Here is a 144,179-nt window from a genome sequence, read left to right on the forward strand (position 1 = left end):
TGCACTGGGCGAATGCTAATGCTAATAATGCTAATGCGAGGATAATAAAATGGCAGCTCTACAAAACATTTCAGAATTTTACGGGGCGTGGTTTGCAATTCGCCCAGCCAATCAGAACTGGGGCACTTTTTTCCCCCAGGAAAGTACCATCTCTCACTAAAAATGGGGGTAAAAGTTCCCGGCACTCAGTACTCTTTTGGTGTGAACGCGACATAAGGGGTACTAACGGAACTAAACGCGAAAAGTACGGGGAAAAGTACTCCGGTGTGAACGCGGCTATTTACGTTTGTTTTGGACGTAACTCAAATACGTTTATTTTCTACATATCTTTGCCATTTATTGTCTTGCTTTCCTACAATGCGCCCGACCACGCACGGGGCTGCTATTAATTAGAACAATCTTGCTGGCCTTTATTATTATTATTATTATTAGGATACTATACGATACAAAGAGAAAAGAATGTTACGATCTCACGTTTTCTGGCCACAGTAGTTGCTTTAGAGAATTTTACACCCGGAAGTAAGTATTCTCTCTAATGTCGATTGATTTTACAGTGATATCTGCACTACTCATCAAATCAAAAACACCACATTATACCTAATTACACAACATTGATTGATTTAAATTGTGTACAATGCTTTTGTGTTTTTCCCCTTCGATTCGGAGAAACAAATAGTTTTTTCAGAGTTTAGGATGGCAGAAGACACTACACTACCCATAATCCTCAACTATTGTTTGGGACTACACCAGTCCGCTTTGCTTGACAAACCCCGTGATTAGTCCTCAAGCTCTGTGATTGGATGTTGGAGTGGCAGTGCCCCAAGGTCCCGCCCTTCTACTTCCGCCCCATGGGACCTTATTTCGGAAAAATTAGGCTTGTTTGAGACGAGCGAGACCGACGCAGACCTGCGCAATTGCGATCGCCGTCTTGCTAGTGCGTTGCATGATGGTTAGTCATTTTGTCCGACTTGCTCTGGAGGCTCGCCTACATGAGACGTTGAAATCTCGCGGGACAAAAGAGGTTTCTCAATACTCTAATTTCCCCTCCTCGACTCCTATCCTCGAGACTTAGGCCGTTTCTCAATCGCGAGGATATTGGCTTCCAAGCCAATATTTCAAGGATGCTACGTCATCAAGTGGCGCAGCAGGACCGTTCCAATGTCCAGCATACTTGGAATTCCACCGAGGCCGCGTCCTTGGTTTGGGGCGAAATTTCGAGGCTGCACATGGGTAGACTTCGCGTCCTTAAAATCCCCACAATGCTTTGCGCACGGACCAATTTCCCCAAATCTGTGGTGGAAAATGTAAGGCGGGGCCTCTCATATGACGCACACCTGCACACTTGTTAGCCCGTTCCATTCTTCTTCGTTTTCCCAAGCCGTGGCTTGGAAGCATACTTGCTTCGTTTCTGAAGGAAGTGACTTGGAAGTACGCGACTACCAAGCCAGCATCCTAGAGATTGAGAAACGGCCTTAGTGCCGCCCACAGGAGATGCGAGCGGAGGACTGAGGAGGGGAGCCGAGGAGAGAGGAGGGGAAGCAGCAGGCGGTTAGAGAAATGAGAAATCCTCTTCTCTGAGCGGTCATTTTAAAGAGACGTCCATTAATGATGACAGGAGGCACAGCAGCCCTCTGTCTGATGGACAGATGTGTTCATGACCACTTATATATTTACTTTGAATTCATTGACAGTGCGGTATAATGAGACAATAACAGGCTACAGATGCGGACATATACACACACATATTTATATAAATATATACAATTTCAGAATCAAACAAGTATGAGAGCACTCTCATAATAACGTAACGCAATCAGAGACTGGATATACCCCCCCCCTCTCTCTGGTCACTGAAATGTGGAATTGAAATTACGGGCCAAAAGTTGTATTTACAAGTATTAAAAGTAAGCATAGGACACCAAACCAACTGCGACCCATCTGTCCGCCGCATCTACACACTGTACCACACACACACCTACACACTGTAGGCCTACCACACACACACCTACACACTGTACCACACACACCTACAGCTGCTAAAGCATAATCAGGCTACAGCCGTTGTGTATTTTATTATGTGAAGCACTAAATGGTCTTAGACAAATATGGACTCTTTGTTTGTAGATATCTACTAAACTACAGCATATAAATACAGAGAGTAATGTAGGCCTGTTATACTGAGTAATATATATTTTACGCACTGCTCTGCTTTCTGCACGGACCTCACAGCTGTTCTCACTGTAAACATCGCGTCACGATGAAAGCAGTTACTAAAATAATATCCAGGGGATGCATGCAGAGCTGTCATTGGCTGAGATAAGTCCGGCCGTGCGTAACGCCTCCACCGTTCCCGGAAATGCATCCCCGGAGGAGCCGTGGAGGAGCCGTGGAGGAGCCGTGGAGGAGCCGTGGAGGAGCCGTGGAGGAGCCGTGGAGGAGCCGTGGAGGAGCCGTGGAGGACCCATCCGGGGCCGTTTCTCAATCGCGAGGATATTGGCTTCCAAGCCAATATTTCAAGGATGCTAGTCATCAAGTGGCGCAGCAGGACCGTTCCAATGTCCAGCATACTTGGAATTCCACCGAGGCCGCGTCCTTGGTTTGGGGGAAATTTCGAGGCTGCACATGGGTAGACTTCGCGTCCTTAAAATCCCCACAATGCTTTGCGCACGGACCAATTTCCCCAAATCTGTGGCGGAAAATGTAAGGCGGGGCCTCTCATATGACGCACACCTGCACACTTGTTAGCCTGTTCCATTCTTCTTCGTTTTCCGAATCGTCGAGTCGAGGAGTCGAGGAGTCGAGGAGTCGAGGAGGGGAAATTAGAGTATTGAGAAACCTCTATAGACGCCCGCAGACTTGAGAGCGAGGCGCGGCGAGCGTTCTTATTATACATCCATGGCGGCGAGGCGGCGCAGTTTCTCTCCACGAGCTGCAGAAGCTAAATGCTTGATGGGAAACGACTTGCTGGTATCTCCAGCTGAGCGCTCATTGGTGGGTTTTACCCTGTGCTGGGGATGAAACTCTCCATTGGCTCGGCAAAAGTTTGTTGTTGTTTTGTGTCAGTTTTACGTCGCCACTTCCATTCACATTTTTCATCATTGTTCCACAATGTTTATCATCATTAAATTAATATCTATATATTTTATACTATACTTGCACTGCTTACCGTTTTCATACTTTATATATACACTGCATATTCATACACACTGTTCATACTGTTCATACTGCTCACAGGCTGCTCTGTATATCTAGTGTATTCATACCCCTCACTGTTTTTTCATCATTCAATTCATTCTATATTTTATTCTGTAGATTGTGTACATTACTTTTCACTTTACTGCTTTTTGCACTCCTGGTTAGAAGCTAAACTGCATTTCGTTGTCTCAGTACCTGTAATCTGTGCAATAACAATAAAGTTGAATCTAATCTTGAGCAGGAACAAATGTATTTACTTACATATCTGACATTAACGATTAAACACATTTGTGCATTCTTTATAAATGCAAACCGAGTCAAGCCGACTCCGGAGGTGGCGGTATGCACCTTAAAGTTGTTTGCAATCCGCCAAAAAACCGAGAGAAGAAGAAGAAGAAGCCGACTCCGAGCTGTCCGACTTCAGGCGAGCTTTTTGAGACCTCCCTCGGCTGCAATCGGCTATTCTCGTCTACTTTCGAGGCGAGCCGCAGCTCGTCTCAAACAAGCCTACTATGTAGAGAGGCGAAGTCCCTCCCCTTCCGGGAGCCTCCATGGGACCTTATTTCGGAAAGATTATACATTGAAGTCAATGGACAGAGAAAACGTATCTCTTGATCCCGTTTGAATTGTGCCATGAATTACACATATGATGTTTGTCAATCTTAAAAAATCATTTCCATGTCAAAAAAGTCACAGTTTGTCGTAAAACTGTTGAAATATAAGACTATGAAAAATACGCAACTAGAAAGACTACAAATCCCAGATCCCATTCTGGGTCGCGTAAGTGATGTCATAGGCGATAATGCTCCAAGTGGTTGCGACTCGCAATTAAAGCAAAGAAGAAGAAGAACATGTCATAACTGATTTATTCCCTCCAATAAATGTAAGAGATTGCTAAAATAAATTAACTTTTACAAGATGCCTGTGTGCTTTGTACCAGCTTGTAATCACAACAGTAATCATACCTCTTGCTCGTTCTATCGCTTCCCGTCCGATGAAAGGACCAGGTGTTGCTGGATCAAACATATCAGGTAATATACATGTTGTGCATGGAACATAGTCAAGTTAGCTACCTAGCTAGTAGCGAGCACGTTAGTTAGCATTACATTACATTACTTAGCCTTGTCATTTTTATTAGCCTTAACATGAAGTAAACCAAAATGTTAAACAGTAAGAGTAGTCATGATGGTAAGTATTTCGTGAAACATTTGAAGAGTAACCTACTGCCCCCTCCACCGGGTGCTAAGGGGGCGGGAGCCGATGCTAATGTAGGCTAACGCTACATTAGCATCGGCGATCTTTTCTACTTAATGCTATCTGCACAAATGGTTAACATTGAACATTAAAAAGCTCAAGGAGAGTCGAAGGAAGGCAGGCAGCTTTGCAGCTTTGCAGCTTTGCATGACATTCTTCTGGACGTGTTTCATTGTGATGATAGTGAGTTTTACTCCTCTTTTTTTGCAGTGTATATATTTAGCACATTTTAACATTATGATATGCTTACCTTTAACCTTTGTGTGCTGTTTGGGTCTGTGGGACCAGTTTTCAGTGTTTACTAAAATAAAATGTATTCAATTTAATTATTTTAACCTGCTTTATTTGGGGGTGGACCTAACCTCCTCTAGGGGGGTCCGGGGGCATGCACCCCCGGGAAGATTTGTTTTTAAATGTTGAAGTTAAATGCATCAATCTGGTGGAACTAAAGTCTGATTTAAGACTTGATTATATACATCATTAATCCACATCTGTAAAGTAACTAAATGTATTCAATACATGTAATGGAGTAAAAGTACACCATTTACCTCTGAACTGTAGTGGAGGAGAAGTAGCATCAAAGTCAAGTAAACTACAAGTATCTCAAAATTGTACCTAAGTACAGTACTTGAATAAGTGTACTTAGTAACTTCCCACCTCTGAAATCAGATATGATTTCAAGTCATATGACAACTTCTTAGTATTTGATCCTTCAACTTGGCCTCAGGAAATGCAAGGACTTCACAGTTTTGGCAACACGTTTTGGAAAAAGCAAATCGGAGGCTTAAAAAGAGACAGGGAGGTGCATCTTCATCATCTTCATCATCTAGCATGCAAGAAGTGTACATAGAGGACAGTGAAGGAGACACTGAGGAGGACCACGCCTCGTGTGGGGTGAGTACCAAACGCTGTCTCCTGGTACTCATCTGAGTAACCCCTGAATATAATACATTAACCGTGCTTTACCTGAACCTCATCATGACATTAGAGAGGACGGCAGGATTGTAATTTCCCGTGTTCAGTGAATTTAATTATTATGTAAGAGATTATTTCCAAGCCATACCAATCATTATAGTTATACAAAAAACAAGAGAATAAATGAAAAAGAGGTCTGAAATACAATATGACAGTAAAACAAGAATACAGTTTAAAAGGGGAGTGATTTGTAAAATATAAGAAAAAGTACATCTGTTTACAGTTCTGTTTCATATGGGTGTTGAGAGATGTATCCACAGATCTCTTCATTTTGCTCTCAAAGTGCACCAGATTGATGCTTTTAACTTCAATATTTAAAAAAAAAATCTTCCCGGGGGAGCATACCCCCGGACCCCCCTTGAGGATGTTAGGTCCACCCCCCACTTATAAAAATAGCACCCCTGCTTACACCTATATGCTGTGAGCTGATTATCGAGCCTTCATTGTAACTTCACTGTTCACTCGAGCACCCTCTATGAAACGTCAAGCTGGGTCTACTGTAGCTTTGTTACGGCAATGGATTGTGGGAGATTCTCATAGCGCGTGAGGATCTCTTGAGGGTAAGGTGCTATTGTATTATGTCGGTGGACAAAATGTATGTTTTTATTTTATTAGGACAATAACGTTCTGTTGTGTTTGTTTAGTTTAATGTTAGTCATTTAGGCTGCTTTTACACGGGACCGTTTGCGTTTATGCACAGTATGCGTATTCAAAAAAGTCTTCCGTTCACATGCATTCGTTTCATTTAACGTGTCTGTTCAAACGAGACCGCTGGAAACGCTGTAGTACATATGCCGGGACTGTAAGTGGCGCTGTAACTTCCGCCAAAATACACCAAAAGCAGCGAAGAAGACCCCGGAGCAGCCCCGCAGCAATGTTGCCATGGCTACCCTTCTGTTTATGCCCTGTGGTGGATTTAGCAACATGTAGTGGTTCATGTAATTCTCCATGTCCACTTGTTGCTGATGGTTGTGGTAGAGGAGCTGTAGATTTTGTACTAACATCTGTAGCATGGTCGAGCTGTAGATGTTGTACTAACATCTGTAGCATGGTCAGTAGCAGTAGCACTAGCAGTAGCTACTGACAGTAGCTACTGGCCATGCTACAGCAGTGAGCAGCAGAGGCGGGGAAAGGTGGGGCTATCGTTATTTTTTCAGGAAATATTCGTATAGAGGCGATTACACGGACTCGTTTGACCCCCCAGAGAGTTTCGTTTGCAAATCTATCCACCTTGGGACCCGTTATCGTTTGTGGGGTCCGTTTGTTACGGCCTCGTGTAAATAATAGGGCTATACGTAAGAGAAACTATGCAGATACAAGCTGTTTCGTTCTTGTGTAAATGTGGCCTTAATGCTCACAGCAACATGTTTTTTGTGTGATTGGCTATTTGTTTTACATGATTTATCAACGTGATCATCAATAGCTAATCTGAGCTAATAAAATAATCTGAGCTAATAAGCTAATGTGAGCGTGGTGCTATTTTTCCTACAGAACGCAGCTCACGTGTCCTTTGTAATATTGCTGTCCATTGAAACGCAGATATGTGAGTTTTGCACACCAGTTTGTTTATGTTTAATGTTTCACATTGCTTATGAAAATACTACCACTATACGATCATTGATGTTTTGTTGTTGATTATTGGACACTTATTTTGTAAAAGAGATCTCTTGAGGAACGCAGCTCACGTGTCCTTTTTATGTTCTCCATTGAAACGCAGGAAATAAACTGAAGTAATCACCAGCTCTGAGTGATCTGTTGCAGAGGGGACACTACACCGGGGTTACACTGGCACTGATCGCTTCATCGGATTGAAGTTCTCAAATGACAATGACTCTTTTCCAGAGATGCTATGTTTTCCTGATCTCAGTTGTGATGTTTTTTTTGTGTTTTTTTGTTAAAGTTGAACAATGTTACTGATTTTAAGTTTAGCACCATGTCAAACAAAACCGTTTATTATTTGGTGATAATGTGTCTGTTTGTTTGTTTGTTTTGTGAATAATTGTGAATAAAAGTGTCAAATCAATCAAATCACACCAAATGCCCTCGTGCCACACACACACACACACACACACGCACACAGACGCTGTGTGCTCATCCGTGACGATGACCGTGTGCGTATTTTTTTTTAAATAAACACATTTGAAAAGTGGGGGGGACACAAACGGGATTTTGAAAAGTCGGGGGGACATGTCCCTCCTGTCCCCAGTGGAAATTACGCCAATGCACATACACGTCCATTTTCTGGGACCATTCTGGGGCGATTTCCCCAAGCAGACGTATCACATCTTGCTTGATGTTTTCACCAATCTTCTCTTTTATTCCTTTTATCCTTAAGTTCCATCGTCTTTGGTATCGGTCCTGTTCTTTTGATCTCTCCGTGGGATCGTTAACTTCTTTCCGTAGATTAGACACCTGGGTTTCCAAGCCAGTGATCTTCTCTTTACATTCTTTCACTCCCTCAGCGTTGAACTCGATTGACTTTGTAATATTGGCAATCATCACAGCATTTTGAGTCATCTTTGTGTCAAACTCCGCCATCTTCTGTTCTTGGTTGTCAAATCTAACGTGCAGTGCTTGAATAGCTGCTAAAACATCAGCAGCGGTTGGATTATGTTTGGTTATTTTCAGAGTTGGGTGTTACTGTAATAATATTACTTTTGTCGGTAACGGAGTAGTGTAACGCGTTACTTTTATAATTCAGTAATCACACTACAGTTACTAACATTGCCCCGACACGCGTTACTTCGTTACTTTTATAAAATCAGTCATAATCACACTGACAGACAAGAGGGGTTTCCGCCGCAGGTTTATATGTACGTAATCTGCGCGACTTGCACTTCCACATCTCCGCGTGCAGTGCTGCATAAACATGGCTGAGTCAGCGATAACTTTCGAGGGGTGGAGGTATGCCCATTATTTTGAGTTCGTCCGAAGAATAGACAGGAATGTGACGGTGAGGTGCAAACTGTGTCCAGGCCAGAAGCTGTTATCCACTGCTGTAAACACCACGTCAAACCTCAACAAACACCTGCAAAGAACACATGCTAAGGTGAAGCTAATAGCTAAGGACCCCCGAACCCAGAGTGAGGATGTTGTGAGTGCGCCGCCGCCGACTCCGAAGCAGCACAAATTAGAATTTGGAGGACCGGTAACCAAAGCAGAGATGGACAGGCTTGTAGCATCCTTCATAGTAGAGGTAATGTTGCCCATTTGCACAGTGGAATCACCATCGCATCGTTCAGAGATATACTGCGCAAAATACAGATAGCAGGAGACAGAGGACAGCCATGGTCAGAGCTATCTGGATCAGTCTTATGCGACAATGGAAACTGAACTAAAGAGAACATTTGAAACTTTAGCAGTCTGCGTGATCTGCCTGCAGGGAGGGGCGGGCCGGCCCTGCGAGTAAAGTAACGAGTAAAGTAACGAGTAAAGTAACGAGTTACTTTATGTAGAGAGTAACGAAGTAGTGTAATATATTACTTTTTTTTAAAGTAATATGTAATATGTAATATATTACTTTTTTTTAGTAACGACCCCATCTCTGGTTATTTTTCTAGCATGAGCTCCTTTAGAAGGAGTTACGGAGTGTCTACACAGCAGCGTTAAAAAAATCTTGGAGGTGGGCGTATCTGAAGCTTGGGGATTTTTTGCGAGCAACGCGACCAACAACCAATCACATGAATCTCCCGCCCCCGACATACAAAGCAAAAAAGCCCGAAGTAAACTGGATATAAACTCCCCAAACAAGCGAAAACATACCACTGTCTCTGCCACCTCCCTCCATGCCTGGCTCCTCCGGTTTGTATCCCGGTAGGTAAATAGGGACGGGTCATAAAGCACCGGGTGATTTCCTACCGCTAATTTCTCCTCCATTTTTTGGAATATGAGAAAATGACCTGCGATATGTCTCTCCCAGCATACACGCGGTTTGATTGGCTAGCACTTGAACTGTCAGATTTGCATACACAGGATTTGATTGGCTGACGCTTCCACCTCAGCTTCAAAAGTTGAACATTGCTCAACTTTGAATCCTGAAAATCCTGAAAATCTCCGCTCTCCCACAATGCAGTTCGGCGAAAAGTGAGGCAAAGTGACATCACCCCATTCAAAGTGAATGGGCAGAAGCGTTAGAAGATTTTTTTTAACGCTGCTGTGTGGACGCTCCGTTAGTGGCGGGGACTCACTCTTCTCTTCAAGATTCCGTTTCTCTCCGCAGCTAGCCGCTAGCTCGACATCCATCGCATAGCCGTGTTCCTTCTGAGTTTTTTCTAGATCCTTTTCACGTGTTTGGGATCCATCTCTTGCTTCTTTTTTGCTCTGACATCATTAAACAGTCAGTTTTAAATTTTTGGTAGGGGTAAATAATAAAAAATCTCAATTTAGAGGACATTTTCACATGAGTAAACGCAGCCGCTCAGTCCGCCATCTTGTCCGCCATCTTGCCGGCTCCAGCTTGACCCGTAACATGCATAAACTTCACAGCGGGCGGAACTTGTCATAAAGTCTGCGATAATAAAGCCCACCCATTTAGAGGGAAGATATGATTGGTCAATTGTACTGTCATTTGACATTACTCTCTCGTTGAGTTACTAGGGCCCTCTGTGCTGGACCACCAATCAGCTCCTATCTTGACAGTAACTCGCAGAGATGGCCAAAGGAGCTTCTTTCATTTAACCCTTCACATTCCAACAGAAACTGAACAGGCAGATTCAAAGGATTTATTTCTTTGGAAATGTTATTTTAAATACAATTAAATCAAGTTATTTTGGTAAAACTAATGAAAAATCTAACTAAAAAAATATTTAAAAAAAATATATATTTTTTTAAATACGTTTTTTTGATGTTTTTAAATATTATTTTTTTGAATATCTTAGGCCCTCAGAGAGGGTATTTAAAAAATGCTGCTGCTGGTTTGCTTCTGCAAAGCATTGAATGGTTTAGGGTGAAAATATATTTCTGATCTCCTGCTAAATTATGAACCATCCAGATCTCTCAGGACTTCTGGGACAGGTCTGCTTTCTGTCCGGAACAAACTAACAGAAACATGCAGGTCCACTGCAACTGTTATACTTTTAAATCCAGGCTGAAGACTTTTCTTTTTGCCGCTGCTTTTAATTGATATATTCATATCACACTGCACTGTAACTTTTATTCATGTACCTGTGTTATTCATGTTTTATTATCTTTGCTTTTAAATTAGTGTTTTTAAATGCCATTTTATAATATGTTTCTGCTGCACCATTTCTTAATGCTCTTAATGTCTTTCATTTTTGTAAAGCACTTTGAATTGCATTGTGCTGAAAGGTGCTATATAAATAAACTTGCCTTGCCTTGCCTCACAAATGTGGCACCATTTAAAAGGGAAATTAACAGGCTACGGTATGAGATGTACTGTCAAGAAGCATTCTTACAACAAAGAAGTAATCTACCAAACACACATTTCCTTAATTTTTGTGCTTAGTAAAGGTAACAGATATGGTTCTAAACTGTATTGAAGTGAACATGTATTATTTTGAACTGTATTTTAGTGAACATGTATTGTTTGAACTGTTTTAAGTAATCCCATAGATATTGTCTTCTCACTTACAACTCACTGATCCAGATATTCTGCTACACACACATACACCTCCTCCCACCAGCACACACACATATTCTTTTCAAGGTCCTTTCTGGGCATCAATATATCTGTGTACAATGTTTGGTTGTCTGGGAAAGAATAGTTTGTGTGAAATATTCCTTGGGAAAGTAAAGGAGTGAATACAGGTGCAGAGATAAAGATTGACTCTGTCCTTGTGTACTTCCGAATCTCACGCTCTGCTCAGAAGAAAACATACTTTTTTCCCAGAACTCTGATTCGCTGTATTGGACCCGACCAGAAGTGAATCCAACCAGTAAAAACACCTGGGGGAGTGAGCAGCTCACACAGCTCCTCCCCATGGACTCTCTGATTCGCTTCGGAGTAAAATGGGAAGGAAGAAGTCAACACATCTCTGCCCCAAAATATGTATATGAATCAGAGTTCCCGTTAGAATCTTTTTTTGCCGGTCAAAATGTCCGTTAAAGTTGAAATCTTCCGGATAAAATTAGAAAAGTGCCGGTCAAAGGTCTTCTTTGTTATTTATTGAGCTTTAAAACTAATTGATATGATTCGATATTAAACAAACTAATTATAGTAGATTAACTACATTATTCCAAAAGTGTACAGTAATTTACACACGGGAATAACGGAGCGCTCTCTCCTTCTCCTGACAGCCCGTCAGTATCATGCAGCTCCCGGATCCAGTAATGAGTGACCCGACAGTAAACTAAACATATCTATAACTAGTTTTGGTAGTTTGAGAGGTAATTAAAATAGCTACGTGTGATGTTCTAACCTGAAGTGTGTTTTGCTCAGCTCACCGCTGCAGGGGATCATGCAGAGCAGCGTGTGTCGACTCGTCAGCAGCAGCTGATCTCTCCCTCCCGTCAGATTAGACTTTACTCGCGTTTATGTGCATATCGATCAGATCCAGCTAGTTCTAGCTAATGATATGACTACCTGCTTATTAAAAGACACCTAAACAATAAGTGTCGCTATGCAACCGGGTGAGGCCACAAAGTATAGCGCAGCATTATGCATTTGTTTACATGCCCACCGGAACCCCGAGGCATTACCAACAGATCAACGCACAATCAACCCATACAGGACATCTCTTTCTCCACATTAAGTGTTAGACACATAGACTGTATATATAAAGGTTAGACATTAGAATGGACTATTCTTGTCTGTCACATACTCTTTTGTCTGTCACATACTATTCTTGTCTGTCACATAAGTGGCGCAACTGATGCGGTATTGCGCTAAGGGGAAATTATTTTGACCGGACATTTTGACCGGAGAGATTTAGATTTGCCGGTCTTCAGCATATTTTACCGGTCATAGTCCGGTAATTACCGGCTAACGGGGACTCTGATATGAATACTGTTGTTTATTCATGTAAAATGCTTCCTGTTTTCTGACTGGCTGGTCCTGATACCTGTATCGCACGGCAGTAGAAGCTGGAAGTCCAGAGTACTCTGTAAACTTGTATAAGTGTTTTGTTTTTTACCAGTAAAATCAGATTATTGTTATAACCTTTATTCCGGTGTTTTGAATTCCTTCTTTTATTAAATCTAACCAGGCTCATCTAACGAACGGCGCGTAGCAGAGGTGGGCTTTAAGCCACCACCACGGTGTTTGCTACAACATTAGTTTATATTATTCTGAAAGGAGCGAGGATCGAGGAGCGAGGACTGATAACGAGGAACCACCAGACCATGGTTGCGGTCGAATAGTCCAAAAATCAGCTCCTAAATTCTAACCCTATCGTCTATTCCTTGACCTCTGAGTGAAACGTCACGGGGTTAAGGGATAGTGGATAGGAGAATTCAAAAGGACTTAGGAGAAGAGACTGCGGTACTTTAGAGAATCCGACTGCACTTTCACTATCCCACGTGTTTATGATGCGCCAGCGGACGTCATAAATGTGCGTCTGCTGCTGTGGGGAAACTATGGAAACTACAGTTTTCTATACAGCGGACTACAACATGGATGTTTAATAAGAACGAGGGACTACTGTAAACTCATCTAGAGACTCTGCACCGTGCTCTGATGCTGTTGTTTTATGCTTTATGAACGGGGACAACAGAGAAACATATTCTTCATGACCAAAGTTGGAATTGAAATAAAAAAGGAAAGTGAAACTTATGCTCGTCACCCTCTCCCTCCGGTCCACATTAATACAAATGATCCCAATACGTATGACTGTATGAAAAGATCTTAAAATCAATACAAATGTATTTATTATAAACGTTAGTCCTTAACATCTATCACTGTGTATATCACCATTCAAACATCTTTTAAAAGTTGAACAAACCCCACACAGCTCAGTAAAGACTGTGAAATGTTGATTTTATTTGATCATTTCAGTAAAAACTAACGTTCATATTTCTCTTTTTGATTATAATACTGATGAATGTTCAAAACAAAGCACTTTGGCAACTTACCACATACGTTTTAAAAAGCTTAATAAGCACCGTAACTTTCATGATATAATTTCTCGTTCATAATCGTTCATAAGCCTCCTCGTCCTCGGTATCACCGGAAGTTGATTTTTCTGCGCCATCTTGAGTCCCATTGCCCTTATTTGTGCCGGAGGACCGAGGATCGAGGAGCGATAACGGAGGAGCGATAATCGAGGAACCACCAGACCATCCTCCGGTGAAATCCTCAGTCGCCCCGCCCCCTTACTGTGTATCGCTCACTGATTGGACAATGTTTTGTTTCAATTAATGTATTTAGTTTGTGATATATCTGAACAACAAAGTGGACAATCCAATGAATGTTAATCTAACTGGGTTTTGATAGATAACATATCTCTTTTGCTACTCTCAACAATTTTCATTCTTTTGTGCACTCTAATCAATATTAATCTAACTATTGTTCGTTTATACATTTTAAGAATTGCGTTTATCTTTTTTGAGAATGAGTTCTTATTTTATTTAATGTATTTGGGTCTACAACAGATGATACAAATGTTTATGTCAGTAAATGTATACTAACAGAGGCGGGGGTGTTTGTGAAAAAAACGGGGACAGAGCTGGCTGCTGTCAGACGATCAGCTGTGTGGCGTCATCACAAACGGACGTCGCTTCACGTGATGCTCCAGAGGAAAGGACGTCCCATTGCTCTTAAAACTCATTTCCCTGCTTCTTCTCCCTTCTCGTGGTTTCCTTGCGTCTCTCCATGCTTCCCTGGTGGGAGGGACTAAGACGAAAGGAAAAGACGCAAGTGAGGGACGCAAGGATTGAATTTAAGAGAAGTGAGATGCAGCCCAGCTGTCAGGGAAATCCTCAGCAGCTCGCCCCGCCCCCTTACTGTGTATCGCTCACTGATTGGACGCTACAGCGTATCCACTTCCGCTGATCTTAACATCAGTACAGTTTAACAGCGGAGTGAAGATAACACATTAAACTCAGGGGAATCACTCCTCAGTTTATACTGTTTTGTTTTCAAATGATTTAACGCAGGGGTTCCCAACCTTTATTGTGCCAAGGACCGGTAGATACATTAAAAAAAAATCGCGGACCGGTTGTCAATTTTAACTGATTTTAATATTTACTCACCACCAGCAGGTAGCAACAGAGGCTAATTGTATGTAACAGCCTGAACAAATACTAGAACAATATGCATCCAAAACATATTAACAAAGTTTAAAAAAGAACCGGTGTTGTTTTTTTTTAATCCAGTGAATGCTGGGAAAACGAGGAGAAGGTGCATTATGAAGGAGATGTCCGGTCGCCAGGGTGTGTGTGTGTGTGTGTGTGTGTGTTGTGTGTGTGTGTGTGTGTGTGTGTGTGTGTGTGTGTGTGTGTGTGACACTGGCATTTATTTTCAGAAGATATTATGATAGTGTCGTTCGTTCCGGTGCACTCCCGACAGTTTAGCACTACATCGAGATTAAGATTAAACTAATTTATTTGGGAACAGCCGCATATATGCCGGTGTCGGACAGACACAAACACACCGAACACATAGCTGAGCTGAGCAGAGCACATACACACACATGCGTCTTGGTGACTGACTGGACATCTCCTTCATAAAACTAATAAAAGGGGGAGTAATCGGGCAGTTCGATGTGTGTAGATGTGTGTGTGGTTAACACGTAGCAGCCTGCAGTCACTCTTAAACTGTTCTGATTAAGTTAAACACAGCGAAGGCGGTGCGTAAAAAGGCAAAAATATATCTCAAATAATGTATGCACCACCATTTCCCCACATAAACATAACAGTCTGCAATCAAACGGTTGTCTCCTGTGCGCTCCTCTTCCTACTTGGCGCACCGGTAACATGCTCGTGCGCACAAGAGGCTGAGACCTTAGGCTGAGCCGCCGAATCCCTCGGAACATCATAAAAGCCATTTTCAACGGTTTTCTGGTGTAAGATTAACTAGCTACTGGATGAAATAATATGACTGGTGGCATATGTGCGAAAATTAAACACTTTTTGAAAAAAATATTATGATAAAATATTTTTATATATTTATAATTCTGCAAATATTACGATAAACTCACAGCTATTTCGCGGCCCGGCAGTAACACCTCCGCGGCCCGGTACCGGTCCGCGGACCGGGGGTTGGGAACCCCTGATTTAACGGACCACATACAACTTTCATTCAAGCTGACCATTTCTGGGGTTGGGTTTAACAACAGTTGTTGTAATTCTTCCTGAGAAAATTAAGCCTTTTCAGTGTTCAAAAAACACCATAGTCATATCCTGGATTATTAGATTATGAATTCAAAATGCAGGATATAAATAAATGCAGTGAATAAAAAACTAAAGGAATAATATAAAGGCATCCTGCCGGTAGAACAGGTCCGCTCAGCAGGACACAGAATAACTACAGAGAGCAGGGGTTATTAATGTATGGTGTGTGTGGAACAGGAACACAGTGCTGCTGCTCTGGCAGAGATCACTGTGTGCCTTTTATTAGTAATTGCGCATTAAAGCAGATTCTGATTCGGCGGAACGGAAGTCTGGCGAAGCGGAACACATATTTGTATTTTTGCAGCCCGGACAAGTTACGAGGGTGGACTATTCAGACCGCTTAAGCCATGCTTCAGACCAATGACAGAGGGGGTGTGTGCTTAGATCTGTAAAGAGAACGGGGTGTGTTTTCTGCACAGACTGCACTTGCTATCGGAAAGGTAAGCTTTGTTGTGTGTTTGCTATCAGCTGTGTTAGCTGCAGCAGTGTTAGCTTCACACCTGTATACCAGAGTCCCCGTTAGCCGGTAATTACCGGACTATGACCGGTAAAATATGCTGAAGACCGGCAAATCTAAATCTCTCCGGTCAAAATGTCAAAATAATTTCCCCTTAGCGCAATACCGCATCAGTTGCGCCACTTATGTGACAGACAAGAATAATATGTGACAGACAAAAGAGTATGTGACAGACAAGAATAGTCCATTCTAATGTCTAACCTTTATATATACAGTCTATGTGTCTAACACTTAATGTGGAGAAAGAGATGTCCTGTATGGGTTGATTGTGCGTTGATCTGTTGGTAATGCCTCGGGGTTCCGGTGGGCATGTAAACAAATGCATAATGCTGCGCTATACTTTGCGGCCTCACCCGGTTGCATAGCGACGCTTATTGTGTAGGTGTCTTTTAATAAGCAGGTAGTCATATCATTAGCTAGAACTAGCTGGATCTGATCGATATGCACATAAACGCGAGTAAAGTCTAATCTGACGGGAGAGAGAGATCAGCTGCTGCTGACGAGTCGACACGCTGCTCTGCATGATCACCTGCAGCGGTGATCTGAGCTAAACACACACTTCAGGTTAGAATATCACACGTAGCTATTTTAATTACCTCTCAAACTACCAAAACTAGTTATAGATATGTTTAGTTTACTGTCGGGTCACTCATTACTGGATCCGCGAGCTGCATGATACTGACGGGCTGTCAGGAGAAGGAGAGAGCGCTCCGTTATTCCCGTGTGTAAATTACTGTACACTTTTGGAATAATGTAGTTAATCTACTATAATTAGTTTGTTTAATATCGAATCATATCAATTAGTTTTAAAGCTCAATAAATAACAAAGAAGACCTTTGACCGGCACTTTTCTAATTTTATCCGGAAGATTTCAACTTTAACGGACATTTTGACCGGCAAAAAAAGATTCTAACGGGAACTCTGCTGTATACAGACTGTCTGTTAGCTTCACGCCTGTATACTGACTGTCTGTTAGCTGCAGCAGTGTTAGCAGACTGTATACAGTTGTGAAGCTAACACAAGATTTTTTTAAATATTGAAATTAAATGCATCAATCTGGTGCACTTTGAGAGCAAAATGAAGAGATCTATGGATACACCTCTCAATACCCATATGAAACAGAACTGTAAACCGATTTTCTATTTCTTTATGGATATTTACAAATCACTCATATAAACGTGTGCCTCAGAAATACTTATTTACATGAATCGTGACCAAACCGTTTGAGACCCACTGAGATAACTTAGACTGTACTAATGTACTGTAACTTAAGCGCTTTGAGCACCAGGAAAAGTGTTATATAAATGTAATTTATTATTATTATTATTATTATTATTATTAAGAGTTACTTTCCTAATCCTTCGGTTGGGTGAGTCATTTATTGAATTTATCTTCTGGTTAATTGTTCCCCTCCATCTTAGTTATGCTGTATTCTCACAGAGTTATCATCTCTGCTTAAATCATTGTGTATTGAATGTGAGTGTGTCACTGATGCCGAAGATGAAGTAACAGTAGGTCTAACCCTAAAATCTATGAAAAAGGGTCTTGAAGAAATAAAATTGTAGAAAATGTAACACCAGGACTCCTGCATTTACTAGTGGTGGTAAACCTACTGCAATGATGAAATTATAAACCATCCATAAAGAAAATGTAACATTTTTAAGAGTTTTTTCTTCAGATTTGTTCCCATTGTGAAATGTTTGCAGCAAATGAGTTCATATTCCCCAGCCACAGTCATGCGGCCAATTATGGACTGTGCTTATCTACAAACCCCAGTCTTTTGCTGACTTGTTAATGCGTTTTGCTGGGGAGTTTTTCGGACTGCGCAGCTTCTTGTTGCAGGAGATGGATTTCACCTCTGGTGTGTGAGCCTGCTGAGTCGCGTTTAAAATAAATCAAGTTCAAACCAGAACTTAGAGAGGTTAGTTTAAGTATAGCCCTCAAAAACAGACAAAAATCCCCTTCTTAGAGTTAGCAACAAAAGGTATTTTATTTTTTATCTAAGCTACATGCACATTTAGTTTCACTAGTAGTTATTTTTCATTCTCCAGAGGTTATGAAGCTGGTTACTAACCCAGCTGACTTCAGATCTGTCGTTCTCCAAAGGTTCTGCTGGCAGATTTGTTTGTTTGTTTATTTATTTATTTAAAGGCCAGATTCCAGAATCCAAGGCCAGAATCCAGAAGGCCAGAATCCACATTGCTGTAAATGAGCCAGTATTAGCCAGCAGGCACATTTTCAACTGTTGTCCTTGGCAAGATGTTAAATAATCACAACAAGACTAGAGAAATAAAAACATAATTAAAAAGAATACAACAGACAACAGCAGTACAACAATAAATAGGAACAGCAGTCCAACAATAAATAGCAGTACAACAATAAATAGGAACAGCAGTACAACAATAAATAGGAACAGACAAACATGCAAACAGATGAAATACTATCATACTATGATACAGTTAAAAATGTTCACATTTTTGATTGCTTAAAAGCCAGTTCTTATGATGCTTTCTGATTCCTATTAGCATAGTTTGTCATGAATATTCAGAGCTTGCTTTTCTTTGTTTTATGAATTACTTTTCTGTGTAATTTTACCACCAGCCTGTGCTTTTCCAAGTTCAAAATGTAGTTTGGATTTAAATTACAAAGTGACAGCCACCTGTCTGTTGGTGTTAGAGATTAACCACTCTATTTAAAAGCATACACTGTCAGAGTCAGTGTAATGTGAGCCTCCTTGGCTCTGTCTGTGTGGGACCAGCACAGTATTCCACACCCCTAGTCAATTCTCTCCCAAGCATACATGAAGAAAGAGGTCAATGACAGGAACCTCTGATCACCCCCTAAACCAAACTTGACTAGTCAATAAAAACATGTCCTCTTGTTTCTGCATAATGCTGTGGTGCTAGGCAAAGAATTCTCACTCCAATAAACCCAATTATTTAAAGGTCCCATGTCATGCTTTTCCGGTTATTACCCGTCCCCTTGTGTGTTATGAAGGGTTTTTATGCATGTAAACGGTCTGCAGAGTCAAAAACCCTCAAAGTACACCTTGTAGGGAGTAAAACTCTAACACAGACCTCCCCAAAACGCCTCGTTGGAGATTTCTCATGTTCTTCCTGGGCATCGTGACGTCTGGATACCCAGTAGCCACGCCCAGAGCTATGACGCGATATGGTCATGCGGTACCCGGAACCAAATGGACCAGTCCGTGGAGCCGTTACGTTACGTCCGCGGAGCCGTTACGTTAAGCCCCCGCTGATTGGTCCAAATTGACCAATCCACGGACTTCCTCACACACACACACTCAGTGCAGACAGCTCAGCTGATTTCTCCTCCCTGGCTGCAGGCTAATAACAGACAGTTGGGATCGCGGCGAAATTCTCTCTGCAGACCCATTCTCACAGCGTTTATCAACCTTTTTCTTACTCAATATCAAGCCACACTTATTGTTTTTACTTCGGCTGTGACTTTGTGTGTGCTCAGGATGAATTTGGCTGTGTTTCACTGTGTATCCTAAACAAGGAAACAACACCTCCACGGAGCTCAGCGCGATTCACAACGTCCCGACCAATCAGAGCACACTGTGCTCACAGGGAGGGTGGGGGCTGGAGCTTTTGGAGCTACAACGAGCCGTTAAAGGCAGAGAGTGAAATTCAGTGAATACACGTAGTTTACAGAGATGCTGATTGAGAAACCAATGTGAGTTTGGAAAAATTGCACAATATAAATCTATTCTAGTATACCTCAACAATGGAATTATGATCAGTGGAAATGGCCATGACATGGGACCTTTTATTTAAAACATTTTCAAGCTAATTCACCAGAACTGCTGCTACCTGTTAGTTACTGTTGGTTCCCTGCAGGTTTGAGTTTAGATTACACATGCATCCCTTTTAAAGGAATCCTACAATCTGATAGTTAATATGAAAGCAACTCCAGCCTGTTGTGCCGTTTTAAGTTGCATTCATGATTAGGGTTGCATGAATTGAAGTGATTGTGTTTCCAGATACTGACAGCAGATCTCTGCTCTGCTCGTCTGTAGCATGAGCTCTGAGCCATGGACCGGATCACCTTCCACCATGACACCGTGCTGTCAGACGTGCACATGCTGCGGCCCAACGCCCGCCACCTCATGACCCGCCTCAACTCTGTGGGCCAGCCCGGTACGTATCACCTACTCTTTGGGTCTGCAGCCTGTTCTGTGTGTCATGTGTGGACAAATGAAATGGTGTGAAAGAAAGGTTGAACAAGTTATTTAGAGACATGTTTCAGTCAGGCATCAAATCAACATTGTTATACTAAAGCCCATTCCCCATGTCATTTTCATCTATATTATATCCATCATTTCAAATGATCGTTTGTCATAACACCAACAGTTTTGAATATGACTATTTACTGATTACTTAAAGTGGACCTATCATGCTATATTTGAATAATATAGTGTAGGACCATACCTATATAAGGCATATTTATACTTTTTTTTTTTCAAAATACCAAACAGATCATGCATTTTAGCCATGCCTCATTTTGCTCAATTTGACATGTTTTACCCCTGTTTTTGCAAGGGCAGATTCTGTGAGAACAGCACCATCTACAGGCCTGGCATATGTACTACAGCGTCTACAGCGCTTTCGAAAGGCAATGGCCGTGGCTGTCTCCTCCTGATTGGTGGAGTTGGCCCAATAGCCGTAGCGCCACTGTCCTGACGTCAGGACAGTGTTCAAATCTGGATCAGTTTTTATCAGATCCGTTGCAGCCCCTTTTTTAGAGATTTGGGTATGGAGGAAAATAGAGAGGGTTGTGTTTTCTGACACTTGGTGAGTTCCCTGGAACACCGGGGACACATATTCATGTAGAGAAGATGTACAAAAGTGCATTTTGCATGATAGGTCCCCTTTAATGTAAATAAAGTTGATTGTTACAGATTGTTAAAGTTGATTGTTACAGTTACCCCCCCCCCCCCCACCTTATCACCTGAATCTCCTTCGAGAGCACCATTGTGTTCTTTTTAACCAAATATCTCTCAGATACCCCTTTCACACCAAGGCTTTTCCCGTTCTAGCTCCGTGCTAGAGCTTTTCTGGTTCAGCTCCGGTTTCCCTGTTCAGCTCCCGCTCTGTTCACACCGCTCAGAGCCCGACTGGTGCTGCCGCTGCTGCGTCATGACGTCACAGCTTACGTCGCTGATTTTCTCCCCAACGGAGCTCACAACAACAACGGGCCGGGGACTGCGTCGGGTCGATGATCGTGTTGCTTTTAATCATACGAAGCCAGATTAAATTAAATAACGACTTCTCCAACCTTATACTTTTCTCCAGAGTGCCGTGGTTCATTGTTTATTAATGTGTTTCAGCGGCATTTACCGACCGCTGCAGTGCTGGCCGGCTGCTCTTCCACGAGTGTATTCTCCCGTTAGCTCCGGGTTAGCTCACACGGCTCTAAAGTATTCACTGTCTGACTGTCACACAAGCAGCTGATACATATCCCCAGTTCCCCTTAAGTGAATGTGTGTCAGTCTGAATTGACGCTGTTTGGCATCACAACGCTGTTATGAAAGTTTCTCTTTTATAACATGCGTGATGTTAGCATAGCAACCGAAGCTAAACTGACTACTTGCTAAGCCGTTTTCTACAGGCACTTTTTACCGGCGTATTTTTCATTATGATTCTACTTGTGATAGTCGGACATGACAACCTGTGCAGCCCATGTATTGATTCCATCCGATAGCTGCTATAATAACAAACAAAACGTCTGCCTGCTCTCCACAATGATCAATAACAGCGAACGGATGGTCAAAGTAAGGTACAAATAAACAGAATCACACGAAGCCTGGTTAGTGTTGCCTGACTTTATAAAGTGTGTTTTTTTTAACAAGTGTGTGGTTGCGTTCTAGTCACTTTGCTCAGCGCTACTGCTGGTTACAACTTTTATTTGCCGTACTCGCCTTAACTGTTAGCTCAGGTTAATCTCGCCCCCCTCCGACGTAAGCGTGACGTATGCGGTTCTTGCTTCTAGACGGACAACTTTTTGGTGCTCGAAACGAACCGGATTCCGGAGCTTAGAGGCTGCTCCGCTGCGGTGTGAACAGGAAAACCCGGTGCTTTTCAAGCTCCAGCTCGGAACCGGCCCTGAAACACCGTTGGTGTGAATGGGGTAAGAGGGGCGTGGGGAGTGGCTCCTTATTTTCATCTAAAGCAGGGGTGTCCAAACTACGGCCCAGGGGCCATTTTGAATCGGCCCTCAGCAAATTCAAAAAGTATAATGGAACATGGCCCACACCTGAAACTTGTGCTTGTCTTATATTGTATTTCTTAGATATATATTTAATACATATATGACACGGTATAATTCACGTGTTAATAAGCCCACTTTTTAAATAAATTCTGTCAATTAAAGTTGGAAACATTTTCTAACAAATGTAAGAAAAGAGCCTTATTTACATAACAAGCTTGGAATACACCCTTCCCCATGCCCTATAACTAAAAGAGTTGCGACAGACGAATACCAAAATGCTTGATCGTCACGTGGTTCATGGAGACTCAGATAGTTCCCGGAAGTTTGTGGCTGGCCATTTGAATGCATTAATATCTAATAAGGAGATAGAACTGCGATTTTTGGTAATTAGTAGTCAATAAAGGTTTTGATTTGTAATATGTTTACAACATATCGATATGTGTATGTAGTTACATGAATATGTCATTTAAAAAAAAGTTAAATTCGCTAATATTTGAGGATTAAGATAAGAAGTACTTTATTGATACCAATTTGGGAAATGTTTGCATTGCAGCAGCAAAAGACAAGGCATTGTACATTAGACAGTTAAAAGACTAGAAATAAACAATCCAAAATGTAAACATCTCAAATAGAAATAAAATAGCATTTACAAAAAGTAGAAAATATACATAGATAGTGGGAACAGCTATCTTACCTGCCTTGTTAACATATACATGTTAGGCTAACATTGCCTTGGTTAAAGAGCCTGTTGCTGTTGTGTATTGCTTTGAATTCTTTAAAACAAATATTATCTTCTTAAACAGGTATGGTAGTCAGGAGCATCACTTCCTAATGTTTATTGATATATTTAGAGGGAGGGGATGGTAAGGAATGTTTCACAATTCAGATTAGAATCATTTCTACCATTTTTTTAATTCATGGTGGTTTCAGTAATCCCATGGTACTTGAGGACATAAGTAATCTAAATGACTAATGTAATCTTTATGACTTTCAGAAAGGACAGGAGACCGACAGGTGCCTATCAAAGGACTAGCAGCAGCAGCATGATGATGATGTTAAATGTGTTGTTTTAGGAACATCCATTGTAAATAAATGGAATTCAATAAACATTGCAAGTCAGCAGGAGCAATTTAACTATCACAAAAGACAACAACAGCAACAAAATATGTGAGGTAATCATATTTTTCACAAAACGAAGACCACACCATTGGGAAGCTTAATGTCTGGTTTCATAAAAATAAGGAACAGGGAGAGGCTTGCAAAACTCTGGGAGTTGAGACTCAGGCTCAGGGTGAGGGTCTCATTGCAGGTCTTCAGGCTCCATTGAATCCCCCTGGGGTTCTTGTGCTGAAAGAGGGAGACAAAGACAGGAGAAAGGGTTAGATACATTTAGCAACCTATAGGATGGGAAATTACTGACCTATTTTAAACTTACCTTGTATTTTCACTCTCACTTAGGTCCCTCTCCCTTTGCCATCAATCCAAAATCAGCTGAGCTGCAACATAATACAGACAGGTAATAATCAACAGAATCACAAGGACTTTATATGGCTCTGCTAAAAACACTCACCCATAAATTACGTTTTTGTTTACTGTTAGGAAGTCTCAAATATGCACTCTAAATCCATATCAATAGCGATGTATCACAAAAGTAGCTCTCTTCCTTATTATTATGTAACGTTAACTATAATATACTAGCTTGAACTCCAAAATGGATATCCTCATTTCACCACCTCCACCCACTACAATCACACGCCCCAATGTTATGTTTAACTATGTAACTCCCTCCACCCCACATAAAATCACGTTTAGAAGCCCCTTTTCTCTAATTCCACAACGTTGGACGAAATGACATTAAGAGAATGGAATTTACAATTAAAAGGCTGATTTACATTACATTTCATTTAGCTGAGGCTTTTATCCAAAGCGACTTACAATAAGTGCATTCGACCAAGAAGAGACAAACTTGAAGAAAACAGAATCATATAAGTACATTAGGTTTCATAGAGCCAAAACATTTTAAGTGCTACTCAACTAGCTTTAGATAAGCCAGTCCTTAGTTAGTATACAAGTGCTTTTTATTTTTATTTTTTTATGTTTTGTTTTTTGTTTTTCATTCTATCGCTCAAAGTGGAGTTGAAAGAGATGAGTTTTCAGTCTGCGCCGGAAGATGTGTAAGCTTTCTGCTGTCCTGATTTCAATGGGGAGCTCATTCCACCATTTTGGAGCCAGGATAGCAAACCGATGTGTTTTTGCAGATGGGAACTTGGGTCCCCCTCGCAGTGCGGGTGCAGCGAGCCGTTTGGCTGATGCAGAGCGGAGTGCACGTGCTGGGGTGTATGGTTTAACCATGTCCTGGATGTAGGAAGGGCCAGATCCATTCACAGCATGGTACGCAAGTACCAGTGTCTTGAAGTGGATTCTAGCAGTTACCGGAAGCCAGTGAAGAGAGCGGTGTGGTGTGGGAACATTTAGGAAGGTTGAAGACCAGACGAGCCGCTGCATTCTGGATGAGCTGCAGAGGTCGGATGGCACATGCAGGTAGACCAGCCAGGAGGGAGTTGCAGTAGTCTAGGCGTGAGATGATGAGAGCCTGGACCAGAACCTGCGTCGCTTTCTGGGTCAGGAGGGGACGTATCCTCCTGATGTTGTAAAGCGTGTATCTGCAGCAGCGGGTTGTAGCAGCGATGTTTGCAGTGAAGGACAGGTTGTTATCTAGGGTCACACCCAGATTCCTTGCAGTCTGAGTCGGGGAAACAACAGGGGCCGATGTTGATTGTTAGGTCAAGGGTGGGACAATCTTTTCCCGGAAGAAAAAGCAGTTCAGTCTTGTCAAGGTTGTGCTTGAGGTGGTGAGCAGACATCCACTGAGAGATGTCAGCTAGACAAGCAGAGATGCGTGCGACGACCTGGGTCTCTGAGCGGGGAAAGGACAGAATTAATTCGGTGTCGTCAGCGTAGCAGTGGTATGAAAAACCATGCGGGCTAATGACAGATCCGAGCGAGTTTGTGTACAGAGACAAGAGGAGTGGACCGAGGACAGAGCCCTGAGGGACCCCTGTAGTTAATTGACAAGGGTCGGACTCGGACCCTCTCCAAGTTACCCTGTAGGTGCGGTCTTTGAGGTATGAGGTGAGGAGGGAAAGTGCAGAGCCTGAAACTCCAAGTTCTTGGAGAGTGTGAAGGAGGATCTGATGGTTCACCGTGTCGAATGCAACAGACAGGTCCAAAAGGATGATGACAGAGGAGAGGGAGGCTGCTTTAGCCGTGTGCAGTTCCTCAGAGACAGCGAGGAGAGCAGTTTCTGTGGAGTGCCCTGCCTTGAAACCAGACTGGTGCGGATCAAGAAGGTTGTTCTGATGGAGATAACAGGAGAGTTGTTTAAAGACAGCGCGTTCAAGTGTTTTAGACAGGAATGGGAGGAGAGAGACAGGCCTGTAGTTTATAACATCAGACGGGTTGAGAGTGGGTTTCTTTAGGAGAGGGTTTACTCTTGCCTCCTTGAGACTGTTTGGAAAGTGACCAGAAGTTAGAGAAGTATTCAGTGTTAATTTCGTCAACGAAAACTATGACGAAAAATGTTCGTCAACGACCTTTTTTACATGACTAATACGAGACGATGACGAGCTAAAAATAGATTATTGATAACGAAAACTATGACGAAATGTATATTTAGTTTTCGTTGACGAGATGAGACGGGACTAAGGTGTTAATGGTGGACTATCGGACATTTCAAATGCAGGGTCTTTTCCCCCAATTGTCCGTCTTGTCTGTCAAAATGCATCTTACGTTTCTAACTTGCAATATCATTATTTCCGCTCTCTTCACTCCAGAAGAGCGATCTCCCTCTCTCTCTCTGTGTGCGGGGGGCGGGGCCTAACAGACACGCTGCAGCGGCTCACAGAGATCTGCCGGGGACGGAGCGTTCAGAGAGTATAGAGACACTCTACAAGGCTCGATGTGGACAAAGCTTGTTTGCCATTAGTGTTATGGCGTTAGCGCGTTGACACGAGTAGTCTGTCCAAACAGCCGGCCAAAAGGCATCATATTCAATCGGAGAAATGCACAATCTTCGACTTCCTTAACTCGTAGCTCTGTTGCGCCAATTACGAGTAACGTTATCACATCAGGTGCGCAGAGGTGGGAGAAGTAGCCTACTCAGATCTTGTAGTTAAGTAAAAATACCATAGTGTAGGAATACTCTGTTACAGTAAAAGTCCTGCATTCAAAAATGTTCCTCAAGTAAAAGTAGCGACAGTAAAAGTAGTCATTGTGCAGATTGGTCCATTTCAGAATAATAGATATGATATGTTTTATAATGATTGATCATGAAAGTGTTCTCAAAGCTGGTAAAGGTGCAGCTAGTTTGAATGACTTTGTATACTGCAGGGTAGCTTGTGAATTTACTCCAGGTGAAACTAAAGTCTGATTTAACACTTGATTATATTTCACATCATTCATCCACATCTGTGAAGTAACTAAAGGGATTACATACATGTAGTGGAGTCAAAGTACATAATTTACCTCTGAACTGTAGTGGAGTAGAAGTACTAAGTAGCAAAACATTTAAATGTAAAGTACAAGTACCTCAACATTTTACTCAAGTACAGTACAATATAATAACATAATTATACATATTTTATTTATTTATTTCACATGTAAATAAAGCAATGTTAATTCGGTTAACAATTTGTTTAGTTTTTCCCTTTAAAAAAGAACAAAAAGTACCCACAAGAATACCGTTAAAGTACCGGATCGATAAGCAGTATCGATAAGAGTAGTAGTACCGTTAAAAACCTTAGCGATATAGGGATGGGTCCCTAGATATTACACAAGTAAAGTGTTAAGAGAATGAAATGTTGCTTTACGAATTTCAACACTTGATGCTGTCACCTTGATTACAATTTCAGAAACCTGTATTTGCCTAACTGAATTAGTTTAAAGAGAGAAAACATGTTGACTAAAAGTTGACTAAAATGTAATTTTGCATCGACTAAAAGTTGACTAAAACGTTTTGAGTTTTCGTCGACTAAAACTAGACTAAAACTACGAAGGATAGGAATGACTAAAATGTGACTAAAACTAATAACCATTTTCGTCTAAAGACTAAATCAAAAACAGCTGCCAAAATTAACACGGGAAGTATTGATGAGATGGGTGAGAAACGGTAGAATATCAGGAGCGATAGTCTGAAGGAGGTTTGAGGGGATAGGGTCCAGAGGACAGGTGGTAGCGTCCTACCACCGGGCAGAGGTAATGAGGGTAAGAACCTCACTTGGAGAGAGAGAGGGGAAAAGGAGGTTAGTGTGTGGGTGAACGGTGGGTCAGGTGACCCAGCGGTGAGTCAGAAAAAGAAGAGCGAATGTCATCAACCTTTTTTTCAAAGTAGTTAACAAAGTCGCTTGGAAGAAGGGAGGAGGGGGAAGGGGCTCTGGGGGGGGTCCAGGAGGGTGGAGAAGATGGAAAATAGTTTTTTGGAAAGAAAGTGCTTTTTGCCTGTGAGCGGCCCGATCAAGCAAGGAGGCAGAGGCAGAACGTCCAAAATACAACCCGGTGTAGGCATTTATTACATCATAAACATATGACACAGCCTCAATCTGCTGCCCACGTGAACACAGTCACCAGCCACCACAAGGATCTCACACACACTACCAGCCCGCTGACAGGGAAAACAGAGCCTAAATACACACACACTAATTAATCAACAAGACACAGGTGAGGGGGGAGGAGACAACACAGGGCACCAGGTGAACATAATCAGGAGCAACAGACAAAACGGGAGGGGAACACTTTTCAAACACAAACATATAACTGAACAGAATAACACACATACAAACCCAACTAAACACAGTCAGCACTGGTACAATTAATGCCACTTAACGCTATGATTTCCACACCCTCACATATTATTTGCACCCTGATTATTCTTAACCGCTGTCATTCTACACCAGCAAACACTTTCGGCGCTCTCGGTAACTCCCCTATCTTTTCAAGGCGGAGCCGAGGACCCGACCAGCACCTGACGACATTTCAATTAATACGGTTTAATCCTTTAATAAATACTAAATCAATAATTAGTATAAATTATATAAAATGTGCAAATATGCCATGCCAAACGGTACTGTGCAATCACGCTAATAAAGTGCAAACTGTTCACTAAAGTGCTGAGTTACAAGGCCCCGAAGCCGTCAGTCCACAGTGACGAAGTTACCTTCGTCACATTGCCTGAGAGATGGAAGCAGAGAAAGAGGAGAGGAGAGCCTGATAGGTTAGGAGGTCGTCATGGTGTTTGCATTTCCACCATTTCCGCTCAGCTGCCCGAAGGATGGTTCTATTGGCACGCAGTGCGTCATTTAGCCAGGGAGCAGGAGGGGACTGACGAGCCTGCCGAGATGTGAGAGGACAGAGAGAGTCCAGAGAGGATGAAAGAGTGGAGAGGAGAGTTTCTGCAGCAGAGTTTGGAGGGCAGGAGTTGGAACGAGTCAGAGGAAGGGAGGCTGAGAGCACCGATGAGGTAAGAGTAGAGGGGGAGAGGGAACGAAGGTTACGGCGGACAGGTGCAGAGTTAGAAGAGATTAGTTTGTTATGTTTGGAAAGGGGTAGAGAGAATGAAATGAAAAAGTGATCGGATGTGTGAAGCGGGTTTACAGAGAGGTTAGAAGTAGTGCAGTTCTTTGAGAATATGAGATCAAGGACATTGCCAGCTTTATGAGTTGGTGGGGATGGAGACAGTGAGAAAGCAAAGGTGGTTAAATGAGGTGTTAGTTCAGATATCTTCCCTGTCTGGAGGTTGAAGTCTCAGAGAAGTACAGTGGGAGGGCCAGTTTCAGGGATGTGTTAGAGGAGATTATCTAATTCCTCCAAGAAGTCTCCCAAGACGCCAGGTGGACGGTAGAGAACAACAATGGTTAATTGTATAGGATGGGTTACTGTGACGGCATGGAATTCAAAGGTGGAAGGAGGGAAGTTAGGTAGCTTGAAGAGGGAAAAGCTCCATTTGGGAGAGAGCAGGAGACCAGTGCCACCTCCTCTGCCACTGGGTCTGGGTGTATGGGTGAAGGAAGATGCTGTGGAGAGAGCTGCTGGGGTGGATGTGTTGGATGGGGTAATCCAGGTCTCAGTGAGAGCAAGGTAATCCAGAGACTGAAGGGAAGCGTAGCCAGAGATGAAGTCAGCCTTAGGAACAGCTGACTGGCAGTTCCACAGGCCACCTGTAACTAGCTGTTGGATCTCAGTGGAGCATGTGGGATAGACGAGAGCAGGCTGGTTATAACGATTAGGAGATGCACGGGGCCAGTAAAAATGATCATGGTTAACGGGTGTTGCTAACTTTATCCGGTATCCTAGCCTAATCTGTTATCATTCCCTAAATGTACTCATTTAGAGGGGGATAATCCACTAACATGCTTTAATTCACATGTTAATTTGATTCAGATGTGCTGATAATATCCGCAATATAAGTCTTTAAACGTCTTACCTTTCAAAGTCCATCACAAACGGTCTATTCTACTGCAACTCTACTGCGCTGCTAGTCTTTGCCGCTAACTTCCGGGAACTATTGAGAGGCTCCACGATCCGCCATTGCTGTAAAAAAATGGTCCATTGGAGTGAACGGAGATGACGCAGCTTTCTCTTTATAGGGCTTTGACCCTTCCTATTTCCCCTTATTATAAGCAATCTGAGGCTTCTGCTTTAAGGGATGAGATGCAACACTGTTTGTAACAGAATAAATGAAATGCTATGGAGAGCTTTGATGTAGGCTGTTTCTTTCTTGAGGCATTTTCAAGTATCAAGCATTTCATTGTTCTGTATGGACACCCCTGATCTAAAGTAACAGACAGAGAATCAGCACTTTTGAAACAGGGCTGAAACAGAGGGATGCTGCAATGATCTGTTTGGTGTTTCAGCCAAACACTTCAGAGACATGTTTTGTATATATCTGAGACCTATAATTTATGAATGAAAAACAGTATAATAGGGGACCTTTAAAAGAAAAAAGGGGAAAACCATCTAGGGATGGGATCATTTAAAGACTATCAACTTTATCGAATGCTTCTTAATTTTCATGTAGCAATCCGACTCACTTTTGACAGATACCAAATGTCAAAGTACTCAGAATACAAAAGAACTCAATCGGGACATCCCTAACAGAATATTATGAGAATTTCTTTTACTGCATGAGATTCCACCCCCTCTGTATGTATATACCAAACTGTTAAAGGATGGTGAAATGGCTTTCTTATATTACCTCAAGGTCATTGCAATGAATTTTTTTTAATCTTTTATCTGACGTTGAGGAATTGTGTAAAATACAATATCTAAATAAACTTAACACAAAAAGTAAGGACATTTGTGTTGGGTAGATTATTTCTTTGTTGTAACAATGCTTCTTGACAATACATCTTATACTGTTGGGAAGCCTGTTTTCTTACCTTTCAAATGGGGCCACATTTGTGAGGAACATGCATTTGTGGGATGAGCAGCAGAGCTGAGTATGTGGGTTGCGCCCATGAAAAATGTGACAAATCTCCTCTGCCAAACAGCAGCCACTCTCCGGTCTCGTACGGCTGCCAGGAGGCCTGCCACGACTGGAACCTCAACATGTGGAGGACCATTATGTTCAGAGCATTGGAACCTCAACATGTGGAGGAACATTATGTTCAGAGCACTGGAACCTCAACATGTGGAGGAACATTATGTTCAGAGCACTGGAACCTCAACATGTGGAGGAACATTATGTTCAGAGCATTGGAACCTCAACATGTGGAGGACCATTATGTTCAGAGCACTGGAACCTCAACATGTGGAGGACCATTATGTTCAGAGCATTGGAACCTCAACATGTGGAGGAACATTATGTTCAGAGCACTGGAACCTCAACATGTGGAGGAAACATTATGTTCAGAGCACTGGAACCTCAACATGTGGAGGAACATTATGTTTTAGAGCATTGGAACTCAACATGTGGAGGAACATTATGTTCAGAGCATTGGAACCTCAACATGTGGAGGACCATTATGTTCAGAGCATTGGAACCTCAACATGTGGAGGACCATTATGTTCAGCCATGAGTCCAGATTCTGCCTACGGCACTTGGATCGTAGGGTCACAGTGTGGAGAACACATGGAGAACCTTTGCTGATTGCTGCACTGATAGAGTAACATATTTTGGTGGAGGCAGTGTGATGGTGTGGGGGCAATCTCAATGCAGAGAGATATCGAGATAACATTCTGCAACCAGTGGCAACCCCGAATCTCAACAGTCTGGGATCAAACTCCTCCTCCAAGATGACAACGCTCGCCCCCACAGAGTGAGGATTATCAGAGACTTCTTCATGCATGAGGAGGAGAGGCTGTTGTGGCTGTGTATGGTTCTTCCACACGCTACTGAGGCTGCTTATACATTGTTCATAAATAAATGGTTGCCAATAGGTCTTGATTCATCAGACTTCAATCATCCAATCCACCAAACAACACCAAACAAGAGTCAACAGTGAAAAAAAAAGCTGTTCGGAGTTTTGCCACATTTTTCATAGGCGCAACCCACATACTCAGCTCTGCTGCTCATCCCACAAATGCATGTTCCTCACAAATGTGGCACCATTTGAAAGGTAAATAAACAGGCTTTCCAACGGTATAAGATTTGTTGCCAAGAAGCGTTGATGCAACAAAGAAATAATCTACCAAACACAGATTTCCTTTATTTTTGTGTTAAGTTTATATACAATTCCTATTGCGGCATCCCCCCAAAGATGGTGTGTGTGTGTGTCAGTATTTCCACTCATTTTTAACTTTGTTTTGTTCATTCATCCAGTCTTCATTTCTAAATTCAAGATCCTGTCAGTTGGTGAAGGACCTGACGACAATGACCCAGAGAAAGGTGTACCGGAGGCAGGGGTGGGCCACGAACCAAAGAAAGAGGACGAAAAAGTCTCTCAAAGTCAAGATGGAGAGGATGGGGGGGAAGTCGGTGGGGAACCATTCCTGGATGAGGACGGAGACCTCCACATCACACACCGGTGTGTAAACACCTGCTGCTCTGTGTGTGGGGGGGGGGCTGTGTAAAACATCAGAACCAGGTTTTCCCTGCTCTACACATCAACTCTGTGACATTAGTTTGGTACCAAAAATGTTGCTGTTTCTGCTTTTTGTAATTCAGCCATGCACCGTGTTGTGTGCCGCGCAGAAACACACCTGGAGGTTCCTGATGGGGAGAATGCTGACAGTTATTTTACTCTTATTTTTACTCATCTCCTATTTCATAGTCTTTTATTATTATTATCATTATTATTTTAATTTCTTTTTTCTCTTGACTTTATTTTTGATTTTATTAATCTGTGTGCATCTTTGCTGTCTTGTTTTTTCACGCTTACCCTGTTGCTGCTTTGTACAACTGAATTTCCCCACGGGGATTAATAAAGGTCCATCTTATCTTATCTTATCTTAAGTGTGTGTTTGAAGGGTGGGCAGTAGTGATTTCATAAATGATAAGATATGCTGCTTTACCATGGGCTGAAATCTAGAATGTCTTAGAGAGGGAGTCATGTGGTCCCTCTTCAGAGTTCAGAACCAAACTTTTTTTTTTTTATTCCTAGAAATGTGTCTGGGTCGGACTTCAAACTTTGGCATATTTTCACAGAAATGATACTTAGTAAACACGTTTGGCTGATATATTTGTATTCCATTCACTTTTTATTCCATTCACCCAATCACATTCATTCATACTTTTCCTCTGACCCCCCAGGCCGAGAACGAACCCTCCGGAGAGAAACAGTCGCGACCTGGTGTGTCCCATCATCCTGCAGCAGGCTGACCCTGAGCTGAAGCCAGAAGAGGAGCACTCGGAGGATGAAGACGATCAGGCCTTCGACGACATTATAAAGATTGGTGAGATCCTCTGTGTTATTCTAAAGTGCTGGCATGGGGAAGTTAATCCTTTGGTATGGCATGAGCCTCTCCAACATCAAATAGCCATGAACGTGCTCATTGTGAATTTGGTCAAATGTAATTAAATGCATGAGCGATCAAGTGAAAACATGAGGATGGTGGTTTCTTTAGAAATTGTGACATTTGATCTTCTTTTAAACCCAAGATGAAACCAACAAAATGTTGCTATATTATTATCTATGTAACAAAAAATGAACAGGGGTGCCAACTCAGGAAAAAGCCTTTTTCCTCGTCGCTCCTCACTGGGAACTATTTAAAAGATAGGCTTGTGCTGCGTGTCAGAGTTCCCGTTAGAATCTTTTTTTGCCGGTCAAAATGTCCGTTAAAGTTGAAATCTTCCGGATAAAATTAGAAAAGTGCCGGTCAAAGGTCTTCTTTGTTATTTATTGAGCTTTAAAACTAATTGATATGATTCGATATTAAACAAACTAATTATAGTAGATTAACTACATTATTCCAAAAGTGTACAGTAATTTACACACGGGAATAACGGAGCGCTCTCTCCTTCTCCTGACAGCCCGTCAGTATCATGCAGCTCCCGGATCCAGTAATGAGTGACCCGACAGTAAACTAAACATATCTATAACTAGTTTTGGTAGTTTGAGAGGTAATTAAAATAGCTACGTGTGATGTTCTAACCTGAAGTGTGTTTTGCTCAGCTCACCGCTGCAGGGGATCATGCAGAGCAGCGTGTCGACTCGTCAGCAGCAGCTGATCTCTCCCTCCCGTCAGATTAGACTTTACTCGCGTTTATGTGCATATCGATCAGATCCAGCTAGTTCTAGCTAATGATATGACTACCTGCTTATTAAAAGACACCTAAACAATAAGTGTCGCTATGCAACCGGGTGAGGCCACAAAGTATAGCGCAGCATTATGCATTTGTTTACATGCCCACCGGAACCCCGAGGCATTACCAACAGATCAACGCACAATCAACCCATACAGGACATCTCTTTCTCCACATTAAGTGTTAGACACATAGACTGTATATATAAAGGTTAGACATTAGAATGGACTATTCTTGTCTGTCACATACTCTTTTGTCTGTCACATACTATTCTTGTCTGTCACATAAGTGGCGCAACTGATGCGGTATTGCGCTAAGGGGAAATTATTTTGACCGGACATTTTGACCGGAGAGATTTAGATTTGCCGGTCTTCAGCATATTTTACCGGTCATAGTCCGGTAATTACCGGCTAACGGGGACTCTGCTGCGTGTACTACGATGGTCCACCTTAACAACTGCACAGGTTTAATGTGTAGTGAGAGACATGGATTCTGTGTAAGCTTGGCCTCATTGACAGAAATGATAATTTTAGTAGTTTGAAACTGGCTCTTAAAGTGCTCCTATTATGCTATTTTTAGACATATATTATGGGTCTCAGATATATACAAATTTATAAAAAACATGAGGATGATGATGAAGTGTTAATGCTCCTAGCACTAGATGCGGATGACTTGCTACTTGTTGCCATTGTGACCACTTCGGAGACATCCAATGCTGTAGTGTTCTCATGCAGTGTGTTGAACTCTAATGCAAACATTGAGTTAAACCGCAGCCAATGAAGACAGTCGTAGTAAAGTTTGACTGTTTACTGTCACAATTCTTCATAGACATTGCGGTAAAAACTGTAAATAAACACAATACAAACTTAAATAGCTTTCCTGCATTCTTTACAGTGTTTATGACAGTTGTAAATAAATCGTTTTATTATACAAACTAATCAAACATCTTTTTAACAATATCATTCCTAATAAATGATCTTTAACATGAGTTATGTCAAATAGACAAACTTACAGCATTGCCTCTAGGATGTTCCTTGTGGATGGAAGCAAATTACATTTAGAGAATTACACTCTCTGACCATGCTGTTTCTCTACCGCTGAAACCGGATGTGATGATACTGTAGACCGGAAGTGTCGCTAATAACAACCAACATAAAGATAACATGACCATTAGCACTCCTAGTGATGCCTTTATCAACTGCAAACAAATGATAACATTATGAAATGCCTTTTAAGGCAGCACACGCATGCTTGCTAATGTAAACAAAGACCATATTACGTCCAAAACAGTCGGGCATTGTTTCTGATAGCAACTTTCTGATAGTGCCGTGGGTCCGCATTGCCGATATTACGTCATATCGGACGCAAATCTGGATCAGCTCCATTGTACCTCAGTTTTTAGAGATTTGGGTATGGAGGACAAGAGAGAGGGTTGTATTTTCTGACGCTGCTTGTGTTCCCTGACACACCGGGGAGGGGACACATATTTATGTATAAAAGACATCAAAAAGTGCATTTTGCACGATAGGTCCCCTTTTAATATTTGTATTTACAGCTGACCAATTAGCATAATTTATGAATTTATGATAAAATGATTAAAAATAATACTACCTTTATTACATAACCAATACTGTTGAACTACTTTTGGCAATGACTCACTTTTTTATGAGGGTAAAGTAGAAATATGATCTTGTCCATGTCCGGTAAGTTAAGTCTTGAGCTTCAATCCTGAAGACAGAAGCACTTATCAGGAACTCTGATGCGGCTTTCACACCAGAGCTTTTCCCTTTCTAGCTCCTAGCTAGAGCTTTTCTGGTTCAGCTCCAGTTTCCCTTTTCTGCTCCCGCTCTGTTCACACCGCCCAGAGCTGCCGCTGCTGCGTCATGACGTCACCGTTTACATCGCTGATTTTCTCCCCAACGGAGCTCACAACAACAACAACAACGGGGGACTGCGTTGGGTCGATGATCGTGTTGCTTTTAATCATACGAAGCCAGATTAAATTAAATAACGACTTCTCCAACCTTATACTTTTCTCCAGAGTGCCGTGGTTCATTGTTTATTAATGTGTTTCAGCGGCATTTACCGACCGCTGCAGTGCTGGCTGCTCTTCCACGGGAGTGTATTCTCCCGTTAGCTCCGGGTTAGCTCACACGGCTCTAAAGTATTCACTGTCTGACTGTCACACAAGCAGCTGATACATATCCCCAGTTCCCCTTAAGTGAATGTGAGTCAGTCTGAATTGACGCTGTTTGGCATCACAACGCTGTTATGAAAGTTTCTCTGGTATAACATGGGTGATGTTAGCATAGCAACCGAAGCTAAACTGACTACTTGCTAAGCCGTTTTCTACAGGCACATTTTACCGGCGTATTTTTCATTATGATTCTACTTGTGATAGTCGGACATGACAACCTGTGCAGCCCATGTATTGATTCCATCCGATAGCTGCTATAATAACAAACAAAACGTCTGCCTGCTCTCCACAATGATCAATAACAGTGAACGGATGGTCAAAGTAAGGTACAAATAAACAGAATCACACGAAGCCTGGTTAGTGTTGCCTGACTTTATAAAGTGGGTTTTTTTATAAGTGTGTGGTTGCCTTCTAGTCACTTTGCTCAGCGCTACTGCTTGTAGGCAGGCATGACGAGACTCTTCAGTCGACCCATGTTCAGGGGAGGTGGGTTTAGTTTCCTGCACGCCTCTACGTAAGAGAGACGTAAGCAACGCCGCCTCTTAGCTCCGGAGTCTTGCTTCTAGACCGACAATTTTTTGGAGCTGGAAGTGAACCGCATTCCGGAGCTAAGAGGCGGCGCCGCTGCGGTGTGAACAGGAAAAACCGAGCTGGCGCTGAAAACTCGTTGGTGTGAAAGGGGCATGAGTGTGACCTTTCCTCAAACCGTAGGAGTGAGGAAAGTTATTAAATGATAAAATAACCCAGGGGTAAAATTGAGAAAAATAAATATGTTTATTAACTCTTTGTCGTCTCCTCTTTGATTTACACCAGAGTTGGGCAACTTGGATGGTAGTGGGGGCCACATCATTTATGTACTGGCCACCAGGGGGCTGCAGATTCACTTGGAACACACACACGCACACAAATTCCATGTATTGTATGTAATTATTAACAAATTAAGTCTGACATCTTCATTGACATTTTACAATCTTTCAGGGAACATTCTCTAATAAACTCACTAAACAAATATCAGTTCACAGAAATGTTATTTAATTTTTACAAGTGGCATGTTTGTATTGAACAGGTTATTTAACAGTGGAATAAAACTATTTTAAACTATTGGAAAGCACGGAAAATGTGTGTGCATTAAAATTAACCATTAAGATGACATAAACATGAAGTCATGAACACTAACCCAGACATTAGTTGTCTAACTTGAACCTAAGACACTTGTAGCCTGTCTCTGCTGACGCACAATAAGGGGAATGTCAACACAGACACCTGTCAACCCCGCACACTCTGCTGTTCCTCAGCGCCGCTCCCCCTCCCTCCCGCTGAAATTATGAATGAAAAGCGTATAGTAATCATAGATAACACGGCAGGGTCCGTGACAGTTTGTTTTCATCTGATTTCAAATTAACAAAGTCTTGGTTTTTAGAATATTAAACTTGTTTTCGCCAAATTCAGATGATAAATGCAACTTTGAAGCTTGTAAAGGCATAATTACAAGCGGTAACTTAACGTCACAGCAGGCATAACAACAGCCGGTGTTTCTTGTGAGTGTTTCCCGGGAAACAAACACAATACACACAAACGCGTCACAGATTATTTCGCGGTATTTGGCTGGCGAACAAAATCATGTACGCCCCCGGGCCGCCATTTGCCCATCCCTGATTTACACTATTTCCGACGGGGAAATCCCCTGATGTGTGGCCTGTCTCGCCTATAATTCAAAGGGTTAAATAGTGCACTATATATACTTAACACCAAAAGTAAGAAAATCTGTGTTTGGTAGATTATTTCTTTGTTGTAACATTGCTTCTTGACAATAAATCTTATAACGTTGCAAAGCCTGTTTATTTACATTTCAAGTGGTGCCACATTTGTGACCAGCATGAGGAGGAGAGGCTGTTGTGGCTGTGTTTGGTTCTTCCACACGCTACTGAGGCTCCTTGTTAAATTAATACATTGTTCATAAATAAATTGTTGCTAATATGTCTTGATTAATCAGACTTCAATCATCCAATCCACCAAACAATACCAAACAAGAGTCGACAGAAAAAAAAGCTGTTTGGCATTGGCAGAGGAAATTTGTCCCATTTTTCATGGGCGCAACCCACTCAGAAATAAGCTACCAAACACAGATTTCCTTACTTTTTGTGTTAAGTTTATAATAAATAAGTAGTGTTTAACATATGAATTGAATATTTTTTACAGAACACACCATGGCCACAACCCTGGAGGATGTAGGCAAACAGGTGAGTAATCAAACCAATCTGCCCCCCCCCCCATCGTAGTTAAAGGGTTATCTTTTCCTTATTTCACAGTTTTTCAGTGTTGAAGTGTGTCAGGAAGTGAATTGCTGTGATCTTTAAATGCTTCCATTGAAACTCAAATGATTTGTGCTTCTGTTCACTTCTCACACAAATGTTACATAAAGCATGGTTGGCAGAACATGTGGCTGAAGTGTAGGCACTGAGTGGTGCTGAGCCTGTGATGACCTCACTGTGCTGCTTCCTGTGCACCTCCTGTGTGACGGAGTCTTCAGGATACATTTTGAACTGTAGCGGTTAATCACAATCAGAAATCCTTTTTTTGTCCCACAAAGGGGAAATGTACGATATATATATATATATATATATATATAAAAAAAAAAATCCAGTCTCTGATAGTGTTACGTTATTATGAGAGTGCTCTGATACTTGTTTGATTCTGAAATCTATAAATCTATATATATATATATATATATATATATATATATATATATATGCATATATATATATATATGCATATATATATATATATATATATATGCATATATATATATATATGCATATATACATAATATGTTTCTGAAGGTGTGGCGGGGGGCCTTCCTCTTGGCGGACTTCATTCTCTCCAGCCCTGACATGTTCAGAGGAGCCACAGTCCTGGAGCTGGGAGCGGGAACAGGCCTCACCAGCATCGTCATGGCAACCATCTGCAAAACAACATTCTGCACAGGTATTTTTCATCAGGCACAAATCATTTAAAAAAGCTCAACACTGAAAACTGACGTAAGAATATCTTTACTCATCTTAATCTGAGCTCCGAGTAGTCTGAGCTCCTCTTAGTGTTTCCTCTACTGCGTCTCATTCATACAGTATCTGTTAGATTACAGCTCTGTGCTGACACACTGATCTCAGCACACACTCCTCCCTCCATACTTCAGTTCAGTCAGTCAAGACAAACTCTATACTTGTGTTTTTGATCATATTTATATAAGAACATTCCACTGTGACTCATTTGTTATTCATATTTTAAAATAATGGCTGTATTACATCCCATATCAGCCTTTCTCAAACTGATTAAATCATGCCACATATCTATACATTACTATTTTGGGGCATGTTCAAATAACGAAAACAAAGGAAAGGATTGGAAGTCAAAGAGTGGTGTAGGGAAGTAAAAAAAGAAAGACTTTGCTCTGTGCAGTCGACACAAGTCAGTGAGCGCAGCAGGCAGCTGGATTAATACTGTATGACCGAGCAAAGCTATTCTGAAGTTGACCTTTAAAACCTGTGTCTCATGTCTTGACTGTTTCATGGCTGAAATACCACATGTTGTTTTACAGATGTGGGAGAGGACCTTCTAAGCATGTGCAAGACAAATGTAACATTAAACAGACACCTGATGGAGGCTGCAGGTGAGAACTCCCATCTAAACCATGGTAGCTGTCCTTGTGCACGTAGTGGAGAGAGCACTGTGGGAACCTCTGCTATAACATGCTCCCAAATAAAAGGGTACAAAAGGGCTGACTTACACAAAAGATAGTAACTTAGATAGTATGTACTTACTTAAGGTCAGTGGCGAGCCGTGACTTTTATACCTAGGCCCTCTGAACAGAAACTGAATAGGCAGATTCGAAGGATTTATTTCTTTGGAAATGTTATTTTAAATACAATTTTAAATCAAGTTATTTTGGTAAAACTAATGAAAAATATAACTAAACAAATATTTAAAATATTAATGTTTTCAAATATATAAGCCCTGACGGCTCGCCACTGCTTAAGGTATATATGTATGCTTGTATAGGCATAATAATTAAGTCATTGCTTAATTGTATTATTTATTTTATTAATATATATATTATTTTCATCTTATGAAAGATAATTATATCCTCACACAAAAACATTATGACTTTAACTTCTCTGACAATCAGGTGGTGATGTGAGAGTGAGACAGCTGGACTGGCTTCAGCATGACCTTTGTACAGGTAACACACACACACACACACACACACACACACACACACACACACACACACACACACACACACACACACACACACACACACACCATACACCTCACCACACCACACAAAAGCATTTCCTACTGGTCATCTGGTCATTCCTCACAGCCAACAAAGATATCATATCCCATGTCTTTTTTTAAGGAAGGAATTTAAACATTAACTACATGACAATGGCATGCTTCAAATAATGAATCATATCACCAAAGACACAGAGCAAGGACAGTATTTGCATGGCACACTGTAGTCAACTACAGATTACATTTCTTCTTGAGTGAATAGAAGTCCTAAATGAAACTAGCTCTCGTTGACTCTCTCCCGTGTTAGAGACCCACTCCATCTATGGACAGATATCTCCCTCCAAATGAACCCAGTAGTAGGATTTCCAGAAAACTAACAAACTGCAAAATTCTTTGAATTTGCAAAAAATATCCTGTGTATCGAATTTTTGTATCGTTAGTACAGTTTTACAAGCCTTCTCTAGTTATGCTTCATACATGTACGGTGGAGGAAATAAGTATTTGATCCCCTGCCGATTTTGTAAGTTCACCCACTTACAAATAAATGAACAGTCTTTCATTTTAATGGTAGGTTTATTTTAACAGTGAGAGTAAGAATATCAAAAAGAAAATCCGGAAATTGACATTATATAAAAGATAAAAATTGATTTGCATTTAATCAATCAATCAATCAATCAATCAATCAATCAATCAATCAATCAATGTTTATTTATATAGCCCAATATCACAAATGTTACATTTGTCTCAGTGGACTTCACAGTTTGTACAGAATATCAGTGACAATACGACACCCTCTGTCCTTAGACCCTCACATCGTACAAGGAAACACTTCCAGAGAAAACCCCAGTTTAAAGGGGAACATGGGAGAAACCTCAGGGAGAGCAACAGAGGAGGGATCCCTCTCCCAGGACGGACAGACGTGCAATAGATGCCGTGTGTAAATCAAAGAGATAATACATTTTACAACATAGGTAGACCAAATGTTTGGAAATGCATGTGTCTATAATAAGAAGAGGAATCCACGAGGATGTCAACAATCCTGTGGGAGCCATCAGGGAAGTAGTATGATGACAGTTGCCACCCCGGTAGGTGAAACTAGGCTACTAGCTACAGTACAGATGCAACTAGATGAGCTGTTAACTCTCGCTCTGACTTTCTTTTTTAAACACACACGCATTTTTCCCACCCGCATTCCGCGAAGACCCGCCCTACTGTGCCTCTGATTCGCAGACTGTTGGTGGGGGGAAAAACGCTGACTGGATGCTGAATGTGATTGGACCAAAGCGTTGTCAGACATACACAGACAGTGGAACAGTCTGACATGCAGAGCGCTGTATGCAGTAGACATAGCGGAGAATTTTGACTGGTTGCGTTGTGGCGATGTCTCGCAGATAACACAGATAATACAGATAATACATATGAAAAGTATCATTTGCTCAGAGTCCAGAGACAGTTGTGGTTTGGTCCGGATCCGGACCGGAGTCCGGACTTTGAGGATGCCTGCACTACACCATAATGGATCAAATTCTGCAGCGCCTGAAGGCCCCCCCCTCCCCCTGCTCAAGAAGAACATGAAAGGCCGTCTGAAGCTTGACAATGAACATCTGAATGATTCAGAGAAGGCTTGGGAGAAGGTGATGAGATCAGATGAGACCAACATCGAGATCTTTGGCAGCAACTCGACACGCCGTGTTTGGAGGAAGAGAAATGCTGACTATAACCCCAGAACACCATCCCCCCCCACCGTCAGGCATGGAGGTGGAAACATTCTGCTTTGGGGGTGTTTCTCTGCTCAGGGGACAGGACGGCTTCCCTGCACCGAGGAGAGGATGTACGGGGCCATGCACCGTAACATCTTGGCCGATAGCCTCCTTCCCTCAGCCAGGACACTGAAAATGGGTCATGGAGGGGTCTTCCAGCAGGACAATGACCCTGAACATACGGCCAAGACAACACAGGAGAGGCTAAAGAAGAAGCACATTGAGGTGATGGAGGGGCCTAGCCAGTCTCCGGACCTTAATCCCATAGAACATCTGTGGAGGGAGCTGAAGCTTCCAGAGGCCAAGCATCAGCCTCAAAACCTGCAGGATTTGGAGAGGGTCTTCAGAGAGGAGTGGACCAACATCCTTCCTGAGTTGTGCACAGACCTGGAGACCAGCTACAAGAAGTGTCTGACCTCTGTGTGTCCAACAAGGGTTTCTCCATCAAGTACTAACACATGTTCTGCAAGGGGATCAAATACTTATTTCACAGTTAAATGCAAATCAATTTGTATCTTTCATATAATGTCCATTTCTGGATTTTCTTTCTGATATTCTTACTCTCACTGTTAGTATAAACCTACCATTAAAAGTATATAGACTGTTCTTTTCTTTGTAAGTGGGCCAATATACAAAATCTGCAAGGGATCAAATAATTATTTCCTCCACTGTATATGTATCAGAAACGGAAGGAGCAGAGCAACACTTAGTTTGAAGGGCCACAGATATTAATGATGAAGTAACGGACACATAATGCATACACAATCACTGTACGTTTTGTTTAGCCTGTACCACTAACTGCAGACTATAGAGAATGAATGACCATCATTAACTCAGAAATGATGATTGATGTAAACATAGGAACACTAATCCAATCATTATTCTCTGACGACTTGCAACATATGACATACTGTCCATAGTCATGGCTGTGAAAGTGTTTATATTTACTATCAACCAACAATGAATGTATGCAACTAAAGAGTTGTGTGTCTGACACTGACTGTTTGTTCAGCAGCAGATAATGTGCAATGTTGTCATTACATGTACACAATACAAATGTACCTGGAACATTGAAACAAGTACAGCCTACCAACCTTTACACCTTATTTTGTATAGAAGACACCCCTCTCTCTGACCATGGAAATGTCTCTCTATCATCTGTGGAATGTTTGTAGATGCAGACGTGGAGTTTAGCTGGACAGAGGAGGAAGTAGAAGACATGTACAACAACACTGAGATCATCATTGCTGCTGATGGTGGGTTATTGAGCTGGTCACAGTTAGCATAGGTAGAACAACCCACTGCACCGTGCTTCATTTAATGAGACATAACCATGCAAATGCAACAGTTAAGAAGCACTTTGATTTATTTAAGACGTCTTCCAATCATTCTATAGCCTTGACAGGAAGTGATGTGTAAAGAAGGAGTGATGCTTGATCTTGCCTTTGAGCATTTTCCACGTGTATGTGCTGCAGTTGAAACACACAATTGTCCGGGGTCACCTTACTAGTGTGAATGATTAGTAAGTAATAACAAAAGGCTTCTATCAGCACTGCAACAGTGGGGCCATGTGCTCATGAGTCACAGGCTGCTGTAGCTAATGATAATAACAGTAATGCATGGCATTTATGAAATGCTTTCAGCAGTGCTCAAAGACACTTTTGATGTAACATATTCACTTTATATATTGGCCTGATCATGGATCATTGGTCTACCATTTTTCTTTGGCCACTTTTTATTTGCTCCAAGATGTCATTTCAAAGCATTATTATTTAAATGAGAATTAAATAAATGATTATTATTGATGTTTTCTTGTATCAGTTATCTATGACGATGAGCTGACAGACGGTCTGTTCCGGACCCTGTACCGGCTCTGCAGCAGCTTCTCTCACAGCTGCTCCGTCTTCATCTCCATAGAGAAAAGGTGAGCAGAGTCTCAGAGCATGGATCTGCTAGACATAGCTTTGGAACATCAAAACTAATGTTCTGCATGGTGAGTACGTTGTCTACAACTGCCTGTGGATTTCTAGATCCATTTAATTGAATTGATACTCACTTTTATCAACGGGAAGAAAAAACTCAGATACAGTTGAATGTGCAGTTTCAGACCGGGGGGAAGCTGTGTGCTTTATTCCGCACAGCAGCTGTACCCGAGGTGTCTGTTTGATCCTAGAACGTTTTGTATGACGTGTAGTTTCCAACCACGTTTTTATAGAGCATAAATTAGCCTTACAGGTATTGGACTTTACTCTGAGTAATAACTTACAGTTTGTGGTTATAACTGTTTTAAAGTTTAACTTCACCTGCAGGTCTAAGCATAACTCTACTCACTGCACTGTATTACACACCTATTGTATATGGTAACAGGATATCCAGAACCCCTAGAGGGAAACCAGGGACCAAGTTACAAGCTCAAGCAGTAATTCTGTTTTGCCTGGATGTCTCACAAGGATGAACTTCACTCTGAGACACATGGACGTGTCCTGTGATGCCTACAACCACTTCAGCCGCTGCCTGTCCCAGCTGGTGGCCCTGCAGGACGGACGCTGCAGCTTCACAGTGCAGCAGCTCCCTACCCACTTTTCACAGTTCCTCCTGTATGACCGCATCGAGCAGCTGGTAAGAGAGCCACTCGCACACATCATTATATTTTCAGAAGAAGTTCTGAGATGTGTTGGTGCTAGTGAAAGCAAGCACTCTAATATAAGCAAGTGTGTTTACTAAGACAAGCAGGATACACTCCACTGTGTGGTTGCATTTTTGAGGATTCATTTTATTATTGAACAACTACAGTGCTCTCGGTCAATCCAAAATGTTAATAAACCTCAAACCTGAATATATAGGAAAGTAAAAGTGAGGTTTTGGCTTTCTTGGGAGAATATCTGTGTGTGCAGAATTATTGGGCAACTATTAGTGTGCAGACTTATTATGCAACTAAAGGAACAACTAAGATGTTCCCATCTCACATATTTAGTTTAAGTGAGAACAGTAAACAAACAACTGTTCTACTTTTCTGTCATTTAAAAAAACAATATAGCCACCCTTCTTTTCAATAACAGTCACAAGCCTTCTATTCATGGAGTCTGTCAGTTTCTGGATCTGTTGACCATCACCTTTTGTTACAGCAGCAACCACAGCCTCCCAGACTCTGTTCAGAGAGTTGTTTCCTTCACCGTAAATCTCCCTTTAAGAAGGGCCCACAAGTTCTCTATAGAGTTTAGGTCAGGTGAGGAAGAGTTTAGGTCAGGTGAGGAAGGGTTTAGGTCAGGTGAGGAAGGGTTAAGGTCAGGTGAGGAATGGTTTAGGTCAGGTGAGGAAAGGTTAAGGTCAGGTGAGGAAGGGTTTAGGTCAGGTGAGGAAGGGTTAAGGTCAGGTGAGGAAGGGTTTAGGTCAGGTGAGGAAGAGTTTAGGTCAGGTGAGGAAGGGTTTAGGTCAGGTGAGGAAGGGTTTAGGTCAGGTGAGGAAGGGTTTAGGTCAGGTGAGGAAGGGTTTAGGTCAGGTGAGGAAGGGTTTGGGTCAGGTGAGGAAGGGTTTGGGTCAGGTGAGGAAGGGTTTAGGTCAGGTGAGGAAGGGTTTGGGGTCAGGTGAGGAAGGGTTTAGGTCAGGTGAGGAAGGGTTAAGGTCAGGTGAGAAAGGGTTTAGGTTAAGGTGAGGAAGGGTTAAGGTGAGGAAGGGTTAAGGTCAGGTGAGGAAGGGTTTAGGTCAGGTGATTAAGGGTTTAGGTCAGGTGAGGAAGGGTTTAGGTCAGGTGAGGAAGGGTTAAGGTGAGGAAGGGTTAAGGTGAGGAAGGGTTAAGGTCAGGTGAGGAAGGGTTAAGGTGAGGAAGGGTTTAGGTCAGGTGAGGAAGGGTTTAGGTCAGGTGAGGAAGGGTTTAGGTCAGGTGAGGAAGGGTTTAGGTCAGGTGATTAAGGGTTTAGGTCAGGTGAGGAAGGGTTTAGGTCAGGTGAGGAAGGGTTTAGGTCAGGTGAGGAAGGGTTTAGGTCAGGTGAGGAAGGGTTTAGGTCAGGTGAGGAAGGTTTAGGTCAGGTGAGGAAGGGTTTAGGTCAGGTGATTAAGGGTTTAGGTCAGGTGAGGAAGGGTTTAGGTCAGGTGAGGAAGGGTTTAGGTCAGGTGAGGAAGGGTTTAGGTCAGGTGAGGAAGGGTTTAGGACAGGTGAGGAAGGGTTTAGGTCAGGTGAGGAAGGGTTTAGGTCAGGTGAGGAAGGGTTAAGGTCAGGTGAGGAAGGGTTTAGGTTAAGGTGAGGAAGGGTTAAGGTCAGGTGAGGAAGGGTTAAGGTGAGGAAGGGTTTAGGTCAGGTGAGGAAGGGTTTAGGTCAGATTAGGAAGGGTTTAGGTCAGGTGAGGAAGGGTTTAGGTCAGGTGAGGAAGGGTTTAGGTCAGGTGAGGGTTAAGGTCAGGTGAGGAAGGGTTTAGGACAGATGAGGAAGGGTTTAGGTCAGGTGAGGAAGGGTTTAGGTTAAGGTGAGGAAGGGTTAAGGTCAGGTGAAGAAGGGTTTAGGTCAGGTGAGGAAGGGTTTAGGTCAGGTGAGGAAGGGTTAAGGTCAGGTGAGGAAGGGTTAAGGTCAGGTGAGGAAGGGTTTAGGTTAAGGTGAGGAAGGGTTAAGGTCAGGTGAGGAAGGGTTAAGGTGAGGAAGGGTTAAGGTCAGGTGAGGAAGGGTTAAGGTCAGGTGAGTAAGGGTTTAGGTCAGGTGAGGAAGGGTTTAGGTCAGGTGAGGAAGGGTTTAGGTCAGGTGAGGAAGGGTTTAGGTCAGGTGAGGAAGGGTTAAGGTCAGGTGAGGAAGGGTTTAGGTCAGGTGAGGAAGGGTTTAGGTCAGGTGAGGAAGGGTTAAGGTCAGGTGAGGAAGGGTTTAGGTCAGGTGAGGAAGGGTTAAGGTCAGGTGAGGAAGGGTTAAGGTCAGGTGAGGAAGGGTTTGGGTCAGGTGAGGAAGGGTTTGGGTCAGGTGAGGAAGGGTTAAGGTCAGGTGAGGAAGGGTTAGGGTCAGGTGAGGAAGGGTTTGGGTCAGGTGAGGAAGGGTTTGGGTCAGGTGAGGAAGGGTTAAGGTCAGGTGAGGAAGGGTTAAGGTCAAGGTGAGGAAGGGTTAAGGTCAGGTGAGGAAGGGTTTAGGGTCAGGTGAGGAAGGGTTTAGGTCAGGTGAGGAAGGGTTTGGGTCAGGTGAGGAAGGGTTTAGGTCAGGTGAGGAAGGGTTTAGGTCAGGTGAGGAAGGGTTTAGGTCAGGTGAGGAAGGGTTAGGTCAGGTGAGGAAGGGTTTGGGTCAGGTGAGGAAGGGTTTAGGTCAAGTGAGGAAGGGTTTAGGTCAGGTGAGGAAGGGTTTGGGTCAGGTGAGGAAGGGTTTAGGTCAAGTGAGGAAGGGTTAAGGTCAGGTGAGGAAGGGTTTAAGGTGAGGAAGGGTTAAGGTCAGGTGAGGAAGGGTTTAGGTCAGGTGAGGACGGGTTTAGGTCAGGTGAGGAAAGGGTTTAGGTCCGGTGAGGAAGGGTTTAGGTCAGGTGAGGAAGGGTTTAGGTCAGGTGAGGAAGGGTTTGGGTCAGGTGAGGAAGGGTTTGGGTCAGGTGAGGAAGGGTTAGGTCAGGTGAGGAAGGGTTTAGGTCAGGTGAGGAAAGGGTTTAGTCAGGTGAGGAAGGTTTGGTCAGTGAGGAAGGGTTTGGTCAGGCTGAGGAAGGGTTTGGTCAGGTGAGGAAGGGTTTAGGTCAGTAGGAAGGGTGGTAGGTGAGGAAGGGTTTAGGTCAGGTGAGGAAGGGTTTAGGTCAGGTGAGGAAGGGTTAGGGTCAGGTGAGGAAGGGTTTTAGGTCAGTGAGGAAGGGTTTAAGGTCAGGTGAGGAAGGGTTAAGGTCACGGTGAGGAACGGGTAGGTCAGGTGAGGAAGGGTTTAGGTCAGGTGAGGAAGGGTTTAGGTCAGGTGAGGAAGGGTTTAGGGTCAGGTGAGGAAGGGGTTTAGGTCAGGTGAGGAAGGGTTAAGGTCAGGTGAGGAAGGGTTTAGGTCAGGTGAGGAAGGGTTTAGGTCAGGTGAGGAAGGGTTTAGGTCAGATTAGGAAGGGTTTAGGTCAGGTGAGGAAGGGTTAAGGTCAGGTGAGGAAGGGTTTAGGGTCAGGTGAGGAAGGGTTTAGGTCAGGTGAGGAAGGGTTTAGGTCAGGTGAGGAAGGGTTTAGGTCAGGTGAGGAAGGGGTTTATAGGTCAGGTGAGGAAGGGTTTAGGTCAGGTGAGGAAGGGTTTAGAGGTCAGGTGAGGAAGGGTTTAGGTCAGGGTGGAGGAGGGTTAAGGTCAGGTGAGGAAGGGTGTAGGTCAGGTGAGGAAGGGTTTAGGTCAGGTGAGGAAGGGTTTAGGTCAGGTGAGGAAGGGGGCCATGTCATTATTCGTTCCTCTTTAAGGCCTTTACTGGTTAACCACACAGTGGAGTACTTTGAAGCATGCGATGGAGCATTGTCCTTCAGAAAATCATGGTCTTCCTGAAAGATGCAGACTGTTTCCTGTACCAATGATGGAAGAAAGTGTCTTGTAAAAACTGGCAGCAGGTTTGGGAGTTGATTTTGAGTCCATCTTCAACCCAAAAAGGTCCAACTAGCTCCTCCTTAATAATACCAGCCCATACCAGAACCCCACCTCCACCTCGCTGGTGTCAGAGTTGAAGTGGAGCTCTGGGCCTGGTACTGATCCAGCCACGGGCCCATCCATCTGGTCCGTCAAGAGTCACCCTCATCTCATCAGTCCAGAAAACCTTCAGATGTTTCTTGGCCCAGTCTTGACGTTTGAACTCATGTGTCTTGTTCAGTGGTGGTTTCAGCCTTCCAACCCTTGGCCATGCCTCTGAACACCTGAGACTTCTGGGCCCTCCAGGTAGGTCACAGTTCTGGAATATGACGGCACTGGAGGATAATGGCTTCCTGGTGGCTTCACGTTTAATTCTTCTCAGATCTTTGGCAGTTTATTTGCGTCTTTTTGTCTCAACACGTTTCTTGTGACCCTGTTGACTATTTGCAACAAAAGGTTTGATGGTTCTGTGATCAGACTAATATCTTAGTAATTTCAAGAGCTGCATCCCTCTGAAAGACTTTTCAAAAGTCAGTTAAATCTCTTTTTTGGCCCATTTTGACTGAGGAAAAGAAGCTGCCTAATAATTCTGCACACCTTGATATAGGGTGTTGATCTCCTTAGGCCACACCCTCCCTCATTACACAAATACACATCAACTAATATGCTAAACTCCAATACGCATTCAAGTTCATACAACATTTATTTTTAACATTAAGATAAATAATATCATAAAAGAGTAAGCAGTATATTCTGGTGCAGTGATGATTTATTCAGATGATACGTAGCAGCAGCGCTCCCTGGATAAAAACACTGGAATATTTCTGTTGAAATGTGGAATATTGCAGAAAATAAGATATTTGGTATTTAATCACAGTGCTGGGTAAACACAGGAAACATATCAGTCAAACATCATGGCGCAGGGTGTATGGGGTCAGATCAGTCCCAAAAATAAATAAATGCACACAGAAGGATACACAAATGTAACTCTTCATCCATACACATATTTTTCAATGCACACGCAAAAACGTATCATTTTATAAATGTAAAAAAGTTTAACAAATATATTTCTGATCCACACACAAATAGTTACATCAGAAACATATTTGAGTGTTGTTACATTTATATAGAAAATGCTTTCTGTGTGTGAATTTTTGAGACTCCCCTGACACCGCTAGATTCACACATACATTTTTTTAAGAGGCGAGTGTCTTCGGCCAATCAGATGTCTGCTTCATTTTAAGCCAATCACATGCGACAAGGGTGTTGCGTTTGCAACGTAGCGTAACATCTACGTGGTTTGCGGAGTCTGGGGGTGTGACAGAGTCCGGGGGGGGGGGTGATAGTTCAGAGTTCATCTCCAACAACATGGCATCTGGAAGTGGCGCTCCCGCTACTACACATCTTTTCGTTAGTCATGCAATAATCTCGAATTATAATTCACTACTTTTGCTTAATTATGAAGGTAGCTCAGTTAGTTCGAGGATATTTTGAAACCTGTTCAGTAGGTTGAATTGTGTTGTAGCTAATATAAGCTAACATTAGCTAGCGCTGCTAAGTCTGTCTAAAGTTTCTGCATGCTAATTTGGTTGTTCTGCTATCAAGTATTATCTTTAAATGAAGTTGACGTTATTGAAAATAACTGTTTGACAGGGTCTATCGCCTCTAGTAGAAGTATATTGGCGTTCATGATTAAGTATGTTTAAGCTATGAATGGTTGCTTCGTTACTGGTGTGTATTGATTTATTATGCGTGGCATTTAATACTAGCGTTTTCAAGCTAAATAATGCTAATTGACAACCTAGGTCCGCGGGCCAAATCCGGCCTGCGACTTCATTTTATGTGACCCGCAAGAATATAATACGTTTATTATACGGTTACATGCCGCTTTACAGAAGCACGTTGCCCATAAACTACATGTCCCACAATGCATCTCATTTTGTGACATGCACACTGAAGATACTTGCAATTATTTGCCCTAGACTTCTGCTTCCAGACGTAGTTAATTTTGAAGTTATTACCCTATCCGATAATAATCCAATGCAGAGCCAATAATGTAATATAATACATTGTTTTATATATATAATATATGTATATCTATATAGTCTTAAAGTTACAACCGGCTCTTTGAGTGTAACCATAATGCTGATGTGACCCACGATGAAATTTAGTTTGACACCCCTGACCTAGGATGAGTACGATCATAAGGTAACTTGGAGTAATCGGTGTTAGTAAACAAGTGTTCGCCCGCAGAACACTAGTGGGCAAAATCAACGTTCTAATCACAGTAAATTCAGTGGTAGCAAAGTAGCGGTGGGCAAAATATCCTCAAACTAACTGAGCTACCTTCATAATTAAGCAAAAGTAATAATTTATCATTCGAGATTATTGCATGACTAATGACAAGATGTGAAAGTATTCACTGTCTGATTGTCACACAAGCAGCTGATAAATATCCCTCATCCCCTTAAGTGAATATGTTTCAGTATGAATTGACGCTGTTTGGCATCACAACGCTGTTATGAAAGTTTCTCTGGTATAAAATGAGTGATGTTAGCTTAGCAACCGAAGCTAATCTGACTATCTTGACTACTTATTGCTATCCTATTGTGGCATAAGCCGTTTTCTACAGGCACATTTTACCGGCGTATTTTTCATTATGATTTTACTTGTGATAGTCGGACATGACAACCTGTGCAGCCCATGTATTGAGTCCATCCGATAGCATGCTATAATACAAAACAAAACGTCTGCCTGCTCTCCACAATGATCAATAACAGAGAACGGATTATCTAAAGTAAGGTAAAAATAAACAGAATCACACGAAGCCTGGTTAGTGTTGCCTGACTTTATAAAGTGGGTTTTTTATAAGTGTGTGGTCGCGTTCTATGCCCCTTTTCCACCAAACCGGTTCCGGTTCAAGATCCGTTCTTGTGCTTTTCTGGTGCTTAACTGATTCTTCTCTGTAGCACCACTTGTGTTTCCACCGCTCAGAGCCCGACTGGTGCTGCGTGATGACATCAGTGTGTACGTCGCTGATTTTTCACCGGGATTTACCGACCGCTGCAGTGCTGCTCGTCCACCGGAGTTTATTCTCTCGTTAACTCAAGGCAGAGTTTAGTCTCCCGTTAACTCACGGCAGAGTTTATTCTCCCGTTAACTCACGGCAGCGTGAAAGGGGCATCAGATGTCTGCTTCATTTTAAGCCCCCCACAAGGGTGTGCTTAATGAGTTTGTAACGTAGCATAACATCTACACGGTTTGCGGAGTCTGGGGGTGTGAATGCCCCTTTACCACCAAACTGGTTCCAGGGCCGGTTCCGGGCTAAAGCCTGATTAAGCTCTGGTTCTTCCTGTTTCCACCGCAGCAGAGCCGGCTCTAAGCACCGAAAACCGGTGCTTAGCTGGCCCCACTCGGCTGCCCGGCAAGAACCAAGAACCAATACTTCACGCTTACGTCGGAGGGGGGCGAGATTAACCTGAGCAATAACAGGCGAGTAGGGCAAATAAAAGTTGTAACAAGCAGTAGTGCTGAGCAAAGTGACTAGAACGCAACCACACACTTTATAAAGTCAGGCAACACTAACCAGGCTTAGTGTGATTCTGTTTATTTGTACCTTACTTTGACCATCCGTTCACTGTTATTGATCATTGTGGAGAGCAGGCAGACGTTTTGTTTGTTATTATAGTAGCTATCAGATGGAATCAATACATGGGCTGCACAGGTTGTCATGTCCGACTATCACAAGTAGAATCATAATGAAAAAGACACTGGTAAAATGTGCCTGTAGAAAACGGCTTATGCCACAATAGAATAGCAACAAGTAGTCAAGATAGTCAGATTAGCTTCAGTTGCTATGCTAACATCACCCATTTTATATCAGAGGAACTTTCATAACACTGTTGTGATGCCAAACAGCGTCAATTCATACTGAAACACATTCACTTATGGGGGGGGGATATTTATCAGCTGCTTGTGTGACAGTCAGACAGTGAATACTTTCCAGCAGCCGCTAAATGAACCACGAAAAGTATAAGGGTTGAGAAGTAGTTCTTTAATTGTATCTGGCTCCGTATGATTAAAAGCAACACGATCATCGAGTCGACGCAGTCACCCATTGTTGTTGTAGGCGGCGTTGGGGAGAAAATCAGCGACGTACACACTGATGTCATCACGCAGCACCAGTCGGGCTCTGAGCGGTGGAAACACAAGTGGTGCTACAGAGAAGGACCAGTTAAGCACCAGAAAAGCACAAGAACGGATCTTGAACCGGAACCGGTTTGGTGGAAAAGGGGATTGGCCGAAGACACTCGCCTCTTAAAAAAAATGTATGTGTGAATCTGTCAGGGGAGTCTCAAAAATTCACACCCAAATGCAGAGAGATTCACACACAGAAAGCATTTTTTATATAAATGTAACAACACTCAAATATGTTTTTGACTATTTGTGTGTGGATCAGAAATATATTTGTTAAACTTTTTTACATTTATAAAATGATACGTTTTTGTGTGTGCATTGTCTATATATATATATATATATATATATATATATATATATATATATATATATATATATATATATATATATATATATATATATATATATATCATAAGTATATATATATATATCTCTCTATCTCTCTCTATAGTCTATCTCATCTCTCTATATCATCTCTTCTCTCTTCTCTCTCTCTCTCTCTCTCTCGCTCTATCTCATCTCTCTCGATCTATATCTATAAAGACATTATATATAAATCGGGACATTACACTTTGTGGTCTTTCTGTGTGCATTTATTTATTTTTGAGACTGATCTGACCCCATACACAGGGTGGGGGGTTTCTCCATGTTATCACAGTACTTTCTGCTCTTTAAAGGTCCCATGTCATGGCCATTTCTACTGATCATAATTCCATTGTTGAGGTATACTAGAATAGATTTATACTGTGCAATTTTCCAAACTCACATTGGTTTCTCATACAGCATCTCTGTAAAGTATGTGTATTCACCGGTATTCACTCTCTATCCTAAACGGCTTGTTGGAGCTCCTGCCCCCCCCCCTCCCTGTGAGCCCAGTGTGCTCTGATTGGTCGCGACGTTGAGAGGCTCGTTGCTGCGAGGAGCAGACAGGCTTCCGTGTCGGCGATACAGCGAGAACAAGCTAAACTCATCCTGAGCACAGACAAACACTCACAGCCGAAGTAAAAACAATAAGTGTGGCTTGATATTGAGTAAGAAAAAGGTTTATAACGCTGTGAGCATGGGTCTGCGCAGAGCATTTCTCCGCCATCCCAACGTAGTAGTCCGAAAAACGTTTACCCATTTAAAGAGTCGTGGTAGATACCTTGTTTGTTTTAAACATCATAAATACACGAACAACAATGAGTACTTACAGGTTGTGTACCCGAATCTCCCGCTGGTCCAAACAAAGTAGGAACAGCATCGTTCTTCAGTGCCCTACGCTGTACATATCCGGCATGAATCGCTGAAAGGTTTGGGAAGCTTTGTTTTGTGAAAGGCTGGCAGAGGGTGTGGCCTCTGGGTATCCCCACGTCAGAGTACCCAGGAAGTAAACATTGGAAAATGAGAAATCTCCAACGAGGCGTTTTGGAGAGGTCTTTTCTGTGTTAGAGTTTTACTCGCTACAGGGTGTACTTTGAGGGGTTTTGACTCTGCAGACCGTTTACATGCATAAAAACCTTCATAACACACAAGGGGACGGGTAATAACCGGAAAAGCATGACATGGGACCTTTAACACTATTTTGAGAGGGATTGCTAATGTTAGCTATTAGGAATTGTTAGGCTGCTGTCCTGACATAGGAACAGCCTGAAAATCCATTTTAGTTCCTGCAGCTCAGGATCAGATGCAGAGATTAATTTCTCTGAGAACTCTTATCGTACGTTATCAGCAATTCAATTCAATTCGAATAGCTTTATTGGCATGACCATAATGACAAAGTATTTCCAAAGCTTTGTACAATAACCACATCTATACATAAATATACATTTGGACAATATAATATGTTGGTTAAGTTCATTTTTTATTTTTTTTTACAAAAGCAAGAATAATGCTTTTTCTTTACTGGGAGAACAATGTACTTTTTGAACATGAACTAGAAAATGAAAAAGAAAACACAGAAAAATAGAAGTGACATGTTTTCCTCTTTTCAGGAGCTGTGGAAGGTGACCTCCACCCCCCTGCCATCTGAGCGGACCCTTCCCCCTGAGTCTGCTTGTGGTAGCAGTTTGAACGCTGAGCCCCCCACCCCACATGTTCCCATTCATAGATCCTGTTAGGAGTTCAGTTTGCTAAATAAGTAGAATGAAACAATTGACTAAATTCAAGACGGAAACAAAAAATAAATATAGTTTATAAAGGGACTTTTTTTTTTCAGGAATTTCGAATAATTTATTTTTTTAACTAGATTTATGCATTCTTGAACATAAAGATATTTATAGGAAATGGAAGTTCTCCAGGTTTGTAATGAGAACGTTTGATGTTTGAACAGTAACCTTTGTATAATGTTAAATAAAGTGTTGCAGAACACATACCCTACAAGTTGGTCATGAAGTTAGTATTTGGAAGAAACTCAATTGCATATTTTTAAAGTATTTTTGTCTTCTTTGACTTCAGAAGCAGATTTGTGAGTTTAATGCTTGACAGAAGCTGTAATGACGAGATAATAAGAATAATAACAAACTGTGTGCGCGTGCAGGAAACTCATCAATGTTACAGCTCGTATGACACAGAAACATATTAGTGAAGTATATCTGTTGGATATGGAGACTCTTCTGGATCCCATGCTGGCGGTGTGTGTTGCTCAGGGCGACGGATCTGTGAGCATGCCATCAGGTGTGTGTTCAGCCACATGTCCTCTGATCCAGCTACGGGTCACTGATCCTTTACAGTTTTCAGGAGACCCACTTTTTCATACAAATCTTGTTGTTTATATCTTACAAAACAGATATGAAAATATTGTCTTTAACTTTATAGTCAATGTCTGTTGCCCACATTTTTGATTTCATACTTTGTGTGCAAACTACATGACGTGCTCTATCTTTACTGTATTAGAACCCTTTCTCACCTAAAGAAGCTCCAGAGTCCCATGCTGCATGAACTCCTTCACCAGCAGCACTGGTCATTAATATTCACTGAGCATATCTGTGGCTCTGATATGTATTCTTTACTTACAAAATATGTATTTATGAATACTAAACGAGAGCATGTCATACATTAAATAGAGGAACAACCCCCCACCCCCTGCTTTAGGTAGAAAAAAGCAAAACCATGTTTAATTAAAACTACATTTTTTTTTTTTGGCTGGTGTTTGGAACCTTCCCATAACAAAAAAAGAGTGACAATGTCGGCTCCTCTGAAGGGGCGATGTTGGCCGTATCACATGTATCTCTGGAAAAAAAAGATGACAATTTACCATCTTTGTCATATTAACACTTTAACACACATAGGCGGAAATGTAATGCCGTCAGAATGGGCTATAATTATGTCAAACTTTGTCATACTAAATACATTATTCTTTATATTTTACGTAATCTTTGAATAGCTCAGTGGATACTGTGATGCCATGAGCTAAAACTTGGCATATTGTTTTCAGATAATTTAAATGAACATTTCAACAATAAGATTGGATAAATGTAATCATTGTTAAAAATCACCATTATTGAAAATGAATAATTAGTGCCCCAAAGTTTCAGTACAGGAACCAAAGAAAGAGAAGGGCTGCCCCCTGGGGGAGGACCTCCGTCTGCACAGGAGAGCCATCTCTCTCTTTCAATTCAATAGCTTTATTAGCATGAGTCATGACCATAGTAACATACAGTATTGCTAAAGCTCTGTATAGTTGCAACATCTATACACAAATACATACATATAAACCCGGGTGTTTTTTCACGAGGGCCACATTCAGAAAAACATACGAAGGGCTGGGCCACTCACTAGAGGTATACTGCCTCAGAAGTTAAGTTAGAAGTTAGAAAAATCCATCAAATGTAGGTAAACTATTCTTGATACTTGAAAAAACAACCTCAAAGCTCCCCATAGGGTTTCATTTATTGTGTTGGCGGCTCATTCCTTAAAACAGAAGCTTCAGATTGCTGATAAGAGGAAATATGAAGGGTATATTTCAAGGTTGTTATGTAAATGTGTTATGGGGCTTATTTCTTATGAACTTAGATTTGTTAGAAAAAAATGTTAACTTAATTGACTGAATTTATTTGAAAATTGGGCTTATTAACACATGAATACTGTGTAATATATTTGAACATATATTAGAAGTACAATATAAGACAAGCAGAAGTTTCATTTGTAGGCCATATTTCATTATACTTTTTTAATTTGCTGAGGGCCGATTCAAAATGGTCAGAGGGCCGCATTTGGCCACCGGGCCGTAGTTTGGATACTCCTGATATAAACAAACCGCAGCATTTTAAACATTAGCAAGAACTTTTTTCTTTCTTTTTTTTTACAAGGAACTCTCTCTCGCTCTTTCTCTCTCTCTCTCAATTAAATATGAATAGCCTTTTTGCATGACCCTTATGACATCTATTATACACATTTGCTGTTGAGTGTTGTGAACACACCTTTTTCGAGCTTGAACAAACATCTCAACGAAACATCCCCCCCAGTCCTAACGCCGGTGGACTGGAAAGCAACAGGACCAGCGTGATGGTGTGCAATAACTTGTGTATTACCATATACGTTATTATTACATAAAGGAAAGAGGAGTGACTCTCTGACAGGGAACAGGAGAGAGAATAAGCCCCTCCCCCTCAGAGACAGGCCTGGCAGTAGACTACACACTGTAAACACACACACACACACACACCCGGAGCTGCTGCGCGCGGTCGGTCGGTCGGTCGGTCCTCTTGTCCCGGGATCTGTTCTCCGGTCCGCCTGCTGTCTCCTGATCCCTGGTAAGTGCCGCTGCTTTAGCTCCGTGTCTCGCGCAGGGTCTGATCCCTGTCATGTGACTCGGTGCGGGGCTCGGGTCCGTGTCGACCCTCATCAGCACCGACTCAGGCAGGGCCGGGGGGGGGGGGGGCTCACACCGTGCTGTTAGCAGTTATGAGACCATCATAACTATCAGTGTCGATCCAGACCCATGAACCGCAGTGAGGCAGTCACATCGAGTCGGAACCAGATTTTCCAGAAGCGAGAAAGAACACATACCTGTTTCTATACCGGTTTGATACACCTTAAGCCTTTAAACACACACACACACACACACACACACACACACACACACACACACACCCACACACACACACACACACACACACACACACACACACACACACACACACACACACACACACACTATCTCTCTTGCAGCAGGGTGAGCATCAGTTACATATCACAGCCTCTTCCTTTCTAGTGAGAAGCTGCTCAAACACTCAGGGATGTTCCTCCACATTCAGCAGAGGTTACACTTAATACATTCATATTTAGTTCATCCGAAGCTTAAATGTTGTATGGTATTCAATTGTTCATCTTGTGCAGCTCAGTTCAGGACTACTGGACCTGGTAAAAATCACCACGAATATAATTTGCAATTTCAGTTTATTGACCAGTGAAAGTGCCTGTCCAGCATTCTCCAGATGTGTACACAGCTTCGGTTTGTGACTGAAATGTTCTGAATGATTGGCCACAGGATATGCAACGGGTGTCTCAGTGTGTGTGAACATGTAGAGGAAGCTGTAAATAGACATATTGCTGCTATAACAAGGACAGGAAGCTAAACAGATTAGCAAACATAAACAATATGTCATTGTTAGTATGTACAAGCATGTGCAGGTATATGAATATGAACACATTGTGTGGGCCTCACTCACAAATGTTAGTTTTTACCATATCTTAGTTTCCTAAAAACAGAATAAAAGAAACATGAGAAAATGTTGGGATAACAAAGACGTCTGACTCACCATCACTAGTCTTACTGAATCAGAACAGCAGAGCTCTGAGAGATATCTGGATCATGATCATCTCTTATGAAGCTCTTTGCTCATGTATGCATACAAGGAGCACCGTTGGTTTTTACCATTTCAACCGGAAGCATTTTCACAACAAAGTGAACAGAATGCTACAGCATGGTGAAGCACGCAGGAACAGAAATACTTATTCATTTATTAAATTCATATTTATAATGAAATACTGAAACAAATCAATATGAGAGTATTAACAGAGAGCTCTCAACACATGGCTCACTGCACTGTTTCCATACAAACTGTGCAACATGTCATATCTGTCTGCAGAAGTCCTGATCTCTGTGCTGTTATGAAGCAGGGCTGGCAATACATATCAATATGATGTCAGTATTGGGATGTGACACTGGATATGGGCTTAGAATTGAATATCCTAATATCATGTCATTTCCTGTTTTTAAAAGCCGTATTTCAGTAGAGTAATGCTTCAGTAGAGTAATGCAATGTTCTGGAGTTCGGAGTGGATTAACATTTCGTGATGGTGTCATTATTTTATGGCTATTACATGATTTTACCTTGTGCAATCAAATTATTATTCATGATGATCAGTTAAAGCAAAATGCAGTCTATCGCCACTTTAAGCTATTGAGGAGATTCCTCTCATCTCAGATCAGTGTCTTTCCCCTCAGCCACGCCAACTGTGTGGAGATACAAAGGAGCAGCAAAGCTCTCCACATACAGCATGTGAGCTTCTGAGGAATGAACCAGTCTCACCAGTGGCGGCGCCAGAGATTTTCTTTTGGGGTGCTGTGGGGTAGCTTGACGTTTCATAGAGGGTGCTCAAACATGTAGGGTTTCCCATTAATGTACCGGGCGCTACAGTGGAATTTTCTACTGCAACACTCCCCACACAAATACACAGTGTACCCGCGACTGTTACAGTGACGGCCCGTCCACACAGCGGCGTGCGTTGAAGCTTCTGCCCATTCACTTTGAATGGGGTGACGTCACGCCGAACTGCATTGTGGGAGTGAAGCGTAGCTTCAAAAGCGTTGCTCGCTGCAAAAGTTGAGCAATGTTCAACTTTTGAAGCTTCGGCGGAAGCGTCAGCCAATCGAATCATATGCCAGTACAAGCTCTAAACCGCGTGCTTGTGTGTCCGGGGCGGGAGATTCATGTGATTGGTTGTTGGTCGAGTTTCAGCCCCCCCCCCGCCGGCAAGCTTCAACGCACGCCGCCGTGTGGACGGGCCGTGAAGGCTCGATAATCAGCTCACGGCATATAGGTGTAAGCAGAGGTAAAGTGCTTCTTTTTTTTAAGTGGGGGGTGGACCTCACCTCCCCTAGGGGGGTCCGGGGGCATGCTCCCGGGAAGTTTTTTTTAATATTGAAGTTAAAAGCATCAATCTGGTGCACTTTGAGAGCAACATGAAGAGATCTATGGATACCTCTCTCAACACCCATATGAAACAGAACTGTAAACAGATTTACTTTTTCTTTATGCATATTTTACAAATCACTCCCCTTTCAAACTGTATTCTTGTTTTACTGTCATAGTATTTCATGCCTGATTTTCATTTATTCTCTTATTTTTTTATACCTATAATGATCATATAAACGTGTGCCTCAGAAATACTTATTTACATGAACGGTGACCAAACCGTTTGAGACCCACTGAGATAACTTAGCCTAAAGTGAACTATCTAAACACTGAGAGAGTCCTTTACCTCACTGATGTTATCTGAGACTCTCAGTCTGACAGGAGAGAGTCCTCCCTCCACCTTGTTGTTGAAAAAGCTCCTTATATCCGTTAGCGTAGCTAGCTAGCACCAGATGCTATCCACAACGATCTCCGGCACCGGTGCACGCTCTCTCTCTCTCGCTCGCTCGCGCACGCACACAAAATGGCTCGTGCCACACACACGCAGAGCAGAGTTTGAATGAAACACAGAGATGACCCAGAAGTACGTGTACTGTAGCATATTATTTTAGAATCAATAATTTTTCAAATTATGAATTTCACACATAAAAAAAAGAAAAGACATACATTTCTTGGGGGTGCTATGGATATCCTGGGGGGAGCTTCAGCACCCCCTAGCGCCCCCCTGGCGCCGCCTATGAGTCTCACCCCTGTTACTCAATGCTTGTGCACCGTTGGTTATCATAAGGCAGGACATTTCTCCATAATCATTGACAGTGATGGTCGGTCAGTAATTACTGCTTTAGAGTCCATGCAGTCGGATGACATACTCAACACACATCATCGCTATTAGCTAGCCACTAAACTTTTCCTGCCTTATACACTCATATGTTAGATGATCATCATTAAAACATATGCACCTGGCCTTTAAGGAAGAAAATAGGAAAAATACATCAGAAAATAAGCAGCTGCTGGTATGATGTGAGGCGATGAGCTGGAGGAGAGAAGCGTTGGAGGTAGAGAAATATTCAGTCCGATGTCAGTTGTAGTTGTGTTACACAGTGATGTATTTTTACCTCCATAAATAAACTTTGACGGAGTACATGCACCGGCTGCAGACAGCAAACAAACCCGACCACAGCCAAGATGTAATCTGGTCTGCCATCAAAGATCACCAGTACTCCTGGGAGAAATGTCTTGGAAGTGGATTGGGACCTTACAGACAAATAGAAAATAATATAATGGAGATGCTCTCTGTTAATAAGCAGCAGTTGATATGACCTGCCTCTGTTTAACATGAGAGAGTGATGACTGCCACATAATGACAAAGGGAGATGTGTTACCATGGCACATTCAGTGTGTTTAGCCAACCAAACAGTCAAGGACTAAATCGTTTTTCTCATTCACATGCTCTCCTTTCGTAGAAGCTAATGCGGCACAATGCTGCAGTGTGGAGCAGTGGGGGACGGGGACGACAAAGATTTCAGTAAAGAAAGGACTGGAGTTTGATAGGTCTCTTTAAGCTGCAACCAATCCTACGACCATTGTATCGGGGTCCAACATTTCCAGGGTTGGCTCTGATACAGATTCTTATGACCGGCAGGACATCTGTAAATAGTTTTATTTAAGTACCAGACCCAAATTCTTTGACCACCGCCAATAATATTCTCAATTAGAGAAAGAGTTTTAAAAAACAAAAAAGGATTAAAAGGCCCCCTGCCTCTGAGGCCCCCAATCCTCCAAACCCGCCCCTGTCTGCTGATGTCGGACCACCCTCAGGGAGAGGGTCTCTCAGTCAGCTGGTAGATTAGCTGAGGAATGGTTGATGTGAAACAGGGTGCTGCTGCATGTGCTGTATATATCTTATATATATATATAAGTTGTTGGTGAATACAGAAGTGCTGTGGTGTAAAACCTGTCACCTCTCAGGTCATGTTAATGCACATTTTGGATCAAGCCCCATATCTGTTTCCAGTACTCAGGATGAGCCGTGGTTGAGCTCTGTTCTAATTAGTTTCTGTTTTCAGAAAGGTTTTTGTGTTTTGCGTTGGGTGAGGGAAAGAGCTATGAAAAGGGTCTGAGCCGTCATGATTGACAGCTGAGTGGGGGCTTGGTAATTGTATGCAGATTACCATCAACAGGACTGTAGGTCTGGCTAAATGCTTCATGAAATAATATAATTTGGGCCATTCTAATGGTGTCCTTTTTGGCTTCCCATAGTGCCACATACTGTACCCCCATCTGCTCTACTTGATGTGTGACACAGGCTTGTATATAATGCGATGCTGACGTGCTAAAGTCAGTGTACTTCTTTGTTTTGACTCTCTCTTTCTTTCTCTGTCACAAGCATTTGATATGTAGATCAGACAGCTGTGAATCAGTGTTGGATAGCAGCACTGCAGCTGCAGTTACACAACAGTCTTTTTGTCGATGCCTGTCAGGTCACTAGAGGACAGCACAGCTACCAGACCAGACCAGTTTCAAACAGAAAGCAACACAGCATCCAGGTAACACACACATTCTGTCAATACTTTGCTAGAAGAGAGATAAAAACACAATATACCGTAGAAGGTGATGGTGGCAGGAAGGGAGCTGCAGGGTTGTTTTTCAGAACAAAATACTGCATGTTTGTTCAAGATGTTGAGTCTGCCACATGTTTCAGCCCTGAAGCAAGTGAGACCCGCACTGACACTCTAGCACTGCTAAGGAAAATGACCATAAACATGAATACAGCTTCTTATCAAAGGAAAAAGCAGGTGTGCTCTCCATGCCTGTGTTTGTGAACAAGCATCTACTACAGTCCAAACAAATAAGTTCATCACAGCCATTTGACATATTCTTGCTAGATAAAGTGTGTTTAACTTCGATAATTAGCTCTGAATAATGAGATGTATTTCCTTTATGGAAGTGTAGTACATAGAATAAGGGATGGTTTCTTACAGATGATGCATTTAATCCCAAATCATCACAAGTAATATCTACTTGAATTGAACTAATTTCTAAAATATCACTTATGTTCAAAGGTCAAACCCAGCAGGATGTGACGCTGCAGGGGGCGGGGCTTCAAACGTCCACTGATTCACGTCCACAGGAAAAAGGGCTATGGATCATTTGATTTGTGATACATAATATAACATAATGTATTGCAAAAGAGCTGTAAAGCTGTTTTAATGAAATAATGTATTATATTTCATTAGTAATTATGTTTACTTGCAGATTTTGTTGATTTGGTGATCTTTCCTTGATGTGTGGATTTACCATTAGTGAGCTACGTAGGTAAATGTGATGGCTGTTTTAAATATAAGTATTGCTATTTCCTACATTAATGAGTTAAAAGTGTTAAAAGTGAAGTTATGAACACGGATCTCAGATTTGCGGCTACTGTATGTTGTTGTTCTTTAAATGCATAAAAATCCAGTTAATGAAACTTCATATTTATATTTCACATAAAGTGCCTTAGCCCAGTAGAAGAAGTTGAGAATGCTTGCATTCCATTTTCTACTGGAAAGACTAAAGGACAGATGAAGGAGACACTGCACCACAGCTCAGGCTAAAATAGAGCCGGTGAGTATTTATAGAACAGATGCTGAGTGGGTCCAAACGGTTCTGATTCTGCTCATCGATACACTTTTCAGAAACGTTTAGACCACATCATTCATATTCACAATTCACTTCATTCAATTTGTATAACCTCCAAAATGGTGGTGCTCTGACATTTCATCAGTGTTGAAGAATGCCACATTATGCAGAAGATATACAAACATCAGCGTCCTCATCTGGAGAACTAAAAGGACGTCTTGGATGAGTAAGCTAATGAGCTACACAGATGTGTCTACATGCTGTGGAGTCATCACATGATGAGGACAAACTCACTTTGTGAAAAGTTTGTGCAAGTCAGTTTATTCCATCTTTAATGACTCCAGTCTCGTCCCGGCAGTGACTCAGTCACTCGCAGAGGTCCCAGTTCACCTCCTGGGCCCTGCCGTGGTGCCCTTGAGCAGCAAAAGCTGTTTTTGTATATGTTTACCGGCTATCAAGAGTTTATGTTACACCCCAGTCTAGGGGAACCTAGACATAGCAAAAAGATGCGCACCCCCCACTCTTCCCACTCCCAAGTGACAATGAAAATCACCTTTAGTTGAATTGATGTTTCAGATGTGAGACAAAGCCAACATAAAATACAAAACTTCTATACAAAAGGACCCTAAACTTACCTAACAAAATAAAATAAATAAAATACAGGCTTTACCTAACCAAAAAACTGGAGAAAATAGGATTCAAACAAAACAGCACGCACGCACGCACGCACGCACGCACGCACGCACGCACGCACGCACGCACACACACACACACACACACACACACACACACACACACACACACACACACACACACACACACACACACACACACACACACACACACACACACACACACACACACACACACACACACACACACACACACACACAGCTCACCTGGATGTGTCCAAGTTGTTTCGTCAGCTCCTACAGAAAAACAGAGTTAGTCACACTGTGTAAAATGTGAGGGGAGAAAGAGTGTAAGTGTGTGTCTGTCCATTACTTCTGATCGGGGTCCAGGGACTGAAGTTTTCATGGAGGGTCCATCGTAGTCAAACTCCACCTGGGTCTTTGGTGCTGCCTTACTGACATATCTACACCCTGAAAACATAGAAAACATTCTCACAATCACACACATGGCATACATGGTGTTTACCTGTCAATATATGGGTACAATAGGAGAGGTGGTGTTCTTTAACTGGGACACCATAGCTATAGAAATAGATATTAGCTACTACTGTATGACGCCGCTATATGTCTGCAGACATATTGGAGCGGACAAGATCCACTAGGAAACAGAGAGGAATACAGAGATGCAGACATCACTACGAAATTGTCTGTTACTCGCCTCATTTTGAACCACATTTTAAAATTGGTTTTTGATCAACTGAAACTGAACATTATATACTTTGGAAATAAATGCAGTTACTGATGTGGATCTAACCAGATCTATGTCAACTTTCAATGTTAAATAATGTTTATTCACGTTTTGTTGTGTGCATTTGTAAAACAATATAACACTTGTACAAATCAGTTGGTTTTTGTGTGTGGAGTGGAACACGCATTTGTTAGTATCCATATATGAATCGTATTTTTCATTTTTAGATCATGTCATAATACTGACAAAGAAGAGGGGAGAATGGCAAAGCAAAACACACACAGGACATAAGGACCCAGGGTCATCACACTGTATATACACAGGTTATCTGACTTTAGAAGATCATATTGAAAAAAATGTCATGTCATCAATATGCAGGTAGAAAATATATTGAATATATTACATGCCATAGCAAGTTGGCTCTATTGATTAGTCGGTCAAATAAAAACCTAAAAATATACATCTGTAGGGAAATCTATGTATAAGGGGACATTACCAGTATGACAGTCCTACAAACACTGTTGATTTCTGCTCTTGGAGCCGGCATTAAAATGATTCTGTTACAGTCAATTGTTCTAGGAGCTGCTGCTGACAGACAGCAGAGACATTTACAGACAGTCAGAGTGCATTAGAAGACAGAGCACCACAGCTCGCCTCCGGTGAGGATTCCCAGTCAGTGTTCCTTTTCATATCCTTCATTCTTTGGTTTGATATAACCTCTGGTCACATTGTAAGGATGGCTGCCCACACAGAGTTCATTCATAAATCTATTGGAAAAACACTATTGAGGAACTTTTCTGTCTTTATAAACCATGGCATACACATCCCTTTTGTCCCTTTTTCCTTTGGAGCTTGAGCTGTTGCCATGGTAAAAGGTTGGAGATGTCAGCTGCATTTTAACTCGGTTCTGAACGTGGTTCTCTCTGAGGATTAGCAACGACTGAAAGTGTATGTGAAAATCTGTGACATCATGTTGTGACCATGTTAAAGGCAGGATGTGAAAGTAGAGAATGGTCCTGAAGAGCATCTGTCCCCTGCTCCCGGGGGTTTCTATCAGGGTCTCTCTACAAAACCTTCTCTGTCACTTAGCAAGTGATTGCCACACTGTGAAAGCCTTCTTGGAGAGACTGTGAAAATGATGTCTAAGGGAAATGGGACGTGGACAATAGTCCGATTTATGGATCCTTACAAATACAGAATCATAGTTCCTTTATCGTCCCACAGTGGAGACATCAACATTGTTACAGCAAAGTATAGATGGACACACAAAAAATAGAGGTTTGATAAAAGGCATGCACATAATGTAAAAAATAAAAATGATGATGATGGTAGATAAGTAAGTATTTATAAACAGCAGTATTTATAAAATAATATAAGTGTAACATGTAGAAAGAAGCGTAGTAGATAAAAGCAGTAAAATGATATGAGTTACATACAGATTGTTGTTACAGTAATATATGGTCTAACTAAGAACTAGCAGGCAGTAGTAATAATCTTAACTAGGAACATATTGCATGTTTCACAACAGCGGTGTCAAAGTCTCTGTGTTTCGTATTAGCATGATAACCCTCTGCCATAACAACTTGAATGATGCATTTAAATACATTTTAGTGGTACTTTGATAATAAACCAGGGAAATCCTATTCAGTTAAAATTCTGTCTCATGACATAACATCTGTCTCATGACATAACATCTGTCTCATGACATAACATCTCATAACAGATTCCAGTTTATCCCAGTCAGAGCTCGTCCTCCATGACATCATATCTGCGGCGCTCCTCCGGGCAGAAGAAGATGCAGCCTTGTGTAACTCTGCCACTCTAAACCGGTTTCATCCAGTTCACGAGGTGTTGCCAAGAGACCGGCTCTGTGCCCATGCCTGTGTCGGTGTGTGTGTGCCTGCGTGTATTTGTGGGTGCGTCCGTGCATTTGTGTGTGTTTGTTTGTGTGAAGGGTCAGGGTTTCCTTCGCTGTGTGAAAGCAGATAGCTGGATTTTTCCTGTTCCTGCTGCCAGTGTTACATAAAAGAGAGAGAGCAGACAGCCTTTGTGCTCATATTTCTCTTACATTGATTCTTTATCAAGAAGTTGTATTGTCATAGTCACTGTTACATAATCAAAAATGAGCAGCCCCTGTGAACTGGCTGGGAGGCCGACTGCAGGACTTAGTCTGAGCCGTTAGAAAAGCTGCATTTCTCTTAAACATTATTCCAGTTTAAAGTGACTGTTGAGTTACACTGCATAATACACTGTCGCAGGAATGAGTCCTAAAACCCAGAAATGAGTTAGCATTGACCCCTTCTGATTCCCTTGTCTCGAGGTATGTTTTTAATATGTGTTTTTGGTTGTTACCCTGAAATCAGGTCTGTGGTTAACACAAGCTGAAGAGATTTGAACGTTTTTTACGAAATAAAATACGTCAGTAAATAGGTTGCTGACAAGTATCTAAATGACACGACTAAACTTCATCACGTCCAAAATTAGCCACCTTTAGCTTAGCGGTGGTGACGTGAAGTCATGTGACCGTGCTATAGTTCCTTTATAGCCCAACATTAGCCACCTTTAGCTTAGCGGTGTTGACGTGAAGTCATGTGACCGTGCTATAGTTCCTTTATAGCCCAACATTAGCCACCTTTAGCTTAGCGGTGTTGACATGAAGTAATGTGACCGTGCTGTAGTTCCTTTATAGCCCAACATTAGCCACCTTTAGCTTAGCGGTGGTGACGTGAAGTCATGTGACCGTGCTGTAGTTCCTTTATAGCCCAACATTAGCCACCTTTAGCTTAGCGGTGGTGATGTGAAGTCATGTGACTGTGCTGTAGTTCCTTTATAGCTAATAAATTCTAAATATTCTAAATTTCAATAAAAAAATCCCATGACTTTTTGTTGAAGGAACCATTGCAATGCTAACTTCAACAACATGCCCCCCGAATACCAGAAACAGAGGGCAGATATAGGTTTTCTAAATGACACACAAACATGTTCCCTAACCATGTTTAGCGCGCACACATTGTCAGGTCTCCTAAACTTGGACATGTTCCAGATGTAGAAAGGTCATCATCTCATGACGTCTTTAGGAGTCTTGCAGGATATGAATTATCCAATTAACAAACTATATATACGTTTGCACATGAACGCACAGGACACACCAACATCCTTATCGTTTCTTAGCTAATGCATGCTGGATATGAACCACTAACTTTAGACTTTAACTGTATTATATCTGAGGAAGACCTCCCTTGGACTTCCTCTGACCTTTGCCAATCTCCCTCCTTCTCTCTCTCTCTCTGTCTCTCTCTCTGCAGGTGACAGAGTGAATAAGAGCGGAGGGCAGTAGAGGTCTCGCACTTCCTCCTGTCTAGACGGTTCTGTCATGGCCTCCTCGTTGATTAGCCGTCAGTTTGCTCTCTCTCTGCAGAAGAACCTGCGTCTCAGTGCTCCAGGTAAATGCAACTCTCCTTAATCCAAATGCTGACACTGCTGAAAATATATAACTTTACATTAACCTAGCATACAATGTGCATACAATTCCTTTGCATTATGCTGTAGAACCTTTGCTACTTCAGAGATGTTATAACTTTTATTAAAATTGGTAAGTTAGAAGCCCATGTAATGTTATAATACTTCTGATCTCCAAAGAAAGTATGAAACCATGTTTCCATGTGAAGTTTGAGCAGCATTATATAACCAGTGTTAATAGTTTGGGGTTGTTAATAAATGTGCATGCCTCATGCAGGATACGGTTATAAGAACATGTGCATGCTCCACAGAGTCTCAAAGGTCCTCTCTCCTGTCAATTATCAATCTGTGTGGGTCACACTGAACTATCACAGAAGTGTTTAGGGTTCTTTATAGTATGGACATGTATGGAGTTGGATTTTAGTCATTTCCAGGTCTGGATAAGTATTGAAAACAAATATTTGAGACCGAAACATTTGGAATTTCTTAAAAAAGATTATACAAGTTTCTTTCAGACACAATGGGTAAATGGAATTTCTCGGAAAATAAAGCTACATGCAAACTTTGTGTGAAATCGTTTGACATCTTCACCATGGAGGAGGCGGCATGTTCAAGGTCAAAAGCACTGTACCAAAAATGTAATTACATAACAACTAGCTGTTTGTACTCGGATGTCAGAAGTCTAGAACATTTTGTGAATGTAAAACTTGTAGCGAGTTGAGCACCCTCAAGGAGCTGTTCAGGTAGCATTTTATGGAAACATTTTACTCAAAATGGTCACAATCGTATTATGACATGATCTAAAAATGAAAAATACGATTCATATATGGATACTAACAAATGCGTGTTCCACTCCACACACAAAAACTAACTGATTTGTACAAGTGTTAAATTGTTTTACAAATGCACACAACAAAACCTGAATAAACATTATTTAACATTGAAAGTTGACATAGATCTGGTTAGATCCACATCAGTAACTGCATTTATTTCCAAAGTATATAATGTTCAGTTTCAGTTGATCAAAAACCAATTTTAAAATGTGGTTCAAAATGAGGCGAGTAACAGACAATTTCGTAGCGATGTCTGCATCTCTGTATTCCTCTCTGTTTCCTAGTGGATCTTGTCCGCTCCAATATGTCTGCAGACATATAGCGGCGTCATACAGTAGTAGCTAATATCTATTTCTATAGCTATGGTGTCCCAGTTAAAGAACACCACCTCTCCTATTGTACCCATATATTGACAGGTAAACACCATGTATGCCATGTGTGTGATTGTGAGAATGTTTTCTATGTTTTCAGGGTGTAGATATGTCAGTAAGGCAGCACCAAAGACCCAGGTGGAGTTTGACTACGATGGACCCTCCATGAAAACTTCAGTCCCTGGACCCCGATCAGAAGTAATGGACAGACACACACTTACACTCTTTCTCCCCTCACATTTTACACAGTGTGACTAACTCTGTTTTTCTGTAGGAGCTGACGAAACAACTTGGACACATCCAGGTGAGCTGTGTGTGTGTGTGTGTGTGTGTGTGTGTGTGTGTGTGTGTGTGTGTGTGTGTGTGTGTGTGTGTGTGTGTGTGTGTGTGTGTGTGTGTCTCTGTGTCTATGTGTGTCTGTGTCTCTGTGTGTCTGTGTCTGTTTAGCTATACATGTGAGCACCATAGATTGAAAAACAACCCGTTTTGTGAGGACATTTTTACAGTGTATGCAATGCTTGTGTAGATGTGTACATTTTTTTTTTTTTAGTTTATTAATTAATTAGTCTGATTTCTACCCACTTACTACCATGTGCCTTTTAAGGATTAGGTTTGCCTATTTCCCTGTTACAATTCCCACACAATAATGTATTTTGAATCATAATTTAAATGAAAGCAATCACTTTAAGAGCATTTAAGAAAGGTCTTTGACAGCAACTGCATAACGCAGTCATTGAAATCAAAATAATCAGAGCCATAACTGCTCATAAAGGCTCAGGGTTAAGTTCAGAGGAATGGATTCCAGATGCCGATAGCTCCATGATAGCACATAATTTGCAGCCACTATCTACCGCATCTCAAGGTCCAGTTCACAAAGGATGTTTTTGTAGTGGGATGATGTTACAACGCAAACATGCCCATACACTCTGCAGCTGAGTGCTATGTGGCAAAGTCTAAGGCCCAGGCTCCACGGGAACGCATACGGCAAAACGCATAGAAGTAACGCAAACGCAAACGCCAAAAAGGTTCCGCCCACACGCAATATACACCGGATAGTGTCTTCCCACACGAGACGGCTCCGTTTAGATCCAACCGCTGAAAAAGCTGCAGTACATATGCCGAGCCTGTACGTGGCGCTGTAACTTCCTCCACAAAAAGCAGCAACTTCCTCCACAAAAGCAGCGAAGAAGAATGGTTGTCATGGCTGCACTTCTGTTTATTCTCCGCGGTGGCGGCCGAGGGAACCGCGCAGAGTTTTTCGCCAGTCAACGTGTGTTAAAGTTTAAATCTTCATGCTTCCTCATGCAGCAGCTGATCCAGTAAGTAAACCCGACAGTACAAATAAACATATTTATAACTAGTTTAGGTAGTTTGAGAGGTAATTAAAATAGCTAAGGGTGGTGATCTGACTTGAAGTGTGTGTTTTGCTCCCGCTGCATCACAGCCGGAGGAGCTGCGTGTCTCCGTCCTGTCAGATTAGACTTCACTCGCGTTTATGTCCATATCGAGATAAAGATAAATAATCTGAATTCAGTGTGCAGTGTACTTTTGCGGGGGTGAGCAGCAGAGGCGGGGAGAGGCGGGGCTATTGCGTCGTCATTATCAGAAACGGATGACCGTATAGGCTACCACACGGCCCCGTTGGACCCCCCAGAGCGCTCCGTTCCCAGATCTATCCACCTTTGGACCCGTTGTCGTTTGCAGGGTCCGTTTCTACCGTTCTGTTACGGCGTCGTGTAGCTTAAAGGGCTATACACAAGAGAAATATGCGGATTCAACCTGTTTTCGTTCCCGTGGAGCCTAGGCCTAAATGTGCCTCTGTGGCGGTTGTAAGGTGTAACACTCAGTCAAGGGACTGGCCTCTTCTACCCAAACCTCCTGAAAGTTATTAAGAGAGAGAAAAGGAAAAACTGATAGCCCAGAAGAAGAAAATAATCACTGTAACCGTGTGTGCCCAAAAAGCACATATTTCTGCGAATTGGACTGTTTTTGCAGTGAGGCTCATTTGCATGGAAATGGATCCATTTTGAGCCAAATATATTCACATTACTTAATTTTGGACTCGCAAATAGTGGAGGAGCACTGTGATGCTATTTACTTGGCAGCACACTTGGGGGTGCTTTCTCAGGTGCTTTGAGGTAACCCGATTACTTTAGATATCATCTGTCTGTGATTATTATTTTAGTCAGCTACCACGTTAATACAGGAGGACTTCTGTTTTGCTCATGCTGTTCTTAATACAGAGCATGTCTCTTCCCAGAATGTTGGTGCAATCAACTTCTTCTGTAACTACGAGGAGAGCAGGGGGAACTATCTGGTGGATGTGGACGGCAACCGCATGCTTGATATCTACACTCAGATCTCCTCCATCCCTATTGGTTAGTATTAAAATACATCTATAACAGAATAAACACATTTCAGGAAATATCCTCTGCAGATACTGTAAGTCTTTGAAAGTTAAGTCTGTAAATGATTTCAAACTGAGCGAGGCCCTCGATCTCCTCAGAGATCTGAGCCCACGTCCCAACCAGTCCTCAGGACATTCCTACCAGCGTTACTATCACACATCAGAGAAATATGCTATATGCCATTTGAGTTCTATTTTTTTATTTCCAGACATCTGCAGAGGTTACAATCATATTTGTGTGTAGCATTTTTGCAAACAACAACAGCCAAGACAAAAGGCGTAAGAGGAAGAAGAATCGTTTTCGAGATGCCCTGAGCAGAACGTAAGCATTGGGAGTCGGGCCAATCCAGACGTAGCTGATCAAATCTAATCATTACTTCACTGAACTATGCAGTGTGTTCTCCAGCTCCCAGTGCAACACCACTACTGTGCACGCATTCCACTGCAGGGAAGGATTCATCTGTGTTTATGTCACACCTTTACCACACTTAGTTGAGCAACACTTTTTCTTAATCATTCTATCACTAAGTAATTGTAAGTAGAGTGTAATGTAAAGAAGCTAAAGTGTTGCTGTTTTTAGCTGTAATGAATGGGTAAATGCAAGAGTTCTGAGGGCAGGCTTCACAAATATTAAGCATAGGTGACTCAGGGTGCAAGCTAGATTCAATGTGATTTGATATCTCCTACATGGGAGAGGCTGCAATGGTTAACCACAGGCAAGGGCAAAAACAGAGCAGTCCTTTCCCTGGATCCTTTGCACCCAGTCACACAATCACAGCTGATTTCATATTCTTCGTAATAAAACAAGACAAATGTCAAGGTTTGGAAGGAGCTCTGTTGCTCTCTGTGACTGGATATGAGAGCAGTGCTCCTGGTTTCTCGCTGCAGTCTTCCGGTCTGATTCACTTTGTGCTCCAGGCTCAGGGCCCCCTCACAGAAGGCTTTTGTTGTAGCCAAGAACTCACACACTTCATTCATTCAGTGTTTGAAAGGGCATGCACACTGGGGTTTGCAACTATTAGGCCTACTTACTTCCCAGAATGCATAATAAATACATTTATTTTAGATGTTATCAGGCCAAAGGTCCCCTATTATTCAAAATCCACTCTTTCATGTCTCTTCTACATCAACATGTGTTGACTCTGAACGTTTAGGGGACAAAGACCCCCTGTTATCTCTTTATGTCCTTTATTTCATCTTTATAAAAACCTGTCTGAAAATGAGCTGATCAGATTTTGGTGGGTTGTGCAACCATTAGCCAATCACCAACCAATGTAACACCCACATGATCACCTGAATCTCCTCCTAGCGCACCATTGTTTTTTATTTTTTTAAACCAATCATCTCACAGAGGGGCGTGGCCAGCAGCAGCTCTTTAGCATTTAAAGCTTGTGTTTTTTTACATGGATGGGTGTATATATTTCAGTAAACCTGAGTACTGTGAGACCCTCGGATCCCCCCCAACTCTGTGTCAAGCTTCCTAAAGCTGCCCTGATTAACCTACTGGGATACATATATGATGTTTAAAGGTTGATGGTATGTTTAGGTTACATAACAAGATTGACATGAAAGTGGAGATGTCGAGAGAGAATGGATGTCTTGTTTTTCTTATTATTATGGGCTATGGCCTAGAGACTTGCCCTACTGTGTTCAGATGATCTACATGCTCTCTCTCTCTCTCTCTCTCTCTCTCTCTCTCTCTCTCTCTCTCTCTCTCTCTCTCTCTCTCTCTCTCTCTCTCTCTCTCTCTCTCTCCTCTCTCCTCTCTCTCTCTCCTCTCTCTCTCTCTCTCTCTCATGGAACTAGATTGATGTGGATTGAAAGATTTTGCAATTCCAATAGAAATGTGGAGAAGTGGGAGATAGTGTTGGTCCACTCTTATATCTGTTCCTGTTTGATATGGAGGGGCAGACCTGGCATATGTTTTTTGTATTACATGTTTTAGTTTGTATCACTCTCAATAACAAACAATTCATTGAACCCCAAGGAGGAATGCAGTTGTAGAGAACAGTGAGAAAGTGAGAGTATGGAAGCAGAACGCTGCTCTCTGCTGGTGGGGGGACAGGCCTGCAGTTTATGTAAGCTGGCCACTTCAGTTAAGGTAACATTCAAGATGCAAAGCTTTATTGTCATCAACATAAAATAAAAGACACACATTAGCATCGTCATTTTGCTCTGCACACTCACAACTGTAATCTAACATAACATAACATCAAACATTTGAATCCCCATAATTCAGTCAAGTACTCTTAAATCACAAAAGCAGGGTTGAGGGGACTTTAGATCTGTTTAGAATTTCAAACAACATAACAAGACGCCCTGGTGAATTTGTGTTTGTGAACGCCTCCAGCCTGTGGACAGCTACGAATAATCAATTCAAACGTTTTTTCAGTAAAATATTTTCTCTTCTCCTTCTACCCCACCCCCACCTTATTATGTCCTCCCCCAGGCTACAACCACCCCGACCTCCTCAAACTGATGTCCGACCCCAACAATCTGGTAGGTCCTCTCTGTATTTAGCATCTTTTCAGTCAAACTGCAGCGAGAGTGTGGAAGGGTTCCATTTAACGAGAGCAGCCATTTTGTCCTCATCCTTTGTTAACATTTCAATGCTTCTGCTTTGGACTGTTCACAGCCTCAGTACTTCTCCAGGTTAAAGGGGACCTATCATGCAAAATGCACTTTTTGATGTCTTTTATACATAAATATGTGTCCCCGGTGTGTCGGGGAACTCACGCAGCGTCAGAAAATAAAACCCTTTCTCTTTTCCTCCGCACCCAAATCTTTAAAAAACGGGGGTACAACGAGCAGATATAGATTTGCTGCCGATCTGACGTCAAATCGGCGGTGGACCCACAGAGAGTTGCTATCAGAAACAATGCCTGACGTGTTTTGGACGTAATCTCGTCTTTGTTTACATTAGCAAGCCTCGCTAACACTCAGAGCTAACCTGTACTGAAGAACACATGTGTTTAAAAAGCAGGAAATTAAAAAAAACACTCAGAACATGGGGATATTTCAGAATCTTACAATAGAGTTATAATTGAATAATCAACAATAGAGTGGACTGCATTACACTCTAGAGCAGTGTGATCTGACCCTGAGCTCTGGTGGACATCTTTAATACAAAGTGCATTCACTAAGATTCAGGACTTTAAGGACTATGATGGTTGAGCTTCTTATGACTCTGACACTTTGAGAGATGTGTCCAGATGTTTCCATGAAGGCAAATATTCAAGATCTCTAAAACTTCCCAAAGCCTCCCCATGTAGTTTCCTAAACATAGTATAAATAATAAATATCTATCTAACCGGTTTCTCTCTTTCTCTCAGAGCACGCTCGTGAACCGACCCGCCCTAGGTATCCTGCCGCCGGAGAACTTTCCAGAGAAACTAACCGAAAGCCTCGTCTCAGTGAGCAACACACACACACACACACACACACACACACACACACACACACACACACACACACACACACACACACACAAACACACAATTTAAACTACTGAAAAGAGCAGATACATGTGTTATTAGCTCTGTTTTTATGGTTTCATGCATCTTTTGTTGGTTAAGCCGGTTGAGGGCTGTAATGTGTCCCCCTCCTGTCAGGTGGCCCCCAGTGGGATGACTCGAGTTCAGACCATGGCCTGCGGATCCTGCTCCAATGAGAACGCTTACAAAGCAATGTTCATCTGGTACAGGGTGAGTACTCATCCCAACTTTTGAACTGTGTTCAGAAGTTTCCAGCTGCTTCTCTGCAGCGCTCAGACTCCTGAGAGACACCAGTGAGGGACACAGTGAGAACATGTGACCACAGAGTGAGGCAGAGAGACACACTTTAAGAAAATCAGTCGGTTGTACAAAAGACTGACAAAAATTAGACACACGTCTCCCTGACGATAACAAGGAAACTGAGCTGTCTGGGTAATTGAGTGAAAGATAAGAAGGTATTTATAATCTCAGCAACTAAATGTCCATGTAGCTTCACCTGTGTGTTTGCTTCTGCCACAGAACAAGGAGCGGGGCCACAACAACCCGTCTGAGGAGGACCTCAGCTCCTGCATTATCAACCAGGTGGGGGAACACTTTTTTTTACATTTCATATTAAAGTATGAAATGTTTGCATCTTCTGGTATCGTGTCTCTTACCTCTCTGTTTGTCTCTCAGTCCCCAGGCTGTCCAGAACTCAGTATTTTATCTTTCATGGGGGGTTTCCATGGAAGAACCATGGGTATGTGAATTAAGCCTTTTATACACACACCTGATGGTTGCTGTTCTCCAGCAGTGCTTTGACACATTGCTAATGCATTCTGAACCAGCAGCTGTCTCACTGAGCTGCCAGAATGAAGCCCTGGAGGGAGGCTCAGTGGATTCATTCTGCGAAATGTTAACACAAATAGACATTTGACTTAAACACTACAGATCTGTTTCTGCTTATTTATTAGATTAATTCAGTCCCCTTGACATTGAAGTGTTATCTTTACAACACCTGAATGATCTGAACAGGACACACATCCTGGAACACTTTGAAGGGCTCAAGCCAGGGGGACCTATTAGAAATAATCCTTGATGTGGTTTGGAACAGGATGGCGTTTTATCACAGCAGAATTTAACTTTATCTCCGGTAGAATTCTGATCAGGCATTAGCTCCGCCTCCTCTTTTTACAATGGGGGATTCACAGACATGTTTTGTATAGGTATGGCCCTACAATATATTTTTCCAATATAGCATAATAGGTCCACTTTAAAGGTCCCATGTCATGCTTTTCCGGTTATTACCCATCCCCTTGTGTGTTATGTAGCTTTTTCTGCATGTAAACGGTCTGCAGAGTAACAAACCCTCAAAGTACACCCTGTAGCGAGTAAAACTCTAACACAGAAAAGACCTGTCTGTGCTGCCCCAGAACGCCTCGTTGGAGATTTCTCATTTTCAATTTTTTTCTTCCAGGGTATGGTGACGTAACCATACCCAAATGGCGGATTGGTACAAATGGACCAAATGGATTTCTCAGCCTGAGACTGAGGGACGCGGCGAGGCTGTGAGTCTGTGAGTCTGTGTGTGAGCACACAGACTCACAGCCAGGCTGCGGGTGTGTGTGTGTGCTCGGGCTGGGTTTCGCGTTGTCTCGCTGTCTCGCAGACCCCACGCAGCAACCAGGAAATGACACCAGTAAGCCAGCTCACACTGTCCGCAGCAGCAGCGAGCCTCGCAACGTCCCACCAACACGGCACCCAGACCCCACGCAGCATTCTCATCTGTTTCTCATTGCTGGTGTCATTTTCTGGTTGCTAACAAACGCCATTGTAACACATAATCACTGATGTTCCGCTGTAACGGTGGTGGACTCATCAGAACAGAGTGGGCGAGCTGACCAATCAGAGCACAGTGAGGGGGGGGGGGGGGGGGGGGGGGGGAGGGGGCAGGAGCTCCAACAAGCCGTTTAGGACAGAGAGTGAATACACATACTATACAGAGATGCTGTATGAGAAACCAATGTGAGTTTGGAACATTGGACAATATAAATCTATTCTAGTAGACCTCAACAATGGAATTATGATCAGTAGAAATGGCCATGTCATGGGACCTTTAAGATTATGGCTATTGCTTTTATTTTAGATTTTTCAGCTTCCAAACTGAATTAAAATATTTGTCTTATTTGTGACATCTATCTGTGAGAAATATTTAGTTTTCACTTTCGAATTTATGACAGTTTAATATCAAGGAATCTTCAGTATTTCTTCTCATAAATTATGTTAATGCCGGTTTTCCTTTGAATATTTCCTCCCCACTGGTTCTCTATATATGTGTATTTCACATCAATAATCTTTCTGGTTTTGAAACAGCAGTGATCAGAGCACGCACATGGGCAGACAGGATACAGAGATGTTGTTTCAGCCTCACTTTATATGATTGTTTTCTTTCTTGCTGGCATGTTCATCAAAGAACAGCTTCACACACTTTGTAAAGCAAGGTTCACAGTATTGTCATGTTCAAGAGTTGATGTCACCCATTGAAGGGGGCAAGAGAGGAAAATCAGTGTCAGGGTGTGCAAGCTCTGATTTTCCTTATGCAAATATCCAAAAATATACATATGTAAAACATCACCTGCATATTTCCATACTGTGGGGAATTGTTTCTACCAGCATATCTGGAACTAGCAAAACAGGAACACACTTGATCTTGATGTCTGGTGCTGTATACTAATATTCTCGGCTATATTGCAGTGACCCTTAGTGTACAAGCTATTCTTCTGATTATGGTGAGACCTTCCTTTAAAAACATGTGACAGCTTCCACAGACTGCCTCTCAGAGTCACTGACGTCACAATGTCACCAAGTAGAAAATACATCATTTAGCAACCGGATCATGAGGATACAAGGCCCCAGATATGATGATTAACTCCTACAATATGTATATATATCACAATAATATCAGCTCACAGGTGTACTTGTAGCTTCTTCAGAGCTTTCAACCATATTTCTCATGGTGATTTTAGAGAATGGAGCTGGGTAAAGTGACCATCACTCCATCAGGTCCTGTAATACTCACCTTTGTGACGCTCAGAAATAATCTGAAATGTGTTTTAGTCAATTCTCCTTTGGCTGATTTTTCTATGGGTTGTAAACTAAACCCCACACTTCCTGTAGATGTTTCACATTAAAAGGGATGGGAGGATTTTGCTCAAAAGATGTATCATTGCTAGTTATATACTTGGAGCACAACTGAAACACTCACAGTATGCATTCAAATGAAAAGGTTGAGTTATTATTGCAGCATCATAGATTCATGGCTAACACTATGATTTTACCTTGTTAAGGTTGCTTGGCAACGACCCACTCCAAAGCAATCCACAAGCTGGATGTGCCGTCATTTGATTGGCCGATCGCTCCGTTTCCTAGGCTACAGTACCCGCTGGAGGAATTTACCAGAGAGAACGCACAGGAAGAGGCTCGCTGTCTGGAGGAGGTGTGTGTGTGTGTGTGTGTGTGTGTGTGTGTGGTGTGTGTGTGTGTGTGTGTGTGTGTGTGTGTGTGTGTGTGTGTGTGCGTGTGTGTGTGTGTGTGTGTGTGTGTGTGTGTGTGTGTGTGTGTGTGTGTGTGTGTGTGTGTGTGTGTGTGTGTGTGTGTGTGTTTAAATCATATATACATTCTCCATAAAGAACACATCTGTTACAAGGCCCTGTTAAAAAAAGGCAACTTTCATTTAAATGTTAGAAAATGTTATTCACATAAATATCTCAGTACTTTATTTCAATCTGTAAAAGAAAATAAATCATACCAAATATCGTACCAACTCATATAAAATGCTGCTGCTCTCTGCTCACCACTTATAGATGCAATCGCAACTAGCTTTAAAAAAAGTGATGTTGAGCAGTGATATCTGTTGAAGGAGACATTAGAAAGCTACATTACTTTAGGTTGACAGTACAGTGTGTGGAGCAGTGTTCCATGCATGCTTATTTTCATTAAATATATGTTTATCAGGACATAGTGCTATAGCTTTGTGCAGTTACTAGCCTGTTTAAATATTATTTGTTTTTGAATGAATGTCATCTGGCCTTATGTCAAATGAAGACAGGAAAAGGAGCAGCTTGTCTCATTTGATTTCTCGAATAATCAACGTGTGTATTCACTTTAAACTATATGACGTAAAGCTGTCATATATACTCAAACTGTATCTGACAGAAGTGCATGACACAGATCTCTGACAGGTAACTCTGCCCCCTCCTGGTGCTCCATTGCTATGCACACGTTTCCAGGTTTAGTGTGTCTGGCCAACAGTTAAAAAAACTGTTCAAATCCAAAGACAACTATGTCCAACTTTGAAATGTGTTCTGTCCACCAACATTACAATCAACAAATAAGTTCAGCACCACTCCAGGGATTGTGTCTTATAAGGGCATCACATAAAATCACGGTTAACTGTATTTGTTCTACTATCTAATGCCGGCTTATTTACATTTTGAGATGTTTATATTTTAGAATTGTTTATTTCTACTCTTTTAAATTCTGATTATGTGTAATGGCTTGTTTTTTTTATGCTGCTGCAACGAAAATATTTCCCAATTCGGGATCAATAAAGTACATTTGATCTTATCTTATGTATGGCCAATATGCATTATACACACGTTACATGTATAAGGAGAGCTGCTTGTTAAATGTATATAAAATGTATAATAATATTAAAGGTGGAGGATCTGATCGTGAAGTGGAGGCAGAGGGGGAAGCCTGTGGCTGGAGTTGTGATCGAACCCATCCAGGCTGAAGGTGGAGATAACCACGCCTCCTCGGACTTCTTCAGGGGACTCCGCGACATCGCACGCAAGGTAACAAACACTCATCACTATAGCAACAGATCTCTAAAGGACTTGCCTTGTTAAGCTTCTGATGGTATTTCCAGTAACAGCTTAGAATAGCGTTCCTGTTTGTTATAAACAGAATCTTACAATAGAGTTATAATCACTGTTCGAAATGGGGGGGAGCCAGGGGGAGCTTGTCTCCCCCGAAGAGGGAGGGAGCTCCCCTGAAGGCCGACTTTGAGATAAATAGGGGGAGCCCAAAACAATCATGCATATTTGTGTCACGCAGATTAGAAATGTTGAGTTTCTGTAAATAACAGTTCTGTAAATAAATAATAGTTATTGTTCATTACAGTTTCTGAATATTTGTGAATATTTCTGGGTGTTGCCATCTGTACGTGGCAGCGCTGCATTCTTTACGCTACTTACGTTGCTATGGTTACGGTGGCGATGCCGGCGCGGTATTTGAAATGTTCATATTGATATATTTTTTAACTCTGGCTTTGGCTCGAGTTTGACAGCTCCACACCGAGGGAGAGGCCTGCCGATGCGGAGCCTGAAGAGGCTTCAACAACGGCCACAGCCGCCGGTGTAGTGACACCGTCTGTAGTAGTAGCAGAGTGATTTTATAGCAATTGATCGAATCCGCGCTGCTGCGCCAGTCAACAGAGCGTGCGTGTGACATATTTAGTAGCAGGATGTGCACTGAAAAATAGGGCTCCCCCGAAAGCAAATGGGTAATTCGAACACTGTTTATAATTGAATAATCAACAATAGAGTGGACTGCATTACACTCTAGAGCAGTGTGATCTGACCCTGAGCTCTGGTGGACATCTTTAATACAAAGTGCATTCACTAAGATTCAGGACTTTAAGGACATTTTGAGAGATGTGTCCAGATGTTTCCATGAAGGCAAATAGTCAAGATCTCTAAAAACGGTCATTATTCAGCTGAGCAGCGGTCTGTTATCAAGTATTAAGAACCTCTGAAATGTCCAAATCAGAATCGAGTATTTAGCTAAGCCGTGTAATAATGAGTATTAAATGTATTCAGAGGACCCATGTCCTGTCTCACGGGGCCTTCACCACAGCTCAGTCTGTTCACCTTCTGTCTCTCTAGCAAGGCTGTGCTTTCCACGTGGATGAAGTGCAGACAGGGGGGGGGGACCACAGGGAAGATGTGGGCCCATGAGCATTGGGGCATGGAGGACCCAGCTGACATTGTGTCCTTCAGTAAGAAGCTTCTGACGGGGGGCTTCTACCACAAGGACGAGTTCCAGGCGGATAAGGTTTGTGTTTTTTTGTTCCTCAGGAACATTCAGACCACATATTAAAGAGGTTTTATATTCTGTGATTCAGATCTGATTAAACAGACTTAAGCTCTGCTGAAAGGGGGAAGGGGGGGCAGCAGGGAGAACTCAATGAGTCACCTCAAGGGCAGCGCCTTTTTGTAAATGATCCCACTGAGGAGAGAGGAGGGGGAGAAATCGTTATATTTGTATACTTTTTTATACTTTATAATATTGGGAAAGATTATATCCAAGCCCTTCATTTTCCTCTCTACACTTGAGACCCCTGAGGATGAATTATTCACCATGAATCTGTCGGACAAACCTCTTGATGATCCAGCTAATCTTGGAGTTTCTCCACTTTTGAGGCTAAACATGTCAAGTTGGTGCTCAGGGTGCTAAGGTCCCTGGGGGGGGGCATTTATAAAAACAAAGGGTTAATCATCGAAAGAGCCTGAATGTGCTGAGTCAGTGTTCTATACAAACTATCCACAGCTATCCAGTCACTACTGTAGTTCCTTAGTTTACACCAGAGAAGATGGTCAGAGGATCACAGGGAAATGAAACAGGAAACTGTCTAAATAGTTGTATTGAATTGCATTTTATTCAATCTAATTTACATATTTCTGAATACAATGCAGTCTATGTGTGTGTGTGTGTGTGTGTGTGTGTGTGTAGCATGCATGGGCTCACAATTGGTCAACCCTGTGATGTAAACTACTAATGAATGAATAGCATTTATTTAGCTGAAGATGTCTGTCCATCACAGTCTGGACAATTATTGTTTCTTTTTGCACACTGCTAAAAAACAGCACACATAAAATGTACGTTTTGGATGTTTTTAGAACCTTGAGTTTTTGTCACGTTTAGATATTCAAAGCTGTTTATAGGATCATTGGTCATTTTACATTAACTGGAGTTTTTCTTCTGTATCTGTTATCTCTTTTCAGCCATACCGTATATTTAACACATGGATGGGCGACCCTTCCAAGAATCTGATCCTGTCTGAGGTTCTCAATGTGATCCGCAGAGAGAACCTTCTGGAGGAGGTGACCCGCTCTGGGAAGGCGCTGATGAACGGCCTCTTTGAGCTACAGGTACTGCGTGTTTGTTTGTGAAGGTTCTGACTTTTCAAGTTCAGGTGACCCACACAATTAACCAGCATGCATTATGTGGTGAATGTGTTTTTCACCTACTGTATTTCACCGCCCAATATCAAGAATTACACAATTGCCTTAGGGGGGCTTAACCCATTTTTTGTCAGTTGATCGAGGAAAAAAAACATAGGAAAACGGACTAAGGAGATATTTAAAGTTAGCCAGTCTAAAGCAGCTTAAGGGTGAAACATGATCATATGTTGTAGTTCTTGTCAACGCATGTGCCAGTCTTTACAAAGCCATAAAGTATTGTGTTGGGAGTGCCGTGCCTTGTGGGGATATCATGATATACCGTGTGTCTTTATGAATGTTGTCAACCCTATGTGAAATGATTAAGAACACTGAGTGTTTGGTTGGGTTTTTTGGAGCCAGCGAGTGACGATAGCTCTGTCTCTGTGTCAGTCTGAACAGCTGATCACACCCTGGTCTATTTTACATGAAAAATTGTTATTATAGGTGTTTATGTAGCCTCACTGTTAGGCATGGGACAGGATGAATGATAGTGACTGATTTAGAGGTTATATATTATTTTAAACTTTTTGTATTGATTCTATTCATCAATTTACATTTACATTTGTTTGCAGGGATATCATATTGAGTCATTACAACCAAATATGTTGTTATATATAACACATTTAAATAAATTGTAACTATGTTCAGAATTAGCTTTCACAGTAATAAAACTAAACGGGAATATTGATAAGGAGTGTTGAAATGTGTAGCAGTGAGGATCAAATGAATTCCCATTCCTAACATTCACAGATGCTCCTATTTATACAGTGCTACTGTAGCAACTCAAATATCTCTGGGTATGATATAATACTGTTTATTAACCAATGATAACACCAATATGAAAATATTGAATGTTATTTGCTCATGACCAGGATTACTGTGACTAATTGTGGTAATGCTTGGTGTGTTGATGGCCTACATGTGTGTGAACATGACCTACATGTGTGTGAACATGACCTACATGGTGTGCTCCCCAGGCTCAGTACCCCGGCATGTTGAGCAGCGCCCGAGGAGTGGGCACCTTCTGTGCCATAGATATCTGTGATGACGAAACACGTAACCGCATCCTGATCACGGCCAGAGACAAAGGTATGAAGTAAAGAACCTTTCATCTTTCCTTTCTGTGACACAGGAATCCAAACTCTGACATGTGAGAATGTGTGATATTCATTGGAATATGGGACAATGGCATTCTTCCTCATGTCACCCTTTTAGCTCACACACCTGGAATGTATATATTTTATGTATATTTGTATAATGTTTATTTACAGTGAAACTAAATCCAAATTCCATACTTGCCATCTTCATTTGACAAATGTATCAAAGTGTGCAGCAAAAGTACATTAAATGAGAGGCTCATTTAAAAAATAATTTGAAATCTCCACTGGTTGGTTTGAAATGCATGCTAAAGTAATGGCCCCATTCCAATCCCACCCCTACACCCTTCCCTCTTTCTGATTCCACTTCGTTTGCGCAGTCAAATTGAGGGTTTGCTGCATTAAGTGGCCCTAGTAGGAATCATTTTGAAATGTTATACTGACATACAGATATAAACAACTTCAAGGTTTCATTTGGTACACATTTTTAGTCACACCGGTATCTTTTTACAGCTAAACTCAATGTGTTAGTGACCCTGTCAAATGGACAATTTAACATCATGTTTTATTGATGTGTAAAATTGACCAAAATAAGTTTGGTGTTTTAAAGTGATAGTTTGAATATTTCTGAAGTTTGGTGTCATGAAACACTTATCCTCCCAGTTTGGTGAAGCAGTTAAGAGTTAAGGCACCAAAGCAAAGCTATGTAGTGCTGTGTGCGGGGGGGTCGTTCTCCAAACAAGTGGAGTACCATCCCACTCCCGAACATCACCCTTTAACCTCTAACGTTGACCTGAAGGTGGATGACAGATTACTGATTGAACTGTGTGGATATATTGTGTCTGTGGTTGACAGGTATCCTCCTTGGGGGGTGTGGGGATCGATCGATCCGTTTCCGTCCAGCGCTGGTTTTCAAGGAGTACCATGTTCACCTCTTCCTCAACATCTTCAACGACGTACTGGCCCAGCTCAAGTAAATCCGGACCCTGAAGGAACCTGACTCGCAGTGCATGAGCTTGAGTGAATCCAGAGTGAAGGAAAGGAAACTGCAGACAGTCTGTGTCATGATAAGCACACTCCACACAGTAACACACACAAATATCCCATATAGCCTCTGTTTCCAGGTCCAATTGGCCAATCTCTGTAGCCTAAAATGATAACGATCATATCCTCCTACTATATATCCATAAAGATCACCCCCACCTTTCGGAACAGGTGCCAGCTACTTTTGCAGTAACTGGGAATTTCACAGAACACATAGTTTCTGTAAAATAAAGCTAAAACCCCAAACTGGAGAATCTTTCTCATCTGGATTTATAACAGACTCTGGATGAAGGCATGCCAGATTGTACATCATGTCAAAACAAAGCAGCTTCTGTTTCATGTCAGAGGTCTTGAGTAAGGCTATAAATGTGGGTCTGTTCCTTTAGCAGATAGCACAGCGTCAGTTAAATGTAAATAGTATATTGAGGATCGTACTCACTAATAAGCTCAGTTGATGGCTCAGAACAAAGTCTTGCGTTCAGCTTGTTTTAGTGCTCAGATGCTGGCATCATCCTTACAGTGAGTGTGTATGTTTGTTAAGAAGACAGACGGTCGTCCTGGATACAGAATTATGTGTTAGTAGGAAATAATGTAAGAACGCACAATGAAGATAAGATGCCAGCCTGCATGTCATAAAATGATGTCCAATAGAAATGTCCTTGTTATGATTCTGTGCTGTTCTTATTAGGAATGACTTTTCAGCTTGAATTGTTGTAGCCCAGAAAAATGTGAATCCTAAATGGACCATGAAAAATGTCATTGTTTAGTGCCTGCATGTCACTTACATTTGCTAATAATGTTTTTCAAATTATTTGTATTGGCTCAAATGAGAGCAGCCATTGGTAACCCTAAATAACCTAAAATGTACACATTCACTTTACTCCTGAAAAAAGCTTCATATTTTACATCTATTCATGAAAACATTGGCTCTTTACTGTCACTTGGTTATAACTGAATTATTATTAAATTAAGCATATACTAAAAGTGATTATTTTTTGTTTGCATCAAGCAGTTTCTGTGCTGTTAAATGCTGTTTGTCATGTAGACTACAAAGGCAAGGCAAGGCAAGTTTATTTATATAGCACCTTTCAACACAAGGCAATTCAAAGTGCTTTACAAAAATGGAAGACATTATGAAAATGGCATTTAAAATCAGTCATTAAAAAGGAAAGATAATAAAATAAACATTAAAAGAAAAAATACATGGATAAAAGTTACAGTGCAGTTTAAGATGTGAATAGTTCAATTAAAAGCAGCGGCAAAAAGAAAAGTCTTCAGCCTGGATTTAAAAGTAGTAAGAGTTGCAGCGGACCTGCAGGTTTCTGGGAGTTTGTTCCAGATATTTGGAGCATAATAACTGAATGCTGCTTTACCATGTTTATTTCTGACTCTGGGGACAGAAAGCTGACCAGTCCCCTAAGGACAAAACACATGCATAACCAAAAGCACACACATTAGGGAATGCTTACCAAATCCAAAATCACTACAGATTGAAAAACATGTAAATTAAAAAATTATCCCCAAAGCAAAACATTGACAAATATTAATTTCAAAGGTAAAAACACACGTTATGGACTTATTATTATTAATGTAAACTTACAAGCACTAATGCCTTTTTTACATGACCTTTAAAGTAGTCCTGCTATTCTTTTATTCTGGTACTATTATGGCGCATTTCCACTGCAGCGCGTAGCACGTGCCAAACCCGTCCCGTGACTGTATTCGCCAGTCTGTGGTTTGTACTTGTTTAACTTTTGTCTAGTTTCTGAACAGATATGAGGAGCTGTGAGCTCTGAGTGCTAACAGCTAACGGCTGATGTTTGGTTTTGTGGTTCGCATTGAAGATGAAGTCACAGCTCCGCCTACACTGCGTTACTATAGATACTACCCCAGCTACTAAACTGTAATGGAAACGCAGCATAAAGTGAGCCTGGCCTACCAAGGCCTAACTATACCGTACTAAGCCGTGCGAGGCCCTGCAGTGGAAATGCGCCATTAGACACTATAGCTTTATCAGGAGACAATATTTTTTCTGCTAAATCAGATGCGACTGGATTTCAAATAGATTCTCCAGATCAAACTGGTGGTGGTGGGGGGGGGGGGGACAATTTTCAATTGAAAGTTGTCTACCCCGTGTCGAACAGCCTTATTCAATTACAAACTCACTTCAGATTAGGCTTTGAATACATTTCTAATAAAACACAAATGATAAACCTTTGTGTCCAGGTAAGATTTCCAGTCTGGCATCTTCTTGGTCTCATAGCTGTAAAAAACCACAGGTACTTAGTAAGGCAAGGCAAGGCAAGGCAAGTTTATTTATATAGCACCTTTCAACACAAGGGAATTCAAAGTGCTTTACAAAAATGGAAGACATTAAGAAAATGGCATTTAAAATCAGTCATTAAAAATAAAAGATAATAAAATAAACATTAAAAGAAAAAATACATGGATAAAAGTTACAGTGCAGTTTAAGATATGAATAGTTCAATTAAAAGCAGCAGCAAAAAGAAAGTGCAGTTGTACTCTGTGTTGTCAGCCCCACAGCCAATAGAGGCAACAATGAGTCCATCCCAAAAGAAGACAAAAGTTACTTTAAGTACAGGTCCATTAAATAAACACATTATATCCTAGGCAATACAAAAACGTAGAGCATAAGGTCTAACAACCTAACCCTTGTTGAGTTTCCCTTTTTTATTTTCTAACTGCTCAAACTGTTTGCTTCTGTAAACACTTCTGAGCTTCACCAGTCTCTGTGAATGTTCCATGGAGCATGTTACAAATGTGTAGCAATTTAGTGCAGGGTCATTACTTCCTGTCTCATTTAGAACTTTCTACAATCATAAATAAATACATATATATATATGTATGTCGGTCTTTTAAGACCATAAGGATGGTGTTGATGGCAGCGGCTGTCTAGTATTCCATGAACAACTTCTTTAAACATGTCTGCATTAACCATTTACACTTTGATCTGAGATAGATGATTATTGATGTAATTATGTTTGATGGCTCTAACTGTTGTTGCCTCTATAATATACTTTTAATTTACTGTGATAAATAAATGATGTTTTGAATAACTTATTGGAGTTATTTCTTGAGCATGAAAAATATTGTGGGACCAGGGGAACTGCAGTTATATAAAGAGTTATGTAAGTTAAGTATAATCATGGAAGACAGCTCAAGACAGAGAGACAAAATGTGAGCTTGAGAGAAAGAAGCAATGCAAGTAAATAGCTTTGACCATTGCCATTTACACACTAGCTCCGGTCCTGTGTCATCAAGACACAAATGAACAGGTACTGTACTGTATAATATCCACTTCTACCAATATGCCAGATATCCAGCAGGTAGTAAGCTAGCTAACAGAAGATGTGGGAGTTTTTGAGACCTGAAATGCCCAGTCAGTAAGATTCAGACAGTCAGAGAAATTAGGCTTCCAGGATTCCATGTGTGCAGTGTCAGCAGGGGACATCAGTGTGGAGCTCCACCACATGAGGAGTTCTGCTCAGTACCATGATGTAGGAGCAACAACATTATCACATGAACATTGTTAATCTAAGAGCACATTTATTGATGTTATATTCTTTCATTTTTTTACCATTTAGTAGCTCTAACTCTAGTTTTGTTTTTTTCAAATACGGTCGACATCAGGCACGCTTTTTGATACCCCTGTCCTTCGGCTTTAATCGGCTATTGTCGTTTATAGAGAGGCGAAGTCCCTCCCTTTCCGGTGGACCTCCATGGGACCTTATTTCTGAAAAATTATGTATTGAAGTCAATGGCTATTGAAAAGTTATCTTTCGATCCCGTTTGAATTGTGCCACGAATTACACATACGATGTTTGTATATTTAAAAGATAATTTTGCAAGTAAAAAAAAAATGTTTTGCCGTAAAACTGTGAAGTAATACTTTTGTTGTGTGAAACCGCTCAATGAACTCCATCTCTGGTCTCGCACAACAACACTGAACACACGTCACCAAGATGGCCGTCATACTGTCTTGCCAAACAAGGGATTGACTACGCTCACTATCACCACAATGAAACACGTCCAGAAGAATGTCATGCAAAGCTGCCTGCCTGCCTTCCTTCGATTCTCCCTGAACTGCCTGATCTTTTTAAAGGTAGGGTAGGTAAGTTTGAGAAACCGGCTCGAGATCGCTAGAATTTGAAAATACACAACCGGAGAAAATCTGCCACTTCCTTATAGAGCCCCTCCTCCAACACACACGAACGAGCACATGACCCTTGAGGGCACGAGATAAGTTTGTGCACAGATGGAAGGCTGACAGGCAGGCCATCCAGTTATTTTAGCCGGGCCGGCTAAAATGATTGGTCGTACTTTTTACAGTATTACGGCTTGCACAGATGACATTTTTGTATGGATTTTTTGTCAAAGCACTTAAAGGGGACCTATCATGCAAAATGCACTTTTGTACGTCTTTTATACATGAATATGTGTCCCCGGTGTTCCAGGGAACTCACCAAGTGTCAGAAAACACAACCCTCTCTATTTTCCTCCATACCCAAATCTCTAAAAAAGGGGCTGCAACGGATCTGATAAAAACTGATCCAGATTTGAACACTGTCCTGACGCTACGGCTATTGGGCCAACTCCACCAATCAGGAGGAGACAGCCACGGCCATTCCCGTTCGAAAGCGCTGGAGACGCTGTAGTACATATGCCAGGCCTGTAGGTGGTGCTATTCTCACAGAATCTGCCCTTGCAAAAACAGGGGTAATAAAGTGCAAATTGAGCGAAATGAGGCATGGCTAAAATGCATGATCCGTTTGGTATTTTGAAAAAGAAAAAAAGTATAAATATGCCTTATATAGGTATGGTCCTACACTATATTATTATTATATAGCATGATAGGTCCACTTTAAGATATTCATTGCTATCGGGATGTTAAGAGCATTCCATGGAATATAACAAAAAGTGTATCTCGAGCCGGTTTCTCAAACTTACCTACCCTACCTTTAATGTTCAATGTTAACCATTTGTGCAGATAGCATGAAGTAGAAAAGATCGCCGAAGCTAATGTAGCGTTAGAGTTAGCATGTCTCCCTCGGGGGCATCCGGGCTTAAACGGTGTATTATAGAATGATCACACCGGTGTGACAGTACTCTTCAAAGGGTTCACGAAATATGACTACTACTCTTACTGTTTAACATGTTGGGTTACTTCATGTTACGGCTAATAAAAATGACAAGGCTAAGGCTGTAATGCTAACTAACGTGCTTGCTACTAGCTAGTTAGCTAACTTGATCCAGCCACTCCTGGTCCTTTCATCAGACGGGAAGCGAAATAACGAGCAAGACCCATTGCTGGTATGATTACAACCTGGTACAAAGGATTCCATGGCTTTTCATAAAGAAAAAAAATGTGGATGTAAGATTTTGGCAAAAAGTATATTGATCTCCCTGCCGCTCGCAGAAAGATCCACCGGAGTGCACCTTTCACAAGAATGGATTCAGGGAAAAGCCAGCAGTGATCAACATAATAACCTGCGGAAAAATATTTATAAGCACCATAAGAGCCAGGCACACAAAAAAAGCGATCAAGATTTCGGAGATGAGAAAAAAAGATTGTAACAATCAGCTTCTATCTTAAGCCCATTGAAAAAAGGTCGGGAAATACTGTGGTAATTTAACCAGGAAAAGAGAGTGGCTGAAAATGAAATGTGTCCTCTAAATAATAAAGTTCCCCCCCAAACTAAATCCTGGACAGAGTCAGTATGGCATCACAAAGACTCCACCACCTCCAACACAAGTACAAACACAAATTATATCTGGAGTAATTATCAGGCAATGTCCAACTTAAAATGCAGTCTTCTTGGTAAGGCTGAATAATCCAAACGAAAGCAAAAATAATAAATCCAAAGTCACTTCACAAAAAAAAGGTAATCCAGTTCAAACGAGAACACTGCCAGTTGAGGAAAAAACTCCAAAAAGAAGGGACTCATCGACTGCCGAAAAGGGAAATAATATTCCTTTTCACTCTGGGCCTGTGATGTCCGTCTTTGCTGGTCCTCAGGCTCTTTGGGTGTCGATGTTCCTAAAAGGGTTAGGGTTAGCTTACAGTATCCCCAACCTTCCCCTTTCAACCTCCTGGTCAACCTTTTATTTTTCCCTTAAACAAACAATTCCCTCTGCCTTTCTTCCCTTCCTTTGGGCCCCGCCCCGCTTTTCCTCACCTGTATCCAATGCACCCCTGATCAGCACACCTGATTCTCCTGTCACTAACTGAGTGAAAGCAGGAGGGGAGAGAGGGACAGCAGAAAATGTTTACAGTGATGGCTCTGTCACAAGATGTTCTACCAAACAAGGTAGGCCTATTGGCAATCAATCTAGTGCAGGAAACATATACATCTTTCAGTCAACAGAGCGTGCGTGTGACATATTTAGTAGCAGGATGTGCACTGAAAAATAGGGCTCCCCCGAAAGCAAATGGGTAATTCGAACACTGCTCAGCACCATTGTCATAGTTTCCATAGGTAACTGTCTAAACATAGCATAGCATAGCTGGTCTTGTCCTGGCGCTGTATATCCTGTACCTTGTAAGGCTATTTTGAGTTCTGACATTGTAAATTCCACATCCAGAGCTGACCTATTATCCTGTCTCTTCTCCTTCACGTTTTCATTCTCTGCTAGTAACTGCTGTTTTTGCTGCCTATGAATATCACTGAGATGTTCCCCACTATGTACTGCTGCAAGTGTCCTTCCTAACATATCTGCATTCTCTTTATCTGTCACTGCCAGCCTCTCCCCTTCAACCAAAGCTGGAATTTTAATGGATTTCCTTTTCCCACTCATCCGCTTAAACATCTCATCCGCTTAAACATGGACCAGACATCACCTAATGTTACTCCTCTGCCAATGGTAGAACACAATTCTCTCCATGTTCTCTTTTTTGTGTATTTGATTGTCCTTCGAGCAGCTGCCCTTTTCCTTTGAAACTCTATAACATTATTTTGTGTCATGTTTTTCTTTAATTCTCTAAATGCATTGTTTCGCTCTTTAATAGCCCTGCTGCATTCCTCATTCCACCATGGCACCACTTTCTTCCTACCCTTGGTTGTTGTTTTGGGTATACTGTTCTCTGCTGCATTTAGAATATGTTGCGTTATTTGGCTTGTAATTACCTCTATGCTTCCCTCTGATGTTAGCAGGCGTACCGACTCCTCACACCATGTCCTACATTTCCCCCAATCAGCTTTAGCAAAGCACCACCTGGTTATTACACCTCCTTCCTGCATATATACATTATTATTCATGTTAGTAAGCACTGGATAATGGTCACTTCCTACTGTGGAGTTATTCAAAACAAACCATTCGCATGTATGAACCAAACAGTTTGACACTAATGTCAGATCCAGGCATGAAACCTTCCCCCTGTGTACATCTACTCTTGTGCCATGTCCATCATTAAGGCATACTAGTGTTCTTTCCTCCAGCATTTCTTCCACTATATTTCCGTTACTGTCTGTATGGTTGCTGCCCCATAGACTGTTGTGTGCATTGAAATCACCACACCAAACTTCCTTCCTATGTTTATTGCCTGCTATTTCTTTAAATATATCAGTGGTTAGATTTTTACATGGGTTGTTTAAATTGATTATCCTAATGTTATCTTGTTTCCTAGGGTTGCAGATTTCCACTATAATACACTCTATATCATCAGGAGATTGCACCTCCCTATATGCCACACCATCTTTGAGAAACGTGGCACACCCTCCACCATTTTGATCATTATCTCTATCATGCCTTATACAGCTAAATCCTGGAATGACAAAGTCTAATTGAGGTCGTAACCAGGTTTCTTGCACACATATTACCTCAGGGACTACCTCTAGATCATATATTTCTTGAATTCTTGACCATTAGCTATGAGGCTTCTTGCGTTCCACTGTAGTATGTGCAGCACCATGATTAAGGATCTAACCCTCATCCTGATTTTCATTTTCCCCAGCTCCATTTATAGTTAGCATTGCATGTATCTGATCTGCTTTAATATCTTTCATGTCAAGGAATTTTCCAGCTGCCTCCACTATGGCTTTGATTCTATCACTTTTCTTTTTTAACTGTAATGCAACATTTACAGGATGGCATATAAATACCACAAAATTCACCTTTTTCACTCCTAAAACATCATCATCCTCTTTACTCTTGGTAAAGAGTAACACACCGGAACACACCAAAAAGTAATCTTCAAATCCAACTGTGGGGTTGGATTTGAAGATTACTTTTTGGTGTGTTCCTGCCATTTTGTATTGTAATGCTCTGCTCCATTCCACTAGGGGTCTTATTGATTGTTACTGTTCCCCTTACTTTCTTTATTGCTTCTGCGTATGAAACTTTGTTTGTAATCTTAACTCTCTGCACCTCTCTGGACTTCACAACCTCCAAACGCAGCACTGTGATCTCCTCCGCAGTTACAACATTTAACCTTTGCATCCTTTTCACATTTCCCATACTCAGTGGCGACTGGTCATTAGGGGCAGGTGGGGCACAGCCCCACCTAGTGTCAGCAGAAAGTATTACAAATAATGATTACAAAAATGCAAAAAAATAAATAAAAAAATATATAAAATATATTTTAAGATCATGTTTAATCATCTGATTCGTCTGTACATTGCTGTTTTAGTCTGTGTTCTTCTAATTAGTGTGTCTACAGTCACAGTGTGTGCCTATTGAGCTGTTTAGAGCCATGTGGGACAAAACCTGATTATGCCCCTTCCTCTCGCTGTGAAGTCAACGGTGACTGTAAAAACTTCACTGCGCATGCTCAGAGTATTTTGTAATGAAATGTGTGTGGCAAAAAAATAATGACCAGAGGGGCATGGAGCTACCATCCCCGCCATACGTCATCTCAAATCATTCAGAGCTGATTGGCTGTAAGTACGTGTGCCGCGAAAAGTGTGCTGTGTGAAGAGGAGACGAGAGAGCTGCAGGGGCGCGTCCTAAAACCAGGAAGTAAGCACAAAAAAGCAATGAGATTTCTCCAGAGGATTTTAGAAAATAGCTCGAAATAAGATCTGTGGGAAACGTACCTGTTAGATAAATGCACGTTTTGATTAGCCGGATAACATCCACATGTCTACCCTACTTATATAATTTTTTTATCATAAATCTATGGATTAGATTTATGATAGACTTTTGAAACTACAAGAACATAAGGAGGACTTTTACAAAAAAGTAATAGAAATGTTTGTCCAGAAGGATAGGCAAATGGACTTCATCTTCAAGTCAAGGTAAGACCGCCATTTTATTGAAAATGGGATCTTACTAAGAGAGAACAATTCAATATTTAAATGATAAAATGACATTTTTTGGGTATCCTTTTGTTGAACTGTCTGTTTAAAATTAATCGAAGCATCAGACAAAAAAAGCTTTTGAAAATAATATTATATTTTGGTTTAGGTCAAAATATAATATTTGTAAACCTGAAGAGTCAGTGCCAGTGCCTCACCAGCCATGAACCTCACTGCACGTCACTGCAGAAGCTTATATATAGACATCTAAGTTTTTTGTGCCCCACCACTTTTGTACATATAAAAACGCCACTGCCCATACTCATGTTTTCCTCCGCATCTCGCACACCTTAGCTGTCCTTTACACTGCTGCGCTGTGTGCCCCATTCGTTGACATGCGTAGCACCTGAGAGGTTTGGGGATGTACTCCCTAACCATGAAGTTCAAATATCCCATTTGTAAGGTTCTCTCAAACTAAATGAGAACTGATACTGTTTCTTTGAGTGTGCCATCCCGTTTGCTTTTAAGCCTTGTGACTTCCATTACTTTGCCTCCTTTTAATTCACTTTTAACATCTTCCATTGACATGTCCAATGGTACTCCTGAGAAGATTACTCCTCTCAGTTTTTCGCCTCTCTATTGCAAAGTCGAGCCGAAGCAGTGTGAGCTGCTGCGGGAGGCAACTGTGAGTCTGAGCGCCTGTGAGTACTATGGGAGGGCGGAGGGGCTCACGGCAGCACCCGCGACTCGTTAACTGCTGAACAATATGTGAGTCTCTCTCCAAACACCAGAAAAGTCCCTAATAACACCATTACAAGTCGTTAAATTAGTCGTTAGTCGCTTTTGACAAAAATAAGTAGCCGGAGGGTTTGGAAAGCCGCCGAATTTAACGAGAAAGTCGCCAAGTTAGCAACACTGAGCCGAAGTGGTCTACTGTTTCGTGACAACGTGGCGATTAACAGCCAATAACAACTTATCTAAAGTATTTCTCTACCGAGTCCTACTTTGTATTGGTTAGAGCCCCCTTTAAGGCGTTACTCATTGGTTATCTGAACAACAAGCCCCGCCTTCATGACGTTGTTATTTAAAGGTACAGAGTGCCAACGCGGACTGATCTGCTGTTCACACACTGCTAAGGAGATTTCGCGAGAAGCTCTCGAGAAACTGGTGAGAACATTTGTTTCTTTCCTCTAAAAGGGAACATTTGAAAAACACAGGCTAACATGGTTTTTGCTGTCATACAATGCATAGAGCTGAGTTGATGAACTTCCATCAACATGGAGAGTAAGGACATCTGTTAGTGTGTGTTTAATGATGGGGTTCATGAAGGGCCAGAGGCAATTACACTACCAGCTCATTCTGATCAAAGAAGTACTATTTTCTTTGTCGTATTATGGATTGTTATAAATTTGAACGTTAAAAAGTGTAAATGTTTGTAGAATGTATATATGTTTTATCTCCGATGACACCATCCTTAGATAGTTATCTCTAAGTTGATCTGACCTGGTTCTGTCGATTCAGGATTTTCTTTCTGTTGAACACAAATCAGTTGAAGGACTTCTGAATGTATTTTTCATCCTGTACCACACAGAAGTTCCAAAACACAATATTTGTACTATTGTAACGTCCGAGGTGTTAAGGCTTCAAGAATACTTCTGTGTAACAAGAACTCAGGAACTTAGTACTTTTTGGAGCGTCACAGATGCCTCCGTTTATTAACGTCGAGTCACACACACTCTAGCACCCACTGCCCATGCTCACAACACATGACCTCTCAACCCAATGCTTACACTATGTCAAAATGTGTCATGCTTTAAGTATTGCGTTTTTACCTTTTTTAATAGTCTACTGTGTTTTTCAAATTACTTTTCTGTCTTCTCCAACGAGAAGTAGAATGAAGCTGCTGAGGTCCCTGGCCTCCATCTGTCTGCTGGCGGCCGCGGCCCTCTCCGTCCCCACTCAGGAGAAGCGCGTCCATCACCAGGCGGACCTGAGCGACCGCGCCCACGATGATTCTCACGGCTTCCAGTACGATCACGAGGCCTTCCTGGGAAAGGAGGAGGCCAAGACCTTCGACCAGCTGACGCCTGAGGAGAGCAAAGACAAGCTGGCGTAGGTTCCCCAACCTTCAGCAGATCTTTCTAACCGGCTGCTTCTGGCATCAGGGGGTTCTTCTCTACTGCACAAATTAGGGGGGCTGAGAATGTCAGAGTTGTGGGTTCTATTTCCCATGGAGTCAGAATATTTTAGTAAACATTATCCATAACTCTCTCCACAGGATGATTGTGGACCGGATTGACGCCGATAAGGACGGCTACATCAGCCACACTGAGCTGCACCACTGGATCAAACACCGGCAGAGGAGGTACATCGAGGAGAACGTGAACAAACACTGGAAGGACTACGACAAGAATCAAGATGGAAAGATAGGCTGGGAGGAGTACAAGAACACCACCTACGGCTTCTACCTGGGTAATTCTCGAAGACAATTTAATTCTAACTTGTCTAACTGTCTGCATTTACAACTATCTAAGGAAACACAAGCATCTTCTATTAGTCCACTTTCTTAATGCTAACTATCACGTATCAGCTCTTCACAACTTGAAACATGTGTGATGTGAGATTATTCAGTCATTCTCCAATCTCAAGGTCAAAAAGATATGTATGTAAAGTGTATATAACAGCAGAGGGAGTTTGCTCAGTTGCAATGAAGTTTCAAGGATAGTTGTAATAAAGACTTCTTCACAGATACGGTGTGTTTTAGGAAGAGATTTTTAAATGCTTCACAGTGCCTCACAAAACATCTCACTCATGTTTTCAGGTGAGGAGTTTGATGACGTGGAGGACAAGGCCACCTATAGGTCCATGCTGACGCGGGACGAAAGACGCTTCAAGACGGCTGATCGAGACGGGGACGGTATTGCCACCCGGGAGGAGTTCACTGCCTTCCTGCACCCGGAGGAGTTCGACTACATGAAAGACTTGGTGGTGCAGGTACTGGTCCTCACCTGCAGATCTCTGAAGGTTGCACCATGGCAACGGATCAGCATCCAACATGTGATGACAGTGCATATTACTTGTGGCCAGACAATATGGATTTTTTTAATGCCCGATGCCAATATTTGGTCCATGACAAATATATAATGCTGAAAAATGTGTAAATCAGTTAGGATAACATTTCTTAATGATTCAGTGTCTGTTATTTTCTGCATTTTCTCTACTGGCAGTCTAAAAATAAAAAGGTCCACAGGATATCAAAACCCTGAACAAAAAACCCATTTCATGTATAAGACTAAGTCATGTTCTCTTTCAGGAAACAGTGGAGGACATTGATACGAACGGAGATGGAAAGATCAACATAAATGAATACATTGGTAAGCAGAGGCGGAAGAACTACTCAATACTACTGTGTAAAAAAACTCAGTTACATATGGCATTCAAATTGTCCTTAAGTCAAAGTTAAAAAGTATTAGCATTAAAAAATACTTTAAGTACCAAAAGTAAAAGTCCTCGTTAAGCAAAATGGCTATTTTAAGTGCCAGCTATTTTTCTATTATTTTATAAAATGATGGGTGCGTTAATGTGTTCATTACTTCGTAAATATAGGGTTTATTTTATTACTTTATACACTACTGGATAGCTTAACCCATAATAATATCATGCATATAATCATGTGTGTCGATGCTTTTTTTTTGTAATAATAACCTAAATCTGCAAAGTAACTAAATAAAGATGTAGTGGAGTAAAAGTATAAAGAAGCATAATGTGAAATACTGAAGTTAAGTACAAGTATTTACATTTTTTACTGAAGTACAGTACTTGAGTAATCACTTACGTTAAATTACACTACTTTTGGTACGGTTCCCTCCTTTCCCATCAGCCACCTGTTCTGAATGTGTGTGTGCTGCTCCACAGGGGACATGTTCTCTCCAGAGAGCGGGGAGAAGGAGCCCGACTGGGTGCAGACCGAGAGGAAACACTTCCATGAGTTCAGAGACACCAACAAGGTAACACACACACACACACACGACGGACAGACAGACGGACGGACGGACGAACGAAGTATATTCACTGTAGTAAAAGTCTAAATATATGACTATGTAAAACGCTGTTGCAAGTAAAAACCTCCATTCAAGATGTGACTTCAAGTAAAAAGATACAAAGCATTCAGCAGCATGTAGTAAAAGTACTCGTTGGACATTATGATTCCTTTAATTGTTATAATGAAAGTAATAACTGAATTATGAACACATAAGCAGCATTTTAATCCGACAGCTGTTGGAGCTAATTATAAGAACATTATATATTCTAAGATTGATTGTATAAATACCATATTTACATATTGACTTGGCTCCTACCTCCGCCCTAACCTTCTGAGGGTGTAGGAGCCATTTGTGTTTATTGTTGGCATATTACACTGCCCGTCCCAAAAGAAAGTTGAACACACTAATATTTTGTTGGACCACCTTTAGCTTTGAGTATGATTGTATAATTGATTTGGTTTTGATAATGCGTTGGATAGTTCTTAACCCCATTTTAGTAGTTTCAGCAATCTCCTTAGTTGTTTTCTTAGCTTGATGCAGGCCAATCATTTGACCCTCCTGAAACTGACTGACATCCTCTCCAGGACCACAGGATATGTCTTCCAACAGGGTTGTTCAAGAAATGAGAAGCTAAGCACAGCTAGGATTAAATAACTTGTTGCCAGCTGACACATATTAATCACTGCAGTAATTATCCAAAGGAAGGCTCTTACTGATTGGATAAGTTAAATCCAGTTGGTGACTTTTTTTTTTTGGATGGGGAGTGTATGTTATTTTGTTTAGATTTATAATGTAATATTATTTGAACACTTGGTGAAGGAGATTAGCTGAAAAAAGTGTGTATAAATAGGGTTGTAGGTTACCGGACACGGTTCTTAGCATAACTACCCACTCAGCAATAACCCATCAACACTGGCAACTGGTAGTGTACAACTAACGCAATAAACCTCAAACTAAGTGCCTGTCGACTGGAATATCTTCGATCCCTGTCACACCTTCCTGTGTAATAATGGCCAACGGCAATAGGACATTATTTTTAACACGTAATAGCCGCCACAGAGGCTCTTCAGAAGCTCCTCAGTAAGCGCCTGTGTGTCTGCAGGATGGGTACCTGGATAATGCTGAGGTGGCGCACTGGGTTCTGCCCGGAGAGGTGGACCACGCAGACAATGAGGCCAAACACCTGATCCACGAGACGGACACCGACAAGGTACAGCTGCTCTCACACTCCACCACATGGTGCCCTCTGAAGCACAGTGAGCAGCAGCAGAGAGCTGAACACACCGTCAGTCTATTACTTTATTTATAGAGAATGTGCATTTTCAGTAGTGCTGATGCAGTTAGCAAAGCAGCTATTACATGTAAGAGCTCTGTGGTGGGAAACATTTCAACCAGATGGCTAGAGGGTTTAAAAAATGTGGAATATTGGAATTTCGATCTTCTACATTTAGTTTATTTAGGTATATAAACTATGGCAGGGCTGGTTATATTATTTATTTTATTTCAACGAATGCCAGATGGGACAAGTGTCTTCTTTTCCATGAACAAACACACTGTCGTTTGTTTTCCGTCCCACATACACTGGCCCCCAAATATCAGTCAATCCGCTACTGAAAATAGTCCCCAACATATGTGCTATTTTTTCCAGCTTGAGACCCGCTGAGCAGATACTGAATCTTATTTTAAATAACACACTTTACATCTGAGAGCCGAAGATGGAGTGTATGTATTTAGGAGAAACTGAAGGCCTGCCAGCCACAGACTCTGGAGGAGCGTCAGAGCGTTTTATATGTTAAATATAATATAAATAAATAGGTTAGTTAGCTGTGGTCTTTTCATTGGATTTGTTGACAATTAGAATAATATAAAACACCAGCCACCTCCGTATATATGTATGAAATAAGATTCACCTTTAGCAGCAGTTTAGGTACACAAATTATAACGACAATAAAAAGAACATTGAACTTAGGCTGAGCTAAAAACAGGACCATCTCCAACTGTAACATGGATTAAATGTGCAGAGCACATACAACGGCATACTGTATGTGATATACTCTATACAGACAGTATAATTAAGCAATAGCTCACGACAGGCCGTGGTATATGGTCATTATATCACAGTTAAGGGGCGTGGTTCGGCCCGACGACAGGCCGTGGTCTATTGCTTTTATAAAACGGTTACCAAGTGTGGCAATATGAAAGAAAAATACACACTCTAATTTAAATAGTTTTTATTAGTAAATAATGATGTTCAAAATAAAATAGTCCCTCCGTTGCCTTCTGCACAAAACATAGTGTGAGGTGGTTGCTATGCAACAACACTAACAACAGCTAGCGAACATATTAGACGGAGAGCGTTGATCCATTATTTGGCTATTTATTTACATTAATGTGTATGTTGCCGTTTATTGTGCACCCACTGAAAAACTGTCCAGCATCAGTAGAATGGCTTACGTGGTTACTTGTATAGGCTGAGGTTGTTCTCGGCTGTTGCTTGGCGTGGCGAGAATATTGCTCCACTTTCTCCGGTCCCCGAGATTCGGCTTCCAGTAGCTCTGGAGAGAGCTTTTGCACCTGTGGCCACTAACGGTCATCATTTCTCTGCTTTGTTTCAAGACCCGCATCAGAAAGCTTTTGAATGGTGGTACTTTTCCAGTTGGTCTACCTGCTCTTCACGTAGCTCTACATGTCGTCGTTTAGGTGCTCTCTGGAGATAGGCACTGCTCAATCCACTCCTCCATAGTAAGGCCACCCCGGAGGTCGAAGTTAACCTTAAATGTTTCCATCTTAAGCTGTGTTAGTTAGTTAGTTTCGTAACGGACGTAATGTAACAGTTGTAACGGTTGTAGCTTTTCTCAGACGCGGAGGGATACCAACTTGTGAAAAGTAACTACAATTCTACCCGTGATATACGCTCATTATATCACGGCTAAGAACCAATCAGATTGCTTGATTTGACTTGTCCGTTTTATAATGAACCTTACATACCTGTGTAATTTAATGAATGTAATTCATAACTTGTCTGTGCAGAATATGAGTTAACATGGCGCAAATAATTGGGCAATTGTGGTTTAATTATCAACACGCTTCTGTCTGCCTCCCTTCTCTTCCTCCTGTTTGTCTCTCCTCATGTTTCCCCTCCTGCTCTTCTTTAAATCTTAAACCAATCAACCTGTTGGATGGAATCTGGTGATCAAACACAAGGACCAGAAAATAACCAAGAAGGAGATTCTAGCCAACTGGAACATTTTTGTGGGCAGCCAGGTCACCAATTATGGCGAAGACTTAACGAAGAGACACGACGAACTCTGATGAGTCATCACAAGATCATTGGGTTAGGGTTCTGTACTGAGCAGGATTCTGTTACTGTGGCTTTGGGGTGGGGGGGGGGACTTAGTAAAGTAAGGATCTGACTCTGGGTTATGATCATGTTGCCATGTTTACACTTGCACCTACACATTCAGCATGCACTCACATATTGTGTATGTGGATACAGGTGATACTGATGATCCTACACAGTTCTCTCCAATTCATTTTCACACTGTGGTGCGTATCCCCAAAGATGATATTATCCTGTTGTCCAGGAAAAGTGAGAAAACTGGATAAAGTCTGACATGAACTAGCATCCAGCTAACACAATGCTAGGCTATGGCAACACAGTCTCACGGCATTTCGTGTTATAGTCACGAAATTAATCTATTGATTCGTGTTCACCAACACCATTTCGCCATTTTTTTCGTGTCACACAGAACGATTTTAAAAGCAATGTAAATAATAACAAATTAGAAGGAAAAAGACATTTAAAAAAATACAGATTTAAGTATTCTGACACAGAACGATTTTAGAAGCAATGTATTTATATTGGTAGTATGTTTCGTGCCTGCACCAAATAATAACAAATTAGAAGGAAAAAAAGATGACATAAAATACAGATTTCAGTATTCTGAGGCTCTGAGCCATTTCTTTTCCTCACTGACGGCAAAAAAACTCAGACATTATACAATTTAAAATAAAAGGGATAGGGTTAGGCTTAGGGTAAGATATTGAGTAAGAACATGTTTTTATGAACCACACAGCTTCTGGTCTTCCAAGACCCGACCGGACAAAAAGACGTGTTGCAGGCACGAAACATACTACCAATAGAAATACATTGCATTTAAAATCGTTCTGTGTGACACGAAAAAAAGGGGGAAATCGTGTTGGTGAACACGAATCAATAGATTCAATTAATTTCGTGACTAATAACACGAAATGCCGTGAGACTGGGTTGGCTATGAAGGTTTCTCTCCATAGAGTTGTATCTGAGGTACACGTGTGCATGCGAACATTTGATGTTAAAGTGTATGAAATGCACAATTGGAAGAGGGGTACAAAAGGTGAGTTGAAAAGTTATTGGCATTTGATATTAAAGTCTTTTTTTTCTACATATGCAGTTTTCCTTGTGTGCTAACCTTGAAAGTCCAGTTACATTACTGTATTATATGATTGTAATTATGATCAATGAGACACTGAAGCCCTCTTCCCATGCAGTTTGTGACCCTGACCATTTCTATAGCATTAAATAGGAAGACTTTCCTGAACTGCCAGTACACTAAGTGGATCACTATCTCAACACTAGCTAATATTGTCTTTGGCTATGATTGATCTGCCATTCACACAATCATTGACTGATGAAATAAATGATTTATAGCAGCTATGAAATAAGAACACACAGAGAATTTATTTTGCACCATTAGCCAGTACTCTGTTTTGTCTCAGGAAAGCTTTACAGGGGGGCATGGGGGTCCCCAGGAGCTTAAAGACATGGGGCTGCCATATAGGATTGGCCCCTGTCTACTTTCAGCCCTCCATCACATGTAGAATAAAACACACGTGTATTAATGCTCTTCCCTCCCTGTGCTCCACCGTCAGGATGGCCTTCTGACACTCTCTGAGCTGCTGGACAACAGCGACTACATCATAACCAGCACCATCACCGACTTTGGAGGGATGAGGGTGGATGAGCATGATGAACTGTGAAAAAAGCAGCACAGAATAAATGTTTTCATGGTGTTCTGCAAATATATCTAGCTTTTACAAAAAGCCAGCCCCTGCAGAGAGCTCAGGTTCAGCTGCTGCAGAGGAACAGCCTCCTGTTCAGAGAATGAGGACGCTGCATATGGAGTTCAGTTTACAGCTGAAACTCCATACAGACACTACAAACGATCCAGTGTTTCATTTGATGTTTAAGGTTCAATTAAAATGACTTGAAACTCTCTTAATGTGATCCTTTACAGCTTAGATGTCTGTGGAAATGATTTAAGAATATAGTGTTGAATGTCGTCAAAGGGGGAGAATGATATAGAAGTGAAAGAAAATCAGAACAGACAAACAATGAATAATAATCAATTTAATGGAAAACAGTGGCAGTGACATGTCCATCACATACAACAGCCAACAGTTGAAACAAAGGAACAAACAGTCCCTGAATGTCTCACTTATCTCTGCATCACTACATTTGGAGGGTTTATGAAACAGCTGAAAATCCTCTGAATCCTTTGTGAAACAGACTTTATTTTTACAGCACATGGCAATGAAACAATGATCAAAAATAATCTGTCCATACAATTCTGCTCATGTCTCAAAATGGATGTCCAGTGTTTCTGCAGAGCTTCAGTTTGAAAAGTGAAGAAAGTCCATGAAAGACAAACTAATGATCAGTTCTGCAGAATCCACGGAATAATTCTGTCTTTTAAACATGGTCTGGGTTAAAAAAAGAAAGAAATGTAATTTAGATTATATGTATGATAGACAAAAAGCCTACCTATGTTACCTGCAGGAACAGGAAAGATAAGCCTGCAGATATTTCAAATAAGAACAGTAAAGTCCCCTCACACCATCATCACTGGACGGGCCTCTTTGGCCCGGAGGTCCACCCCGGAGGCTGCGAAGCCCGTTCCCCCCCTGTCAGAACACAGAACAAGATCAGCTCCAGCAGGAGAGACAGGACAGCTTCAGTTAGACATCAGAGACAGACACATACCCTCTGCAGGGGAATGAGGTCCCTGTCGGACAGTTTGTCCCCGCTCAGAGGATCCAGCATATCCTTCTTGATCAGCTTCTCCACACACTCCTGGGTCACCACAGCCCCCCTGCACACAGGACAGAGTCAGCGACACCAGAGGACATGACATGTGGACATGACAGAGAGACACATGGACACTCACGAGGGCCGCAGGACGGTGCAGGGAACACTGTTGCCAAGCACGTCTCTGGTCACTGCACACACATACCTGTCCTGTAGAGACAAGACAGCATTAAAGAGGAGACATGTGCCCCATCACATGGACAACCTTTGACCATGACGTCATCAGAGAAGCTGAGCTGCGTTCCATCAAAGTGTCCTGCTTCTATCATTTTCCAACCCACTGTATATTTAGATTTAACCACGCATTCACGTAGCTCTGCAAAACATATTCCTCTTGCTGCAGACCGCTGGAACGTTTTTCACTTAAACTGACTGATAAACAACCATATCCTTCATCATGTTAACATGGGGACGTTGTCTTTAGACATCCATGACGCCGTCACACAGAGCGATGTTAATGCGGAAGTGGCCTTGGTTTAAGCTAAACTTGGTTAGAAAAAACGATGGACGTGTTCAGGACATATTGGAACATTGGACGCCGATGTAAAATTGCAACTTTCTTTGACATTTTACAGAATAGGTTGTTGTTTATTTAATCCAAATGACCAAGAGGAGGGGATGAGTCACGGCGCTGAGAGGACCGACCTGACGGGTAAGCAGGGCCACTCGGTCCAGGCTGGGGTCCAGGGCCGTGAAGCGCACCGTGATCAGCTCATTCATCTTAATAGGTCGTCCTGACATGGGACACAACACAGTCTTACTCTGAAAGACACCGGGGGACAGAGTTAAACAAATATTTACTTTGGATCCAGGGTCAGCCTGCCTCTAAATAGTGTCAACATTAAACTGATACTCTAAACAAACAGACGGAGAACACCATGACACACAGACGGAAGTTAGCTTCCGGCAGTTTCTAAGTGCTGGAGTTCTACATACAATACGTACTATACATTTCTAACATAACACTTTGGGGAACATTTCCAAGTTCTGAGGAGACACAAAACCACTCAGTAACTGTTTCCATGAATTCAGTGTGCTTTAGTAAATAGTGAACAACATGCGCTGTTTGTCAGAGCAGACTCACAGGCTTCTTGAGCAGGGTTGGCTTGGACTGGGGGGTCAGGGAGGGTACCCAGAAGCAGGGCAGGCTCTGGCTGGAGGAGGCAACAGGGGCAGAGCTGGAGGACTCTGCTGCGTTGGTCCGGCTCTTCTCTCCACCCGGGTTCTGCCCTGAGAGGGAAACACTTCTACAGTCTTTACACTGCAAATAATTGTTCTGCTTTTTAAAACAAATCATTGGGGCAAGTGCAACAATAACATGAAACTACTTTCACTACAATGTTTCCTGTGTGAATGCACTGGTGCATGTAAGCTGTGCACCAACAAGGTTTGTTAGGGCACCATGTGTCCTTCTCTCTCTGTACTTAACCACTGCTGAATTTTCAAATTGAGTTGGGGGGGGGGGACAGTAAAATGACTTTCACTCTGACGGGGTAGTAGTCTGAACCATGAGAGAACACCGTAAAGATTTTTTTTTTATAAACTGTGCAAGTATAAGCAAGATACTGTTCAATTGTACATGGCTCTATTTAAGGTTATCGTGGACAGGATTGTTTTTTTAATAAAGAAATACGTTCATTACATTTAAGGGAGTTAAAAATCTAGGAAATGTTCAATGTTTTAGCAAATGAGGTGTCAGTTAGTAGTTTGACAGCGGGAATAACACGCATCAAAATCCAAGCAGCGGCTAGCTTAACCGGGCCTGGGCTCACACGGACACAGAGCACATGCAGCAGGTAGACAGCAGGTTATCAGCAGGTAGACAGCAGGTTATCAGCAGGTAGACAGCAGGTTATCAGCAGGTAGACAGCAGGTTATCAGCAGGTAGACAGCAGGTTATCAGCAGGTAGACAGCAGGTTATCAGCAGGTAGACAGCAGGTTATCAGCAGGTAGACAGCAGGTTATCAGCAGGTAGACAGCAGGTTATCAGCAGGTAGACAACAGGTTATCAGCAGGTAGACAGCAGGTTATCAGCAGGTAGACAGCAGGTTATCAGCAGGTAGACAGCAGGTTATCAGCAGGTAGACAACAGGTTATCAGCAGGTAGACAACCTTGGGACATACCGGAGGTGAAAGGGTTGATGGGTTTGGACACGATGCTGTTCTCTTTGGTTTTAAACCGCTCCACCCTCTCGCGCTCCTCGGACTTGGACTCCAGCTGGCTGCTGCTCTTCTGCGCCTGCTTCTGCTTCTCATACGCCTGCAGAATAATAGGAGGAAACACGGTGTCATTTTATCCAAGTAAAGAGAACTTCCTTTATTTTACAGAAAGAAGCAAAATCATTTTTGTAATTTAACATTTGTTTATGCCCATCATAAACACACACATTTGACTTAAACTTGAAGAACATACCCATCATCATACACGTTGTGCCTGATAAAGGTCAGTGTGCTCATCCTTAACGTGCTTTTTCAGCATGTAAACAGAGTGTTCTGCTGAGTCATGGTCAGGGCTGTGTGCCATACCGTTAAGGACCTTTTCTGTGATCAATCATTTTGAATTGTGAAAAGCAAGTTCCTTTTTTGTATTAATCCAGAGATATGTTCATTTTGTGAGACCATTTCACACATACAACAGATTTGGAATGACTGCTGGTCAGGTAGTATTTTTCTAAGCCTGATTAAAAACTATTCTATACAGGCTGTGTTGACCGACAACAGAAATGGATCAAATATATTTCCGTCCCACTTGTTGCTAGTGGTTGCCTGTGATGCAGTTCTTGTAATGAGCCAAATGAAAATGCTACCGTTGGCATGTCTACAGTACTGATTGTATTGGAGTCGCTTTGGATAAAAGTGTCAGCTAAATACTGTGTAACAGTGTAATAAGAAGAGAGGGAGAAGAACAAATGCTTCTGTTGTTCCAGGAACAATCAGTCATGTTTGTAGTGTGGAGAAGCTTGGAGACAGACAGGCAGGGCTTACCTTCATTTTTTTGGCAGTTTCTGTCTTGTGGTGCAAAATGTATTCAAGAATGGCCTGTTTCTCATACAAGAAACCATCTGGACTGAGGACAGCAAGAGAAACCAGGAATCATTGTTTATATACGTGTCACATGTCAAGGTACAGTGTGTGCGTGTGTGCTGAAGGAACCGTACGTCATCACGGGGTCCTGACAAGGCTGCAGGGACAGGCAGCAGCAGTCGAAGTCTTTGATGGCATCTTTGCCCAGCCGGATGCTCTGAGTTCCGTAACCAGACGCCGCTGAGCAGGACACACACACGGACACACACACTTAAAATACATCAATATTATCTTCTTCCTGCAAAAATAACTACAATGAGTCTCATCTGCAGTGAAATAAATGAGTTGAATGTGAGATTCATTGTTTAAATGTAACTACCACATAAAATGATTTTCGACTCTAAGTTTTTGTTTGAAAAGGATGTTGTCAGGACTACTGATATGCTGATTGTTTTTCTGTACAGAAAAACTGAATGATAAACATTCTGGTCCTGGTTATTTTGATCACACCGACAAATCGAGCAATACAATTCCTCATTCAGACTTTTTGTTTCTTCAAGCAGGTATGACAACACTTCTCAGCAGTTGTTATGATCATGTCGGTAAACTCCCAAACATCCTTGGTGCAGTTTTAGTCTACTTAGCTGAAAAAGTTGAAGTAGTATTCCTTGGACCGCTTGAACCCCTCATTACTGACTGTGAGGGGTTTCTTTAAAAGGGAAGGGAATACTACCAGTGTCTAACTCAACCTATATTTGAGAATGATCCATTTCACCTTTGCTGCATCTTAGTGAAATCTGTGTGTGTGTGTGTGTGTATCTTATTGATAACCACCTACATCTAATAAGACATATAGGATGATAGAACCTGCCTGCAGAGCAGTCATTGCAGCGGGTGGCAGTCAGTGTGTTTTCAGAGTGTTTTCAGTGTAACCTGACCCTGGTCCTCACCTGTGTCCTTCTTCTTCTCGTGGTAAGTATACACAGCTCCAGCCGTGCAGTTCTTTCCATGGCGGGTCATTGTGCTTCAGTTTGCTTCTCTGAAAGTGTTTCAAAGGTAAAGGTGCTGTTAACAGCAGTGTAAAGTAACTAAGTACATTTACTCAAGTACTGGACTTAAGTACTATTTTGAGATACTTCGGAGTATTTCCATGTTATGCTGCTTTGTACTTCTACTCCACTACAATTCAGAGGTACATGGTGTACTTTTACACCACTACATGTATTTAATACCTTTAGTTACTTCACAGATGTGGATGAATGATGTGAAATATAATCAAGTGTTAAATCAGACTTTAGTTCCACCTGGAGTAAATTCACAAGCTACCCTGCAGTATACAAAGTCATTCAAACTAGCTGCACCTTTACCAGCTTTGAGAACACTTTCATGATCAATCATTATAAAACATATCATATATATTATTCTGAAATGGACCAATCTGCACAATGACTACTTTTACTGTCGCTACTTTAAGTATACTTTGATGCTAATACTTTTCTACTTTCACTTGAGTCACATTTTGATACTTGTAACAGAGTATTGATACACTCTGGTACTTCTACTTTTACTCTCAAGTACAACATCCTAGTACTTCTCCACCTCTGACTGTAACGGTGTTGGAGCATTGATGCTATGATGCTAACATTAGCTGCCAAATGTAAACACACAAAGCTCATGAACACATTAATGTCTTCAGAGAACGGAACATTAGAAACAGGTCCAACACAAGCTGTGGCAAAAGACCGGGAAAAACCGGGTTAATACCTGTGCTTCAGGGGAGGAATGTGAGCTAACAGACAGCAAAACATCCACCGAACAAATACTTCTTCGTCTTCGTCGCTTTCTTCTTCTTCTTCTACTTCTTCTGCTTCTGCTTCCGTTTCCTTCTTCTTCTTCTTTTGATTTTATGGCGGTTGGCAAACAGCTATTGGGTGCATTTACCGCCACCTTCTGGAATGGAGTGTGGATCAGCACGGTTTTAATCTAAATTCTAACTATATTTCCTGTCCTTTTAAAAACCTGAATATTGCCCTGTACGCTACATCCCCTGAACTCCTTTTTAAAATCTCTATTATATTCAACTCTGTTTGATTACTGTTCAGTGTTTCCTTTCATATTATCCGTTCTTGAAGATATTTGGGACACTGTAAAAAATTGTGCTCCACTGTTTCATATTGATCACAATAATCACATTTGCCTGTTTCATGTTTTTTTAATAGTGAGTAATGTTTTAGTTAGCCCTGTGTGCCCACATCTGTTGCTTTTGATTTCAGCCTTGCTATATTTCACATTCATACTACTTTGTATTTTTCTTGTTGCCAACTTTGCATACTTGTCTGCTAACTCATTTCCCTCCACCCCAATGTGTGCAGGGATCCATATGAAGTCAATTGCTCTTGATATTCTTTGTAATGTTATTGCTATTTCCAGTATTATATCTTGTCTTGTCTCTGAATGCAGTTGTTGAATGCTTTTCAATGCACTGATGGAGTCAGATCCTATTAACACCTTCTTCATACGACCTCCTTCTACCCAATTCAGAGCTAGAAGAATAGCCAGAAGCTCCCCAGTATACACAGCCAGACCATCGCTAACTCTTTCGCTTTTCATAACCTCAGATTCTGAAATGATAAATGCTATCCCCACTTTATTATTTTCTGTTTTGGACGTATATACTTTTGTAAAATCCGGGTACTTACTTTCTAAATGATTATTGACCTTTACTTTGTTTGTAGAACTTCCTTTTGCCTTATAATAATCTAAAATCCACATATGTCTCCTGCAACGTCCAAAGGCGGTATGACTGGGAGGGGCACTGTTGGACTGATCTCTGCGTTAGATACTCCTAGCTCATGCACTCTATTTCATAGACCAACCAAAACTTTTCATTTGTCGCTTTTCCCTCTCTTGACAAATCTTTAGTACACTAAAAGAACTATAGAAAATAAATGTTAGATTGACTTAATCTAGTTATGTCAACCGGTTGCACGTAACAAGGCTAAGTAAATAGGAAACAGACTAGTAAACTAATAATTACTTCTTGCATTTAAGTACATCTTACCAAAGCATCTTAATCAAATGCTACATCATACAGTTATGTTGTATTTGCTTAAATTGTTGTTTTTACTTAACACAATTATGTTGTATTTACTTCAAGTTTGCACTGATTTACCTAACACAGTTACATTTTAATTACTTAACACAAATTAGTTCCATTTATGTTGTAGGAATGTGTTATTTGCACTTAACATAATTTAATCCAAATTGCTCTATCAATATAAGTAATTCAAATGACTACAACTCAGTCATTTGTATTCCCCTCACTTTATTTTAGACAAAGTGCAGTAGTGTATAACATTGCATTTGTCAAACAACCATCTGAATTGCCACAACAATTCAACAACAAAAAAACACTTAACTCCAACAGCCCTTTGGTGGTAGGTGCACATTAGAATTTGAAAGCTTTTTGCCTAAAAAAACAACAGCTGCTGAATTTGACAGTGATGGGAAACACGAGTGACTCAAGAAGTTAACATGTGGGCTGAAAAGCTACAACAATTACTTATTATAGGAACATTTTATGAAATGCAACTTTACTATAAAGTATGGTGTTTTTATGTCTGTCCAAACACTTAGATGAAACGCATCACATAATATTGCTCAAGCACATCATGTGTTACAGTAGATCTTTGCCTCTGTTATACACATGAACATATGCCTTGAACTTTCAAAAGCAGAAACACAATTGTGTGTGTCTCTGTGTGTGTGGTGTGTCTCTCTGTGTTGTGTTTGTGGTGTGTGTGTGTGTGTGTGTGGTGTGTCTGTGTGTGTGTGGTGTGTGTGTGTGTGGTGTGTGTGTGTGTTTGTAGTGTGTGTGGTGTGTGTGTGTGTGTGTGTGTGGTGTGTGTTTGTAGTGTGTGTGGTGTGTGTGGTGTGTGTGTGTGTGGTTTGTAGTGTGTGTGGTTGTGTGTGTGTGTGTGTGGTGTGGTTGTAGTGTGTGTGGTAGTGTTGTGTGTGTGTGTTGTGTGTGGTTGTAGTGTGTGTGGTGTGTGTGGTGTGTGTGTGTGTGTTTGTAGTGTGTGTGGTGTGTGTGTGTGGTGTGTTGTGTGTGTGTTTTGTAGTGTGGTGGTGTGTGTGTGTGTGGTGTGTGTGTGTGTGTGTGTGTGTGTATTTTGTCCTTGGGATTACTCTTGTAGTCTGTTTTTCAGAACCTGCACCTTGGTTGACAGTCTGTTGCCATCCAACCCCATCAATACTTTTTGAATTAATTGAAATGTATGTTTCAACTCCTTGGGGTAGCTCAGATTGAGGCTGTAAATCAGTCCAAGCAGTACTGCCCATCCATATTTCAGCTCTCGCAGCACTCCAACACCCTCGATAATGACGCCAAAATCCGCAAGTGGTTCCCCGGGCTCTGCTCCTTTGTGTTTGACGAGATAGAGTCCCAATACCATTGGCTCCATTTGTGTTGTTGCAAGTTCAACATCCTAAAGTGGGATTCGAACATAGTATTCATGATTATCAGTATGAGAACTAGCCCTGACACACATCATTTTATAATATAAAAAAAATGAGCAAATCCTTTTGTTGGATCCATTGTAAATAAATACATGTAGTTGTAAATGTAAATGAACAATATAACCAAAGTAGCAGCAAATACTTTGAATACAAAACAAATTCAATTATTTAAGTAGTTATTTTTGCTTTTAATTTAAAGAGGACATATTATGCAAATGTTCAGGTTCAAATCAGTATGTAGTGTCTCTACTTTAAAGAGTCCTCTCCTGCTGATGTTCAGGTGTATATCAGTATGTAGTGTCTCTACTTTAAAGAGTCTTCTCCTGATGATGTTCAGGTGTATATCAGTATGTAGTGTCTCTACTTTAAAGAGTCCTCTCCTGCTGATGTTCAGGTGTATATCAGTATGTAGTGTCTCTACTTTAAAGAGTCCTCTCCTGCTGATGTTCAGGTGTATATCAGTATGTAGTGTCTCTACTTTAAAGAGTCTTCTCCTGATGATGTTCAGGTGTATATCAGTATGTAGTGTCTCTACTTTAAAGAGTCCTCTCCTGCTGATGTTCAGGTGTATATCAGTATGTAGTGTCTCTACTTTAAAGAGTCCTCTCCTGCTGATGTTCAGGTGTATATCAGTATGTAGTGTCTCTACTTTAAAGAGTCCTCTCCTGCTGATGTCCAGGTGTATATCAGTCTGTAGTGTCTCTACTTTAAAGAGTCCTCTCCTGCTGATGTTCAGGTGTATATCAGTATGTAGTGTCTCTACTTTAAAGAGTCCTCTCCTGCTGATGTCCAGGTGTATATCAGTCTGTAGTGTCTCTACTTTAAAGAGTCCTCTCCTGCTGATGTTCAGGTTCAAATCAGTATGTAGTGTCTCTACTTTAAAGAGTCTTCTCCTGATGATGTTCAGGTGTATATCAGTATGTAGTGTCTCTACTTTAAAGAGTCCTCTCCTGCTGATGTTCAGGTGTATATCAGTATGTAGTGTCTCTACTTTAAAGAGTCCTCTCCTGCTGATGTTCAGGTGTATATCAGTATGTAGTGTCTCTACTTTAAAGAGTCTTCTCCTGATGATGTTCAGGTGTATATCAGTATGTAGTGTCTCTACTTTAAAGAGTCCTCTCCTGCTGATGTTCAGGTGTATATCAGTATGTAGTGTCTCTACTTTAAAGAGTCCTCTCCTGCTGATGTTCAGGTGTATATCAGTATGTAGTGTCTCTACTTTAAAGAGTCCTCTCCTGCTGATGTTCAGGTGTATATCAGTATGTAGTGTCTCTACTTTAAAGAGTCCTCTCCTGCTGATGTCCAGGTGTATATCAGTCTGTAGTGTCTCTACTTTAAAGAGTCCTCTCCTGCTGATGTTCAGGTGTATATCAGTATGTAGTGTCTCTACTTTAAAGAGTCCTCTCCTGCTGATGTCCAGGTGTATATCAGTCTGTATTGTCTCTACTTTAAAGAGTCCTCTCCTGCTGATGTTCAGGTGTATATCAGTATGTAGTGTCTCTACTTTAAAGAGTCCTCTCCTGCTGATGTTCAGGTGTATATCAGTATGTAGTGTCTCTACTTTAAAGAGTCCTCTCCTGCTGATGTTCAGGTTCATATCAGTCTGTAGTGTCTCTACTTTAAAGAGTCCTCTCCTGCTGATGTTCAGGTGTATATCAGTCTGTAGTGTCTCTACTTTAAAGAGTCCTCTCCTGCTGATGTTCAGGTGTATATCAGTATGTAGTATCTCTACTTTAAAGAGTCCTCTCCTGCTGATGTTCAGGTGTATATCAGTATGTAGTGTCTCTACTTTAAAGAGTCCTCTCCTGCTGATGTTCAGGTGTATATCAGTATGTAGTGTCTCTACTTTAAAGAGTCCTCTCCTGCTGATGTTCAGGTGTATATCAGTATGTAGTGTCTCTACTTGAAAGAGTCCTCTCCTGTTGATGTTCAGGTGTATATCAGTATGTAGTGTCTCTACTTTAAAGAGTCCTCTCCTGCTGATGTTCAGGTGTATATCAGTAGTGTCTCTACTTTAAAGAGTCCTCTCCTGCTGATGTTCAGGTGTATATCAGTCTGTAGTGTCTCTACTTTAAAGAGTCCTCTCCTGCTGATGTTCAGGTGTATATCAGTCTGTAGTGTCTCTACTTTAAAGAGTCCTCTCCTGCTGATGTTCAGGTGTATATCAGTATGTAGTGTCTCTACTTTAAAGAGTCCTCTCCTGCTGATGTTCAGGTGTATATCAGTATGTAGTGTCTCTACTTTAAAGAGTCCTCTCCTGCTGATGTTCAGGTGTATATCAGTATGTAGTGTCTCTACTTTAAAGAGTCCTCTCCTGCTGATGTTCAGGTGTATATCAGTATGTAGTGTCTCTACTTTAAAGAGTCCTCTCCTGCTGATGTTCAGGTGTATATCAGTATGTAGTGTCTCTACTTTAAAGAGTCCTCTCCTGCTGATGTTCAGGTGTATATCAGTATATAGTGTCTCTACTGTGACATGTCTCCATGCTTTCATGTTCAAAAAGCTCTGATTGGTTAGCTTGCAGGCTCTGTTGTAATTGGTCAACAGCTTAGATATGTCCCACCACTTAGCCAATCATGTTAAATGTGTTGGAGCCCTAGAAAATATAAGTGCAAGATTTTACTTGCACGACAAAGTGAGGTCACTATGTCGCGGAAGCACATCAAACCTGCACTGTTTGCACAACGACTTTAACCGGCATTAGTAACTGCACACATAAATGCAAATATATTTAACAATCCGGACTCAAACATTTATATATGTTCATTTCATTCATTTTCTGTTTTAACAGTTTGTTTTAACAATTACTACCTGTATATAATTGTAATGTAATCTTTAATTTGACTATCCGTACTGTCCCGTTTTTCATTCTCACTCTGTTGCTGCTTAAACTCCTGAATTTCCCCACGGGGATTGTTAGAGCCATTTTCATTTAGTTATTATTGTCTGATAGTTAGGCTTGATAATAATATAAATTAGATTAAACTCACCATCTAAAGGTATTTTTTGTGTCATACTATGGTTTAAAATGTATTAATTTAAGGCTCACTTATTTGTTATGTGCGTCAGTATCACGTGCATGGCTATATGCCTATATATGGTATATAGCTGATGGTGATGAGACGGGGAAACGGAAAAGTCTTTTGACCGTGTTCTTTTTGTTCTTTTGGAGACTGTTAACTTTGATTTAGTATGAAGCGAAGAAATGTGTCCTGCTGGTTATATGCCGTCTGGACTAACGAATAAAGCTCATCTGATTCAACCACGTTCTCAGCTCATTTGTTTGGAAACAAAGAGAGGCGCGTCAAAACCCACAACCCCGATAGAGGTGGCTATTCAACTGTAGACAAGGATTAAAACGCCACCACAGGGATTAATAAAGGTACATCTTATTTTAAATAAGCAAAACATTTCAAAACGAGGTGTTTCATGCAGTTGATTTATACATGGAAAATGAAATGATCATGGATTATTGTCATTAATGATTGATTGTGTTATGATTTACCTAAATAAAAGTTAATAATGATGTGTTTGGCTATGTTTCAACTTACCAAATATTCCTTTATGAAGCTCTCTGAACTTTCATTCATGTAGACGCAGAGCGCTTTAAGGACACAGTCCCGTCGTGTTTCAACTGTGGGATCCTGAGGGACAAACACATTTTCAAAATCTTCACACAAGAATACTGATTATGCTTGTGTGCAGATTTTTGGCAAGTCAAAGAAAGGGGGTCAGAGAGGTTAAAAGATATGTATATGAGAGGGACAACAAGAGAGAGAGATAAAGAGAATATAGGTGTTGCAGTGCCCAAACTACACCATTTAATACAACTACATACCTTGTCCATGGCTGCCATGATCAGGCCCAAATTGCGTCCTACTGTTCCCCCCTTCTTTTTGAAAACCTTCATCAACTGAGACGAATGGCGATCCAGTTGAGACATGAAGGTAGGCAGCAGCGGAACGGTGGTGATGCGGGTGAATTCTGCGTTTACCTGCAACAGATTGTGATACAGGTTTAAATGTTTTGTTTAAAGCTGTTGCATCTATAATAATATCCATCAAGTGTCATAGCAGAAAGAAACACTTCCTGGACACAAATAGCAAGTGAATGTTAGTAGCTCTGCACTTAATACAGGTAAAAATTCAACATGACATCTACTTAAATGTGTTTTAAGAGCATTCCATGTTTTGAAAGAGCATGGGCATTCATAGTATGTGCATGGATATGGGTTTCTCTGACCAAAATGGCCGTGTTTTAACTTATAGTGCTTCAGTAATTGGTACCTTGTAGATTGAGGCCTCTTTCACACGGGAACGTTTGCGTTTATGCACAGTATGCGTATTCACATGCATTCGTTTCATTTAACGTGTCTGTTCAAACGAGACCGCTGGAAACGCTGTAGTACATATGCCGGGACTGTAAGTGGCGCTGTAACTTCCGCCAAAATACACCAAAAGCAGCGAAGAAGAGCAGCCCAGCAGCAATGTTGCCATGGCTACCCTTCTGTTTAGGCCCCGCAGTGTATTTAGCAACATGTAGTTCATGTAATTCTCCATGTACACTTGTTGCTGATGGTTGTGGTAGAGGAGCTGTAGATTTTGCACTAATATCTGTAGCATGGTCAGTAGCAGTAGCACTAGCAGTAGCTACTGACAGGAGGAAGTCAGTGTGTGTGGCGATTGCTGGTATTCAGCGGGATATAGTCATTTCCTCAGCATATGGATAAATGCAACGGGGAAGTTAACTGAAAGAAACCGAATCTGTGGATATTGCATCGACCGACCAAGAAGCACGTCTCTGTGGAGAGGACGGCTCAGAAAAGAGAGATATTCTCTACAAACACCGGGTGAGATCCTCCTTTGTCAATATAATGGATCAATGCATGAAATCTGACTCTGTTTATTTTGTTTAAGGAGTATATTGGGCGTTAACAATTCTGGTTTGCCTTTTATAATATTATTTCATTCAAGAACCCCTTGTGCGTTTAATTAACACAGCTATTTTTGATAGTTGCTACAGCAGTGAGCAGGAGAGGTGGAGCTATCGCTATTTTTTCAGGAAATATTCGTATAGAGGTGATTACACGGACTCGGTTGACCCCCAGAGCGTTTCGTTTGCAAATCTATCCACCTTGGGACCCGTTATCGTTTGTGGGGTCAGTTTCTATCGGCCTCGTGTAAATAATAGGGCTATACGCACGCGAAACTATGCAGATACAAGCAGTTTTCTCCTCGTGTAAACGGCGCCTGAGTCTCAGTACACTGTTTGCATCTCCACATTCAACACCTAGAGAAAAAGAGATATGTGTTAATGATCCAAATGTATTGTAAATAACAGCTATTGTAGCATCCATTAACATAATTCAGGGTGTGAGGTGCAGGATATAGCAACCCATTACTGGATCTTAAGCAGTGGTAGAAAAAGTACTCAGATCCTGTACTAAAGTAAAAGTATAAATACTCCATTACTTGCTATCGTCCCAAGTTCAAAATAATACTTAAAGGGCCCATGTCATGGCCATTTCCACTGATCATAATTACATTGTTAAGGTATACTAAAATGGATTTATACTGTGCAATTTTCCAAACTCACATTGGTTTCGCATACAGGATCTCTGTCAAGTATGTGTATTCAGCAGTATTCACTCTCTCCACTAAACGACTCGTTGGAGCTCTTGCCCCCCCCTCCCTGTGAGCCTAGTGTGCTCCGATTGGTCAGCTCGGCCACTCTGTTCTGATTAGTCAACCACCAGAGAGGCTCCGCCCATGTCTAACAGTGCTTTTTCCGGCTGCTCTCAGCGGAACATCAGTCTTATAATGGCGTCGGTACAGCCGTATATTTTATACGCTAACTAACCGAACTGTACCTACAACTGTTGTTATAGAAGAGTGTGACGGCCCCAGGGCCTTTGTCTTACGATGGGGTGGAGCTGAAGAGGCTAATCAGCGCGATCACGGACACCTGGCCGGAGCCGAGGTGCTAGCCAGCTGCCCGGAGTCACACGGCGGCCCCTCTCTCTCTCCAAAGCGGCTCAGCGATCCTCTCCCCTCGACCACCTATCTCTGCATTTACCACAATAAATATGCCGTGGTTTTGTAAACTCGTGTATGTCTCCTTGTCTCCTTGAGGAAACGAGAGAATCGGCCCCCTCTTCCGAGTATTCTTCTGGCTAATGTTCAATCCATTGAAAATAAGCTAGATGAACTCAGAAGCCGGATTACTTTTCAACGGGACATTAAGAACTGTAACGTGTTAATTCTCACTGAGACTTGGCTCAACCCCGCTATCCCGGACTCCGCCATTGTCCCTGATGGATTCTCTATTTTCCGTCAGGACCGGACTGCAAACTCGGGGAAAAGTAAGGGAGGCGGTGTGTGTGTAATGACTAACAACAACTGGTGCTCAGATGTGAAGATTATTTCATCGGACTGTTCCGCACATCTCGAGCACCTCATGATCTCATGTCGGGCCTTCCATCTGCCGAGGGAATTCACATCTGTTGTGATAACAGCAGTGTATATCCCGCCGCAGCCACTCGCCGACAACAACACGGCACTCGATCAGCTGTTTGGGATTATTGATAAAACCGAGACTTCACGGCCAGATGCGGCGTTCGTTTGTTGCCGGAGATTTCAACACCGCCAACATGAAGAAGGTTTTGCCAAAATATTACCAACACATCAGCTTCCCGACGCGCGGGGATAACATACTGGACCATGTTTATTCCCCTTTCCGAAATGGATATAAGGCTCTCCCTCGCCCTCCCTTCGGCAAATCAGACCATATCTCACTACTGTTGTTGCCTGCGTACAAGCAGAAACTTAAAAGGGACAGACCGATTACAAGAACAGTACAACGATGGAGCGAGGAGTCAGATGAGGCACTGCAGGATTGCTTTGCATCCACGGATTGGAGTGTGTTTGAGGACAATAACATCAACACACACACGGACACTGTCATCTGCTACATTGGGAAATGCATCGATGACGTGGTACCGAAGGTTTCTGTACGGATATTCCCAAATCAAAAGCCATGGATAAACTCCGAGGTGCGCGGCAAGCTGAGAGCGCGCACTATCGCGCACACAGCGGGAGATTTGGAGGAGTACAGGAAGTCTAGGTATGATCTCCGGAGAGCAATTAAAAATGCAAAGAGAGAGTACAAAGAAAAGGTGGAATCTGACTTCAAAGGCTGTAACACTAGGAATATGTGGGCGGGACTAAGGACAATGACTGACTACAAAGGAGCAGCGGGGGGTGCTGCGGGAGTGTCTGCGTGCGCATCTCTCCCAGATGAGCTGAACAGTTTTTTTGCACGCTTTGAGAGCAGCCGGGCTGTGGAGGTACAGAGGGACCAGGAGCTACACTGCCCTTTTGTTTTAAATAGGGCAGATGTGTGTAAATCCTTTAAAAGGGTTAACCCACACAAGGCTCCTGGACCTGATGGCATCCCTGGCCGTGTTCTCAGGGTGTGTGCAGTTCAGCTGGCAGAGGTGTTCACAGACATCTTCAACAGGTCCCTGCTGCAGTCTGTAGTCCCCACATGTCTTAAACACTCCACCATCGTTCCTGTCCCCAAAAAGACAATCACCACCTGCCCCAACGACTACCGCCCAGTAGCACTCACCTCCACCATAATGAAGTGCTTTGAGCGGTTAGTCAAATCATTCATCACCTCCTCCCTCCCTGACTCTCTGGACCCCCTGCAGTTTGCCTACAGAGCAAACAGGTCCACTGACGACGCCATAGCCCTCACCATCCACACTGCCCTCTCACACCTGGACCAGAGGAACACATATGTGAGAATGCTGTTCATTGACTACAGTTCAGCATTCAATACCATTGTGCCCTCCAAGCTGGCCATCAAGCTCAGAGACCTCGGGCTCAACAGCGCCCTCTGTGACTGGATCCTGAACTTCCTGACGGGCAGACCCCAGGCAGTGCGGGTGGGAAACATCACATCCTCCACCCTGATTCTAAACACCGGTGCCCCTCAAGGCTGCGTGCTCAGCCCTCTCCTCTACTCCCTGTTCACCCACGACTGCGTGGCCACACACAGCTCCAACACCATCGTGAAGTTTGCTGATGACACGACCGTCATCGGCCAGATCACAGACGATGACGAGACGGCGTACAGAGAGGAGGTCGAAAACCTGACATCTTGGTGCCAGGAGAACAACCTCCATCTCAACATCAGCAAAACAAAGGAGCTGATTGTGGACTACAGGAAGCAGCAGGGAGAGGGACACGCCCCCATCGCCATCAATGGGACTACGGTGGAGAGAGTCAAAAGCTTCAGGTTCCTTGGGGTCCACATCACTGAGGACCTGACATGGTCTCTTCACACCACCACCATCACCAAGAAAGCTCGACAGCGGCTCTTCTTCCTCCGCAGGTTGAGGAGGTTCAAAATGGATTCCAGGATACTCTGCAACTTCTACAGGTGCACGATAGAGAGTATCCTGACTGGCAGCATGACGGCCTGGTACGGCAGCTGCACCGACCTCGATCGTAAGGCTTTACAGAGGGTGGTGAAAACTGCACAGCACATCACCAGGACGGAGCTGCCATCCATGGAGGACCTTTACTCCCAGCGGCTCAGGAAGAAATCACTACGGATTATCAAAGACCCCCATCACCCCAGGGGGTTCTTTCTGTTGCCGTCTGGCAGACGTTACCGCAGCATCCTGGCAAGGACAAGAAGATTCGGAGACAGTTTCTTCCCGCGGGCAGTGAGACTGTTAAAAAATTGAACTGTTGAAACAACATCAAACATTCATCTGCTACTCAGTAGTATGTATCTAATACCTAATATATATATATCATTCCAATAACTTGTATATAGACTCTATTGCACTATTCCACATCATAACTTTATTTCATTTTATAACTATTATTATTTTTGTATTGCTCATGCTCTTATTGTTATTATGTTATTATGTTGCATTGTTGGAGAAGCCTGTGACATAAGATTTTCAACTACATAATTACTCTGTAACTATGTCAGATTGACAATAAAGAACCTTGAACCTTGAACCTTGAACCTTGTCTTTCCGTTGTGGCCTACGAGCCGGTCATAACAAAGAGTAAGTTATTTGTACCTGTTATAAACTACTACTGTTTGATGAGAAATCAAATCATGGTTTGCTATGAATGATATGTTATAGGAGCAAATAATTCAGGGAAGAAAGGATAGGCCTACTAAGTATTTCCATTAAACTTTATTTTTAGAAATGTACAAAATGAACGTAAATATACATATATACACGGTATATCGTCAATTACTCCCCGTTGTCGGCATCTTGCCTATAGCAGCCGGGGCTTTTTAGGACGATGCATCAGTGTGGTAGTCCCGTCCCCGTCATGTATTGTCCGGCAGGATCTGGCTGGACGAAATAAATGCAAATCACAAAATATTAGAGAAACTTAGTTGTTTTAGATTTGTTAGTAGTAGTTGTGGTAGGAGTGTGGATCAATCTAATGAACAGCTTGCCAGCTAATATGCTAACCTAGCTTTGTTTACCTTGGTAGCTAACACGATATGAACGTTAGCTCGGAGGAACGGCAACTATAATGTAGAGTAATAAAACTACTATGAACAAAAGCTAGTGGTTCATATTAGGCTAGCAATAACGTGTTTATAATTGCAATCTTATACGGGTAGTCTGCTACGTTCGGTCATACATTGTAACGGTCATGAATACATTGTTTTTGCGCTAGCATGTATAGCTAGCCTCGTTAGCTATACATGCAGTATGTACATGTACTGTCACAATGTACGGCAAATCACCCGGAGTATACTGTATGAGCTGGGCTTGTTTAGTGTAATAAAACCACTATGAACAAAAGCTAGTGATTCATATTAGGCTAGCAAGAACGTGTTTTCCCGAGCAAACCCATGTCTAGCTCCGTTGGTTAGCTCGGTAGCATACACCCTACACCAGCTATAATGTAATTACGTTTCGCGACTGACCGTACGGCAAATCACCCGGAGTATACTGTCTATGAGGATTTCGTGTGTGAATGCAGACATTCTCCTGCTATGAGATACATGTACTGTATGCAAGGCCATCTGCTGATATTAGAGTTGATATATGGAAACGCTAGCAACTTAGTTAGCACAGTTAGCACTGTGTCAATGGCTTAGCAGTCCAACACAGTTTACACATTTAAACAGTCTTGTTTGATAAATACACAAATAACAATGCAAACTTACAGGTTGTGTACCCGAATCTTCCCCTGCTCCAAACGGTCCAAACAAGCTGTGCATATCCGGCCTCAAACTGGGCAATGTTTTGGAAGCTTTCGTCTGTGAAATGCCGGTTCTTCAAACCTCTGAAGGAACAGTGTTAAAAAGAAATTTCAACCACTGACTTCGTTGTGGTTCTCCCGTCGGTAGGACAAACAGCTCAGATTTCTCCTCAGATTTCAGGAAACAGGTCCTTGGCAGTGGCATGACTGGATCGATTGTGAACTGAACCAGAGCTTCCAACAGTAAATGTTAGGCTGGCAGAGGGTGCGGCCAGCGCCACTGGGTGTGGCCATAGCTCTTCGGGTTTCGTTCCGGAGATACGTCACTGCCCATTTGATTCTTCCGGGTACCGCACGATGTCATGCGGTACCCGGAAGAATCAAATGGGCAGTGACGTATCTCCAACGAGGCGTTTTGGGGAGCTATTTTCTGTGTTAGAGTTTTACTCGCTACAGGGTGTACTTTGAGGGTTTTGACTCTGCACACCGTTTACATGCATAAAAACCTTCATAACACACAAGGGGACGGGTAATAACCGGAAAAGCATGACATGGGAGCTTTAAGGTAAAGTACCAAAGTGTTATTAGCCAAATATAATCAAGTATCAAAAGAAAAAGTACTTTGTGCAGAATACCTTTTGTAAAAGGGTTGCATCCTTATAGAATAAAAATGAATGTTCTTATTTAAAAAAAAAAACATATATACAAGATGTCTTTATGTTGTGATTTGTTAATATAGAGCATATTTTGGAAAGAACTGAGTAAATTAGTAGTAAATGTATATGAATATAAACACATTATCTAAAAAGGTAACTACAAGTGTCAAATAAATGTAGTGTAGTAAAAGTACAATATTTCCCACTGAAATGTAATTGAGTAGAAGTACAGAGTAGCAGAAAATGGAAATACTCAAGTATATTTCTGTGGTACTTGTACTTTATTTAAGTGCAGTAATTGAGTAAATGTAGTTGGTTACATTCCACCACTGATCTTAAACACGGCATGCGCTTCGAGCTGAAGCCAACTTAGAAAATTGTTTGTTTTAACTTGAACTTGACTGATTTTAAATGCCATTTTTAAAATGTCTTCCATTTTTGTAAAGCACTTTGAATTACCTTGTGTTGAAAGGTGCTATATAAATAAACTTGCCTTGCCTTGCCTTGCCTTAACTGACAAATCCTACTCATTTAGCCTTCAACTTATTTGGAGACGTGAAGGATACTGTACTTTTGAGCCGCCGGCTTTCATCGATACATTTGGCCACTCCACAACAACTTGGAAATCTGAAATTCAAAGTTGGAGAATTAGTCACACAATGAACTTCATGCCAACAATAATGAATCCTGTATATTGTCATTAAAAATCAAAATGTTTATATTGCACTGTTTTAACATGTATGACTTATTCCATGACCTATTCCATGAATCAATCCTATTATATCAATCAATATCAATCCTACTTTAACATTTACTTTGTTTTTTGATCAAACACACATACCTTTCAACAAGAGGGAAAACAATATGATATTTATAAATTCTAAGTTTTCTTGAATTCACTTAACAAAAACATTGATGTTACAAGCACTTCATGTCCCAAAAGCCTGGGGACAACCCCAGTGGTGGAAGATGTATTCTTTACATGAGTAAACTTACTTTAGGTAAAGTCTTGCATTCAAACCCTTATGCAAGAAAGAATTATACCAAATACAAAGTTCTCCAAGTATAATTGAATAGAAATTAAAATGTATAATCTATTTGAAAAATAGAGATCGCACATTTAAACGTCCTGTGTTGTCATGACAACGTGTGCAGATCAGTCATATTAGCGCAGCTACAAAGTCATGCCCAAACAGCGCGGTTTTTCACGATAAATAACTGTTTAAACACCAGCAGTTGCCACGGCAGGTAAGTGGCAACTGCAACAAACATTCGCTTGCCTCTGCACCCAGAGTAAAGGCCCTGACACACCAACCCGCCCTACTGAGGTTGGTGTGTCCCGCACCATCGTCTCTTTACGGCAAATTTTCACACCTCCCGCGGCCGATTCAACTTGTTGAATTGGTAGACAGTTGGCCAAAGAAATCACTCTGATTGGCTGTTCAGCTTAGCGAATCAGTGCATGAGAAGCGAAGCGGAAGTGAGGGACCAAAACAAACGATTAAGAAGGCACACACAGACAGACAGAGCTACTGTCTACCACTGTTCATTGTTCATTTACCTATTGTGAGCATCACATGGAAATGTACATTTAGCAAGAAGTGGCCATTATTCAGATGGGTGTTTCTGTCTGCCCCTCTATTCTTTCTCCAATTATCCTCCACAATCTGCCTAGAAGTATTTTAACGTTGTAGCTGTTCAAGATGGTTATTTTAAAATGTGTTAAAAAATATACTGTTAGTAGTTAAACCAATAATAATGTACGGCTGCAAATGACAGTTATGTAGGCACATTTTTTATTTTTTATTAACGCTGTGTGATTAAAAGAATAAACACAAATAGCAGGATAGGCAATACAAAACTTTATTTCGTACCTTGATACTACAGCCATTGATAACACAGCATTAGACATATTTGGCAAACTCTTTTTTTTATTGTATTACACACTATTTTTATCGTATTGTATTTTTGTCGATTGTTTACATTGTACAGTTCTTTAGACATATTTGCTATATCTTATCCCACTGAAAAGGCACTGCACCGACACCGTTAAAATATTGGCATAGTTCATCCCTGTGCTTCAACATGTGAAACTGAACAGGAAAAAGCCGAGCAAAATTTGTGAAATCTGAGATTTCATTTAACTCCAGCTCTCGACACAGGTTCGGGAAAGCCCCCTGAGCTTCTCGCTGTAGTATCCATGTTCTCACCCATTTAGTGCGGTTTCTCCTGATTTTTCGCTTCCGCTTCTTAATCTCTGCAGCCGCAAGCAACACTCCAATTGCTGATAACGCCAGTACCGTACGATACATGTTTTCGATCGACGAGAGAGAGTGAAAATGGAACCCAGACGCTATTTGTTGTTTGTTTATATCACGCAGTCTGTTCTTCTTCTCTCGGTGTATAACGCAGTCTGTCTTCCGGTTGTTGCCTCTTTTGAATGACGAATACACACTACCGCTGCCTGCTGGCAAGGACAGTTATTGCCACTCGTCGACTGAAGTCTTTGCGGTGTGTTTGTAGGCGGGTGGCGTAGGCGGGTGGCGTAGGCGGGTGGCGTAGCCGACGCAGGCGACGTAGCGGACGTAAAAGTCGGGACGCCTTCGGTACGCGTTCTTTGGTCTCAGGTTGGTGTGTAGCGGCCTTAACACCCCCTTCAGCAGCCGCAGTTGTCTCAGCAAATAGTGGCATCTGCGGCAGAAGTACCTGCCACGATTTAATCTTGCTCTCTCTCTCTGATTATGATAAAGAAACACGTTTTCGGGTGAATTCCGTGTCTATTTAAGAGCTGTCTCAAGGCCCGGACACACCAATCCGACAACAAAGAACTGACACAGACGGACCCTGACTGTTGCGTCGCCTCGCGTCTCTGCGTTTTGGCCATGTGTCGCACTGGAACACACCGCAAAGACTTCAGCCGACGGCAAAGAAGCACGTACGAACTGCGCATGCGTGAGTGGCAGGGTCGGACTGGGACAATAAGTCAGGCCGGGAATTATGCACCCAGCCTGGCCACTACCAGTTTTTCTTTGTCCCATTTTTGTCACGTCTCGGAAACTAATCATGAAAGTTTATTCTTTATATTAGTTTTGTCATGTCCTGTGCCCTGTCTTATTTTGAATAGTAATTCTCCCTCTCGTTTTCAGGACTCCTTGCTCCCCGCCCCTATGTGTCTCCTGCGTTCGTGATTGTTTACCCCGCCCTGATTGTTTCCAACTGTGTCCCTCACCTTGTGTATATATTGTGTTAGTCCCCACCTGTCCAGTGCCAGTTCGTTATCATTCATGACTACATTCAAGCCTGCTCCATGGTCGTATTCTGTTTCATGCTCCTGATGATTGCTATTAGTTTTTCCTCGAAAGAGTGATTTTGTGTTTCCTGTTTTGTTACTGTGTTAAAGTCCAGTAAAGTCTTTATTTTTGAAAACCACCTGAGTCTGAGTCTGATTTGTGCATTTGAGTTCATGCCTCTGAGTTCACCCCTTGACAGTACGAACTGGCCATTAAAATGAACTCAGCCGACTCAGACCAGCTAAAGAACGCCATCCGCTCTCAGGGCCAACGTCTTGGGCAACAAGAAGAGCAGATGTCCGCCATACAGCACGAAGTGCAGCACCTAACCACCAGCCAGGCAAAACTACAATCATCGGTGACAACCCAGGTGAATCTGCTGGCAGCTGAGGTCCAGCGTATGCTCACTCACCTGCAGGCTGCTTCTCCTCCCACGACTCCTCCGGTCCCAGCAGCGACCGGATCCGACCCCAACCCGGCTCCTGGGCCGCACATCTCGTCCATGCGTCTGGCTCCACCCGAAAAGTTTTCCGGGGACTCGGAAGGCTGCCGGCCGTTCATCGTACAGTGTGAGTTACACTATCGACACCAACCGGCTGCATTTCCCACGGATTACTCCAAAGTGGCCTTCATGATCTCCCATCTCACCGGCCGAGCAGCAACGTGGGCTACGGCAGAGTGGTCCCGAGGCTCCCCCATCTGCCGGTCTCTGGACGACTTCATAGACACCATGAGGAAGATCTTCGATCGAACCACTCCGGGCAGAGAAGCAGCTCGGGCTCTGACCAAGCTGCGGCAGAATCAGCGTAGTGTGGCTGACTATGCTATTGAGTTCAGGACTATTGCAGCCGACAGCGGCAAGAACTCCGCTGCACTGTTCGACGCATTCGTCAGCGGTCTCTCGGATCCCCTACAACAGGGGTTCCCAACCCCCGGTCCGCGGACCGGTACCGGGCCGCAGAGGTGTTACTGCCGGGCCGCGAAATAGCTGTGAGTTTATCATAATATTTGCAGAATTATAAATATATAAAAATATTTTATCATAATATTTTTTTCAAAAAGTGTTTAATTTTCGCACCTATGCCACCAGTCATATTATTTCATCCAGTAGCTAGTTAATCTTTCACCAGAAAACCGTTGAAAATGGCTTTTATGATGTTCCGAGGGATTCGGCGGCTCAGCCTAAGGTCTCAGCCTCTTGTGCGCACGAGCATGTTACCGGTGCGCCAAGTAGGAAGAGGAGCGCACAGGAGACAACCGTTTGATTGCAGACTGTTATGTTTATGTGGGGAAATGGTGGTGCATACATTATTTGAGATATATTTCAAACTCGGACTTCATTTTAAGGACATGTCGGCCAGGGATGTAGAGGGAGCTATTTGTTTAAGCACCGGATTGGCAAAACAGGAGAGTAAACCAGTCTGCCTTGATCTATGAATTAATGTCCGGGACTCTCACGGTATCTGCTGCCCGCAGCTGTTTTATAGAAGGAAACCCTCCTTCACTTCATGATTTGGCTGCAGCATCAGGAGGCAGCGGGACGTACTCGGTAAAGAGCTGTGCCTTTTTACGCACCGCCTTCGCTGTGTTTAACTTAATCAGAACAGTTTAAGAGTGACTGCAGACTGCTACGTGTTAACCACACACACATCTACACACATCGAACTGCCCGATTACTCCCCCTTTTATTAGTTTTATGAAGGAGATGTCCAGTCAGTCACCAAGGCGCATGTGTGTGTATGTGCTCTGCTCAGCTCAGCTCTGTGTGTTCGGTGTGTTTGTGTCTGTCCGACACCGGCATATATGCGGCTGTTCCCAAAATAAATTAGTTTAATCTTAATCTCGATGTCGTGCTAAACTGTCGGGAGTGCACCGGAACGAACGACACTATCATAATATCTTCTGAAAACAAATGCCATTGTCACACACACACACACACACACACACACACACACCCTGGCGACCGGACATCTCCTTCATAATGCACCTTCTCCTCGTTTTCCCAGCATTCACTGGATTATCCGTAAATCATACAAACAAAACCAAAACGTTGATTTATCTGTTTTCCCGTTTTGGTTTAAAAACTGAATAACGTCGGTTTTTTGGTTTTCCGAAAAACCAAAAAACAACACCGGTTATTTTTTAAACTTTGTTAATATTTTTTGGATGCATATTGTTCTAGTATTTGTTCAGGCTGTTACATACAATTAGCCTCTGTTGCTACCTGCTGGTGGTGAGTAAATATTAAAATCAGTTAAAATTGACAACCGGTCCGCGATTTTTTTTTAATGTATCTACCGGTCCTTGGCACAATAAAGGTTGGGAACCCCTGCCCTACAAGACCAGCTGGCGCCACTCGATCTGCCCGCTGACTTGGACTCCGTCATATCCATGGCAATAAGAATAGACAATCGTTTGGCGGAGAGGAGAAGGGATAAAATCAAGGCTGCGGTTGGTCCGCCTCTCCAACGCGTTTTCAGCGCCGGCTCGGAGCTAGAGCCTGAAAAGTACCGGTTTTTCCTGTTCACACCGCAGCGGCGCCGCCTCTTAGCTCCGGAATCCAGTTCGTTTCCAGCTCCAAAAAATTGTCGGTCTAGAACAGACCTGGGCATCGTACGGCCCCCGGGCCACATACGGCCCTTTGGTTGACTCTGACCGGCCCGTGTAAGGCTAATTGGAAATTACAAAATAAACATATTTTCTAACTTTACCTCATGCATGGACTAAAGCTGCATTGCTTTTATTTTGAAGTTGTTTTTTATTCACGTGCATAATGACGCAATACGTATATCAAGACGTGCACATTATTGGATCCTTGTCACAAGACGACTTTAGCCCTCAAAAAAATGTCCGCTAAAAAAAGAAAGGTAGATGCTGAATGCAGGGTTTTCAACAAAAATTGGACTGCTAAGTATTTATTTACTGAAGTCGGAGGTAAAACCGTGTGTTTAGTTTGCGGGGAGCAGATCGCCGTGTTTAAGGAGTACAATGTGAGTCGACATTACGAGACGAAACACGCGGAGAAATATAAAAACTTGACTGACGCTGAAAGGGCGCGGACATCGGAAGCTTTGCTAGCTAAGCTGCAAAAGCAGCAAGGCTTTTTTACCAAGCTTCACACATCCAGTGATGCAGCAACCATGACCAGCTTTGTGATATCCCACAAAATTGCTAAAAACAGTAAGCCGTTCTCGGAGGGGGAGTTTGTCAAAGAGTGCTTGGTGGACTCTGCAGCACTAATATGCCCTGAAAAAAAAGCCGCATTTGAGCAAGTCCCGCTGTCCAGGCGAACCGTGACTAGAAGGATCGAGGACATTGCGGGGAATCTGGAGCTTCAGCTGCAACGTGAAGTGGCAAGTTACGACTTTTTCTCCTTGGCTTTGGACGAGAGCTGTGATGTCCGCGACACAGCCCAGTTACTCGTATTCGTCCGCGGGATAACACCGGACTTCAAGATTACGGAGGAGCTGGCAGCAATGCGGTCGATGAAAAGGACGACGACAGGGAGCGATCTGTTCACGGAGGTAAACGAGTGCATGGACACGCATACATATGTGAACAAACATTTTCAATTATGAAGTTTACGAAATCCAGGTATAGATCCTCTCTCACTGATGATCATCTGTCAGCTGTGCTTCGCATCTCCACCTCAGACATTCAACCTGACTTTGATGCACTCGTTAAAGCCCAGCAGAGACTAGATTTCTCTCACTGAACAAGAAAAGAGAACTTAAAAACACCAAATGAGGTGGTTAGACTACAAATGTTGGCATGTAAAGGCACCAACTAGCAGTGAACTGGGACACTTTCTTTGGAAGCCTTTTTCTCAAAATCACAGTTCAGTGATGTTTAGTGACAGTTCAATATGATGTATCTTGCTTAATATTTGGAGTACAAAGACAATATTGTGATGTCTTTAGAATGCTAAGAACCTCTTTCCAACAGTAAATGAAACTCAAAATGTGTTTGAGTGAATGTGACTGAAAATGTTCACTAATATGAGTCACAAATGGTGAAAAACGTTCATTTTGTTTACCATTGTTTTGGGAAATTTGATTTAATAAATGACATTTTTTTGTAAGGCAACCTCACTTTTCATTGCTTAACTATAACATATACTCTTACCAGCTTGTCAAAACAATGCTATTTACTGCTTTTTATAAAGAAATACAATTAACATTATGCAGAATTGAGTTCAGCCTTTTGGCCCGGCCCTCCACAATATTTTCAGTTTCTCATGTGGCCCCATGGAAAAAAGAATTGCCCACCCCTGGTCTAGAAGCAAGACTCCGGAGCTAAGAGGCGGCGTCGCTTACGTCTCTCTTACATCGAGGCGTGCAGGAAACTAAACCCACCTCCCCTGAACATGGGTCGACTGAAGAGTCTCGTCATGCCTGCCTACAAGCTGTAGCGCTGAGCAAAGTGACTAGAAGGCAACCACACACTTTATAAAGTCAGGCAACACTAACCAGGCTTCGTGTGATTCTGTTTATTTGTACCTTACTTTGACCATCCGTTCGCTGTTATTGATCATTGTGGAGAGCAGGCAGACATTTTGTTTGTTATTATAGTAGCTATCGGATGGAATCAATACATGGGCTGCACAGGTTGTCATGTCCGACTATCACAAGTAGAATCATAATGAAAAATACGCCGGTAAAATGTGCCTGTAGAAAACGGCTTAGCAAGTCGTCAGTTTAGCTTCGGTTGCTATGCTAACATCACCCATGTTATACCAGAGAAACTTTCATAACAGCGTTGTGATGCCAAACAGCGTCAATTCAGACTGACACACATTCACTTAAGGGGAACTGGGGATATGTATCAGCTGCTTGTGTGACAGTCAGACAGTGAATACTTTAGGTGATTTATGGTCGGTATGGAATAGGCCATGTCGGCAGGCCACATCATTTAGACGTCACCCTGTGTGAGGCAAACCCACATTTGCGCAGCGTTGCATTCACAATACATTACAACAAAATTAAAAATCGCCAGGTCAGCAGCCCACTCAACAGGCCAGGCCATCGGGAAACCTCCCGGTCCTCCCGATGGCCAGTCCGGGCCTGGTGAGTGGCAATTGATTTTCTTCCAAATAAGCTTTACAATTGAACAAAAAAACCTCCATCAGGGCGTTACACTTGATGAAGTTATTTTTAATAGACTTAGAAGACCTTAACCGACTACCCAGCTAGCGGGGAACGTTCTCACAACATTACCTACAGGTTCTAATAATGTTTTAAAGAAACGTTTTAATCTGATGTTCAAAGAACCTTTTTAGGATGTTTATTATTTCAAATAATGTTCCTATAAGGTTTAAGGTTAACTAAGACACAGTGGCGGCGCCAGGGTATGGCTGGGGTAGGCTACAGCCATACCAAGAAATGGCTTAGCCTCACCTTAGCCCCACCATGAAAAATGATGTTAAAGTAAGCAAAATAAAGTCCGCCAACTCGCGCGGAGTAAATTGCACAGACAGCAGTTAGTAAGATTGATTTCAGTAGCCACTTGTCTGGAAATACCGAAGACTAGAAACGGTTTTGAAAACTTTTGTCACGTAGTGATCGTCTTCTCAATAAAACATCTTTGGTAATGTCTTCTGGCCAATCAGAATCACGATAACGGCGTGGTGTTGTTGCAGGAAGTCCCGACGGAGAATACTTTTGCGGTAGTACATCTCTATACATCGATACAACATTACGTGTTGATAGAAATCAACACGTAATGAAATAAGACCCCACGGTTTGATGATTGATAGGTGTGTGGGCTGTCTTTCATTTTGACACACAGAACAATGGGGGCTATCCACCCTTATCCACAATGTAATTCACACAGCCTCTTCCCTCTTCTCTGAGAGGAGGAGCAGGTTCAGCTTTCAGAACAAAGTAACACAAAACTAAAATGGCATTCATTTTTTTAAATGTGTAGTAATAGATTTATTTATTTTTCTTCTCAAGAGAGTACCAGAATGTGTATTTTATGTTTTAGTATTTCAAAAAATTCCTGGGGGAGAATCCCCCCAGACCCCCCTGCAGGGGTTGGGTTTTCAGCAGGTCAACTCTTTCACCTGTGGGGAAATTGCAGGATTGGCTTCAGGTCGCCCTTTTTATTTACTACAAGACAAATGTGCCTTTTTATTTCATACAGTTCAATTTGGATTGAGACAGGGAAATAATCTAAACCTCACGCGTGGCGTTTCACTGTCAAGGGAGCGATATAGCGTGTATGTAATTACATTGCAAATACTGACTTGAGCCCCACCACTGTATGGGTTAGCCAACACAAATACTCTGGAGCCGCCACTGCTAAGACATAACGTTTTAACTGCAACATTCAGAGGATGTTTTGAGGATGTTATTAAGGCCTGAGATGACAGAACGTTTTTTTATTAAACGTTCCTTTAATGTGATATGTTAACAAAGGTGGAACGTTTTGCCTACAACATTCTAAGGATGTGTTTTGGACGTTGTTGGGGTAACACATTAAAGATGTTCTTTATAAAACGTTCCCTCAATGTTACATGATAACAAATGAAGAACATTCTCCAAGCAACATTCTGAAAATGTTTTCAGGATGTTATTGAGGCCTGAGATGACAGAAAGTGTTTTATAAAATGTTCCTTTAATGTGATATGTTAACAAAGGTGGAACGTTTGCTGCCAGTGCCTCGTGTTTACAGCTAATTAGCCAAAAGACAAAAACAAATATAGTTAACTAAGGTAGGCTACTAGCTAATGGATAAGTTAGCTCAAGGTTTAGCTAAGGCATTTTATCATGGGCATACAGGCTAATGTACTGTACTTAAGGGGAGACACTACAGGTGAATACAGTAAAATGTGTATCTAATAACGTCATCACAATCGCCACATTGATATGCAAATTAGGCGTTAATTAGGCCTAATTAAAATGCGCTATTTTGCATGCAAGGCATTGCAGGAAAAGGATATTAAAAAAGCATAGCACCTCACAACTTCCCCAGATAGTTACTTAGGTCAAGTCAGTATTTTCCCCGGAAATGTTATGTTTAAATGCAGATTAGCTTTAAATCTATAGATGAATTCAGACATGGTAGTAAAACGAATACCATTTATATGTGTTTTTTTGAAGTTGTCTTTTCATTAGAGTGAAAGAAAACATGGAAGCAAAATAGACCAAAATAATAAAATGTACAAGTACATGAAAAAACTATCCTTTTGCCTGTAATGTCCTTAAACAGTAATTCATAATTTTGATTGTTGGCTGCTCATTTAATAACTATTAATTTTACTAGTTTGTTGTCTGCTCTTGTGCGTAGTGAATACTAAAGAAGACCATTGTCTCTGTGTTAGCTTTTCATTTTGTAGAATTCTGTTGAGTATTAAACAATTGCGTCAGTGTATTAAAATAAATCGGTCAGTAAGTCAGAGATGCAACTATATTTAACTTTTTGTTTTAACATTTTTTTTTATAAATGATTATGGGAAAAGTGTCACGGTTAAACTCCTTATGAAGTGGTGAGGTGCCGCTCCACATTGCTTTTCTTACCGACTGCAACGCTGTTGTGTGTGTGTGCAACACAGTCTCACTCCCTGAATGTCCAGGAGCGACGCTTGGCCAGGGTCCATGGCGTCCAGTTGTGACGCGCCGAGTCTCCTTCAGCTTCATAAACGGACACAAAGAGCTTTCAACTGATTGCAATGTATTCCCATCGGCGGCGGTATTTGACGCTCAGGGAAGCACCGCATCGGTCCATGTCGGCGGCACTTAAAGGCAATGTGAGCGTCCATTCCCATTGGATAACGGAGGATTTTACACCCGGAAGTAAGTATTCTCCTTACTGTCGATTGATTTTACAGTGATATCTGCACTACTCATCAACTCAAAAACACCAGATTATCCTTGTTAATTACACAACATTGATTGGTTTAAATTGTGTACAATGCTTTTGTATTTTTCCCCTTCGATTCGGAGAAACAAATATTTTTTCGGAGTTTAGGATGGCAGAAGACACTACACTACCCAGAATCCTCAGCTATCGTTTGGGACTACACCATGTGCTTCGCACAAACCCCGTGATTAGTCCTCAAGCTCTGTGATTGGTTGACCTCCAACTGCATTCCATATGAAAAAAAACGTTTCGTAAAAGATAAAATCATACTTTATTCAGCAGTGCTTGCTTTACTCTTTGAAAGTCATCACATGAATGCATTGTAATACATTTCCCAATAAAGTTAGTAGTCATATTTTGTTTTGATATTATTGTTTTTTATTAAAGGTGGGGTAGGTGATTTTGGAGAAACCAGCTCGAGTGTGCTGGAATTTGAAAATACACAACCGGAAAAAATCTGCCACAGAGCCCCTCCTCCAACACACACGAGCGCGCACGTGACCAATGAGGGCACGAGATAAGTTTGTGCACAGATGGAAGGCTGACAGGCAGGTAGGCCATCCAGTTATTTTAGCCGGGCCGGCTCAGATGATTGGTCGTGCTTTTTACAGTATTACGGCTTCCACAGATGACATTTTTTTATGGATTTTTTGTCAAAGCACTTAAGATATTCATTGCTATCGGGATGTTAAGAGCATTCCATGGAATATAACAAAAAGTGTATCTCGAGCCGGTTTCTCAAACTTACCTACCCCACCTTTAACTACTAGACCGCTGGGTCATGTTAAGACCATCTTTTCTGTGTTGCTGTGGGTTTTTTCCATCGCTTTTGTGTTACAAATATCAAAACAATAACTAAATATATCCGTCGTAAACTAAACCAGAAACAGCAGTATATTTTATTTTGTTAACACTGTAGCTTTTTAACCCAAACCACCTACTGGTTAAAGCACGTTATTACACGTTTAGAGTAATGCAATGCAGGTAGATTGTGTTGCTTTTTAATGACTGTTTAAAATGCCTTTTTCTTAATGTATTTCATTTTTGTAAAGTTTTTGAATGTGTTATATTTTATGAAAACATTGAAATATTAAGAGTACATACAAAATAGGAGGAAAGTAGAAGGTCAATGATAGAAATATAGAATAGAAAATATCAAGAAGATACTGTAAATGGTATCTAGAATAAAACAGTTTAGTGCCGGATGTACAAAGATATTAATAGGAGGATGTGCAAAACAGACAAACTAATTAGGCTTTATTTAAACATTAAATGATACTTTAGGTTAAGGACTTCTTTTAAATACATGTAAGGAAAAAGCTTTGGGGGTATCTGATCAATATTAAGCCTGACAAAGTACTTAACGTTTAATATATTGCATGGTTTGTTTTGGGACTTGACAATCAACTTTCCTGCAATGTTAACTATGTTGAAGCACTTATTTTAACCCATATTATACATATTTATTATACTCTTATAAGATGTATGTAGATAGAATAAGAAATGTGCAGAATATGACAGTTTAATGGTGGAGGTACACACATATTGATAGATCTCTTGTTGAGGAACCTATGACCCAAGTTTGTTATCATTGCATAACTACACCGTAGTTGTACACAACTACGGTGTAGTTATGCAATGATGACAAATCATATTATGATATGTCAATAAACCTTTGAAAATCTTGAAATCTTGAAAGGGATGTGCAAAATAGCCATTATATACAGTTTTTGATGAACGATTAGAGAATAACGAGTAATGAATATGCTTTATAGGGATCTGCAGATACATCTTTTGTCTTCTCAAGCACCAACTATCAAATATCTCGCCTGACAATCACCTTCACTGAATTTTACTCAGGTGTAACTAAAGTCTGATTTAAGGGTTGTTTATATTTCACATCATTAATCCAAATGTGTAAAGTAACTAAAATAAATGTAGTGGAGTAAAAATACCAGGTTAACCTTAAAGAAAGCCCTCAGGATTATAAAAGACCCCCATCACCCCAGCCACAAACTGTTCTGTCTGCTGCCGTCTGGCAGGCGGTACCGCAGCATCTGGACTAAAACCACCAGACTCAGGGACAGCTTCATCCCACAGGCCAGAAGACTATTAAACACCTGAACTTTGAAACAACATCCATAACATTCATCTGGCTGCTACTTAGACATTATTTATCTAATATATTATATTCCAATCACTTGTATATAGACTCTTATTGCACTATTTCACTTTTTACTATTTTACTATTTTTATTTTTGTATTTACTTGCACAATTTTTTCTGTGTATCTGTTTTATTGTGTTGCACTGTTGGAGGAGCCTGTGAACTAAGGGGGGGGGGGGGGGGGGGGGGTAGGACACGTTCGATTCCTGTTTTGAACAGTGTGCCGTCGATGGGTTTCGTTCCATTTCAAAGTGCTGTTTGACGCTCCGTGTAAACTTCGCGCACTGCCACTCCAACATCCAATCACAGAGCTTGAAGACTAATCACGGGGTTTGTCGAGCAAAGCACATGGTGTAGTCCCAAACGATAGCTGAGGATTCTGGGTAGTGTAGTGTCTTCTGCCATCCTAAACTCCGAAAAAATATTTGTTTCTCCGAATCAAAGGGGAAAAATACAAAAGCATTGTACACAATTTAAACCAATCAATGTTGTGTAATTAACAAGGATAATCTGGTGTTTTTGAGTTGATGAGTAGTGCAGATATCACTGTAAAATCAATCGACAGTAAGGAGAATACTTACTTCCGGGTGTAAAATCCTCCGTTATCCAATGGGAATGGACGCTCACATTGCCTTTAAATGCCGCCGACATGGACCGATGCGGTGCTTCCATGAGCGTCAAATACCGCCGCCGATGGGAATACATTGCAATCAGTTGAAAGCTCTTTGCGTCCGTTTATGAAGCTGAAGGAGACTCGGCGCGTCACAACTGGACGCCATGGACCCTGACCAAGCGTCGCTATTGGACGTTCAGGGAGTGAGACTGTGTTGGTGTGTGTGTGTGTGTGTGTGTGTGTGTGTGTGTGTGTGTGTGTGTGTGTGTGTGTGTGTGTGTGTGTGTGTGTGTGTGTGTGTGTGTGTGTGTGTGTGTGTGTGTTTCACATGTGTGCATGAGAGATTTTTACATATGTCTGTAAATGATTTTGGTTTCCGTTGTGTGTGTGTGTGAGCAGGCTCGAATTGGCCATCGGGAGATTCGGGACTTTTCCCGGTGGGCCGCTGCCGTTCGTGGGCTGCTGCCTTCGGTGGGCCGCTGGCTCTGGCATAGGTGGGCCGTGGACTTTCACAGCGCCGCCGCAAACACCCGCCGTTGCGAGGCTCCGGCGGCTCCGGCGCTGTGAAAGTCCACGGCCGTTGCGAGTCTCCGGCTGGAACAGTCCACTGACGCCCGCAAGGAACCAGGTTCAATTCCGGCCTGAGGTCCAAAACATTTATTTAAAAAAAATAAACCCCTTCATCGCGTCCATTCGCGACCCACCTATCACATCTCTGTTTTACATAACGTCAAGACTGCACCCATTCAATGCACCTGCCAGAAAGGCCAGATTGTCTTTAGCATTGAATGTTTGGCTCATCAGTATAGTTGGAATGAACTTTGAAATATTTCTGTGTGAGTTTCTCTCAGGATGGAAGTTTTCCTAAACATGAACATGAACAAGCCAAATGTTATCAGCATATTCAGGGAAGAGCCACATCCTCATGAAGGACCAGACCATATAAGGCCAGAAGGTTTCAGGATGTTTGTTTCTATGGTGACAGTGAGTACAGTCTGGAGTTAATGATGTGCTGGGTCTGCTGAAGGATGCTGTAGCAGATAATAAGTGGGGCTGGACCTCCTTTATAAACATGAATCCCCCAAAGACCCCCGCCCAGCAGCTATCAGCAGCAACTCTCTTATCTGCCCCCTTTGAGCCCGCTCCTATCCCTCCATCAGCCCTCCCCCAGACCCCATCATCTCCATCCTGTCCACGCCTGTCTTCTTTCAGTCTTCAACACAAATCAATGTATGTGTTTCTTTCTTTTTGTTTTTTATTATTATTCTATAATAAGTTCTAAAAACATAATGACACACAAAACCGCATTCCATAGAATCAATAAATAATAAACATCAAACCAGCAGGGAAATAAGAAATACATCTGGGCACACAACATCTACAGTACATTTAAAATATCAGAATCAAACGGTAAACTGTGGAAACAAGTGAGAAATGAACTGACTAAAAACTGAATTTATTAACTATTCTAGTATTTCCATACAGTGCTAGTACAGAGTGGGGGTCTGTGGACTTGAACCGGCAACACTCCGGTTCCTAAGTCTTCGAGGACTGAGCTTCTGCTCCCAGTCCGTGAGTTACCCTAATTTCTTTAACAGAAACAAATATTTACTTCCTGGGAAGTTACTTCCTTTTTTATGCATCAGAAATGTCGACGAAACTTCATAAAGCACATCTTGGAAATTGAAACATGATAAAAAAAAACTAGCATTGCTGTTTCTTTCATGTATTCATTTGAAAAGCTTGCTGTCTGCTTGTCACTCCACACTAACTTCATCCTGCTGTTTAACAATATACCTGATTCTTCATCTGTTCATCTTTATGCTTAACATTACGGTTATATGTTCACAAACTCTTAAAAGCCAGATTGAAGAGGTGAGTTTTTGTAAGTTGTTTGAAGGTGGGGGGGGGGGGGTAAGTGCAGTCTCTGATGGGTTGTGGGAGTGAGTTCTTCTTAGTTTTCAATTTCCTCTCCTAGCATCCAATAAATGAAACATATAAATCACAGACGCAGAGCAGACAGAGGTCCTGTAGTATAATCAGATCAGAATCAGAATACCTTTATAAGCCTATATTCCTGCTGCTGCAGTATTTTTTACCTATTTTTCATTTTCATTTTAATTGTTAACTCTATTCCACTTTTTAAGTATTTGTATTTTAATGTTGCAAACACTGGTCCTGTAACACAAACATTTCCCAAATCGGGATGAATAAAGTATCTGTCTCTCTATGGTCAGCGCTCACAGAACAGACACACCACTCTGCTAGACAGGCAGTGGTGGAAAAAGTACTCAGATACTCTAGTAAAAGTACTAATACCACATTTAAGCATACTTCATTACACGTTTTTGAAGTCCTGAGTTTTTCGTTACTTAAGTAAAAGTACATCTAAATGTACTCAAGTAACAAAGTTGTCACGATCTTAGTTTTATGTCATGATTTTAGTTTTGTCTGTCTTGTCATGGGTTTTATTTTTTTTAATAAAGCTCGCCTTTTGTTCCTTGACCTTTTCTTGTCTTTTTTATTCTGCATTTGGGTCCTACCTTTTCCACGAATCCTGACAAAAGTAGAAATACTAATTTTGCAGAATGGCTCTTTAAAAGTGTTGAAGGTATTTTCTAATGTTTTTATCGTTAGAAAATGTACGTTGTTTTTAATGTTGTTATTTGTCAATATGGAGCACATTTGAGATAGTACTGAAAAAAATAGCAGTACATATACTAAACCACAACATGTTACCATGTAAAGTACAAGTGTCAAATAAAAGTAGTGGAGTAAAAGTACAATATTTACCTCTGAATTGTAGTGGAGTAGAAACTACAAAGTAGCAGAAAATAGAAATACTCAAGTGAAGTACAAGTATTAGTACCCAACATTGTACTTCACTTGAGTATCTCTATGTTCTGCTACTTTGGACTTTGAGTAAATGTACTTAGTTAAAATGCCACCACTGCAGTCAGGGCACACTCAAAATGCTTTGAAGCTAATCTTTGGAGGTCCATAATGTTGCTTTAAGACAGAAAAAGAATGAAGTTATACTTTGATGCAGAGACGGCAGGGAGTCTCTGTCTGATTTGTGAGATGAACAGACTCTCAGTTTAGTTAGGGAAGAATCCTGAAGCAAGCCACATGATTGAGATTTGAGTTGCTCTAAACCGACTGACTGAAGAACCAAATGATGGTCAGCCAAATCTGACAATAGACATCAAGTGAATAACTTTTATTTTATAAATAAAAACAATATTCATTTATCATTCACCTTTTCCTGACCCCTAGAGCTCTGTTGAGAACTGTTTAAACATCTGTGTCTCTTTATCTCTCTCTCATTAACCCCCCCCCCCCCTCCTCTGGTTGTTTCTGGGTGTTTGTTGTTAGTTTCCTGTCACAGAGGAAGTGCCTCACCCTGCTGCCTGGCTCCCAATTGGCCCCAGATGAACAGAGATTTTTGGGGGGCCGAGCATGAGGAGGGGTCGGACAGCTCAGAGGATAGAAAGAGGAGAGGAGGAGAGCAGGATCAGAGGACAGAGGACGGAGGACGGAGCAGAGACATGATCAGAGAGAGACATGTGAGCGGGACATGCTGGAGGAGGTGAGTTTACATCGCAGTGTGCAGCTGCTTATATCTCATGTTTTCTTTTGTGTTTATATTGTGTTTGTATTCAATTGGCAGAGGTGGGACAAGTACTCAGATCTTGTTCTTGAGTAAAAGTAGAAGTACCTGAGTGTAGGAATACTCTGTTACAGTCAAAGTCCTGCATTCAAAATGTTACTCAAGTAAAAGTAGAAAAGTATTATCATCAAAATATAGTTAAAGTAGCGACAGTAAAAGTAGTCGTTGTGCAGATTGGTCCATTTCAGAATAATATATATGATATGTTTTATAATGATTGATCATTAAAGTGTTCTCAAAGCTGGTAAAGGTGCAGCTAGTTTGAATGACTTTGTATACTGCAGGGTAGCTTGTGGATTTACTCCAGGTGGAACTAAAGTCTGATTTAAGACTTGATTATATTTCACATCATTCATCCAGATCTGTAAAGTAACTAAAACTATTAAATACATTTAACCAATTGTGAGTTCCTAATATCTAAGAGGTTTTTTGAATGTCAGCGTCCTCTGTTCTGAGCGTAGTGCATGGATGCATCTGTATTACTATTTCTGTCTCTGCTAAAGAGCTGATGATTTGGTTATTGTTTCAGTTTGTTTGTTACATTGCATTTAGCTGATGCTTTTATCCAAAGTGACGTACAATTGTTTGTTTGTTTGTCTGTCAGCAGGGCAACAGAACACTACAGAATCATACCTGATTTGACCTGATTTGAATGAAGGCTGGTGACTACAACAGAACCAGGACCCCCACTGAAGTCTGGACTGATGTGAATCACAGGGCTGACCACATGATTTCCCCCTTTGGATAACATCACAGGAGGGCATGGTGGAGGGGGGGTCGTTTTCCGGGTGCTTTTCTAGTCTTTCTAGTTTTTCCAAAACAAGATCTTTGCCATTAGAGAAACCAACTGTTTCCAGACTGCTGCCTCTCTTGGTCTGGTCACTCCCAATCCTTGTACCAGTGTCTGATTGCTCAGTGACGCTGGACAGGTTTGGGGGGGGCTGTGCTAAGGACTGCTGTACTCCATTATCTCCTGCTGACTTGTTTTCATTCTCCTTTCATTGGTTTTTGGACTTTTGTGATTACTTATGTGCATCTCAATTAAAACGTAGAAACCTTTGAACTTCCTGTACTTTCTTTTTGCTCTACCACTCACATGTGTTTTGTCTGTATGTGCATTTCGTGACTAGTGCAAGTGCAATGCTAATATGAGGACTGTTATCACAAACAGATTTAATGTAAATAGTTTGGAATATATTTAAATGTAAACCAATTAAGCCTCTAAGACGTTCATTTTAAAATGCGATGATTTCCCTGGGTCACACTGTCAGAACTGTTAAAGCTCAGTTTTCAAGGTTTATGTTATGTACTGTCCAAAACATTTTAATGTATGAAAACAGATACTTTAAGTACATCTTAAATTACATTTACTAATAAAAACAAGCAAGCCCATTTTCAGGATATTAAGGTTCATTTGGTTATTAACAGTCCTCCCTGTACCCACTGACAGGCTGTTATGGTTTACACATACATGAGCAATGTAACTTAATTTAAAACCTGATGTGAGCACTTGCAGAAAAGAAATCTGAGCTTGTGTGCATACATTTACACTTGTATAAAATATCCACGTATCTGTGAACCAAATTTGAAGTCACAGAAGAAAAAAAGTGTTGTAGCTTGTAGAAAAAAAATGAATTTAGTGATGAAATGTTCACTTGCAGAAAAATATATATTTTTAAATATATTTTCCATTACAACTGCAACTTGGTTATTACAACCTCTCAAATCAGTCATTACAACTTCACGAATCTGCTCTGTGGCAGTATAAATCGACGAATCTGCCGCCTTGACTTTTGCTACACTTCTTGCGATGAATGTGTCGCTAAAGTAATTTTCACCTGTAGATGTGGGGGGAGGGAGGGGGGTTGGAGCGAAGGGGCGGAGCTATCAGAACGAGGGGGCGCAAGCTCGGGTCAGTCACACAGCCATGTCAGGTCGAACCGGATGACTGCGGGGCCCTGCATGTTGCCCCTTTCACACTAACGCCGTTCCAGGGCCGGTTCGGAGCTTGAGCCTGATAAGCACCGGTTTTTCCTGTTCACGCCGCAGCGGAGACGGCTCTTTTCCCCGAAAACCGGTTCTTACCAAGCTCGGAAAAAGTGTCGGTCTTGAGGCAAGAACCGCATACGTCACGCTTACGTTGGAGGGGGTGAGATTGACCTGAACTAACAGTTTATGGAGAGTAGCCTACGGCAAATAAAAGTTTAAACAAGCAGTAGCGCTGAGCAAAGTGACTAGAACGCATTTGTAAAATAAACACACTTTATAAAGTCAGGCAACACTAACCAGTAACCAGGCTTCGTGTGATTCTGTTTATTTGACCATCCGTTCGCTGTTATTGATCATTGTGGAGGGGGCAGATGATTTGTTTTGTATTAGCAGCTATCAGATGGAATCAATACATGGGCTACACAGGTTGTCATGTCCGACTATCACAAGTAGAATCATAATGAAAAATACGCCGGTAAAATGTGCCTTTAGAAAACGGCTTAGGCCTATGCCACAAGTTATAGCAACAAGTTACAAGTAGCCTAGTCAATATAGTCAGTTTAGCTTCGGTTGCTATGCTAACATCACCCATTTTATACCAGAGAAACCTTCGTAACAGCGTTGTGATGCCAAACAGCGTCAATTCAGACTGACACACATTCACTTATGGGGAATTAGGGACATTTATCAGCTGCTTGTGTGACAGTCAGACAGTGAATACTTTAAAGCGGCCGCTGCTGTGAGTTAACGGGAGAATAAACTCCAGGTGGACGAGCAGCACTGCAGCAGTCGGTAAATGCCGCTGTAACACATTAATAAACAATAAACCACGGCACTCTGGAGAAAAGTACAAGGTTGGAGAAGTAGTTATTTAATTTAATCTGGCTTCGTATGATTAAAAGTAACACGATCATCGACCCGACGCATTGTTGTTGTTGTGAGCGAAGCACGGAGCTAGAACGGGAGCAACAGTAGTCACTTGTGTGTGACTGACCCGAGAGCCTCGTCGTTCTGATAGCTCCGCCCCTTCGCTCCAACCCCCCTCCCTCCCCCACATCTACAGGTGAAAATTACTTTTGCGACACATTCATCGCAAGAAGTGTAGCAAAAGTCAAGGCCGCAGATTCGTCGATTTATACTGCCACAGAGCAGATTCGTGAAGTTTGACTGATTTGAGAGGTTGTAATAACCAAGTTGCAGTTGTAATGGAAAATATATTTTAAAATATGTATTTTTCTGCAAGTGAACATTTCATCACTAAGTTCATTTTTTTTCTACAAGCTACAAAACTTTTTTTTTCTTCTGTGACTTCAAATTTGGTTCACAGATACGTGGATATTTTTTTTCTGCAAGTGCTCACATCAGGTTTTACACGCTCTCGCATTTTGCACCATATCTACCTTCATAGTTATCAACCTTTTTCTTACTCAATATCAAGCCACACTTATTGTTTTTA

The 144,179-nt window shown here is 41.8% G+C and overlaps 4 protein-coding genes and 1 long non-coding RNA gene across 13 annotated transcripts; 4 read left to right on the forward strand and 1 right to left on the reverse strand.

Annotated features, from left to right (window-relative positions):
* The first annotated feature begins 16,022 nt into the window (after positions 1-16,022).
* Positions 16,023-56,395, forward strand: mettl22 (methyltransferase like 22). Of its 2 annotated transcripts, none has more exons than XM_034113618.1 (12): positions 16,023-16,151; positions 20,235-20,391; positions 32,277-32,481; positions 33,207-33,349; positions 38,596-38,636; positions 39,237-39,381; positions 39,992-40,063; positions 40,580-40,633; positions 43,625-43,705; positions 44,271-44,373; positions 44,900-45,068; positions 55,142-56,395. In XM_034113618.1, the coding sequence occupies exons 2-12, from the start codon at positions 20,286-20,288 to the stop codon at positions 55,265-55,267; spliced, it is 1,245 nt and encodes a 414-aa protein (XP_033969509.1). In that variant the 5' UTR covers positions 16,023-16,151; positions 20,235-20,285; the 3' UTR covers positions 55,268-56,395. The 2 variants fall into 2 exon arrangements, with proteins under 2 accessions (XP_033969509.1, XP_033969510.1); XM_034113619.1 differs by having other exon boundaries at positions 20,271-20,391.
* Positions 56,396-68,571: 12,176 nt separating this feature from the next.
* Positions 68,572-88,338, forward strand: abat (4-aminobutyrate aminotransferase). The gene is given in 16 exon segments (XM_034113617.1): positions 68,572-68,730; positions 70,051-70,148; positions 70,225-70,254; positions 72,211-72,328; positions 74,807-74,856; positions 75,690-75,770; positions 75,969-76,061; positions 76,371-76,433; positions 76,527-76,590; positions 79,178-79,326; positions 80,549-80,686; positions 81,779-81,814; positions 81,816-81,947; positions 82,898-83,044; positions 84,094-84,205; positions 85,069-88,338. Coding segments are annotated over 16 exon segments (1,503 nt in total). The 5' UTR covers positions 68,572-68,660; the 3' UTR covers positions 85,191-88,338.
* Positions 88,339-95,611: 7,273 nt separating this feature from the next.
* Positions 95,612-103,810, forward strand: rcn3 (reticulocalbin 3, EF-hand calcium binding domain). Of its 4 annotated transcripts, none has more exons than XM_034113692.1 (8): positions 95,612-95,678; positions 96,402-96,623; positions 96,790-96,983; positions 97,333-97,505; positions 97,825-97,885; positions 98,427-98,518; positions 99,657-99,764; positions 103,466-103,810. In XM_034113692.1, exons 2-8 carry the CDS (start codon positions 96,406-96,408, stop codon positions 103,571-103,573), a joined length of 954 nt encoding a protein of 317 aa, XP_033969583.1. In that variant the 5' UTR covers positions 95,612-95,678; positions 96,402-96,405; the 3' UTR covers positions 103,574-103,810. The 4 variants fall into 4 exon arrangements, with proteins under 4 accessions (XP_033969583.1, XP_033969581.1, XP_033969582.1 ...); XM_034113690.1 differs by lacking the exon at positions 103,466-103,810 and adding an exon at positions 101,759-102,347; XM_034113691.1 differs by lacking the exon at positions 103,466-103,810 and adding an exon at positions 101,759-102,347 and having other exon boundaries at positions 95,664-95,678; positions 96,399-96,623.
* On the reverse strand, positions 103,251-109,646 carry nosip (nitric oxide synthase interacting protein). Of its 5 annotated transcripts, none has more exons than XR_004554578.1 (11): positions 109,471-109,646; positions 108,657-108,745; positions 107,841-107,946; positions 107,668-107,749; positions 106,807-106,942; positions 105,766-105,911; positions 105,327-105,443; positions 104,761-104,831; positions 104,577-104,685; positions 104,358-104,496; positions 103,251-103,567 (listed from the first exon to the last, which is right to left on the reverse strand). XR_004554578.1 is itself a non-coding variant. In XM_034113694.1 (10 exons), the coding sequence occupies exons 2-10, from the start codon at positions 108,724-108,726 to the stop codon at positions 104,425-104,427; spliced, it is 909 nt and encodes a 302-aa protein (XP_033969585.1). In that variant the 5' UTR covers positions 108,727-108,745; positions 109,471-109,646; the 3' UTR covers positions 103,929-104,424. The 5 variants fall into 5 exon arrangements, 2 of the variants coding, with proteins under 2 accessions (XP_033969585.1, XP_033969587.1); XR_004554577.1 differs by lacking the exon at positions 103,251-103,567 and adding an exon at positions 103,929-104,296 and having other exon boundaries at positions 104,367-104,496; XR_004554576.1 differs by lacking the exon at positions 103,251-103,567 and adding an exon at positions 103,929-104,296.
* A 30,925-nt stretch (positions 109,647-140,571) lies between these two features.
* LOC117469299 lies at positions 140,572-142,135 on the forward strand. The gene is made up of 2 exons (XR_004554579.1): positions 140,572-140,653; positions 141,339-142,135. It is a non-coding gene; the product is annotated as an uncharacterized LOC117469299 (long non-coding RNA).
* The last annotated feature ends 2,044 nt before the right edge of the window (positions 142,136-144,179 follow it).

The sequence above is a fragment of the Trematomus bernacchii genome, unplaced genomic scaffold, assembly GCF_902827165.1.
Source record: "Trematomus bernacchii unplaced genomic scaffold, fTreBer1.1, whole genome shotgun sequence".
NCBI classification, from domain to species: Eukaryota; Metazoa; Chordata; class Actinopteri; order Perciformes; family Nototheniidae; genus Trematomus; species Trematomus bernacchii.

Coding starts and splice junctions, on each gene's coding strand:
- mettl22 (XM_034113618.1), top strand. CDS start 20,286: ATGGACCGGATCACCTTCCACCATGACACCGTGCTGTCAGACGTGCAC. Junction 32,482..33,206: donor GACCTCCACATCACACACCG/GTGTGTAAACAC, acceptor CTGACCCCCCAG/GCCGAGAACGAACCCTCCGG. Junction 39,382..39,991: donor CAAAACAACATTCTGCACAG/GTATTTTTCATC, acceptor GTTGTTTTACAG/ATGTGGGAGAGGACCTTCTA.
- rcn3 (XM_034113692.1), top strand. CDS start 96,406: ATGAAGCTGCTGAGGTCCCTGGCCTCCATCTGTCTGCTGGCGGCCGCG. Junction 96,624..96,789: donor GAGAGCAAAGACAAGCTGGC/GTAGGTTCCCCA, acceptor CTCTCTCCACAG/GATGATTGTGGACCGGATTG. Junction 97,886..98,426: donor CAACATAAATGAATACATTG/GTAAGCAGAGGC, acceptor GCTGCTCCACAG/GGGACATGTTCTCTCCAGAG.
- nosip (XM_034113694.1), bottom strand. CDS start 108,726: ATGACCCGCCATGGAAAGAACTGCACGGCTGGAGCTGTGTATACTTAC. Junction 104,686..104,760: donor TGCACCGTCCTGCGGCCCTC/GTGAGTGTCCAT, acceptor TCCTGTGTGCAG/GGGGGCTGTGGTGACCCAGG. Junction 104,497..104,576: donor ACCTCATTCCCCTGCAGAGG/GTATGTGTCTGT, acceptor TGTTCTGACAGG/GGGGGAACGGGCTTCGCAGC.